Source organism: Dryobates pubescens, chromosome 4, assembly GCF_014839835.1.
Source record: "Dryobates pubescens isolate bDryPub1 chromosome 4, bDryPub1.pri, whole genome shotgun sequence".
Lineage (NCBI taxonomy): Eukaryota > Metazoa > Chordata > Aves > Piciformes > Picidae > Dryobates > Dryobates pubescens.
The window spans coordinates 9,850,910-9,993,210 of NC_071615.1; the positions used below are offsets into that span (position 1 = coordinate 9,850,910).

Genomic DNA, 142,301 nt, shown 5'->3' on the forward strand with positions numbered 1-142,301 from the left:
TATGGTCTAGGGGCAGAGGGAAGCAGACCATCCCTGGCACGGTGGTTTCTGCTGAGGATGAGGAGCAGGGTCTGCAGAGGGTGGCTGGTACGGCTTCTGCCCGGGTGGGTCTGGGCTGGGGGCTGCTGGGGACTGTCCCTGGCACACCGGGACCTATCCGGGACGGAGGTGCCCCGCCGGGGCTCTGCGCTTTCCCGGGTCTGATTGGTTTTTCTTCTCGGCAATACCCTCGATGTTGCCCCGTTCCTTCAGCGCTGCCCCTGGCCTGACCCCGGTGATGTCCTGCTTCACCCGGTGCTGCCCCGCTTCGCCCGGCGCGGCTCCCCGCGGCCCGGCGGTACCGGCGCGGCTCCCCCCGGTCCGGCGCGTTCTCGGCAGCGGGGGCGGTCCAGGCCCTCCCCGCGCCGGGAGCGCGCTCCCGCCTCCCACCCTCCACAAAGTTTAGCAGCAGGAACTCAGGGCGGCAACAGCGCGGGGCCGGTGGCACCGGGGCGGCAGCGCTAAGCCCCGGTGCCCGGCGGGGGGGCCGGCGGCGACCGTGCCATGCGGGGCTCCCCCCCCCCGGCGGCGGCGGGGCGGGAGGGCAGCGGCGGCCCATGCGGCTGGGGTGGCCGGGCGGCGGTTGACACCATGTGCGCCCGGTGCCCGGGGCGAGGAGCGGGCAGCAGCCATGTCCCCCCCCGCAGCCCCGCCGGGGGTGCCGGGCGGGCGCGGCTCTAAGGGGCCCCCGGCGCGAAAGCTGCTCTGTATGTGCAGCCTCTCTCTCTGCCTCACCTACCTGTGCTATAGCCTCATGGGGGGCACTGGCCCCGCCGCGCTGCGCTCTCCCGCCGCGCTGCCCGGCACGGCGGCCCCGCGCCCCCCGGGGGTCCTCCCTGGCACGGCGGCCCCGCGCCCCGCCGCCAGCGCCAGCCCCAGCCCCGCCGCCCCGGCCCCCTCCGCGGCACCGACTCGGGCCTCCAACGGCAGCCGGGAAGGGGCGACAGGCTCCTGGCCGCAGTCGCCGCTGGCTCCCGGGGAGGTGATCACGGCGCAGAGCGGAGCCTTCGAGAGGGACCCGCAGGAGTCGAGCACCACAGACGAGGAGCTGAGCCGGGCCGGCAGCCCCGGCAGCCGCGGTGTCGGCGGCAGCACGACGCCGGACTACGGGGAGAAGCGGCTGCCGCAAGCCCTCATCATCGGGGTGAAGAAGGGGGGGACGCGGGCGCTGCTAGAGGCAATCCGGGCGCACCCCGACGTGCGTGCTGTGGGCACCGAGCCCCACTTCTTCGACAGGAACTACGAGAAGGGGCTGGAGTGGTACAGGTGAGGAGGGGGATGTGGGTCCGTCCAAGCCGGGATGGGGGGGGGTCCCGGCAATCGGGGAGTCCCAGGAGACGGTCGGGAAGGGTCTCCGGTGTCCCCCGGACGGCAGCGAGATGGTGGCACAGGGACACCAGCAGTGGCAGGGCAGTGGGACCGGAACCCCAGGCGGTGTCACCGGAGGCGTCGGACGATGGCGGGTCCCGGGACCGCTGCGGGGGTCACTGGGGCTGCGGCAGGTGCAGAGCCCGGTGGCCGGGGCCGCTGTCGAGGCAGGCCGGGGGTCGGATAGGTGCCTCGCCTGGCAGCCGCGGCGACGTGAAATGCGGCTGTGTGATGGGAAGGTAGAGAATGTGTGGAAAAGGCCCTTTTCGGTACCTCCCGTGCACAGAGTTCACGGGCAGACCGTGCAGCTGAGCTGCACTCGGCGTAAATAGGTCAGTAATTAATAATTACTGAAATAAACAAGGCTGGAAGCTGCTCCAGGTGATGCTGGGGGCTTAGAAGTGAAGAGCGGTGCCGGCTCCTCAGTGAGCTGCAGGCTTCACTTCACTGCTCAGATTTGCTCTTTATTCAACAAGTCCCATATCAGAAAGTTCTTCCCCTTGATGGGATCCAATTCTGCTCGCGAGGAAGACTCCACATGTTGTTGTGTGACACAGCTAAGGAAACCTCGTATTAGGAGTCCTAATTATTAGAAGATGCTGGGCGGCGGTAATGAAGTGTTAAATGCCTTGGCTGGTTGAGTAAATCAATGGCTTGTGATGGCTCGGGGGGTTCTCTTTAAAAATCTCAAATTAAAGCTACTGCAGCACTTCAGTGGAGCTTGCAGGTCACTGGTGGTGCTGAAATTTACTCTTAAAAGCAACCCATGCTAGTGTTGTTTTAAGAAACAGTCTCTGGCTGAGCTGGGAAGTTGTGTCTTTGTGTTGCACTGACTATGGGAAGTGTTGAGCATGTTGAACATGAAGGGAGAATAAACAGAGGCAGTGAGTTAGTTACTGCTGGGGTCACTCATTAAAGTCGATGGCATTTGAATGCAAGGAGGTTCAGGCAATTTGCTGTAGCAGTTGTGGATGCAAAGCCTTAGGAACACTTGTGTGGTGAAGCATCCTCTTGGCTGTGTTAAAATGCTGAGGGGTTTTCTTGAGGGGCTTTAGTAGAGTGGAGATCAGCACAGGGAGAGCACATTTGTCTCTGAGTGTTCCCCATGAGCTGTACCAGCATGGGGAAGCAGTGAAGGATCAGCTACGGTTGTGATGCTTCTATACCTAATTTCAGACATGGTGTCTTGAATTTTGCTGTTGGAAAAGCTTGCCTTGAAAAACAAGTTTAGAAACTTGCTGGGAGAGCATATGAAGGGTTTGGTTTTATTCAAAATAGGCAGAAGATGAAGTGCTGGATGTGGCAGGCAACTGCTTTTGCCTCTCTAGACTCATGCTTACAAGGAAAGGGCTGGTGAGCCTCTAGTAGCTCCACCAGGAGTAAAGGCTCCACAGGTTTGTGCTTGTAGAATGCACATCGACATTTTTCATCCATGCAGTAGCTCTGTGGTTTGTTTAGCTCATTGCTGGTGCTCTGCTGTGCTGGTAGAGAGGAGGGGGAAGGCAGGGTCAGAGCTGGCTGGGGGATGTATGCTCTGGCCATGGGTTAAGTAACTGGCGCTGGTGCTACCTGCCACTGAGGATGTGCCCTGGTGGTTTAACCTCCAGCCATCTCCACACTGGCCCAGCCCAGCAGTGTTCTTCTTTCCTTGCTAAAGTTTTCCAGTAGTGCTGGGACAGGACGCAGGTCACATAGTGCTGGTGACCAGTGCCTTGGTGGGGCAATGGGTTTCCCCTGGTGCTGTGCTGGTGTCACAGACCAGGAGGCTGGTGTGCTTGGTGCCATGTAAACAATGAGCTAAAGCAGTGGGGGAAGCTGCCTTCCCCACTGGCAGCTATTTCTTCTGACCTTCTCCGAGATCCCCTGATTGAGTGCACCGAGGGCTGGCTGCCTGCAGCTGAGTCCTGGGCAGAGTAATTGGAGATTTTTCCTCTCTGCAGAAATGTCAATTTTCTGTAAGCAAAGCAGCAGCTACTGAAGTGTTTACACCAGCAGCTCCTAACAGGGACTTCTACCACTTGTTTATATTTTGCATATAACGCTGCTTTATTTATGCATTCTCTACTGTTAGCTTTTACTACTGCCAAGTTTGTTCTTATGAAGTGAAATGAGGAAGGAGCAGCCCCTTGGGATTCCTGGCTTTGTCTTTCAGCACAGAACATCTTCCAGTCTGGCAGAGCTACAGGGAAGAAGAGCGGTTCCCCCACCTTAGTTTCTCACCTGTAAGACAGCAGCTAAACGGTACCAGTTTTTGAGTGTGTTCCACACTGGGTTTCTCGCATCATTGCTGCCTTGAGGTTAGTCAATCGTAGACACTCTGTCCAGGATCTGTACAAGGACAGTGGTTATGAGCACGTAGGTGCAAGTAGAGCTTTCTGCCTGGTGGCTGGGGTGTGTGGCAGCCCATCACTCCAGCTCTGTGGTCCAGGCTGTGTTCTTGGTGACCCTGAGGGATGGGCTGTTTTGTGGTCCCTTCAGCTCAGCAGACAAAGTCTATGGAGAAACCGGAGTTCTTCCCACACAGGCTTGTTTCAGTGCTGTGCTGCCAGAGCTGTTTGTGTGTCTGTGATTTGTTAGTCCATACATCCCAATTCAGGCTGTCAGAAGGACAGGTATAGGGGCACAGCTTCACTTACGCTGTGCCTCACACCGCCTGTGTGTCAACTGTTGTGGATGCATCTCCTAGCTTGCTTTCTTCTGCCCCTTAATGCAGAGTATGAGCTGACCACTGTTACATGGTCTTAAAGCCTTTGGGAAGTGGCTATGAGCCTTTCCTTTTGTCAACACTCCTCTCTGATACATGTTCCTGGTGGGTCTTCATCTCTCCAAGTCCAGGACACTGGTACCTGCCAGTAAGTGGTCTCTTTGGGGATGAACTTTGCTTGACTTCACCCCTTACAGTATGTCAGGACTTGGTCCCACTGTGGATGATGGTTGTGGTAAGGAGCAGGGATCTGCCTTGCTTTTGGAAGTGGCTGGTGGCTCCACCTGCTCATCCTTTCTGAGCCACAGGATGCTCTGTCCTGCCCCTTAGGAACTGCAGCTGGTGTTTGGGCAGTGCCCAAGTGTCCTTCTGCTCCCTCACAGATATGGGGCAGTTCTTGCTGCCTGCTCAGCCCAGCCGTGGGGTTAGCCTCATGCACAGCCCCTCTGGCCAGGCTGGGCTGGAAGTGCTTGCATGGGTGATGTGCCCCCTGAAGCACAGTGCTCATGCCTCAGTGGGCATGGCCCATGCCGTGAGCTCTGCCCCGAGCTACCCTGCAGCTGGAGGTGAACTGTGAGAGCCTTTCTGAGCATGCAGCAATGACAGCAGAATGATGGGGAGACTTTAGAGGCCTCTGAGCATGGAAGAAGTTTAGCTGATGTCTACAAATGTGTGTTGTCAGCACAAACAGAAGGGATGCTGGGGATGTGCCTGAGGTTCTTGCCTGGGCATGACACAAGAGTGCAGGAGCATGAGAGGATTTTGTGGATAATGGGAACTGCACACTGAATACAGCATCCAACACTTGACAAAATTGTCTCCTTGTGGTGCTGGAGGGTTGGGTTTGGGGTCTACTGTGACAGTCTTAGGAGAGGCCATGTGTCAATGGGCTATGCCTGGGCTCTGCAGGGAGCCCTGGCTTTTGTGTGATTTTATGTGATGGGAGGAAAAGGGAAGGCGACACTGTTGGCACTCTGCAGCCACCACACTGCCTGTCAGTGGTTCCATCAGTGGTATGGTGTAAAGTGTGTGGATGTGGACACCTCTGGGTGCTCAGACTGTTGGTGACCAGTCTGGAGGCGCCAGAGGAGAAATGCTTTTCGGGGACTGTGTGAGGAGAGTGGGGGCTCTTGGCACTGGGGTGGTTGGTGCTTTAGTTGGACTGTTCTGCTTGTGCAAATGACCAGCACAGTGGTCTTCAGTGCTTCAGCATCTTGGTGGCTCTCTGGGCTAGGTGGAAGAGCACAGTGCTTTGAGCGTGGTGCTCCCAGCTGCCTGCAGGCTCAGCACCATGGGGTGGTGCAGGTCTGTCTGGTCACTTCTAGGGTTGTCTTGATATCTCCTATATAGCAGAAAACTGGAAATTCATAACTGTTTTGAAAAGCAGTTTGCAGTTTTAACAGATGTGTGCTGTCCACAGTGCTGAGTCTCTGATAGTGGTGAACTTCGGTTGTGGAGTTTCAAGCCTCACTGATTTGAGGACTGTTCCAGGTAGTCAGGAGTGATAGGAGTCTGGATGTGCACGTTGGGTTTCTCCTTCCCTCCCTCTCAGCAGATTCCTTGCAGAGAAGCTGCAGCAGGGTCTCTGTAAGGAGACCACTCTCACTCTGCCTGTGGCTGTGTCACCTCCTGCCCTTGTGCAGGGCACAGCTTTGTGTGTGACACAGCGCCACTGCAGGGAGCAGCCACCACAATGAGTGTGCAGAGGGTTTGCATGTCTAATGCTGTTATTGCCTCCTGTCTGGGTTTGTTGGAGCCTTCTCCCCAACAGCCAGGCCCATGTGGTGCTCTGTCAGCTGCTGCCTTCAACAAGTAATAAATTATGCCATGCCAAGGAGCTCTTCTCCCAGCAATGACTGTGTGCTTCCAAGCCAGTGGTTCCAGGAGCAGCTGGCCATGGCTATGGAGCCAGTGCTCTTGCTCATGTCCCTGCAGACAGGACACTCATCTGACAGTTCTGCTCCTCCCAGGGGTTGCTGATGTCCCACCTGCCCTCCTGTGCTGCTCTGGGGCTGGTGGGGCTGTTCCTCTGTGTCCTCTTCTGGGGTGGTGTAGCCATCCCTGTGTGTACCAGGCTCATACCACCTCCAAGCACCCAGTTCTTCTCATGATAGCAGCTGGCCAAGATGGTGCCAGCTGTGTCTGAGGAGATGTGATGAGTCCCCCTCCCCCCAGCATCCCTCAGCATCGGTTGGGCAGTGGTGGCTTAGGGCTGTTTCAGCTGGTCCCACATGGTGCAGCCCTTGCTGGGAGATGTAATTGTGTTGCTGGGTAGTGCTGGTGGCTCTCCCATCAGCTCAGCATAGTCGGAAATCAAACAGCTGTCATCGACGCCATGAGCCTGTGCTGATGGGCACCACAGGGCTCCTGCGGGGGACAGATGGATTGGGTCTGCTGCTAACGACCAGCACCGCTGCAGCAGCCTGCTGACAGCTGGATTGCTCTGCAAAAGGCCTTCCCAGCGTTCTGTGCCCTCTGCACTTCTGGGAACTTGGGGAAAAGGTATTGATTTTCTTTCTGGGACCTGCTGTGAGCTGGCTTTTGCTGAAATGTAGTGACTCAGCTGCCTCCCTGCTCTGTGGATCCAGTGTGTTGGGATGAATCTGGCTTGGAGACTGCACTAGTGTTTGTGTAACGTGGTGCTTTCAGTACCTTGACCCCTTCGCCTTTCCTAAACGTCTGAGACATGCATTGTGTTTCCTAGCCCAAGTCTCCCACACAGAGTGAGCCCACACCTGCACCACTGACCTCCCTCTGGTGCCTGAGTCAGGCTCTCACTGAAGCTGGTGGAGGCTCTGGGCTGAGCTGGATTATAAGGTGGAGGCTATGAGCAGGGGCCAGGCTCACTGTTGGTTAATGCTTGTATTTTGCCCATCTGGGTGCTGGAGAGAGCTCACTCTAGCATCAGGCATCAATTTTCTCCTTCACCTAGAGCTGCCAGAGTGAGTGCACTGTGTGACAGTGCTGGGGGTCTCCTGCCCTGTGTGCATCAGGGTCTTCTCCCAGCCTTCCCCTAGGTTTCAGCTACAGGGATAGGATGCAGGAATGACTCGAGCCTTTTTGCAGTGTGTCATCACCTGATGATGGTTATCCACAGGCTACTCAGCTGTAGCCATGGGAATGGCAGCAGCTTTCAACACCCGCAGCCCCTCCATGCTGTGCCTGCTCTTCTTGCAAAGAGGCTGAGAGCAGTGCCAGGACAAGGCGCTGTCAGGGAGGGCTCCAGATGCCTGCTCCCGCAGTGCTGGCTGCCACTGAGTAAGGTTGTGTGTTTGCAGGGCACGTGGTGCAGAGAGAGACATGGGAGGGAAGATGGCACAGCCAAGAGCTGTAGATCCTGGGCACCTGTCCTGCTCAGCCCTGGCAGAGACATGGCTGGCACCACTCCCTCAGGCCACCATGTGCCACACCCAGCAGGGTTCTGTCCTACTCTCCCTGGTCTGTGCCCAGCTGCTGTGAGCAGGAGCAGCCCAGCACCTTGGGCAGGAGTGCCTGGGAGGGCTGTGAATCCAGGGCTCAGAAACCAGCCAAGTACAGCAGAGATGCCTCTTCCCTCAGCTTGAGTACCTGCTCTAGCAGGAGGTGTCACTGCCCACGGCAGGGGGTTGGAACTAGATGATCTTTAAGGTCCTTTCCAACCCGGACCCGTTTGTGATTCTAGGAACTTGTGGAGCATCCCTTGGAGCACTTGGGGAACCATCATATGTCACCAGGCCTGAAATAACCTGACCAAAGAACTCTACTTTCAAGAGCAATCTCTGTTTCTGCTCAATAATCCACTAAGTAAAGGCTGCAGAGCTTTGCTGCTAATGGTTTAAGTGTTCGGGGTAGTGTCAAAGTTTGTGAGCTCTGCTCTGCCTGTGGTTGCAGCATCGTACAAGCTGGTGGATGCTGCAGAAACCCCCAAAACAGGCCTGGGGAAAAGCAGCCTCCCTGGAGAAGAGAAAGGTGAAGGGTTGGTTGGTTGTGTTCAAGGTTTAAATGATGAGCCTGACCCCCGCTCAGCTTCTGATTTGGCGAGGCTTGCTCCGCTCTCTTCCAAGCCCAGCCTAGCAAAGGGGGAACAACAGGTTCTCAAAGAAAGTTATGGACAAAGGCTTTTGGTTTTCAAAGTGAAAATTCCAGCACAAATTGGTGACACCTTGTATCGAGAGAGGTCGGAGTCTTTGCTTTTTGTGGATTTCTCTTACCTCTTGTTGTCATGGGGACTTCCTTCCCAGAGTCATTATATCATGCACTTCAGCAGAAATTTTATTGCTTTGGGGGCTGGAGAGGCTCATGTGGGACATTTCTCACTGCTTGTGGTGCAATACACAGAGGTAATTTCTTTCAAATGATTTTTGCTTGAAGTGGTTTCAATGAATTGAGAAGGGTAGGGGTGTGAATGAATGGCTGGAACGCTCGTACAGAGCTGAGGTGAGGAACATGCACGATCAAACTTTCCAGAGCATTAAGTGTGGATATTATAATTTCACCGTGGTATGTATGTAGGCAGCGGTCCAGTTTATCCTTCCTATTCACATTTTTTAAAGTATTATTTAGGATTTGAAGTGGTTTAAATTGGTTTCTTCTCCAATTTTAAAAAGTTGAAAAGAAACCCCTAAATTCCAATCACCGTGAGAAATTCCTGCTTAGATCAAAGGAGTGAGGGTCAGCTCCAGCAAAGCTGCTGGAGACAGGGAGGCAAAGTGGCTGGGACAGGTTCCATCCCCATGCTCCATGCTGGAGCAGCTTAGTGTCCCTGGGACCATGAAGCCACCATGTGCTGGAGCTGCTGCTTGGACCTTGCTGTACATAATGGCTTGTGGGTATCTCTTCCACTTTTCTGGAGGGGCATGTGTGGCTGGGCTCCTGTCCCTTGTGATCTCAGGTGACCATCCCCAGAGCACCACGTGAATGGGTATCTCCTTCCCGTGCAGTCCCCCGCCTTGCAGTCTGTTTGTTTATTTAGGTAGCTGCTGTTTCCAGTCTAAGGAGAGTGTTTAACAGCCAACTGTTAGAATGCTGTCGAAGGGATTCATATTTATTGGAGGGGAAAAAAAAAAGAAGGGGGAAAAAAAAAAAAGAGGGAAAAACCCCCAACAAACCACAACCTCAAACCCCCTCCAACCTGTTTTGTCAAATCTCCCATTTCCATCCCCTGAGTCAACACACCAATTTAGTAAACGTTGCAAGCCACACTATTTTCCCTCTTGTCATATTATACATCCAGGCATCAAGGATGGATCATAAACTTGCTCTTTATGGCTTTAACATTTCAATTGCTAGTCACATTTTATGTAAATGAAGGTATTTACCTTGACAAGCTCTCCTGTGAAGTACGGTACTTCTTTAAAGAATTTATTCGGCAATATAAACAGGCCAAATGCTGAGGGTGGATGCAAAATTCACCACTGGTTTTTACCACTAAGGAATGCAGGATCCTCTTAAAATGCAGCCCTCCAACCTAGTCAGTGCCTGGGGAAACTGAGGCAGGGGGATGGCGGGGGGAGAAGAGGCAATAGCAGCGGGACATCAGTGATCGCCGCAGACCTACCACACGGAGCTGGCTTAAGATAAAAATAACGCCAGCTGCCAGGCTTTGTTTTGTGTTATGGAGATTGCTGTAACTGAAGCCAAAATCTGATTTCCATTCCCTCCAGAGCCAGGCTGCAATGGACCTGGCTCCTGCCTTTATTAGTGGGTAATCACGTTGGGTCGGAGCGGAACAGCGATGCTCTGGTAAGCCCAGATTCACAGCTCTGCTTTGTTTTGGAGCATATCGCCTTTCATCTTGCATGGAGATGGGCACAGTAATAGAATATACTTTCTATTAGCCCTCATCCACATCTGCAAATAACTTTATTTCAGCCTCAGCTCTGCCCTTTCTCTATTTGTTCGTGATGGACATTCATATAATTAAGCCAAGCAGCCAGCATGCTGGTGGAAAGCCAACGTCAGCTCAGCGCCGTGTTAGACCTGTGCTGGATTCAGCAGCTGACAGCAGGAGCTGCCATTGCCCAGCCAAGGAGGAGGCAAAGCACCCACTCTGGGTGATGCTACTCAGCACCAGGCTCCAGCTCCAGAGGCTGTGGGACTACCCTGAGGGCTCAGCTGCTGTCCCCTGCTTAGGATCCACCTCTGAGCCTCCTCCAGCTCACCACGGCTCTAAGGGGCTGTGCCACTGGGGTGCCTTGCTAATTGCTCAGCTCCAGCCCTGCTTACTTGAAAACCTTTTAGGGTCCAAAGTGCTGACTTATGGAATGCTGGTGGCAGACCATGGATCCTGAAATCCTTGCTGCTGGAGGTCTTTAATTGGCCTTCGGTTCATCCCCATCAGACCTGTCCCCCGGGGAGCAGCGGCACTGATCCCACTGCTGCTTGCCTACACCATCAACACTCGCACCTCCCAGCTGGTTTGGGGTGATTTAGTTGAGCTGTGTTCATTACAAACCATCCTCTGCCCTGCTGCTCCAAGGGGCTGGTAGCTGCAGAACCAGCCAATCCCGGGTGTAGTGGTGAGAGTTCCAACACTGTCCCTTTCTTAAAGGCACAGCTTAAAATGGTCACACCAGGGCATAGAGGTACCCCAGAAGGGGCTCTGCCTCCCCTGCCTGAGTTGTCAAGAACACAGAGGAAAGCTAACTGCTGTCATCAACATCTGGGTGTGAACCTGAGAGGCTGAGGAGTCATGGGAATGCTTTAACAGGTGTGGAGGGAGGTGTGAATGTGGTGGCTGATACTGGGTGGTGGCTAATGCTCCTGCTATGGGCAGGGGAGAATGAATGATGTCAGGCCCTGGCAGCAGATGGGAGGCCTTGGCAGTGTTCTGCTCACCAATCTTAATTCGTGGCTGACCAAGGTAGATTGAATGTCTGAGCAAAGCAGAGCCAGCAAGCTGTGATTGTGTGCGCTGGTGTCCTCCGTCCTGGGGAACTGAATTCTCACAGGGTGAGCGCTTGTCGGTGCCCAGCATGCCAAGGGGAGCCCTGGGAGTCCCCAGCCAGCGGCATGGGCAGTGCCCATCTGCCTCCTCCTCAATTAAGGGCAGAGCCACTTTTTGGGAAGCTCTTCATCTGCTGCAGCCGGTCAGTGCCAGGTGAAGCAGTGTGGGAGGAGAGGGCAGGCAGCGCCGCTGGGTCTGCTGCACAGGAGCAGCAAAGGTTCCTTACTCAGCTCAAAATCCTCCAGAAAGCCCCGGAAAAAAATCAAAGCACTGTGCAAAAATGCCTGAGGCAATAACTTCATTGGCAAACTAAGGCATCTCGCTGCGAATTTTGGAGACCCAGCAAATTGTGATGCAATTTCCTATGCAGAAGGGGTTCATCTCGATCTAAATATTATTCTGCATCATTACTCACTGTAGGGAAGCCGTTGCTCTCCTAGGTTAACTGATTGAACTTTGGAAATAAAGCTGCAAGGTCATTGTATGAGGCGGGAGCTTGACTTTTATTGCTCCTAAATTGCTAGTGCTAGTGTTAGATGTGAGTAAGTGTACAGAAAATAGTGAAGTTTGGTACCACTCTAGAATTAGGGAGACTAGAAGAGGCCCTTCTGCAGCCTAGGCCACCTTGAAATTGATGTCTGTTTGGTATGTAAAACGTGCAGTACAAATAGCCTGACAATTAATGACAGAGAAAGAGCTGGGATGGATTTAAGGCTCAGGCTGCCCCTGGTTTCTGGAGGCTGTAGTGGCAGCAGGGGAATTGTGTTATTAGATCACTGCAGGCTTTCTGCTGGAGCCACTGCTGGTGAAGTTACACCAAAAGAGTTTATTATTGCCCTGTTCCCGCAGAATTTTCTGCAAGGCCCTGGTCCTGGGACATGGCTGTCTCTGTGGGACACCTGTTGTATCTCCAACACCACCCTCTTAATTTGGGACCTGACAGCAGCTCCTCAGCCACTGCTGGTGGCAGGTGATGGTGGGGAGGTGCTTTCTCCTTGCCAGAGCCTTGGAGGAGCCCATTTATTAATGTATAAGTTCCAAGCTGCTTATGACAGCAGGGTGATGTGTTTAGAGCAGGGATTCCTGGCAGCCAGGGTCCCCACAGGGCACCACAGTGGATGCCAGTCTGCTGCTACCCAGGTCAAGGTCCTGCCCACAGGTAACCTGGAAAGGTGCTTACAGTGTGGTTCTGCCAGTGCCCCCTATTAACTTCTGCTAATGCTTGGAGAATGTCATAGGCAGGGGAGAGAGCCTGGAGCTCTTCACTGTTCCTAGGGGATGGGGACTGGGGATGTTGCCATGGGGAGAGACTGGGGGGCTCTGCAGAGGTGCAAGTTTCAGCCCCATGGTAGCTCTGAGGCTGGCTGCACAGCGCTAGCAGCTCAGGACAGAATTGGAGCCCTTGAGTCCTGGAGCTCCTGCCATGCAGGTCTTTGCTGCAGATCTTCCCCTCTATCTATGGTGTGGGCCTCCAGGAGGAGCCTGGGCACTGCACAACCCACTGGCAAACCCACACAGCCCAGGTGGACCTTAGGGTTTCATTGCAGGGCAAGCAGATTGAGGTGCCACAGGCTGTTTCTTGTGCCCTTGGGATGCAGATAGGGAGGTCGTGGTGGTCCTGAATTGGTGCTGCTGGTGGTGTTGTGTGGTCAATGGCATGTCTAAGCTCCAGCTTTTCTCCTGGAGCACCTTCTTGCTCTCCTTGGAGCAGTCATTTTGTATGGTGGTGCCTCTGCTTAAACGTACAGAGCAGAACGTGTTGCTCCTTCTTCATTAAGGGGATTTATATCCTTGGTGTTCCTTGCTGGGTGACTTAGTGCTGTAATGAAGAACATGAGCACTGCCTTAATTAAAATGCAGCCCTCTACACTACTATATATATGTGGCCACTGAATATGAAGGTTGACTGAAAACAGTGAACTTAAAGGTTTGTGGCAGGCTTAACTGGTGGTGTGGGACACAGGACGTGATTTGAGATGAGGTGCCCAGCCCTGCAGCCATGCCAGCCTGTGCTCAGTCTGGCAGCAACAGGGTCACAGCCACCTCCACAGCCCCTCACCTGGCAGGCAGCAGCCAGGTCACCATCCTGTCCCTACTGGGCAGCAGTATGGTCCCAAGAGTGTCTGCTGCCCATGAGGGTGGCACTGGAAGGAGGGAGAGGCTGTGGAGCACCTCAGGGTACTTGTGCCCATCGGTAGGCAAGACAGGGGCAAGGTAGGCACCTTGCCCTGTGCGTAGCTGCTGATGGGATGCGGCATCCCCTGTGCTCACTCCCAGGCTGTCCTGTTTTGGAAGGGGTGGTGCAGAGCAGCCTAATGAGCCAGAGAATTCGCTCCATGATATTACTTTAAACCCCATCTTGTAAATGCAAACATTGCTTGCTCACTTTTGGAGCCGGGCACTGCCATCAGTGCTGGCACTGTTATCAGTTCTGAGGATATTTTGCATTCACAGATTTGCAGTTCCCAGGTCCATGAATATTCAGACTCCCGCTCGCCCTTTCTGTCGGTGCACTGCACCTCTCTTCTCCTTCACTCCCTTTTCTTTTTTTTCTCCCCAGCCGATTCAATTAGTTCTATTTGCTGCTTTAGCAATAAAACAATTCCCTCTGTGGCATTAAAATGAGTTTCTTTCATTATTTCATTTGGCTTCTTGTTGTACGTTGGAGGAAGGGAGGGAGCTGTGCTGTCTGCCTGCCCCTTGGCAGCGGTGGCTGCAGTGAGGACCAGGGATGTTCTTGGGGCAGCATTAAGCATTAATGAAGGGCATTTGGTAGCGCAGAGGGGCGGGATCGTCCCTGGGAGAGCTGCTCTGGCAGCCATGGTGCTATCTGACCTATCCCAGGGACTTTCAGGAGGACTTAGGCACCCAAGCTGCTGCAACCCCAGCATGCTGTGGGAGCTGGGTTTAGTGGGTTCCTGAGCACCTAGTGCCTTAGGGGCAATGACATGCAGCGACTGAGCCCATCTTGAGGCACAAGTTAATCTGAGCTGAAACAATTAGAGCCCGGCAGATCTGTTCTTGGCAGCAGGCAGAGTGGGGCAGCGGGGGCTGGTGCCAGTCGAGGGTCCAAGACCTGTTTTCTGCTGAAGCAGAGCCCAGCATGGCACAAGGAAAGCGCTCAAGCATCGTGAGAGCCAGAATAACCATGATTATGTGGGCAGGGTACACAAATAATTACCTGTAATGCCAGGACTCCCTCGTCAATCTGCTCTTGGAGTGCCCTTTCGGGGGGCTGAGATGGCGTCAGGTAGCTGTGGAGTACTAACAGACCCATAAATCATTCCTGTTTCACACTGTGCTCAACACAAATCATATTAGGTACTACACTGAAGAGCATCTAAGTAGAGAAAAGAGAAAAGACAAGGCAGAAAGAGGAAACTAGATTTAAATCTAATTGCTTTTCCGTGGTGAGTGCCTTGCTGCTGTTGGCTGGGACACCGTGGCACGCTCAGGGAGGGGGGTGGGAGCGTTCCTCCTCCGCTCCCCCAGCCGCTGAGCAGCCAGCGCAGGTGTTAAAGGTGGGTGAGAGCAGCCCTGCCTTTGTGTAGGCAGCGTCGGTTCTTTTAAATTGCTTTTCCTCCCCTCTCTGTGAGTAGGGAAGGGTAAAACAGTTGCACTGGTTCCAATTCCTTTTTCATTATGAGATTAAATCTAGAACCAAATGAGAATTTCCAGGCTGGCAGAGCAGCCGTGACCCCCCACGGTCTGACAAGCTCCTGGCTTCTTGGAGAAGGAGGTTGGTGCTTTTCTTCTCCCCATGGAAGGGCCAAGCCACTCTGCAGCGGGAAGCAGGGTGATGAGCGGTGCCTCCTGCATCTCAAAGTGTTGTGAAACCATGGGATGGGATGGGACAGGATGGGATGGGTGGCTTCTGAGCATGTCCTGAGGAAACTGTTCAGCAGCTATTAGCAGTGGGTGAAGGAGCTTAACAGGGAAAGGTGTCTGTTTGGGATGGAAACCTGTTTTAATAGGAAGAAAAATCGGTGTGTACAGCAGGGTAAGTAGGACTGCAAAGTTAAGTAATTAATCACCCCGGTGGTAACTTGGAAAGGAAATAAATGTGATAAAAGGATTTGTCTGAGTAGATTACAGGCAAATTAGAAAAAAAAAAAGGGGGGAAAAAAAGGAGGGGTCATCACAGACCTGGGAATTGTGCTCTACAGAAATCTTCAATCATCCTCACAATCAATTCTACATTTCCTTAATGGGGGAGCGAGCCGCGGCCTGCTCCACGCTGCCTGAGATTAAGCGCCAGCTGCACACCCTCGTTAGATGCAATATTGAGTATTTGTCTCTCAACAATACATTGGGAAATGGTTAATTTCCCTACGAGCTCTCTGGCAATGCATTGTAGGTGCTGTAACCTGAAGGGTGAAATACAGCCCAGCAGCGCCTGCGGCCAGGCCGTGTTGGGCACCCCCATTCCCGGAGCGTTTTCCCCCTGAACTGATTGTTTGTTTCTGGAGACAATTACACTGGCTTTATTATCCAGCGTATGTTTTCTGCAGCAAACAATCTGCTTTATGGGTTCCCCTAGTAAAATACCAAGTGGCTGAGCTCACTGATACCGTTCCATTGTGTTGTGTTCCCTGACCTTTAAGGAACTCGCAAGCCATAATAAGGGGTTCTACAGCAGAGCTGCTGCTAAAAGCCTTGGCTTCTGGGAAATGGGCTCTGCAAATAAGTGGAGCCCAGGTATGAAAGGAATAACGAGGCACTTTAACCCCTTGGCTGCTGGGCTGGGTTTGCCATCCCTGCAACAAGCTGCTGTCAGGATGCGTCTGCAGGGGGAGGCTGGAGAGAGTGGCATGGCTCAGGGTATCCTCTTGTCCCTCTCTCTGGAGGCAAGGTGATGTAGAGGGGACATGATCTTCGTGGTGGGTTGACTGCTCTAAACAGGCAGCTTTCACACCATTGCCCACTGTGCCTGGTGCTTGGCAGTGGCACAGAATTGATTAATCCTGGGCTCCTGGCTGTTCACTCTGCCTTGGGTCTCCTGCTGCAGGCAGAGGCACTAGCAAGCTCCACTGTGGACAGAGGAGCCTGCATGTGTCCCCTTGCCCAGCTGGTGGCATGAGGGTCTTGTCACCACCAGTGCCAGTTCTGAGCTGCCACTGAAGAGCATGGGCCTGACCTCCTGATCCCTCTGTTCCTCCCTGGTCTCCATCTGCCAGGACCCTGGAGAGATGCAGTGCTGCAGCTCATTGACCCCATGGCATGGTGGAAGCTCAGAAGCCACCTCACCGTGTGCCCACATCATCCCTTAGCTCAGGCTGTTCTTCTCCCATCTGGAATTTAACTACAAGGTGCTTAGGAAAGGTCTGCAAGTCTTGGTCTTGCTCAAGGATGGAGTGACTCTGACTTGCAGGTCAAGTGGTGCCATCTCCTCAGGGAGGGATTTGTTATCCACCAGCTCATGCTGCTGATCCCTCTCTACATCTCTCCCAGCATGACCAAGAGGTGCTGTAGCCTGTGCAAGGCACAAAACTGCCGGGTAGGCCTTGGGGAGTCTCAGGATGCCGGGGCCAGAGGGGTCCCTGTGCAGTGTTACGTTGCCTCTGCCTGGGGCACAGCTGCTGGGTCTGCATCCCATGCTCAGCTCAGATGCAGTTCCAGGCATTAGTCACTGTCTAATTGTTCTGATTGCTTCTGTCCCACGTCCCTCCACAGCTCTCATGCTTCTGAAGGCACTTGAGTGATTTTGTGTGGCTGAGTGAAAGGTGGGGGATCATTGGGACTCTGCTGGACACAGGGGACTGGCAAGAGACAGGGAACTTGAGCAGGGGAAGAACCACATCAGAAGTTTTTGATGATTGCTGTCTCAGCAGCTGGAGGACAGCTTGTGCCCAGCTCTAGGTGCTGGCTTTTTCAGAAAGTTTTCTTAGCTTGTTGTAGGGACTTTTGGCAGAGATCTTTAGGAAGCAACTTTTCCACTGAGGAGCAGGAGATCAGAGAGCTGTTCCCTTCAGTGCTCGAGTGTGCGTGAACTTGCCAGGATAGCGTTTGAGGCTCTGCTAACCTCCTTAAAGGTCACCTTTTGATCCCATCAAATACCCTTTTTACCTGGAGATAAGATTTAGAAATGAAAGACGAAAGAGAAAGAGCTTAAGAAATCAGGAGAACCTGGGAGCTGGCTGCGCACGCCCAGCTTGCGGCAGGGAAGAGATGAAAGCAGGAGCTGGCTGCAGCTGGGGAATGGCTGAGCAGGGTGGGGACGGAGTGGGAGCAGAGCAGTTGGTGTCTCTGGGGCTGTCAGGCAGCCCTGTGGCATGGCCGGGCTGGCTGCACCGGGCACCCTGTGCCACCGGTGCTGCCCTGCCAAAGCTGCTGCCTGCCACCGCTGCTGTGGCTGCTGAGGCAAAGGAGCCCGTGGCAGGCCAAGGTCGTGGCTGAGGTCAATAAATAATACATGGCAATTAATCTTGGAAACCTGCTCCTGCGAGGAGAGAGGCGAGGACACTGCGGATCTGGGCCGGGCTGCCAGGCGCAGGCTTTGGCTCCGTGTCAGCCCTGGCCAGTCAATGAAAGATAAACCTCTGCCAGGGTGTTGGGAGCCGGCTGTGAGTCACTTGGCACTACTGGCGCTCTCCCACTGCCAGAGCCAGGGGCCGTCGGTGCCCTCCCCGGTGTAAGGCTTCCTGGATGCCCACCCATGGGAGCCGGCAGCCTTCATGCGTGCCCGCCGGGAGCCCTCTGTGCTGGGGGCTTTGCCTTTTGCTCTCCGTTCCCACCTGAGACGCCTCAGAACGTGTGAGCATCTCCTTGAGACCGCAGCCTTCGGCAGGTGGTAACACTCACAGCTTTTTGCCTTATTTTTTACCTTTTTCCTTTTCTTTTCTTTTTATTTATTTCAACCTGTAGTAAGGATTTACAAAGGAAACCTTGACTTTTAGATTGATTTTTAAACAAGCATATATTTAGCTGTTAGTGCTTGAAGTACATATTGGACTATATTCTTCTGCAAACAGAATATTCTAATTGATCTTGCTAATAAATAATGAAAGCCAGCCCTGCTACACAGAATTCAAGGTTACACCACGTTTGTGGCAGCACCACTGGGGAGGTTTTTTTAATGCCTGAAAAATTATTTCCTTTTAAAAAGATAAAAAACAACAACATGGGGGAGGGGGAGGAAGGAAGACTGAATGCTGAGGTTTCCTCTCGAATTTCCTTTTGTTATTTTCTCAAATGTAGTTAGCAAGTGTCACAGTTTGAGACTCTCACATACATGCAATGCTGAATGCGAAAGCTTTTCCTTCTCCCCACCTCTTGGGAGCGTGGGCGTGGGGCAGGATAGGGCCAGAACCCTGTGGCTGGGTACAGGTAAGGACGGCAGCTCTGCAGAAGTCACCAGGAGGAGGCTGCTGCCCGCTACTGGAACCTGAAACCAGCTGGGGGATCACTTCTAACGTTCAGTCTCCTATCGATCAGCACCGTGATTATCTCTTGGCTGTGGCATCAGCAGCTTCAAGGAGCCTCCGCTGCTGGCATGCCCCTTGGACAGAGAGCTGTTGGGGCTGAGGACTGGCACTGTACCAGGAGCCCACACAGAGTTCAGTGCTCTGACCCTGGGACGGGACAGGCTCTGCTCCAACCCCAGGGACCAGTCAGAGCTCTCCATGGGGTCATGGGGACTGTTGGTGTCCCCATGTGCTCCCACAGTTAGCTGTGGGCTGGGGTGCAGTTACAGCTGGTGCTGTGTGAGGCATACAGCCTGGGCAGCTCAGCCACCCATGCCAGGACACCATGGGCGAGGGGCAGCTTTTGGGACTGGTGCAGAACAGCCTGCCTTTGTCAGCCAGTGTCCTGCTGCAGATGCGTCCTGGCAAGCCTGAAGACCACCCGTAGTGCTGGGTCGCCAGAGCCCAGCAAACGGGCAGTGCCAGCAGGGCCGTGCAGAGCTCAGCGGCTCGGGAGCCAGGTTATTGCCATTTGCAAACGTTGTGCAGATTCTCAGCTTGTAGAGCAGGAATTAATCACTCAGTGACACTGCAATTACCATGCAGGATAGGGCATTTATTTGGCATTTAACTTGTAATTAGGGGAAATAACTATTTCTTCCCCGCACGAAGAAAGTGCAAACTGCAAATGGCCAGGTCTGACCTGGTGAGTTTGTGCAGCTCAGCCGCAGTGGCTTTGCCACAGGGCACAGAGATTTTTTTGTCCAGCTAAGGTGAAGCCTGCCATTAGAGCTGACATTTGTAGCAGGCATCCCTGCTCCATGCAAAAGCTTCCCACACTCTGGAGTGACAGCAGTGATGGAGCAGTGGGGATGGGGGGTCGTTGTAGGGCCCCTGCTTGGTACCCTGCCTATGCCAGTGCCCATGGGGACATGTCCAGTGCACAGGTCAGGGTGTCCCTGTGCATATAAGGAGGCACTTCCTAAAATGTTTGATGTTTTCCCCTAATAAATTCAAACTTCAGCGCAGGGATTAGGACAGAGGTCAGCTGGCCACCCAGTATCAGGCTGTGTGCAGCTGTGTGCCTTTGAGAGTTCTGTGATTCGATGACTCTGTGACTCCAGGGATGGGGCAGCTGTTCCAGCCTGCCAGCTGGGCAGGGCTGGAGGGGTGCTGTGATGCAGAAGGCTAAAACCAGTTCCAAACATCAGAACTCCTGATTTCTGAACAAAATTCTAAGAACCTAGTGGCTGGGACCTGGCATTCTGCTCCCACTGGGCACAGGGCAGCAGGCTGGGGCTGCACCCGTTTGCTGCTGTGCCTCTTGATGCCACCCTGCTGCTCGTTGCAAGGAGCCAGTCTCCTGCAGGGTTGAGAGCAGTGCTCAGGGCTGAGCCAGCACAGCTCTGCCAGGCAAGAGGAGACGTTGCCATTGTCCTTTCCTGCTGGCAGCCACTGTCCCCACCAGCTGGAGTGACAACACGATCAGCCAGCAAAGGCAGCATGACATAAAGTGCTGCTGGCACCTCATGGGAAACTGACTTAAAAATAGTTTATTTAGGTGCATGTGTGTGAACTTCTCTGCTTCTCTGCCCCTTGCTTCACACCACAGAGAACATTGCCTGGAGCGCAGGCTCCTGGCTGGCTGGAGCCCCCTGACTGAGGAGAGGACAGGGATGCAGAGCCAAGTGTATAGAGCATCCAGGACCAGTGTGCTGTCTCCTGCCTTGGCAAGAATGCCTCATGCCCAGCACCAGGATTTTCCCAGGGTGTTTGGAGCAGTCAGGTGTGGACCTGCAGGGCCCCATGGCCTGTTCAGGGTAGAGCAAGGGAACACAGAAGGGTGTCAGGAAAGGACAGAGGGATAGATGCAGGCAGGACAAGAAGCTGCAGCTGGTGGCTGTTTATCAGCAAAACTGTAGTTTGGCTTTATGTTTGTTCTGGGAGGTCCTGATGAACATGGTGGGGGCATGTGTGCAGAGAGCTGGGGTGGGCAGAGAGGAGTCCTGCGAGTGGGAGCTCCTGGGCTGTAATCACAGCCAGGAGGGACCCATTGCTGTGAAATCTCCCAGGCCGTGGATACTACCTTGGCACCACCTCACCATGGCACCTGCAGCTGCTGCTCCCCCTTTATGGGTCTGGTTGTACCTGCCCTCAAGGCATGTTGTAGAGTCGGAGTTAATTAGTGCTCATAAAGCCCCTCTGCATCCTCAGAGGGGAGCAGAACATCTGAGCTGCTGTGATCATTTCCTAGGCAATGCAATTAGTTTAATTCTGGAGAGTTCCCAGCCAGGCAGCCCTGTCCCCAGCCACCACGCTGTCCCCTTCACTGCCAGCTCACACTGTCTGCCAGGGAGGAGACAGCAGCACTCTGCCCCTGCTCCCTGTGAACACCTCTGCCCCAGAGCCCCATCTCTGGTTCTTGAATCATCCCCAGTTGTCACCCATTTGTCCCATTACTGTCCTGATGTCATCATGACCTGTGGCTCTGTTCACGGCAGCCACCAGTGATATCATGAACAGAAGAAGAATAAAAGTCATCCCATTTATCCTCAGCTGTTTACCTCCATGTGAGATCTGGGGATACCAATCCCTGCTCTCCAGCTGCAGAGTGGTCTGGAGGACCCCATCATTGCTGAGCTGCTGGAAGCCCAGGTAAAGAATGTGAATCCAAACAAGCCTCTGCCCTGGTGACAATCTCCTTTTCCCATGCTGCTTCTGGCCTGCTGATGTGTGGGACAAACTCTCTCAGGCTAGCTGCAGGCTCTTTGCAGGGCTGAACTCCTGTATCCTAATGACTGGGCAGAATCTGAGTGTGCTGGGCAAGAGAAATAGATCCTCCCTTATGGCCATTCTGGCATCCCTTCGAGCCTAGGACAGGCTGCAGGACTATCATATGTGGGTCACAGCTTTTGCCAGAAGACCTGAGCTGGGTGAGGGTGCAGAGCAGACTGTTGAGAGGCTGGCAGCTCACATGCCTTGCCAAGTGCTATCAGCAGTGCTGTAACCACTACTGCAGAGAGCAGGGTGGGCATGGCTGGGGATGGAGCAGCCTTGCAGCAGTGCAGCCGTGTCTGCAGGACAAGATGGGGGCATCCAGTCGAGGTGGGGTTGTATTTATACACATAGATAGGTACATGTATGTTGTGTGTTGAACAGATTGGAAACTTGAGGGCCATCTGCTCAGCCTTAGGGGAAGCTAAAAGCCATGCTGGGCCTATGCTGAGGCTATGGGCCATGGGTGCCTGCAGCCCACTGATTTCCTTCCACAGCCCATGGTTTGCTCAGTGCCAGCTCCAATGACCCAGAAGCTGCCTCTTGTGCATCTGGGGTGACCCTGGGACCAGAGCAGCTGGGCCAAGCCTGGGTTGGCAGCACAGAGAGGCTGTGCCCCTGTGCCCAGCTTCACAGGGGCATCTCAGATCCATGGCAACCCCCAGGCCCTTCCAGTTCAGCCTAGAATAAGGAGAGTGCTCACTTTTCTCCAGGGGAAGGATGCCCACTCGTGCCTGCCTCTTCACAAACTCATCCTTTGGTACTGGCTCTTTTTAGCTCCCAGGACATGCAAACTGAGGACTGTCAACTCTCCCTCTGCCACAGATGAAGATGTCAGGGAGCTTGACTGGCTGTTAAGAGACCTGCCATTACCTTTTTCCTCCTCCAATTCTTGAAATCATTTCATAGGGATCCAATTTTCTCTTTCATATTCACTCCTGCAAACAGGTTTGAGAAACCCTTTGTTAGTGGAAATGGTCTCTGAAATGTGCTGCTGTATTTCTTTTTGCTATTCTAATTAGCCTTTTAACTCGGTGCTGCTTGTATTTATAGCTGGCTAATCCTCCCTCTCCAGTCCTCCTCCTCCTCCAGAGCGTTTCCACCCTGCACAAGCCGTTTGCTCTTTCCTGTTTTCTGTTTCCCAGCTCCTTTGCTGCTGCTGTTTAAACGCTCCAGCTCTTGACTGAGCTTCCTGATCAGACACAGGGTCTCCTTTGCTGTAGCACCTTTCTCCAAGCTAGATTCGGCTCCGGGCTGGCAGAAGCCTTTAAGCAGCTGCCTTGCTTCTCTCCTTCAAGATTATTTCCAGACTGCCAGTTTTAGCTGCTGGGCTCCTGCAAACGCGGGCAGCCCAGGGAGGGGGCGAAGGCGTCCCCGGTCACGCTGACGGGAGCCTCCTGCACGTCTTTGGTAGCTGTGGTCTCATGCCCTGACTTTGAGGAGTGGCTGAGGGAGCTGGGGTTGTTTAGCCTGGAGAAGAGGAGGCTCAGGGGAGACCTTATTGCCGTCTACAGCTACCTGAAGGGTGGTTGTACCCAGGTGGGGGTTGGTCTCTTCTCCCAGGCAACCTGTGACAGAACAAGAGGACACAGTCTCAAGCTGCACCAGAGGAGGTTTAGGCTGAATGTTAGGAAGAAATTCACAGAAAGAGAGATTGGCCTTTGGAATGTGCTGCCCAGGGACGTGGTGGAGTCACCATCACTGGAAGTGTTTAAAAAGAGACTGGATGAGGCACTTGGTGCCATGGTTTAGTTAGTTAGATGGTGTTGGGTGATAGACTGGACTTGATGATTTCAAAGGTCTTTTCCAACTTGGTTAATTCTGTATTCTGTACCTTCTCAGCCAGCACCATCCAGAGCAACATCTTGCTCTGATCATCTCAGCTTCTTCTCCTCGGAACAGCCTCTGCGTCCGTGCGGAGGGAGCAGCGTGACCAGATTTGTGTCCCCATCCATCATCCTAATTAATCACCAGAGTTTGAGATGGGTTTTTACTTTTGGATGCTTTTATGTACTTAGGAGCTGGGATGAGTTGCTTGGCTGTAGTTTCTGGGTAAGCCCCTCAGCTTAGTGAGTTGTGGTCTCCCTGGGCGGGGGGTGTAAGCATGCACTTATCCCCCAAAGCCAGTGGGAGAGTACCCTGTAAGAACCCTTTTTGCTACGTGCCTTGACTTAGGAACAATTCCCCTGCTAATGCTTTGCTCTGCATTTACAAAGCTTAAGATAACTCAGAGCTCTTCTGGAGCGGTGCCAAATGGTAGCATAAAATATCAAAATGTCTTGCATGGTGCAAAGCTTTATCTGCAGGCTGGAGATGTCAGGCTTCCCCTTTATGGGCCCTCCTGCCAGAGCTTTTCATAGCATGGTTTTCTAAGAGCAAATGTGCAGGAGATCTGCTGGCTTAGCGCAATCCCAAATGCAGATCAGGCTTAGGGCCCTCGCTCCAGGTAGGAAGATTCCAGTGCCAGTTAAATGTGCTGGGTTGTGCAAATCTCTGGCTGTGGCAAGGAGAAGGGGAGCACAGACAGATGGTCTGGCACAGAGCTCACACTGGGAGCTGGGAGCCTGCAAGGCACAGATCTCAAAGCTAGAATTTTGGGGTTGTCTGGTGGCTTAGTCCCTTAAAGATGTGACAGTGAGGAGTCCCAACTCCCAGTCATCGCAGTCTGGGTCCCATTACCACAGGTCACAGTTTTCACAAGTCACTAAGCACATTGTCTCCTTGCGAGGTGGACTCGAGCTGTCTCAATGCATGGTGACCACACAAGCAGAGCTGGCACTGCTAAGCTGAAGAGCATCCCCTGGGCGGAGGGAAATGCCCTCAGTGGTTGGGGCAGTGGGTATGGTGCAGCATTGGGTGTGAAGGGATGATGGGAGCATGTGAACTGGGCACTGCAGCACCCAAAGTCTGTGCATGGAGGATGTCAGTGCTGGGGAAGATCAGGGGAATGTGCTTTTCTGCTCTGAAGAGCTGGAGCAACAAGCCTATCAGCATGACAGGCTCAACAGAGAGAGGAGAGTTGTTGGGGAGGAAGAAGGGCAGGAAAGAGGAGGATGTTTAAATACAAGACAGTGGTGAGTGCAGGGTGAGGAGGCTGTGCTTGTCAGGGACTCTGAGGAGATGTAGGGGAAGCCAGGGCTTTCTTCCTAATAGCACATTTCAGATGTGCAGATCTGTTAGCAGTGAGTTATTTGCTCCACATAAAGTATTGGTTCTTGTCAAGATTGATCTTGCCTGGGCATAAACTGCATCTTTGGATGCCTTGTTTCTTTATTCAATCTGTCTGCTCCCAAAAATTCATCTCCATTTTATCATTTGCTCAATTCTCTTCGTGTTTGCATGGTATTTATGAGATAGCTGTGGCATCCATCCTCTGCCTTGGGAATCTCAACAGCCCCAACTGAGGAAGGGGCTTGTGGTACCACCAGCCATGAGTCTTCCCACCAGTGTCAGGATCCAAGCAGCAGGATCTAGTACCAATAGATGCAGCATGGAGAAGCAGATGTAGGTGGGTGGCAGCTTCCAAGGACCCTCAGGTTTGTTCCAGGAGCAGTGCTGAGAGCCTCAAACAAAAGCTCTGGCCAGACACCAGCCCACCCCAGCTCTGCTCACTCCAGCTCGCCAGGGCACAGTGACCTACTGTTGGCTTCTTGGCATCCCTCCTGCTGCTGCACGGCTGCTGCCTCAAGAAAACCTTGGCAATCACCAGCAGCAGCCCTGAGTTTCACCCGTATTTGCTGAGGAGAAGCTCGGCAGTTTCCAGAGGACTGCTCCAGGAGCCACAGTGTAAGTGGTCTGGGAGCCCACCCTGCCTGGCACCCACCCTGCAGACACAGCCCCCATGTGAGGACCTTGGCAGCTCCTGTTCTGAAACCCTCTGACCCCATGACTCTTAGGAATTGTCTGCTCCCAGATGGAAGGAGGGTCTAGAGATCTCAGGGAAGGGTTCAGGATGAAAAATAACTTTATTTAATTTACTCTGGATCATGGCATTGGAAAAAACTCAAAAGGTAAGGCACATCTTGATGCCGGGGTTAGCCATGGCTGCCTCTGTGTTTCAGCCATTGCAGAAGTCTCCAGCTTCACCACCCCAGGGTGGGTGTGATGCCCCAATCACCCTCATGCACCCCTCAACCGGAGCTGGCATCTTAATGCCTTGTGTCCAGCTTCGAGGTGTCACACAGACCTGGCAGAGACAGCATAAACCTTCCCTGTCTCCCTTCTCTGGGCTCAGGCTGCTCCCAACCCTTCCCCAGCCTCCCCAGATCTGCCTTCCACCCCTTCCCCCCCAAACTGGCATTCCCTCAGCTGGTGTTCCCTGCTCACAGCCTCCCTTAGACCTCGCAGTAAAACTTTACACATCATTTATCATGAGATGTATTAACGGTACAAACAATCTCTTAGCTTCCTTTTATCTCAGCATGCCCACCATGTGGTCTGCTCATGACTGTTAGCAGCACAGATGACAGCCTAGGCAGTGAGAGGATGTTTTCTAATTTGCTTTCCTCACCCCATTATATTAAGGGGGAAGGAGGGGAGGGAGGGAGGAAGAGGGGGCCACCACCAGCCTACTCTGAGGATAGCCTGGGAGGAAGGCCATAGTGTGCAAGGGGTTAAAGTTTTGTGTGTCATCATGCACAGGCCACGAAGATTTCTGTCCATTTCCCAGGCCAGTTGGTATTTTTTAAGCATCATAAATCTGTCCCCTTCCTGCTCAAGCCAGCAAGAAATCACGGCTGGCTGTGTCAGTCTCCAGTCAGTCTCTGGTCCTGATTTAAGCAAACCCATGCAACCAGTTGCTACTGTATGGGAATGCAAACGGGGACGCCTCATCTGCGATGCTGCTGCTGGTTCTGCAATCATTAATCTAATGAAACCCATAATAACTCTTGGGGATGTGGTTCTGGGTGAAATCTCAGCTCAACCAGAGACATGCTGTGCAGCCCGAACACTCGACAAGTGATTTGTCATCTGCAGGATGCAGGCACCTGGAATGGACAGGACAACTCCTGCAAAAAAACTAAATGCTGCTTCTTGGTGGGGAGCAAGCTGGGGAATGTTTGCTGAGGGAGTTGAGTGTGCAGCACTGAACCTACAGATCCTGGGTGGTCTCTGGGACCAGAATGTTTGCAAGACAACCTAAAAATCCTGAAGGCTCCCTGTCAAAGCTGACCAGCAACCTGGAGCCCAGGTCAGCCCTGAGCCCAGCCCCCTGTGTCAGCATCCTTCCCCAACAGTGAGAGGTGTCTGTATGGCCTCACAATGCACCAGGTTGGGTTTAGGTTGGCTAAGAGGAACAATTCTTTCCCCCAAATGGTTGTAAAGGCCTGGAACAGGCTGCCCAGAGCAGTGGTGGAGTCCCCATCTCTGGAGGGGTTTCAAAGCCATGGAGATGTGGTGCTGAGGGACATGGTTTAGAGGTGATCTGGCAATGCTGGGTCAATGGTTGGATTTGATGATCTTAAAGGTCTCTTTCAACCAAAACTATTCTGTGACTCTGCTCTGGTAGTTTCATTGTCAGAGGCCAAGGGAAGATGCAAGAGCTCATTTTCATTCCATTGTGAAAGTGTAGAGGCAGGAGGTTTCTGCTCCCAGGAAGGGGACTGTCATTAATTTGCCCCCATGGAGAGGTCTGCTTGGTGTCCGGAGATGATGCACCCAGATTCCTGTGGTGGCATCTTCCTACTGCTCAGCCAGAGATGTCCTGAGAGTGATGGGGCCAGCAGTGGCCCAAGCTGCCAGTGCATAACCCCAAGGACAGAAAGCCAGAGCTGGGAGACTGTGCTCTGTTAAACATTGCACCATTTTGTCTTCTTTATGGCTGGAGGCTTTTACAAGAACACGCAGTTTTTGTCTGCACTCCAGCAAGAGGAAGAAGGATGCTTAGAAACCAGTGCTGGAGAAATTGGCTGAGGCTCAGAGATCTGTGCCAGCCCCTTTGCTCTCCCAGAATCCGCAGCAGAGATGCCTGCAAGCGTTTCTTAACCGTTCTTTTTGCCACAGAAAAGCTGCTAAGTCAAAACCCAAACAGTTTGCAAACTCAAGTTGATTTTGATGAACCTTCAGATTGTAAAGTGTTTGGGGAGAAGGTTGCATTGGTAACAGAACATCTTCTTCCAGCTGCTCTAATGAACAGGTTTGAAAATGAGTCAGAATTTGAAGGCTTAATTAATTTAGACCTAGTATGGGGGGGAAAAAAAATCCCAAAACTAAGAGGGCTAAAATCTGGGAAAGCTGCATTTCTGCAGACCCCAAAAAACACACTGAGAGACCATACCATTTTCCATGGCCTCTCATCCATAGGGGAAGAAATTTTCTGTTTCAAGCTCTCCACAGGAGACATGAACCCTCCTGGTTGCTCTGTGCACAGGGCTTGGACCTGCCAGGTAGCCGCAGGAGCTGGGCAGGCTGCGGGGCAGTGAGAGCAGGAGCCAATGTCAAACCCTCCAGCCCTTTGTGTCCAGAAGTCCCATGCTCCCTAGCACTTCCCCATCCAGGAACATTCCTGTGGAGACCTCCCCAGATGGCAGCCAAAGCAGAGAGCATCCTTTCTCTGGAGACTTTCAAGACCCATCTGGATGTGTTCCTGTGAGACCTGCCCTGGGTGACCCTGCTTTGGCAGGGCGATTGCACACAAAGATCTCCAGAGGTTGCTTCCAACCCCTACCCTTCCGTGATTTTGTGATTCTAGCCTACAGAGATACAGGCTCCCTCACTTTGTGCCCATCCCCTCTCCCCTGCTCAGGGCTGTGATGGGGTGAGTGATGGGTGCCAGCTCCTGAGAACTCCCCAGAGACCTGCCCAGCAGCTGCTGCCCTGTTTCAGCTGTAGTGTCCCCAGAGGGTGTTGCTGGTTATCTGGCAGGTTTTATGCACTTCCAAGGGGGCAGAGGGAGGAAAGTTTATGGCAGCATTTATGAGGAGCATAAAAATTATCTGCATAGGCTGGAAAAATCACAGAGGCTATACAAAGATGGGCACCATCCTTTGGCAAATGGGATAAGTTGGTATTAGCCTTCAGGAAAAGAGGATCAGAAATGATTGTTGTCTTTTTGGTATCGCTGCACAGGAGTTCAAAGCCAAAAGCCATCTGGAAAGAGTTGAGGTAAGTTGGACAAGCAGAGCTGCACTGATTGCAACATGCTGAAATGAACCTGTGCCTTGGAAGGGCTTTTACTTCACCTGGATTCAGGCTGGCAAAGATGAGATATCCAGGGCAGGGAGGATAAATCCTCCCTGGGAGCTTCAACCTCTTCCCCCATGATGTCTCCCAGCCTGTGCCAAGCAGTGCTGCCACTGTGGGTTCTGCAGCTGCCCTTAGGAACACCTTGTTCAGCAGTGCTGACTGCACACCCACTCCTTTCCTTGGTGAGTTTTGTCCCTGGACTTGCCCCAAAACAGGAGCTGAGAGCCCTTCTCAGGCAGCTGCCAGCTTGTCTCCAGCTGCTGGTCCCTGGAACATCTCTGTTATACCTCTATCAGAGACCAGATGAGGTGTTTGCTCCTGGTCTCCCAGAGCCAAGACACATGAGTGGGCATGCACTGAATGTCTTAGGGCTGTCCCCAGGCCCAAGGAGGTGGCTGAGACCCTCGGCTGTGAAAGTCAACCCAGCAGAGGAGGGGGCTGTGGGCCCCAATCCCAGCCCATGACAGGGTTCAGTCAGGGCTTTTCCTGGCCCACATCTGACTACAGGAAGCTTAATGGAGTGAGAAGCCCTCAAATCTGCTGGCCCCTGCCTGCTTCTGTAATTTAAGCATGGGTTTATTAGAAATAATTAATTTAGCCTGCGGCAGAACAGCACAGGGAGAGCAGCAGGGCTGTCTGTGCAGGAGCCAGCATGGGAAGGGGAACTGGCAGCACTGTGAGCAGGGAGCCCACGAGTGCAGGTCTCCCCTGATCCCCAGTTCCACAGCTCTCTGGCTGCTCCCAAACCAACCCAGCAGAGCCCATGGCTCAGTGCCACAGAGATGGTCACAGAATCACAGATTGGTGGGCTTGGAAGGGACCTCAGATGGCATGTGTCCTGGCACCTGGCACCTCCTGTACCTCACCTCTGCCACCCTCCCTGGAGCAAGGAGGCAGTCCTGCAGGTGTGGTGCTTGTGGGATACCGCGAGTACCCACTCTTCAGGTAGCCCAGGGACTCATCGCACTGCCAGCTGACGCATGTCAGAGCTGTGCTGGCCTTGCTGGGACGAAGGCAGCACCCTGGGACCAACAGGAGCTGAAATCACGCAGGATGGACGCAGGACGGACGCAGGACGGGCACAGGGCAAGCGAGGCTTTGAGGAGCTGCATTAATGATTCCCCGATGGCTCCGGGATCTTTGTGTGGTGCTGCTTTGTGAATGGCTGCGCTCACAGCAGCTTGAGGGGAGCGATAAGGCTCATGAATATGGAAATTCTCCTCAGAGGGTGGAAGGGGGTTTGCTGGGACCCAAGGGGGTTCTCCTGAAACGCTCAAACGTTCACATCCTGGCTTTCTTCAAGTGCCGTATGCTGAAGCAATGGGGAGCTCGGATCTGAAACACCCCCGGGGCCAAGACCTGCATGGGAACTGCCCAGAGCTCCTTCGACCCGGGCAGCCGGGGGCAGCGCTGGAACAGGGACCAGGGTGCCTGGGTTGGTTCCTTCTCCAAAAGAGAAGAGCAGGGACTCAAGGAAGCTCTGAGGAGCTGCGTGAGGCTGACGAGGCGTTGCCTGTGCCAGGACTTGCAGTTTTCCGGCAGCCACCGTGGGACCAGGCTGCTCCATGCGGTCTGCGGAAGCAGGCAGGCTCTGTTCGGCACACGGCGTCCCTGCTGGCAGCTCAGCCCTGCACCACGCTGGTTGCCCAGCGCGAATGAAGAGGTTCTCCAGTTCCTTGGCACTGAATACTCCTTTCCTTGCTAATGTGCCTGCCAGATTGGATCTTAACTTCCCCATTCTCCTCGCAAACATCTCTGTGCCCCTAGCCTGCCCAGGAAATGGGCAGCAGCCAGAGTCTGAGGCTCACTATGGGCATGTGGGAACCCCAGTGAAGATGTAGTCCTCTGCCAGCAGCACACGGTGGACCCTGAGAATCCCCATGGCTGCTGACCTGGCTTAGTGCTGTCTAGGTCCCTGATGGCCCTGAAGAGCCTCCAGTGCTGTGGGACTTGACATCCTACCTCCCTGATCCCTTTCTTGCCATGGTGCTCAGCATCCCAGCACCCTGATCACCCCCAGTGCCATGGGACTTGGCATCCCAGCTCCCTGACCCCTTCATTGCCGTGGGACTCAGCGTCCCAGCTCCCTGATCCCTTCAGTGCTGTGGGGCTCAGCGTCCCAAGCTTCCCAGTCCCTCTGGTTCTGTGGTGCCCTCAGTGCCGAGCCACAGGGACAGTCACCGCTGCCCAGCAGAGATCTTGGCTGCGCTGGGAGGTGCCCCTGGCTGCTGCTCCAGACTGCTCTGCATACATCCACTGGGTATTGATCGCTCTAAAAATCTTTAAAGATTAACTTCTGGGAACAAATCTAACATCTTTATGGAGCACCGGGAACAAACTGCTTTAGCATTCGGGTGGCTGCTCTGCTGCACAGGGACATCTGTTTACAGCAGGACGCGCGGAGCAAATGATCTGTCAGTGTTGGAGGGGACGTGTCCTACCAGCGCCTGCTGCCCGCTGATGGCAGGTGGAGGTAACCTTGCCATCCACTGCAGCCGCAGCAGGGGCACTCCCAGACTGTGTCAGTGACACTTGTTACTGCACTGAGTTCCTGGCCTCTGCTGTAACATCAGCTGCTTGTCTTCTCGACCTCCACCATCACCACAGGCAGGGCAGAGCCTTCTGGAGGCATTGGGGGAGCAGGCAGCAGCAGAATCACAGAATTGTTTTGTTTGGAAAAGACCTCCAAGACCATTGAGTCCAACCATCAACCTGAGATCACCATGGCCATTAAAACACATACCAAAGTGCCATGGCTGCACATTTCTTGAACACCTCCAGGGGTGGTGACTGCCCCACCTCCCTGAGCAGCCTGTTCCAATGCCTGACCACTCTTTCAGGAAATTTTTCCTAATATCCAACCTATGTTTCAACCATTTGTATTCATTTCTCTGCCCCAGCTCTAGAGAGCTGCTTTGGGTTCTATGGTTGCAGAGCATACCTGGAAGCAGTGGGGCTCTGGCTCTAGCACATCCAGGCACCACGGTGCAGGATAGCAGCATCCTCATGGTTAAAGGAGGCATGCTGGGCACTGTGTGTCATCCTGAGAAGTGCAGACACCTCATGGTTGTGGGCAGCAAACAGGCTTTGAATACAGTTGGGGCTTGGAGCAGGAGGGAGATGGGGTACCAGTATGAGGGGTTCAGCCCCACCCAAGATCTGTGCATTCAGCAGTGGAATTCACTGTGCCCAGGATGTCACCACAGGCACAGCAGTGCTCTTCCACTCACTACAGTGTGTCCACATTTCTGGAAAAGCTTCTGTAAAAGTAGAATTTATGAGCTGGGGTAATTTCACTCTTTCACCTTGCAGTGCCTGCTCTCTCAAAGGCTGGCTGGAGCCCAGCGTTGCTGCTGGCAGCTGCATGCAGGAGCAGGGCTGTTCTGTGGAGCTGCATGGTGCTCTGAGGAGCTCTCAGGCAGACACGTGTGGGACCAGCACTGTCCCACCACACCTCTGCGAGCCTCTGCTCCCTGGCAAGGCTGCAGCAGCACCTCCTTCCTAGAACAGCAATTACCCCTGGGGGGAGTCCACAGGTTGATGAAGTGTGCACAAGGACCAACCTGTTGCAAAGGACCAGCCTGCTGCAGAGAACATGACCTGCTGCTGTGCCTGGCCGGCTGCAGCACCTGGCCTGTGGCAGGGCAGCAGGATGGGCATGGAGAGACCTGGGCAGCAAATGGTGTGGCAGAACAGGGAGACCCTGGTGAGCACCTTACTGCCTCGCCAGCCAAGCTGTGAGTGACTGTGCCTTGCTCAGAGCAGTGAATCATCATTAGAAATTGTTCAATGACTGATACGGGGAAAAGCAGTGTGGGTCATCCTGCCCATCTCATGAGGCAGCGTTTGTGCATTCCCTCTGGGATGGCTGCCAGGGATCTCTGACCTGTGCCATGCTGTGGAGTTTCCCCTTTCCCTGCCATAGCAATTCTCTGATTAACCTGGTTTGCTGCCAGAAAACTTTCTCCGATATTCAGTCTGTTTTCCTTATGCTAATTTCTTGCCATTACAGCACCCTGATTAATTACTCTGTTTATGCCTCTGGAATATTTGCAGGCTGTTGCCATTGATGCAGGAGCACTTCATAGAGGAGAAATGTCTGTAGATCTGTAATGGCTTAATGGAGTGCTGATAGACAGCAACCAAGAATATTCACTGTTACCCTGGGGTTTGTAGGATCAATCAATGTCTTTGTGGTCTCTAAAAGATGTGGCTGTGCCCCAGCTTGTGATCACCTTGTAGTCAGCCTGAGCTAGCTGCAGCCTTCTGCCCACCCTTGTAGCCCTTTCCACAGCTTGTTGACCTTGCTGCCACTGCTTGGCCAAAGTGATGTCCATAAGGACTCGTGCTATAGACTCCTTGTCTCAGGGAACAGTGCTCAAAAATGTGATCCAGAAAAGGGACAGGGCTTCTGTATGGCTTCACTGGCTTCCAAAGTGGGGTGAGAATTGGGAAGAAGCCTGGCAGTGGGTATGCAGGGGTCCTGGTTCCTTGGCCCCTCTGGGCACCCTACCTGTCACATGGACCTGTGTTCTGCCTCTGTCCTCAGCCCTGGCTGCTGGCTTTGCTCAATGGCACTCAAAGTGCCTCCTCTGTAGATGTGTAATGCTCTGCACGCCCAAGCAGGGGCTGAAATCCAGCCCATCCTACACTTCCCAGTTCCCAGGTTGCCTCATTTTCCCTTGTGGCATTGCTGGAGCCGAGCTGCCTACACACCCCTGGGCACCTGGCTGCTGCAGGGTCCGTGTCACTTTGTGCCTCTGCCTGGGCATCTCCTTGGCAGAGGGAGCTCACAAGGCAGACACCAGATCAGCCAATGTTTCTACAGTCCCAAAACGAAAAGGTGCACCAAAAGGTCTTGTGCCCCTGCTGCAAGGTTTCTCTTCTTCTCAAGGAAAATAAAAAGGATCTGATAATGTTTAGCTTCATTTCTCTGTATCAAAGAAGAGAAGGCTTTTGTCAGGCATCAAAGCCTGGTTTTAAGACACAAAGCAAACTGCTGTGCTCTGAGAGCCGCTGAGAAACTGGAGGAAGAAAACCAGTTGTTTGAAAGTGCCAACACCACTGGTGACACTGAAGACTGCACTCTGTACTTAGCCCAGCAGAAGAAACTCAAGAAATGACCTGTCTGCTGAGCCTGGCTAAGGTCTGGAGCTCCATCCAGGTCTAAAATCCGGGGGCACCAAGGACACAGGCTCTGGTTTTCAGGGCCACAGGCTGGGTAGGTCTGCTGGTGGTGCTGCATTTTGCAAGGGCTGGCAGCCACAGAAAGCCTCCGAAAGCACAGAGCAGGGGGGAGCAACTGCAAGGGAAATGTAAAATAAACATGTGGCCTGCAGTCCGGATGTGCAGTTTATTTTAAAACCTAATAACTCCAGATAATTGATAGCGGAGTGCAGTGTTTTCAGCGCCTTGGATTACGAGCGTCTGTCGCTCACAAGAAGCTGTAACCTTGAGCTATGAGACATTATTGGCAGTATTTAACACAAATCTGTTTTCCATCATTGTCAAATCCCACTTCAATATGCACCACAGGAAGGAAGCCGAATACTAAATTGATTTCTTTAATGGGAAGTGTTCTTCAGGAGATACCAACCTGTGTGGAGATGCATTAATAGGATTACAGTGGAGACTTTTTAGTTTGTTTGATTTGTTTATGGAGATTCCCTATCCTGACACGCCTGCCGTGCACTGCTTGGCCACACCTGTTGCAAGGCAGCCCCACTCTGAGGAGGATGTCTTCCTCTGGAGATGGAGCCCATGAACTTTGGACCATTCCTTTGGTGGGTGTGCCAAGACATCACCACAGGAGCAGCCTGGGAAGCAGCGGCGTTTGCCAAGCACCAAAGAGCTCACCACACCATACTGCCCAGAATACTGGGATGGGACCTGGGAGCACTTGGTGTGTCCCTCCTCACCCAGGGCTTGTTAGACTGCAGGCTGTAGGACAGCAGCCCTTCGGGAGGGTGTGGAGAAGCATCTGTGGAGAAGCAGGGGAGAAACCTCCACAGGCACAGAGCAGGACCAGGCACATGAGCAGGAGGCTGAGCACAGTCCAGGCCTGACCCACCTGTGCCATAGAAAGCAGAGCAGGGGGTCACACCATGGGTCTGGTTCTCACCCTTGTCCTGATGGTTGCAGATGCTAAATACTGATTGGCTGAGGCACAGTGTGGGTTGGGGCATATGGGTGCTGTGCCCAAGGCAGCCCACAGTCAGGAGCACTTGACCAGCAGTGCTGGCCAGCACCCCATGGATGGTGGGGCTGGTGGCTGAGCATGGGGACAGCATGTGCCAGGCAGGGAGGAGGACTGTTTGCTTTCCCTGGAGCACAGGAGTGCTGTATGTGATAAGGTAATTACCTTCTTCAGTGTAAGCTAATTGACAGAGAGCTAATTAACTTTTTAGAAGTTGCTCTTTCCCTTCCCTGGGCAGGGTGAAATCTCCTGGAGCTTTGTTCAGTGGCTCCTGCTGAGGTGGCTCAAGCTCTCCAGAAGCAGGTCCAAGGCTTGGCTGGGAGTTATGAGCCAGGGCAGGTGCTGCATCAGGGGGCTGGCAGGTGGGGTGAGGAGCTGTGGGGCTACACCTCCACCGAGGGGCTCATGGCTGTGTCCTGGAACAGGTGTTTTTCATGGCAGTAGCTGAGGCAGGTGTTGCTTCAGCACTCAGTGGTGAAACTGTCCGTGTCAGAGCTGTGGGCTTCTGGAGGGTGCTTTCCAAGCCTGGCTGGCAAAGCTGAACCCTTGCGTGTGACAAGCCGAGGATTTGTGTCTGCAAACACAGAGGAGCTGTGTAGGAGGCTGAAGGTTTGCTCCTGGCAGCAGCTCTGCATCCACTACAGGTTGTTGCTGCCCAGCTGAGGATCTCTGTATGGAGCTGAGAGGCATGGAGTGTCCCAGGGACTGTGCAGGGGGCAGCCACCAGCCATCAGTTACCCCTCATGCCTAGTGGGGCTGGGAGCACCATTGGCCAGAGACCCCCAGCTCCAGTGTGGACCCAGGCTGGCCACTCTCCAGAAACCCATCAAAGCTAGCTGGATTTATGGTGCTTGAAAGCAACCTAGTGCACATGAAGTCCTGCTGCCCAGGATCTGCAGGGCCATTCCTCACACCCAGCCAGCAGTGCAGGAGAGACAGGGGGTGCCTTCCCCAGGCTGGAGAGGCTCCTTCAGGGACACTTGCTTTGCTCACCATCTGGCAGCTGCTGCTGCTGCGTTGCTGCTGTCTTGTCAGACACATACATGCACACACAGACATGTCTGCACACACAGACACGGGCAGACACACAGGCACTCTTTCCCCACTGTAAAATGAGAATTCTGAAACTTCAGCCCAATGCTGAAGCCATTCCCAGGTCCTTTGCAGTGTCACGGCTTCTCACTTTATATCTCTGGGAGTCTGACAAGCCGTTTGGCATCCCCAGGTCCCACAGCCATCCCTGGATCCAGGCTTAGCTCCTCAGACTTTGCCTGGCATGCCCCATTTCCCAGCCTCAAGATTTCTGTAACCCCTCAGGAGGTGAGATGGAGATGGCAAGTGGAGTTGTCAGCAGATGACACGCTGAGCTGAGCATCTCTAGTCACAGCTGGCAAACAGGACTTGTAGATGTACTCAAAGATGCTACACGTTCCCAAAGGCTTTGGAGCTGATCTAGGGGAGGGTGCTGAATTCAGAGACTTTGCTGACCCAGGTTGGAATACCAAAGAAAGGAAGAATTCTGGTCTGCCATTACAGGGAGCAGGGGATGCCCATCAGTTTGCTTGCACTGCTTCCCTGCCAGCTGCCCCACATCTTCTCCACTGCTGGAGCAGTAACAGGACCCAGGCAAGTGGCAAGAAGGTGCTGCTGTGATGGATAAGAAAATCACAGCGGTAGTTAGGGTGGATTATGGCTTTTTTCTTCTCTGACAGGAAGGAGACATCTTTCCTTATGAGCCTGAGATTGCCCAGGGCAGCCACCGCTACCATCCATCACTGCTGGTCCCCAAGCACTTCCAAACTGGAGATGTGTTTAGTCTGAAACATGTCCACACGGGGTGAGGCTGCCAAGAATCCCTACAGTGCCCAGCCAAGCAGGTGGAGACTGCTCTGCCCTAGAGCTTCATCCCAGGCATGGAAGTTGTCCCTGTCCCACTGCCTCCAGTGAGCATTGTCCACCACTGAGAGCTGCAGAAAGCACAGCAAATACCTGGAGCCTGGCAGAACCCCCTGTGATGGCAGAAATTGCTGCTCAGCCTTGGGCCTGCAGGCTGCTGTTCCCCAGGGTGCAGAGTGGGCATGAGGCAGGCAGCAGAGAGCCAGGGCCTGGCAGGGCTGCCCTTTGCTGGGTATCAGGGTTCTGCAGCCAGCCAGCAGCAGGGTCGCCATCAGTTTGCTGGAAACTTCTGGTGAACTTCCAACCACAGAAAGAGAGATGCTTCCTCTAGAGAAGCTGGTGGAAATGTGGTGCCCACTCTTGGAATCAGAGCTGCTTGCATTGTCCCTGGCAGCTGGAAACTAGGATGGGCATGAGCTCAGAGGGGTGACAGCAATGGCAGAACCACAGTGGCATGCAGTGTGCCGGGACAGTTGCTTTAGGTAGGATGGGGCACAGGTTGGCATTCCCATGGCTCATAGTGGCACTGCTGGTTAGAGTGAAATTGCTCATGGTACAGAAACCATCTGCTACTGAGGCTGTGGCCATTTTCTTCCATGCAACTTGGGGCTTGTCCAGCCTGTCCCAGTCTTGCTCCCCAGCCTCTCCGCAGGCAGCACCACACTGCCTCTGCCAGCACCAGGGCCCCGCTCTTGGCAAGCACCAGAGATTTTATTGGCTGTTTGCTGACGGAGTTGGAAATTAACGTGATTATTTTGCACAGTAATTGGCAGCATGTGTGGTGAGGAGATCAAAATGCAGAGGAACTCGAAGTGAGGAGGCTTGGCATGGAGTGAAGCGTTTGGGAAGTTAAACAGGGTGTTTAATGCCTTGGAATGGTGGTCTGCAGCCAGGGTCCCTGTTGTGTGTGTGATGTCCTCCTGTGGCTGGGGTATGGTGGAGATGGGGCTTCATACTGGGCACCGAGCAGCCAGTGCCCCTCGGGGTGCCACCTGCATGCCCACCCTCCTGCCCGCGCCGATGGCAGGCACCCAGTGTGCCGTCTGGTATCCGCTGCAGACAATGGCAGGCGGAAGCTCTCCCTCCCACGGCACCATACGGTGGCTTCTGTCACTGTGCCACCACAGGGAGAGGATTTCAGATGTGACAAGGCAGGTTCCTCTGGGCTGCATCCAAATACCCACCTAAGAATAGTCTCTCCCACCAGAAGGTTGGCTGGTCCCAGCCTTGGCACCCTCATTCCTCCTCCTGTCACCTGTTACCAGCTGCTGGTGATGGATGTGTGCAGGGCCTTGGTGGCATTTAGGAAGCATACAACACGGTTCTTCTTCAGTCTCCATCTGCAGCCCACCTGCACAGAGGCAGAAGCTCTGGGTTCACTGACCTGCTCCTTCCCCTGTTCTAGCAGCCCCCCTGCTCTACCCATACTGTCTGGATGTAGCAGCTTTACCAGGTGACAAACCTGGCTGGCTTTGTGTCACACATGGCCACAGCTGACATGCAGCTCTCAGGATTAGGTGGCAGAGTCCCGGTGTCAGTCAGGATATGGCAAATCCCACGCACAGCACGGGGAACTTCTGCTCAAGCACCGCAGGCAGGAGCCTTACTCCCTGTTTGCTTTCCATGGCAGACGTTTATCTTTGCACCAATGAGCTGGGGAGGGTTTCTTGCTGATGATAAGCCCAGCATTAGTATGCAGATGAAATGCAAATCGGCCTAGATGAGACATCCCGGTCGGCAGCAGAAGTCAAGGATTTCATCCAACCTGATCTTGGACATAGCTTAAGCTCCTCGAAACACAGCCATGTAACTTGGTGCAAAGATTTCATCTCAATAACCCTTCCTGTCAACAAGCTCCAGGAGCCTTTGTTTGCTTTTGTGATGATGCTCAGGCTGAGGTGAAGTGCTTGGTATCAGTCTCCATGCCCAAGAGCATCCCTGCTGCGCTGCCGCAGTGCCCAGCCCTGCCTCTGCCACCAACCTCTCTTCAACAGAGAAGCCAAAGCTTCAGAAGAGCCACCCAAGCCCCAGATTTTGAGCAGAGGTGGCAGTGACTGTGATTTCCTGTTGCAAGTCTCCAAGTCCAAATAAAAGTAATAATTCATGGGCTTCAAAATTTGTCAACTGCCCAGCTGAGAGCAGTTGGGGCAGGCCCAGCAGTGATGCCAAGTCCAGTGACTGCAGGGTCAGTGCTTCTGCAGATCCCACCTGAGAGGTGCAGCTGGCACCCACAGCAGGGAAGGGCTGCAGCCAGCAGTGGGGTGGGAGCAGATCTGCTCCTTGCTGCCCAGAACTCCATCAATTCCTTTGCCAGGCTGGGGGTGATACTGGGGGTATCCCCAGGTGACCATAGGGAAGGCACTTATGTCACTGTGCACCAGGATTCAGGGATGGCTTCTGCTGCGCAGGAGCCTCCAGGCCATGAGTTCCATCAGGCTGCTGCTCTCTGGGCAGGCTGAGGGGCAGGCTTGGGCATGGAGAAGCGGCAGCAATCAGCCTGCTTGCTAAGTGAGAACTTAATTAGCTTCTGTGTTAAATCCTGGTCCCCAGGAGCTGTGTATAGGAGCTGTGGGGACAGGAAAGCTTCTCCAGTGAGAACTAGCAGGGAAACTGTGTGCTTCCTAGGCCTTCCTTCCAGAGCTGGAAAGCTTTCTCACCAGGAGCACGAGCCAAGAAATGCTGGCAGTGCCAGGCAGCTGAGCACAGCCCTCACTGCTCCATCCTTCCGCATAAATTACCTCAGGCTCTGAGCTAAACAAAGGGCCCTGAAATAATTCTGCATTTTAATAAAGTCAGCGTTGGAGCTGCTGTCATCCTCACAGAAAGGGAATTTGCATTTCTTTCTGCCAGCTCACTCTGCACAGCCTGCTGGCACTGGGGACCAGCCACGCTCTCCTGCACCCCACCAAGGACTAGGGTTATGTTTTGTTGTTTAATCACTGTAGCACCAGAAAGGCAGCACAGAGCTGCTCCAGCCCCAGACTTGGGACCACACCAGTATCTCAGAAGCCCTCCAGTGTGCTGCTTGTCTAAAACATAGTGCTCAGAACACTTCTGCTGGTGCCCAAGCATCTCTCCAGCCCCCCTGGCTGCTCTCCTGCGCTGCCCCACAGCAGCATGTGTCTGGATCGAGGGAAGGAGAGCTGGCACCAGCACTTCTGCTTTGTGTTTCTGTAAAATCTGGAAGGAAATGAGCTGCAGCTTCTCCTCCCAAGGGATAGGCATCCCCAGGGCTCAGAGCCCATCCCTGGCTGTGCCTCCTGCAGACAGCATGCAGTGAGCTGGTGAGCACCCTCTGAGCATCCAGTGAGCTACCCAAGGGAGCTTCCCTGCCTGGGGCTCCTGCAGCCCCAGGATGGCAGCAGGGTGCATCCCATGCACCCCTTCTGCAGCAGTCTCTTCACTCACTTTTCTCTGCTTCCTGTGCTGGGCACACTGATGATGGGAGGATTCCAGTCTGGGTGCTACTGCCTTTCCTCATGGGAGATGAGACTGGGGCTAAAGCTGAGCATGTCCTGTCAAGGTCCTGGGGTCTTCAGCAGGGCCAGGAGTCCCTGCCTGCTCCCAGGGTGATTCCCTTATTTTGTCAGGCTGCTGAGGGTCTCCAGCCCACAGAACTCTGTCCCTCTGGGTCAGAGCTGCTGCAAAGCTCTGGCAACAGTGCCCTGAGCATTCCTGATACCCAGGAAGGGCCGGTGTGTGGGGCTGGCAGCAGCTCCCACCCAGTCCCTCTCCTGCATCCCACCTCCATCCTGCTCCCCCCTGCCATGCCAGAGCCTCCCGCTGCAGGGGAAAGCCCTGCTCAGAGCTTTGGGCATGTTCAATTACTGTCAGTTAATGATGATTAATTTACAATTAAGGGCCTCTAAAGGGTAATGTGTGTGTGTATTAAATAAATATTGATCTTTCATTTGTGGCCACAGACATATTACCCCCGCTACGGGAGGCGCGGTAGTGCCAGGAACCAGCTGCTGCTCTCCCAGCGTGGCGTGGGGAGAGCTGAGGAAGCTCTCAGGAGACTGGGAGCTGCCAGGACAGGAGTGCCCAGCACAGACTCATCCCAGCTGGGAGCTCTGTGGGCTCAGGGATGGATGAAGATCACTTCTCCCAGGTGTTCCAGAACTGGCTGCAATTGCTTGGTCCTGTTTCCAGGTGCAGACGGTTTGTGGCGCATGGGGGTGCTGGGAGCTGGTGCTTTTCCTCTTGGCATGGCCCTAATTGGCCTTGTGAAATTAACTGCCCAGAGCCTGTCATGGCTTCGTTAGCAGCCAGATGCTCCCCAGACTCCTTATGGAATGCACAATGTGTTTTTCACCCAGTGCTGGCCATGTGCTGGGGTTGTTCTGGCCGGCACAGTGACACCATGGCCCTCACACACATCACGTGTGCCAGGGGAGGGCAGGTGTCCTCAGAGTCCTCCACAAAGGCACCTCAGGTGGCATCTGTTGGGGTCTCACGGGGGGATTGGTGAAGGTGGCCAGGAAAGACACTCAGGAGAAGCACTGCGAGGAGACGAGCGGTGCAGACTCGGGGCTTGGCTTCCAAGTGAGCTCCATCCCCTTTGTCACAGTCCCTCCTCAGTCTCCCTTGCCCTTGGCCATCTCCAACCCATGGCTCCTCTGCTGCCCCAGGCTTTGGCCATGCCTGAGCCTGCTACCAATAGAAGATTTAGGAGGAGGGCATGACACCCGCCCCACCTCCTGCCACGTCCCAGGCAGCTTCTGAGTGCAGGCTGCTCCTTTTCCCCAGCACATTCCCAATGGCTACCCTCTCTCCAGGAGCTGGCCCCTTTTCCTCTGCAGTGCCTTTCTTGGAAGCAGGCTCACAAGGAGAATATTGTCTCTGGCTTTCTCTTTTCTTTGAGGCATGTATTTAAAATGATGCTTTTGTTCCAAATGAATGAGTTGCTTCATTCAGAAGTGCAGTTTCTGTTTTTGAATCAGCGGAGCTGTTTATGCTCATGGTGTCCATAAAACTGTTATTTTAGTCCTGACACTGATGCTTATGAATAAAATTTAGATCTCATTCTGAAGTACATTAGCTGCAGCTATTTGGCTTCTTGTTAAAGCATTAATTTTTATTGAGAAGGCTACACTGCCAAGCTGCTCCTTCTGCATCTTGCAGCAAACTAAGTACCTCAAAGTACAGGCTTTGGTGAGACCAGACCCCAGCTTGTGCCCCCTGCCTTGTACCCTCTGGTCCAAACACTCACTTTTGTGGCTGGTTCTGTTCTGCTGTCGGATCTCGGAGGGACCTTCTCCATCACCCTGGCGAACAGGGGACACCGAAGCAGCTTTGCCCAGGGGGCCCAGGAGGTGCTGGGGGTCTGCTGGAGCCATCCTCGAGCTGGCACTGCATTACCTATTCATGACTGCTGGATGTTTGGTGTGCTGGAGCCAATTAGCTCTCCCATGTATTTATTGCACTTTTTTGCTTGAAGCAAGCTGTTAAATGTCAAAAATACTTTAGCGTTTTAGCAGAAAGATAATTTTTTAATAGATTCCACCTACAAAAAGGGGCTGACTGGCAGAATATTAAACTTAGGGAGATTTATTTTTAATCCGTGCCTCCAAACAGCTTGAGATAACCATTTCTGCCTGGCTCCCGGCTGACTAATGCCGCTGTCCCTTGCCTGGCCTCCTCGCTCGGTGCGGCAGCAGCTGTGGCCTCTCACATCCCATTAACCTTGTCTGCAGAAGGGACACCTGGCCAAACCTGAGAATTAGCTCTTGTAATTAGGAGTGTAAACATCAGGCACTGCCCGCTAACCATCCACCCCTCCCATCCCCGCCTTCTCCGGGTGCTCTCAGGGCAGAGCTCTCCAGACGGGCTCTTCCCGTCGTTAACTTCCCACACACCAGTTTCCAATGGCATCTGAATTACCAGGCATAGAAACCCCACATCAAGCCACCAGCAGCTTTGGTTCTTCAGGGACCAAGAATGGCATTTTGTGGGTGCTGGTTGCACTCCAGGAAGAGGCAGCAGCTGTCAGTGGGGCTTGCCAGGACCATGTGGTAAGTCTTCTTCTCTTTAGAGCAGCTGATGGCCGTGGCTTGTGTCTGGTACCAGCAGAGCAGTGGTGTTCTTAGCAGTGGTGATGGCTGTATCCTGGCTCTGTGAGCTGATGGCACAGCAGCAGGCTGTTTCCTCAGTGAAGCTACCTGTGGTGGCCCAGGATACCCTTTTGTCACCTTGGCCCATGGTCCTGCTGGGTTTCATTTTTAGGCTAAGCAGTATCAGTCTGTTCTCAGCATCTGTAGGAGCTCCTTGGTGCTGGATGGAGCAATTAAGGCATTGTTCATAATACAGCAGGTTCTGAAAATTGAGGTGACTTCATTTGTTTCTCAGTAATATAATGAGCTATTTTGGGTGCTGCTAGATTTAATGGCTAAATCAATATGTGTATTTAGTGTTGGGCTTTATTTTAGCACTAAGTGACATGAGATAAGCAGACTTAGAGAGTGTTAATTGGTTTGTGTTTAGCATTTACACTAATCAGAGTGTGCAGTGCTGCCCAGGGCTCTTCAGTGCTGGTAATTCTGTTTATCCAAACCAGGGATTGTTGACTCTATTGACTGCAGGGTATCAGGCTGCTTTTTTTTCCCACTTGCTTGAATGTTACACTGATGTGTGAATTTCAGAGTCCTGGCTAGATTTAAGCTGTGTTTGTGTATGGGGAAGAGTTGGCTCAACAAACCCCTAAGAAAGTAAAACACTAACAGGCACCTGCACCTCTGTGTACACACACACGCAGTGTGTATGGCTACAGAGAGAAGATGGCTAAACAAGCCCTGAAGAAAACACAACACTAAGCGACACCTGCACTGCCAAAGCCACCAGTGGACACCAGTATTGCAAGTAAATTGGGTTTATTTTCCCTCCTTGGCTGACTTCTTGCTCTGCCCTCCTTTTGAGGCTGTGCCTAAGGGAGATGAGCCTGTGTTCCCTTTCCCTGCCCAGTACCTGCTGCACCAGGACAGAGCTGCCATCACTGGGATGTTCATGGGATGATTCCACCAATATTGCCAGGCCCCATCACTCTGTTTCCACTGCACAGGAGATGGAGTTTATGGGCTGAGATGTTTGTGCTGTGCTGCCTGAGAAGGGATCTTGTCCAGGTCTGCTGGGTACTGTGGCTTTATCCTGTGGGGTCTCTCCTGGGCACAAAATTACCTGGTGTGCCAAAAGCCTCCTCTACAGCCATTGCTGAGCTGCCTGGCTTGGGCTTACATCTACCTAGTACTGACAGGAGCAGATGTCTATGGCAAAGCCTGCTGGAGCATCCCAAAAGACAACTCCAGCAGCACACCACAGCTGCCTTCAGAATAGCCTGAAAATGGCCTCTCCACTGCCACCCTCCTTTCACTGGCTCTTTTGAAATGGAGCTGCCTTTGGATCATTTAATTTTGACCTAAACGTTTCCTTCACAGCTGAGGTCTCAGAGAGCACAGGGAGCACAGATCTCTGGCTCCTGGCCCCATGCTGAGCCCTGCAAATAGAGCTGTCTGCTGGAGGTACTGACAGCCCTTCCTACTGCTGCAAGCTGCCTCCTGGGCCATTCCCGTGGTCCTTCCCTGCTGCAGACCAGTGCTGGCTCTGTCTCCAAGCAGGCGGGCAGGTGTCACTGGTGGACATTGGCATGTGCAGAATCTATGGTGTTGTCCCCCACTGTGAGGATGCTCTGGAGGAGGAAGGTCAGACCCCACAGGCTGCTCCTTCTGGCTGCCCTCAGCTGTACTGAGAGGCAGAAGGAGATGAAATCCCTTTTATTTGCAGAGTGCTGTTTTATTGATTGGTGCCCAACAGCCCTTGCCTCCGTGGCGGTGCCCATGCGGTGCCATTGCCAGGAGGGGAGGGCAGGGCATGGCTGTGTGCGGTGGGAGCAGGGGCATGCCTGGAGCTGCTGTTACTTGGAGCTGCAGCAGCGTTTTGACAGCTCCCGAGACAGACATTAAATCACTTCTGTGGGGAGAGTGAGGGGATGTCACTGGGAAGGGATGTCACTGGGGTTTGGTAAGGAAGCTCGGCTGTGCCAATTGCGGCGGCTGTGTGATCCGAGTCAGAATGAGAATCATAAATCTTGATTATTCTCTGTCTCAGCTGATTTGAACCAAATGCCTCGGACAGGGATATAGTTCACATCTCGCTGAAAACTGCAAAAAAAACTGATTAAATGTACAAACTGATATAAATAGCACTCTGTCTGTGTTAATGCCCAAGCTGTCACTGTATGAGGAGGGGACAGGGCTCTGTCCCAGCCCGGAGCAGCTTCCCAGGCGCTTTCCATGGCAGCCCTCTCCCTGCCGGTGGTTATTTTGGTGCTGCCCCTGCCACACTGGCTGCTATTCTGGAGCTGTCAGTCACAAACAGCAGCTCTGACTCTGATTGCACTTTGCTTACAATTAAGCATCCTATAGAAAAATGGAAATGCTGGGTCATTAACATAAAGTAATAATAAGGTAAACCATTCAATTATGGAGGAAAAAGCACTTTGAATAATAAGGATATTGTATGCCTAAAAGACATTCAGATGCCAGTGTATTACCATTTTTGCATACATAATAAATGAGCTTAAACCCCAAAATAATCGACAGAAGCAAATAATAAATAGCTATGCCCTCGGCAGCAGCCTGGCTGTTCCCAGGGCAGGAGCAGCTCCTGGGTGGGAGTGGAGGGATCTCAGACTGGTGCAGTCCTTGGTGGTTGCTTTAAGGGTGTTTGGCCACCATGGGGCTCATCTGACTGGGATCAGGGCAGTGTAGTGTCACCTTTTAATGCTTTGATGGTGCTCTGGAGATGGAGATTGCCACTGTCACAGGGGCTAGGAAGAGCAGGAGCTGCCCGGAAGAGGCTGCTAAGGGGGCTGGGGCAGTGATAATGGAGAGGGAAGTGCTGGGGGCTGGGTGCAAAAACTGCCCTGCTGCAGACTGAAAATGGGGTGTTGTGTTTTGGACAGTTGTGTTTTGATGCAGTTGGGGAGCTCTGGCCACCCAGTGTCTAGGTGGAGAGACTGAGAACCTTGGGGCTTTGTTACGTCAGCATCCATTGTCTTTGAGAGCCTGTCACCTCCTGCCAGGGGCCTATGCTCATAACTGCCCAGGTCTGAGGAGGCAGAAGGGCTCTGTTCCTTGCTGCTCATCTGCCCAGCCAGGAGTAGTTGTGCCAGCCTTTATGGGAGGTTGTGCCAGGGGGTGACTCCTCTCCTTTCCCTGGCCACTGGCAGTGCCAGAGCTCAACACCAGGACGTGTAAAATTACTTCTGTTATTCAACCTGTTCTGCAGATATTGCTCCTCTGTTGTCCCTCTGTAACAATTCCCAGCCTTTTTTTACTTTTTCTCAGCTGTTGATAGCTTGCCTATTACTCTGGCACTAGGTTAGGATAACACCCAAAATACTTCTGCAGAGTGGAATGTATTTATATTTACATTTACTGCTTTCCCCTGAAAAGCTTTTAGCACGATGCAGCAGTGCTGCTTGCACTTATTCCCTGTCATTGGTGGGGATTTTCACCTGAGAGAAGGAAATTCCACAAGATGAAAAAGGGGCTTCTTGTGAGGTACAGCTCTGTGCCACCACGTTTTCATAATCTGCTTTTTCACCTGTGACTGAGACATGGATATTGGAACACCCCAAGCAGTAGTGTGTGTTTATTTGCTCATTAAGTGGCTTCTGTTTGCTCCCCGAATTGTCTGAACCCCTTCTGCAAGATGAGACCTCCCTTAAGTGAAGCTCTCAAAATCCAGAGGGTAGATGTGCTCCTCTGGGTTGGCTGCTTGTTTTCTCAGCCCCTTCTCAGGATTTACTCCCAGTGAGGGACATCCAGGTCTTCTCCCTTCCTCCTGTGACAGTGGAACATGAATTGCAAGCACTGAAGAGACTTGTACCTGTATGTTGAAGGGAAAGCTGGACTTGGAGCAGACTGCCTTGGTGGCACATTGCCAGGTGAAGGACTAGGACTCGCCACTGCCTCTGTCAGCATGTTCCTGCTCCAGCACACGTGCAAGAAGCACGACACTCAGACTAGAGCTGCTTTGCCTTAGCTGTGATTAATGCAGTGATTAAAGCTGGTAGACAACACCGTGAGGTTCCCAGTGAACGGCTTGCAGCGCTTCCGCAGCCAGGCTTAGTCAAAACAACTCTGCCTGCAGAGGGGTTAGAAATGTGCCTTTCCAGCCTTGCTCATAACCTGCTTCATGGCTGAGTGCTGACCAACCATAAATCTTGCACTAAAACTGGAGAGATCAGGCCAGACTTATCCCTGGTAAAACGATGTCACACTGAACAGGCTTCTCCACCCGGGGGAGCAGCTCAGGAGTCAGCACACCCTGGGCACTCTTCATGGCTGCTGGTGGAGAAGGTGGCAGTCATGGGCACACCCCCCCCCTCCCATTAGGAAGGCAGAGAAACGACATCAGCACTCTTAATCTGAGCCTGTCCAATCTGTGTGTGAGCTGTGCAGGCAGATAGGTGAGGGATTTTGGCACAAGGCGACAGCCACATCCCAGAGGAGATCCACTTGAGGAAAGAACAGAAGAAAGCAAGATTTAGCATTAAGATCATAATTTCAGATTGCATTGTGTGAGCATCAACAATCTATATAGATGAGAGTCTTTGGGGAACACCGTGCTGTAAGAGCTATCCAAGCCAGCCTGAACAGCCAGGGTTATTTTTAATTGCAGCTGAATGGATCTAACCTTGTGATGTCTGTTCACAAAGCATTGCTGGATTAATACAGGTTCTATAGTTGCTTCTGCTAAAAGACTTTAATGGATCAGCTTAGTTCCCTGCTCCATGATTATCGTGTTCCTGCCTGCCTATCATGCAGGAGCCAGATGGTCCCAGTGAAATCAGAGCATATTTATATTTTTGTCTGCTACTCAGCCAGCTGCCCACTGATTTTGTGGCATAGTGGTAGGAGGAGAGGAGCCTTCCTGGGTGAAGTTCACCCACCTCTTTCCCTAGCCCTGGTGTCTTCCTCACCTCCTAAAAGGTCCCAGAGGACCCATGGACAGGCTGGCTGGCAGGGCTTGCCTGGCTGGCCAAGGGCAGCAGCCCTGCTCCCGCAGCTCCGTTTCCTGGCACCGATTCAGCTGCTTCCTGGCGCGCGGGGGGATGTTTTGGGTTCTGTCGGCAACGAGAGCCATTAAGAAGGTACAAGTACTAAAGAGATCCTGAGCGATGCCTATAAAACCTCTGAATCCCTGACAGAATCAATAGTGGGCTCTCAGGAGTCACTTCTTATCCAGGCCAACTTAAGCAGATGCCAATGAGCCGTTAAAGATTTTGCATTTTGTGGAGACACCGAATCCCTTTCACCGCGATTGCTGAGTGAGAAGATGAAAAATCACATTAGGAACAGACTCAATTCCAAAGGCATTTTCCTCAGCATCTGGGAGAGTGGTTCCAGTGATGTTCACATCCTTCCTTCGGCTGTGTGCCCATCCAGTGCTGGCAGTGCCCAGTGAGCCTGATGTCATTGGAGCAGAGCCCTGTCCTTCAGTATCTGCCACAAGGATAGGCACAGAATCCTCTGGCCTCTACCAGGAAAGTAGAAGAGCAGGATGGGGAAGGAGGGAGCAGTGGAGCCATGCCCAGTGGAAGGGAGATGCTGGGGCTGGCACCTGGGATGAGATGAGGCCTAGTGGCATCCTGGACAGGAGCTGTGAGTGCGCAGCTGCCCACTGGCACTTCGCAGCAGCCTGTGCCTCAGCTCAGGCTGGTGCCCTGCTGCACACACTGGCCTCCTGCGGGGTAACTTTGCTGTGGACACAATTTCCAGTGTGGCATCTTGGTTACCATAGCAACAGGATGCTGCCACTCTCAGATCAGCTCCACCCACAGTTACTCAACAGGCACCTGTGTTGGTATGGCAACGCAGACCCTTCTCCATCCTGTGCCACTGCTGCGGAGGGCTGGGGCTGGGCTGGCCCAGAGTGAGCTTGAAGCATTGGGGGTATGCTTGGGGACACCAAGATGCTACTGAGCCCCAGCTGCTCCCCATTCCCCTACTGCAGTGGGAGACAGGGCTGATCCTGCTCGGAGTGTCATGTCCTAGGCTCATGAGTCTTACACAGCCTGGGAGAGCCTAAGGAGAAGCTCCACGGGGCCCTGTTGGAACAGAGCAAGGAAGATTCCTTGCAATCTCAACTGCCCCTCAAGGGAATGTTTTGCTTGGACAACAAATGGCTTTACAAACTCTGGAACCAGCAAAAGCTGCTGGTACTGGAGAGGGAAACCAGCAGTCCCAGGACCCCTTAATTTGGGGTGTTAAGTTCTGCCAGAGCAGAGCTCAAGTCAGAGAAGGGTGGTTCACTCCCTTCTCCCACAGCCACCAGCTCCCAAACCATTAAACTCTTCCAGTGAGTCTCTTGGGGGAGATCTGTTTTGCTTGAGCCCCACTCTGATCTGGCACCCGCTTTTCTGAGAGTGCTTTACAATTTGCATTTAATGTTTTTGAGCAGACATGTGGAAGCTGTTTGAATTAGAGCAGGATGAATCTATTAGGCAGCGACAGATGCAAGTTTTGTGTCTCTTATTAGAAGGGATTGGATTCTGGGGTTTAGTGATGTGCAAAGGATTGGACTTTGGAGAGATTAAAATTATTTTCAGCGTTAAGCACAATATTTCTAAGCTAATGCACTCAGTCTTGAATATAGATTCACAGACCAAAAAGATTATGAAACATTAAACCTATGTAAATTCAGCTGTAAATTTGTGTTTGAACAAATTCAACAAGAGATTTGACTTGGGGGCTTACAGCAAAGAGGTTCTGCTTTTAATGCGTGTTGCAGGCTTGGGTTGCGATGCTGTTCTCCCCTTGAAAGTCCCACGCCTGCTGAATTACTGGCAGGTCACAGTTGACAGCTCAAGCAATTATACTGGAATGTGTTAATAATAAAAAGGAAAATTACTTCATGTTTGTCTTTCCAGAAGACAAAAGCAGATGTTTGCTGCGCCCTGAGGAGCAGCAGAGATGAGCACCATGGGCAGGTGACGCTGCCGCAGCACCTGGCCGCTGCCTTTTTCCCATGGCAGCTGAGCAAATCCCTGTCCTTCTCGGTGGTTCTCCAAGGCTTGGGAGTTGCTGTGGACTTTTTTTTTTTCCCCCTCTTGTTGAAAACATGAAAATGCAGTTAACAAAGAGTCCTTTTGAGAGGGATTGCAGGCAACCTGCAACATCGTGCGCAAGCTGCCTACACAGAGATAAATGACAGCTGTGAGTGAAGGAATAAACAAGATAATCTGGATTTAAATAAAGCACAAGGGGATTTTGGCAACATGCAAATTCACCAATTTATAAATGTATCCTTTGAAAATAAAGAGCTTGTCTGAAGTCAGCAGTTAAGGACAATTACCACAGCACATTTTCCCAATGAGGGCTTAGAGCTGGCCTTTGCCACAAAGCAGAGGGGACCGGGAGCCAGCTGTCCTGCCCATCGTGGCGCAGCGCCCAGGGGCCCTTCCCAGGCACAGAGCAGGAAACTGAAGACACGACATCAGTGGGCCCCTGTCCAACTGGGGAACTGTGGGAGCTGGAGCAGTTCTTGGGGGCAGGCAGAGCACCCCTCAGCCTCGAGGACACAGTGCTGTGGAGTAAATAGGGAAGGACGGACAGACCAGAAGCCAAGCAAGCACCCAGTGGTACATATCTGGTTATTCCTGGCTCCAGGCTCAGCAGTGGCAATAGAAGTTTGATTTTGGCATTGCATAGCACAGAGATGGTGCTGCTAACAGGCACAAAGACATGAAGCCCATCCTCATAGCTGAGCAAAAGGAGCCCCTGGTGATGGATGGTGGCGGAGCTCCTTCCAGTGACTTGTCATCACCCTTCTTTTTGGGTGGGTAGTGATGGAGACAGAGGGGAGGCAGGAGGGGAGTGAAGACCAGTAGCAGAGCCATGAGTAGGCATGTCCCATTCCAACACTTCACCTCCTGGGCTGCTCTGCAGAAGTGCATCATGTGTGGTCAGCAGCATGGCAAGGCCTCTTCACTAACCAATCTGCCACTGAAAGGGAAAGAAATGCTACAAGAAAAGCCAAAGTGAGCCCAGGAGGCTGTGCAGTGCTCACCAGGAGCAAAGCCCTGGCTCAGCACCACTGATGGCCCAGCAGCAGCCACCAGAGGAGAGAGAGCTGCAGGGTTGCAACCTGCCTGAGCAGGCAGAGCTGAGGGCATCTGCCAGCACATGCAATCAGGGCAGAACACAGAGCAGGAGCTCTGTGAAGGTTACCTGCTCTGAGGAGCATTCCTGAGGCTTGGCTGCCTGGGGTTTGTGCTTTGTGACTCTTAGCAGCTGGAGCCAGCTGTGTTCTCTGCTGTGCAGGTGGCAACAGCTCTTGCCTGCAACAGGATGCACAGGACATGCTGGTTCCTGGGGCTGACAGGCACCAGACCCCTTCACAGCTGCCTCTGTGAAGTGGGAGCTCAGCAAGGAGGTCCAGGTGCCTGCCCAGGCAAGGGAGCACCTTGAACGTCACTCTGAAGCAAGGCACAGTTTGGAAAAAAGCATTTGAAGGGGCTCCAGGAGAGCTAGAGAGGGACTTCTGACAAAGGCATAGAGTGACAGCACAAGGGGTAGTGGCTTCACACTGGAAGAAGCTGGATTTAGATCAGACACGAGGAAGAAATTATTCTCCATGAGGGTGGTGAGGCACTGGAACAGGTTCCCCAGGAAAATTGTGGAGGCTCCAAGCCTGGAATTGTTCAAATCCAGGTTGGATGGGGCTTTGAAAAACCCAGTCTAATGGAAGGTGTCCCTGGCTGTGGCAGGGGGCTTGGAAATAGAGGAGCTCTAAGGTCCTATCCGAGCCAAACCTTTCTTTGACTCTATTATTTCTGCCTGTGCACACCAGAGCTGCAGGGTTCCAGTGCTCTGCAGGGCCAGGGGTGCCTCGAGGACAGGCTGCAGCTCCCAGCATTATCCTCAAAACTGTACAGCAAAAGCTGAATCTGCCTCTCCTCCCCTTTTAGGCTGATCACCACTTCCCTGCTGTCTCTCTTCAGTGCCAGCCCAGCTATCCATTTGTCTTTATTGTGCACCAAATTAAACACAGTCCTTAAATGTGGCAACCCTTTCAGATGATTAGCTCTGCAATATCTTGGCTCCTCTTTATTGTGATAACATCATCTGAAGGGGCTGCTGTAATTAACACTTTGTTCTTGCTTCTTTTCTAAACCCCTGGTGTGTTAGCTTTATAACTTGAACATCAGCTGCTACAACTTGCTTCCAGTGTATGGTCTGGAGTGTCCCCATCAAAGAGAGAAGACTTTGAGGTTTGGGCTTGGTTTGGGTTGTTAGCAGCAGCTTATTGAGATCATCGTTTAAAGTAGCAACTAAGCAAATATATTACCAAAGGCAAGGCAATAATCTTGCCCTGACCCTAGAGGGGATCAAAATCCTTGTTTACCAAACTATCCATGAAGGAGCTGTCACAGAGCATGGCAGTGCCAGGAAGGAGAGGTGGACATGCTCCAGGCTGTCACCAGCCCCTGCCAGAAGCAGGAGTGACAGGGATGCCAGCACAGTGAAGGAGAGGAGCAGAACTTTGACTCCTGATCCATTTTCACCTCTCTTAAAGCATTGTCATCTAAAACCCCTTGAATCACAGACATAATCCATAACACAGAGCAAATGCAGCCTTGTGGGCTGCAGATAGATCCCAGCTCTGGGGAGATACTGGTGGGGGGAAGCAGGATCAAGCACAAGACAGACCCCATCAGTAACACCCAGATGCACAGCCAGAACACTGGTTCAAGGGGCAGGGACCCAGCCAGCCCTCAGTTTCTCTGAGCTTTGGGTCTGAGCCTCCACAGTTACTTGTTTGCAGCACAGTGTTGTCAGCTGGGAGAGTCTGGATGTGTTATCAAGCCTTAGTAAGCCAGAGGTTGTGGTTAGACCAGTCCAGGGAGCAGCTGAGGTGCTAGGTGGCCATGTACAGTGTTCCCCAACCTGGGAGTACCCAGGGCCTCCTTGTCCCCCACTCCCTGGAGCTTCACTGTAGAGCAGATGTGTCCAGGTGGGCCAGAGCAGGTCTATGTCATGCCTAGGGGCAGAACAGATGAGCCCTGTTGTCTGAGAGTCCATTGCTCATAGTCCAGCAGAGCTTTTAGCATCTCATAATTGCCACGTTTTGACATTTGACAGCCTGCTGCTTGCTGCCAGGGTGTCTGACTCAGAGGAGCAGACACAAGCCAACTCTGCTTGCCTAGTGCCTCCTTCTGCTCAGACACTTACACAGGAAAACAGCTTCTCCTGTCTTAGAAGCACAAACAAGTGTGCAGGACTGCTGCATGTGTCTCAGGGTGACTGGACACCAGGGTAGTTCCCTGTTATGCCCATAATGTGGGTTTGCTGTCATCCTGGTGGTTCCATTTGTCCCTCTTGTCTCAAAGCACTGATCCAGGCTCACAGGAGCAGTAAGAACAGCCCCAGGTCAGCCTCCCCAGAGCTTCACCACCATTGTCAGCTGGAGACCAGACATGCTTCTGGCCTGGAAAGGATATTGTGGGAGAGCCTGTCATGAGCTGAGACCTTCAGCATTCCTGTGGAGAGCAGGAGAAGGGAGCCTCAAAGCTGGCCTGTCCTTTTCAAGCTTTACTGTGGAGTAAAATGAAGATTAGGATAAAGGGAGAAGGTGGAGAGGTGCATTCTCCCCTCATGGAGCAGAACAGCAGTGACTGCAGAGGCAGAGTGGAGGAGGAACACTGCCCGAGCAGAGAGACAAGTCTGTGGACCCTGTTTCTGTTTGATGTCTTTGAGCAGAGGATTTAGCAAGATGGGAAGGACTGGTTACCATCTCTAGATCTCCAACTACAGAGACTTGGAATATGAAACATACCAAACTTTCCACTTCAGTATTTGATTAAATCTTCAGTGATGGGACTCAGGACAGGAGCATGGACAGAGTAATCTCACAGCAGGACCACCTTGGTCCTTTCTCGGGGTCTCTCATTACTGACCAGCATTCAGGACAGGCAGCCTGGCAGGAGATGGCTTAGCCAGCATGCAGGCTGTACTTGTGTCTCTGGGGTGGCAGCTGGGGACTGGGGGAGCTCTGGGGTTAGCTCGGGCAGCCAGCAGCCGGGCAGAAGGGGTCTGCAGCTGGCTCCTTTACACAGGAGGGGCAGACCAATGCTAGCTGCAGCTGATGATAAAATAACTTTTGTGGAGCAAGGAACAGAAGAGTAACACATTGATTTTGGTAATTAATGGTTCAATACAAAACTGTTGTGGGAGTGCCCTGGGCAGAGGTACTGGATTGGAAGTGCCTTTATTCCCTGGTGTCAGTTCTCTGCCTCACTCCTCTGCCTGTTCTTGCACAGCCTCGGGTGCTGGATACTGCTCAGCTGGGCTGCTGCTGCTTCTCAGGAACTGCCACTCCTGGATGCTCCTGGGGGCAGGGATTTTGGCTGTTGGGGCAGTGCTCATCCCAAAAGGGATGGAAACCTCCTGCAGCCACAGCCAGAGTGCTTTCCAGTGCCAGTCCTCACTGGAGGTGGATTGCCGCTCTCCTCAGAAGCTGGCAGTTGGCGCTGGGGCTGTGAGAGCAGCTGCATGGAGCAGTGCTGAGCCCTCAGCAGTTGCCAACTCTCCTTCCCTTCAGTCCTTCCTCCCACTGTCATACCAAGGCTGAGACCTAATTTCCATGCAGAAGTTCTAGCAGTTCCAAGTTGGTTAAGCAATATATTAAAAGAGGAAAAATTGCAGAGGAGATTTCACACAGCCACACTGCTGTTTTGTGGGCACCATGGAAAGGATGAGAGCAGGACAAGATGGGTGTGCAGGACTGCAGACACCTTGCCACATTGAGAAGGCAGCTCTGGTGGGACACAATGCCAGTGGGACGCAATGCTGGAGGGATGAGCTTTCTAGCACAGCCTGGCCACCACTGTGCTGGACCTGAAATGTGTGAGTTGGAGGCCTGCAGCCCTACTCCTCTAAAATCCTCATTGCCAGGACTCAATTGGAGATTCCTCAACAGGAAAACTGCAGGAAGGGGTGGGGGGTAGATGGAGAGCCGAAGGACCCTCTGACCTCTTCATCCAAAAAAGGCTGGAGGCATGAGCAGCCCTGTGGCTGCACCAAACCCCACTTCACTGTCACCTTGAAGGGAGACCTGGCAGCATCTAAATGAAATGATTACACCAGCAAGAAGCACCCAGACTGTGGGAAGCAGTTGAGCATGAGGAAAGGCAGAGGGAGCTGGGTCTGTTTTGCTGGAGGAGACTGAGAGGTGGCCTCGTTCATGTTTCTAAATATGAGAAGGGCAGTTTTGGGAGGACTCCAAGCTCTGCTCAGTGGTAGGACAAGGGGCAATGGGTGCAGGCTGGAGGAGAGGAGCGTCCACATGAACATAAGAAAAAACTTTGTCACTGTGAAGGTGACAAAACACTGGAACAAGCTGTCCAGAGAGGTTGTGGGGTCTCCTTCTCAGGAGACATTTGAAACCCACCTGGATGTGTTCCTGTGTCACCTGCTCTCAGTGATCCTGCTCTGGCAGGGGGCTTGGACTGGATGATCTTTTGAAGTCCCTTCCAACCCCTAACATTCTGTGATTCTGATTCTGTGATTTAGGAGCCACAAACAGGAGGCAGCTCTGCAGGCCAGGCTGGCTGGGCCCTGCCAGCCACTGCATTTGCAGGCTCAGCTGCACATCTCCTGGAATGGCTGCATCCTGGAGCTTGGTGCTTTGACGTCAGCAGCACTGCGGTTGCCAATGGCCAAGGTGCTCTCACAGGACCATTTGCAGCCTGTTGACACTGTTCCCTGTTCCTCACCATATGTTTGTACTAAAAATAGTTGCAATGTGAAGGGAAGAACCTGCAAGCCCCTGAGCATTGTCCTCCTCTGTGTCTGCTGCAGGGCGCCTGGTCAGTCCTTCCCAAACACAGCACCCTGAAGCACTCTGTCTTTGGGGCAAAATAGCCAACAGGATAAACAAACTCCATTTTGTGTGGGTGTGCCTAGGCAGGGGTGTTTGAAAAGGTTAAGATAAAAATATTGGGGAAACACATTTAGGAAGCAGCTAGGTTAACCATGACCCAGCAACGTGCTGCCACAGCCAAGAGGGCCAGTGGTGTCCATGGGCTGCATGGAGTCTGACCAGCAGGGTTGAAGGAGGTTCTCCTCCTCCTCTACTCTGCCCTAGGGAAGCCACAGCTGGAGTTCTCAGTCCAGGTCTGGGCTCTTCAGTCCAAGAGAGTCAGGGAGCTACTGGAGGGAGTCCAACAAAAACTGCAAAGATGCTGAGGGGCCTGGAGCATCTCTGTGAGGAAGAAAAGCTGAGTGCCCTGGGGCTGTTGAGCCTGGAGAAGAGCAGACCCAGAGGGGATCTTCTCAATGCTCATCAAGAGATAAAGGCTGGGGGGGGCAAGAAGATGGGGCCAGACTCTTGTTAGTGGTGCCCAAGACAAGAAACAACAGGAACAAACTGGAACCCTGGTCCCTTCTAACCCCTGCCATTCTTTTTAGCATCCCTGCTGCAGATGACACAGAGGCGCCCAGAGTGAAGCCCTACAGGACAGGGGGGCACAGTGGCATGACTGGGGCTGGGCATGGCCGTGGCACATGTAAGAACTGAAGGTGGGTGGGAACCTGGCTGATGGCACTGCCCTCCAGACGGCTACTGAGGAGCTGTTAAAGTGGCTGTAGTGCTCTTGCAGGGACATCATTTAACACCTTCTGGCTTGTTATGATAATCTTTAACTGGGGGCAGCTGGGACAAGCATTTACCTCTTCGTTTCTTTAGATATAAATGCTATCTGGCTGCAGTTCCACCTTGCAAATGGTAATATGCTATCCAGGAAACTCTTGCTCCATGCTAATTTATCCAGCAGGCGAATTCCTTTTGGCTAATAAAAGTGCTTGCACGGGAAGCTCAAAACCCAGCAGCGATTAATTATTGACAGAGCATGTGAATTAGAGATAAAAGAAAAGTCATTCTTTCTTACACACAAGATAGTAAATAAATTTAATTATTGTACTAGAAGCAAGGGATCTTATTCTGTATTAAGTTTTATTAGCTGAGACATTTAAAAGCATGTCATCATAACAAAAAGGTCTTGTGTAATCCTAACTGCACCACTCTGCTACAAGGCTCTGAAGTGAATGGGCTTAATTGAGCCCCTGGCAGCAGCTGGCTGCTGAGCAGACAGGTATTGTGCAGGTTTAGTGCCAATTAACTCCCATCTACACGTGCCCGTGGTGAAGGGGTTGTGCAGTGTGCTACCAAGGCTCATTTAACGCTTGGCCTGAGAAGAGATAAAGCCAGAAGTGCTTTGGTCGCTGGGGCGGTGTGGCAGCAGTCCTCCTCCTGAACGTGCTGCCAGCGCCTGCTTGGGGCAGGAGGGACGCCGAGGTGTCTGCCCGTGCCTGGCCCCTTGCTAACCACCCCTCCTCTGCTTCTGTGCAGGAATGTGATGCCCAAGACGCTGGAGGGCCAGATCACCATGGAGAAGACCCCCAGCTACTTTGTGACCAACGAGGCCCCCAAGCGCATTCACTCCATGGCCAAGGACACAAAGCTGATCGTGGTGGTGAGGAACCCGGTCACCAGGGCCATCTCTGACTACACCCAGACGCTTTCCAAGAAGCCTGAGATCCCCACCTTTGAGGTGCTGGCCTTCAAGAACCGAACCCTGGGGCTGATTGATGCCTCCTGGAGCGCGATCCGCATCGGGATCTATGCCCTGCACCTGGAGAACTGGCTCCAGTACTTCCCCCTCTCCCAAATCCTTTTTGTCAGTGGTGAGAGGCTCATCACTGACCCAGCAGGGGAGATGGCCAAAGTTCAGGACTTCTTAGGCCTCAAAAGGATTGTGACAGAGAAACATTTTTATTTTAATAAAACCAAGGGATTCCCCTGTCTAAAGAAGCCAGAGGACAGCAGTGCTCCCCGCTGCTTGGGCAAGTCCAAGGGTCGAACTCACCCCAAAATAGACCCAGATGTCATCCACAGACTGCGGAAGTTTTACAAACCCTTCAATGTCATGTTCTACCAAATGACAGGCCAGGATTTCCAGTGGGAGCAGGAAGAAAGTGATAAGTAGACCCACAAGATCAGGAAAACAAAAGGTCTTTTCTTTTGAGATGAGAACCGTCCTTACAGACCCAAAATTCGCTCGGAGCTGAGGCTCAGCCTTGCAAGCGCAAGACTCTTGCGCTCTCAGGGTTGCAGCCCAAGCTGCTCCAAGATTCCAGCTCTGGAACCTTAGTGGCATGTCACCTCAGGTTGCACATGGGCTGAGGAGTAGGGGGGATGGCTGGGAGGAGAAGGAGGCATTTGTGTCGTCATTTTGCTGCTGGTGTGCCGCTCACAGCCAGGCAGGCAGGACCAGCACCTCCTGCCACATCCAGCTGAGCAGGAGCGTGGCTCACAAAACCCAGCAGCACTGGGACAAACCCAGAGGTTTGAGTTCTCCTGCCCTGGCTTTTAGTTTTGCCCAAACAGCAGCATCAGATCTGGTGAATTCAGGACACATGCATTCACATGCACACTGGTACTTGTGTGTGGAAGGAATAAAGCCAGTTATGCTGCAGAGGAACTATGTACAGGAACTTCATTTGCACCAGACATTTCAACTACTTGTTGCACTAAAACTTCTATTTACCAAGTGCCACAAAACACCAGGGCCTGATCCTCCTCCAGCTGATGGGTGCATCCCCACCACTGGAACAGAGGTGTTCCTGCTTTGCTGGCATGCTCAGTGAGATCAGAACCGGGGCCTCCCCCAGACCCCCACATCCTGGGACCATCCCCAGGCACCTGCTCGGAGCACGCTGGGGCCTCACTGTACGGCCAAGCTGCCGAGGCACAGTGCAGAGCCTCTGTAGCTCCTCTCAGCTAGGCTGTGCCATGCCCTGCTCCATGGTTTGGAGCCAGGCCTTCCTGATGGGCACTGGGTGGCCCACCACAGGGCAGAGGTGTGGGGACAGCCCCAGTGTAGGGTCTGGGCAGGACTGACCCCTGGGGTCCCTGGCACTGCCTTTCCTTTGCACCTTGAAAACAAGATCTGTGCTGCCTGCTGCTGACAGTCAGGTTGGCAGAATGGGGGAGCAGCTTCACCTCTGCTTCAGAATTGCAACTCAGCAATTAATTCTGAGGGTGAGTATGGCTCTGCACAAGTATGTGTGCTTTCTAGGGGAAATGACCAAGGCAACCACATTTGCAAATCCTGGTAGATACTGCAGAATAAACCCATATCCCAACTGGATCATCCAGCAAGGTGCCAGGAGCTGCACACTGGAAGCAGTGGAGAGCAGACCAGCAGTGCTTTGCCACAGCTGTGCTGTTTTCATCGCCATCACACAGAGAAAACCAGCAAGAGAGGGAAATAAAACATGGAGCTGCTGCTGCTGCTGCTGCAGTGTTTCTTTTGCTTGGGTGACTTCTAATGGCACTCAAACATCACTGGCTGCCTGCTTTGGTTTAATGCGTGGTGAGGATGGCTCCAGGGGAGTGCAGCTGTGTCCCTCATCCCCTTTTGGGTGGCAGGTCCCTGGCTGTTGGAAGGCAGTAGAGCTGTGGTGTGAGATTGCTGTGGGAGACTCACTTTTGATTAAAGGGGCAAGAAATGCCTGCTGATCCAGCTAAGCAAATGAAATCAGTGCTGAGCTGGGTAACAAGCTGAGCCAGCTCTGGGTTTCGTGGCCTGTGGTGTGGTTCGTTACACCATGAAGTGGTGCTGGTGCCTTGGATTGGATGAAAAGAACTGAAGCCATTTGGAACATGTTCACTCTGGGCCATGCTGGAGGGGCACTGCAAGGTCCCTGCTCATGCCCTGTTAGTTCCTATTAGCCTGATTAGGTTAAAATACAGCTCCTGACACAACACAGGTTTCACAGACTCACAACCCCCCCAAATTATGACATGAAAATTGGAAGTATGTAATAGGAATTATGTCACAGTGTCTCACTGAAATGTCAGCTCAGCTCCTAAGTGAGAGCTGCTGTTCCACAGTTTGGTGCAAGCTGCTTGAAGGAGTCAGGCAGAGGACAAGGGGCTCATCCAGGCCCCTCACCACAGGGATATTCAGACATTTTTGCCTGTTCCAGGCTGCTGCAGCCATGACACCACTGGCATTGGTGGCTATGATTGGAGCCTGCTGGGGGAGATGGCAGGACCAGTGGGTCTGGCTCTGCTGGAGGGGCTCAGATATGGGGGAATGTCATCCTGGCTCATGGCATGGCCAGAATCTGGCAGGGCAGCACTGCGTGTGACCACAGCTGTTACAGCCATCAGCATGGTACTGGGCATTGCCTCCATAGCCAAAGCTGGGACAGTCAGCCTTCATCCATGGTTTATCCAGGAGCAGCTTTTCTCTGATCAAGGTCTCATTGAACTTGGAAGAGTCCTTGAGACCTCCCTCCCTACCCAGCAGGTCTCCCTGCAAGCCCAGCCCTGGTCTGGTCTGAGCCCTGCCCCATCATTTCTCTCTGGGCAGCTCAGGAAGGCTTCCCTGGGAAGCAGCTCTGGTCCCCAGCTGCCATCAAACCACTGTCACTTTCCTCATCATGCCCCTCGCTGAAGGGACAGAAGATTCAAACCTGTGTGTTTGAGAACTACAACTGAGTGCAGCACCTCTCTGGGGAAGCCATGGTGTGTGCTGGGCCAGGCAAGAGCAGCCCTCTTGCAGTGGGACCAGGTACAGTCATGCCTGGGGTTCAGTCCTGCAGCTGGAGAGAGGATATGGAGGAGGGATCCAGAGAGGGGTTCCCACAGCAGGGCCCCATCCCCAGGAGGAGCCACCCCATAGTTGGTGGTGCTGGGCTTGCTCCTGCCTCGCCCCACTGCCTCTGCTCCCACTCCTGCTCTTTCTGCCATATCTCCAGAGGTTTATTTTTGATACTGGTGCCATCTCCAGCTTGGGAAGAGCTGCTGAGCACCTGGCTGGGAGAGGAAGCCCTGCTCCACTGTCCCACGGACGGTGACCACCCCAGCAGGGCAGAATGGGACCCCTCCAGGTGCCACCAATGTGCTACCAGGGAGCAGGATGTGCCAGCCAGCATGGGCCGGGGGGCACAGGGGGCTCAGGGTGGTGGTGGTATCCTGTTCTGTTTTCCTGAGCTGTGCCCTGCCACTGCCACGCTTGAGCAGGGGCTGGCAGAGGGGTTGTATCCTGGCTGGCCAGCCAGTGGCCTGCCAGATGAGAGAGAGAGTCAGGTTAATAACACTTTTTTTCCACACCCCCCCTTTTTTTTTTTAAACAAACCTATTTAAATGTCAGCATTAGAATACACAGGAAATTGAATTTTGTATTTGATTTCAATTAGCAAAGCATAAATTATATTTAATTTTATACACAGACTGGGTGATTCATTGTTCTGGAAAAGCTGGTACTTCATGGTTCAGAGACTGGAAATGGAGAGTTAGGGGTTGGTTTGTTTTTTCTGAAGCCAAACTGCTGTGCTCACACCTCCTCCCAAACCTGTCTCTGTCTGTCGGTGTCACTCTGTACCTGAGTATGAAAATCCTGAACTGAACACTTGAACCCACAGCACTAAACAATAAAATGTTGTAGCAGCTGCATTTCTTGACTCCATTTCTCCTGCACACCCCCCAGCAGCACCAACACCCTGTGAGCAGCCCAGCCGTGGTGGGCACTCGCCAAGACCCACCCCCAGCCAGTCCAGCCACCAAGCAGGACATGGCCCCACCAGTGCCAAAGGGGCCAAGGAAAGGCACATCCCACAGCCAGGACATGTGCCTAGACCTAGACAGGGACCAGAACCAGGACCGGGACCAGGACCACCTAGACCAGGTGGGGGAGTTCGCAGCCTGTTGGGCAGCATCCCCGGAGATCCCCTTCATGGGATCAGGTCAGGGACCCATGGAGAGCAGAAGTCCTGCTTTCCTCTTTAGGGAGAGACTATCTACTGGCCCCCAGATCTGGAGCTGGCTCAACTGCAGTCCTGCAGTGGGGGACAGCAGGATGTGTCCATGTCCCTGTGATGAGGGACAGCAGGCATGGCCCTGCAGTGGGGGACAGCTTTCCCCACTGACCTCACAGCCAGGGGTGCGCCTCCCAAGGTCACAAAGAACAAATCCCTGAACAATGCCCAGGAAGTTTCATTTGCTGCTGGAGCATAAATCAGTGGATAATAAAAGGCAAGCAAGGGCCAGCTGCCAGGCAAAGAAATTAAGGGGGAAATTTTACTTGTTCATCTTATTTTGTGTGCACAATTTCCTGCTAGTTTGGAGGGGGGAAAAAAAAAAGAAAGGAAAAAGAAGCCATTTCACAGCATGGTCCTATTGTGGCATCTGATAAAAACCACTGAGAAACTTTTATCAACAAAATTAGGAAGTAGTGAACTATAAAATTGCTAATTATTTTCTAGTAAATTTACTTTTAAATAACTTTAGACACCAATTACAGGCACCATTAAGCACCATTAACACTGGGTATATTTACCAAACAAGGATGGAATACTTATTATTCAAATCAAGAGCCTTTCTGGTGCACATTTTGCTGTTTGGAAAGCAGTCCCCTCTTACCAGATGTTTTAAAAGACGGTCAGAAGATCGGTCACACCTCAGAAGTAGTCAGAATGCTGCTATTTGAGGCGTGGCGTAAGAGAATTCTGCCCTCGACACAAAGCCCAGCGTGAGCAGGCACCGTGATCCCCAGCAGCTGCCTCGGCACGGGGGCAGGACTGATGGATCCCTCTCATGCAAGCCCCGAGGAAACAAGTCCCACGCTTAGCTGCTCCAGTTGTCCCTTGCAGGGTCTCCTTCCCCTGCTCCATGCAGGACATTATCACCCTTTGCACACCCCTTCATGCTGGATCTCCCAGCGTTGCTCTTCCTGGCTGCTGTTTTCTCTCTCCATCACTCTAGCCAGGAGCCTTTTGCCCTCTCTGGGGATCTGCTCCCCAGAAGACATGCTCGGCTCTGCAAATCAGTCACCTGCTCCCTCCACCCTGGGGACCATGTGCTATGACCTCGGTGCTGCGGGCTGCCCCGGTGCTGGCACCACAAAAGCTCCTGGAACTGGGCTGGTCCGAGGCAAGTGCCTGGTAATTGGACGTTTCCAGGTGGCTGTCAGGAAGCTGGCTGCAAAGCTGTTCCCTGCTTCCACTTTCCTGCTGTTATCTTTGACATCCTCATTATTTATTAACTGCCCTGTACCCAACAGGCTGCCACTGATGCGGAGATGCTCTGATTATGCAGGTTCGATATTCCACCTGCCTTCCAAGGTCACATCCTCCAGGATGTCTTGCAAAGCAGATTGAAGAGGTACCAGCAAAGATGCAACATGCTCTGTATGTGCCGATGCCAGGTCTCAAACAGAGCCCTTTGAATAAGGATGACATACTAGATGGTGATAGAAGACCCTGTTGCTCACTGCTTTTCCCCAGCCCCTGTGCAGCTCTGAGCTCTGCATCTGGATCAGCAGATACAGGAAAGCGGAGCGCCAGGCATCAGCTCTCGCATGCCGGAACAATGAGTCCTCCTCTGACACATGAGCCAGGAGAAGAGCAGCTTGGGGATTACTTAGCTGGTCAGGTTACAAACCCACAATGACCTGTTAGAGCTTTGTCAGCACAAAAAAAAAGAAGCCCCAAGCCTCCCTTTTCCAGGCCCCTGCCCTGTGCTGGGTTCCCGTCCCCTCTGTGTGTGTGGTGGCTTTTGTGCCTTGTGCCAACAGGCTGTTGTGTCCCAGTTGTGCCAGGCAGAAACATGAAACAAAACAATCCTCTCACCTCTCCAGCTTTCCTGATGCCTTTCACTCAGGGTTGAGGGTTTTTTTGGTGGGGGTTGGTGACCTCTGTGAGTCATTTGCTGGGGGAAAAAAACAATCAGCAAATTCTTGATGCCTTTTAAGAAGCTCTTCTGACTTCATGTACAAACCTTGAAATCAGAAGAACTGATTTGAGAGTCTCTTCTCTCTTGCTTTGTACCACCAACAGGGATATTTTGGATTTTTTTAGGCATAATGCAGTAGCCCAAAGGAGTTGAACACTTGCACATATGCACTCCATGCAGGCACAGAAGCTGCCACGTCAGAAGGATTTACCTGCAGATTAACAGGGGCGTCTGCTCTACCCTGGTGGTGCTCTGGGATGGTAGAGAAAGAAGATATTTGGGCTTTGAAGAATGCAAAGAGCTCCCCATGCCACCAATGTCCAGCCCCATGGCTGCTCCAGGACACATAGGACACACCTCATCCATGCCAGACACCCCAGAAAAGGAGCGTTGTGGACTCCAGCACTCCCAGAAGACCATGGCCAAGGCGTTGCCTCATGCCACGCTGGGAGCCCAGGCAGAGGGGCAGCAGTGGCTGTGCACAGTTGAGACCCCAAGCAGTGGGAAGGAGACATTCCTTTGCTGCTGACTCACCATGCTGCAGGACAAGCTGCATGGCCAGCGCTTAGCTCCAGTATTGGTAGGGAAAAGATACTTTTTTGGCTCATGGTCAGGGTGGGCATCACCTCAGCATGGCAGAGGAGCCCCTCAGGTGGAGACTGACATCTGTTGTACCCCAGAAGCTGTGTGGGGAAGAAAGGAAAGGGTCTGGAGCTGGATCCCCTCCGCTCTTCTCATCTTCAGAGGTGGGTCTGCTCTCCTGCAGACCCCTCCTGCACTTTGCCTCAGAGTCCAGATGCCCCAGCGCCCTGTGTGCTGCGCCTGGGCATGGAGGGACACGGACCATCTGCGGAGTCTCCGAGGAAATGGGAAGTGAGAGGAGCCAGGACTGCTTCAGCAACTCATTTGGTGACTGTAGTCATTATGTGCAGAGAGATGCACGGGTAGCTGAAGGACAGAATTAATATAGTAAGTAATCCTCTCCCTTTAGCAATATCTTTCTGCATGAAATAATGATTTAATGTCTAACTTTTTCCAGCATACACATTTCCTCATAACAAACACTTATATGATATGCAGCTATTTATGTTTCAAGGCAAAAAGCGTGGAGTGTAATGGACTCTACTCTGACTATCTGGCCATGAAGAAATTTCACTGTATCATGGGAAACGAGGGAAAACCATTTTATTTGGAGACAAATTCTTTCTGTTTAAGCTATTCTTATCTTTCTTCCTCGTTCTGTGTTGGGAGGGATATCAGCACGACTCTGAGGTGCCTCTCCTGCACACAGGATGTCTGCTTCCCAGGACCCCTGCCCAGCTGGGAGCCTCTTACCTTCCTCAGCACTTCTCACAGCTGGTGAATGGTCCCAGCTGGAGGGTCTTCTGATGCCTCCAAAGTGGCAGTGAGTGGCATGTGGCATCAGCCCCAGGAAACAGACACAGAAGTGGCTGTCTTGAAGTAGTGTGCTCATTTGGATCTCACAGCTCTGAAGAAGGGTAAATTAGTGCTGTACCCTTAGGCAGTGGTGAGCACTATAACCTGTATTTGAGCTCAGGACACAGCCCCCGGGAGGTTCCTTGCCCCTTAGATGCTGCTACTATGGCAACAGCAGATCATGGCCTTGAGAAAGGGTGGCTGTGCTCTAGCCAACTCACCCCAGCTGCACCAGCCCCGTTCCATGCTGGCCACTCCATCCATCCTCCCTGTGCCTGGCCATGTTCTCCATCCCTGGTGACCAGCCTGAGGGGCAGGGTTCTGCTCCCCAAGGCTGCAGTGCCCAGCCCAGATGGACTTGGCAGCTCTATAGCCCCAGGTAGGAGCCTCTCAGCTCTGCCACTCCCTTTTCCTTCCTCCAGACTAATATCCAGAACAGTGGAGGACTGAGACCTGTCCTGTACAGAGACTTGGCTCCAGGACGCTGCTCTCCATGCTCTCAAAGCAGGTGCCACGAACACCACGCAGAAGAAACAAACTTCTCCCTGGTGCTGACACTGCAGGAGGCACTGATCCGGCTAACATGAGAGATGTCTGTGTAATGAAGGCAGATGACACAGCTGGCAATTTTCCACCCAAATGACAGAGATAAACAGTTATAAATACACCCATTAATGCTGTAAGCATCCTTCAAAGCTTGTCTTGAGAGTCTGTGGGGCCAGTGTGCCACCAGCGGGCTGGTGCTGCCCAGGCCTCCAAAAGTGGAGGTGGAATGGAGCACAGCCATGGGTGAAGGGCAGTGGCAGAGTGAGACACTTCCCAGGGGGACACAAGGGGTGAGGAAGCCCTAATCACACCGGGCAGTTCACATCACCCTGCTGTGTGCCAGCCAAGCAGTGCTGCTGCCATGGTCACCACCAGCCCAGCCCTGTGCAGATCTGCTGGCAGTCCGATGTCCCCCTCCCCAGGGACACCACACAGCACCCAGCCTTGCTGGGCTTCAGCCCTAGTTTAACAAGGGAAAGCTAATGGATGGGTTTTGACCTACTAGAAAGACACCCACAGAGGAAGCTGCAGCTGATGAAAGGAGTGAGGAATGCACAGGTCACCGAGGGCGTCTGCTCTCCCCTCTTGAAGGATTTCATCTGAGCAGAATAAGCAGCTGAGAGCAAGTCCTCTGACAGGTTCAGCTTTTTCTCAGGGAATCTTTCCATTCAGATGACAAATCCTTGGACACTGGTCCCTCTGAGTAATATTTTAAAGGTTTGTCACCATGTCTGTGACCTGCAGCTTTTACTTGCACTGGCCAAACCCCTTTAGTGTTTCCTTTTTTATGGGACTCCTGCACATGGAAGTGATGCTGGCGGCCTGGGCACTGGGTGGGTACTCTCACCTGCTTCACTCCTGCTGTGCCCCAGCACGTGTCAGGGACACTGAGGACACCGTCACTCTGTGCTCCCTGCCTGGGCCATTCTCTGCCCCTCAGTGGGCAACAGAGGGATCTGGGAGCAGAGAAGTCTGGGGCTCTGGGCAGGGTCAGAGACACAGGTCAGGAGTAGACCCTAGGCAGACATTCCACACAGTGGTGGGAGCTTGTGCACCATGAGACAAAGCAACCATTGCCTTCTGCACCCAGGACACACTGGCATCATTTCCCTCCTCACTTGATGAAGGGAAGGGAGTGTAGTCCATGACCATGCAGCACATCCCAGTCATGCTATGGGAGATGACAGAAACATTCCCACCTGCTCCACGCTCCCACACAGGTGGGTGTCCTTCTCTTGCCACATCCTGGGCAGCAGCACCCATGTCCCCAGTGTCCCTCAGAGCCTGGCACTAGATGGCACCTTGACATGTCCTTCTCTGAGGAGGAGAAGGGCACCCGAGCAGGGGGGAAAGGAGGAGGTCAGCACCTTCCCTGTCCTCAGCCCCACAGTTAATTCCTGCTAATTTAATCTAATTTCTCAACACTGTGACCATCTGCTCCACACTGCCTCATGGCTTCAAGAGCACTTGGGCAGTGGGCACTGCTGGAGTAATGTGACTGTGAAGCCTGGCAGATGAAGCTGAGTGACTCTCAGCAGATGATCTCCTTGAAGGAGGTTGAGCAACTGACGGTTGTTTTGTCCAAGCACCAATGATTTTGGCTGCCCTTTGTGGGCTGACCTGTTTGTCTAGCAAAAGTTTACTGCCCAGCAAAGGTTTACTGCTCCAAAGTTTGCTTTGTCTTAAAAGCCAGCTGCATCTCCTGAGCCAACTGCAGCGAGTTCTTAATCCTGAGCACTGGCACCACCACAGCCTCTGCCTAGCGTGACAGCAGCCTGCAGAGGCAGTTCATTAGTGACTGTGCAAAAAGGCTCCTTACCCAGGCTGTGGTTTGGCCACTCTCCAGTTCACACAATCTGTCAGAGTTCACAGAAGAAGAGATCCTGCTGAGAGGGACTTTGCAATTTCTGGAGAGCTCCAGCTCCTGAGCTGGAGTGCACACACACCAGCAATCACTTGGCTCATCCATCTGGTTGAGAGCCATCTCTACAGGGCAAGATAGGAAAATAGTTTAAATAACATTTCCTTCCAGCAAGATTTAATAATAAAATTGTAAGTCTGGTGTTTTCCTTGCAGGTATGACAACTTGTGTGGCAAAGCAGATTTGTTAGATTTTACAATATGAGAATTGCTCTCAGAAAGGGAAAAAACCACCACCAACAACAACAAACACCAAAAGCCAAGCCCATGTTCCCAGAGACATACATTAGAAACACTCCAATGCCCTGAGAACTGTGAGCTTCATCCCCATTCTATTAGGGAAAATGTCTTTTCATGCAACTCAGAGAGGGAAAGGCATATGCCACTGGCTTGTCCATCTGTCTTGCTCTGTTTGCAGCAGCAGAGCTCTCAGACCAGAAATCAGCCCTGGGTCCTGTCAAAAGGTGCAGCATCCACTTTATTATTTCAACCACAAGACACAAGAGCTGCGAGTGGCACGAGCCGGAGTCACGACCAGCACACAGGGGTCAAGCACCCCGAGGGTACTGGGTACAAACCAGTGCTGGAGAGGAAGAAGAAGACTGGGAGCCCCCCAGTGCAGAGCCAAAAGGATGATTAAGGGAATGGAATATCTTCCATACAAGGAGAGACTGAGGGAGCTCAGGGCTCTTTAGCTTAAAGAGGAGACTGAGAGGTGACCTCATCAATGTTTATAATTATGTAAAGGGTGAGTCCCAAGAGGCTGGAGCCAGGCTCTGCTGTGTGGTACCCAATGACAGGACAAGGGGCAATGGCAGGTGCCCAATGACAGGACAAGTTGAGGCATAGGAAGTTTCAAGTAAATATGAGGAAAAAATTTTCCCTGTGAGGGTGACAGAGCACTGGAAGAGGCCGCTCAGGGAGGTTGTGGAGTCTCCCTCTCCGGAGATATTCAAAACTCACCTGGATGCATTCCTGTGTAATCTGGTGTAGGTGATCCTGCTCTGGCAGGATCTGGGTTGGACTGGATGAGCTTTTGAGGTCCTTTCCAGCCCCTGAAATTTTGTGATTCTGTGATTCAAACCCTGCAGCAGAGGAGACTCTTTCCCCCTTGTCATGGAGTGAACAAGCTGAGCTGCACCTTCTTGGAGGTGTTACCTGTAGAGAAGGAGCCTTCCCAACAAAGCCCGTGCCCTGCCAGAACCCAGGTGTGTTTAGGATGTTCCTGTGTGCCCAGGCACCTTGCAAGCTGCTCTATCACCCTCACTGCAGTCACACCATTGGCCTCAGCCAGGTGCAGTTCCCATTTTCAGGTGGAGAGGAGTTTTGCATTTTGAATGTATCAGCAAAGAGCCAGGCCGACAATACATTCCCAGTCTGTGTCCATGCTGGATGCCTGCAGGAGTGCAGGGCTTCTGGAGGTATGGATGTGTGTGCTCATGCAGAAGATCTCTTAGGAGCTGTGCTCTGCCTTCGACCAGTCCTCCTCCACCCAGCTGTGTCTTTCTTTCCTCAGCTCCTTCAGCTCCTGGCCTGATTGCAGCTGTCAAATTGCTTCTGCTAAAGCCTTTTTCTCCCTGCTTTTGAAGCTGTCTCTTCCAGCCTCTCTTCCCAGCTGTGCCCAGGTGATAGCAAATGCTCCTGCTGTGGGGCTCTGCTGCTTTGTGTCCTGGGTAGACTGGCAGCCCTGGCACTCGTTTGGCAGCACAGGTCCCTTTGGAAGCAACTTGATGCTCTGGCTCCAGCCAGGCCTGCAGCACTGGAGGTGCCAGCCCCTATCCCAGCAGAGAAGGAGCTGAACCAGCCGTGTGTCTGGAGGGCGGCAGAAGGAAGCAGTGACACAGGGTGGTGCTTGCAGGCTGCAGTGCCTGGGTCTGCTCCCGCTGTAAGGAAGCCTCACTATGTTATCTCCTCTCTCACATCGAAGGCTGCTTTATCCCCGCTGAGGCACAGAACTGCCCGAAGAGACACGTTTCAGGGCTGTGTTAATTTCTGACGGGAGTGTGCCTCACCCGGCCACATGCGCTGGGAGAAGCAGCCTGAGGATTTGCTTTTGAGGCTTCCTGCAGAAGCACAGCTCAGTCCCCACCGTGCTTGTGCTGATGACACCAGCCATGCCATCACCTGCTGCCCAGATGATCTGGAGCAGATGGAGGTGGTGCTGGCAGCCCGTGCCGCTCGGCCATGCTGGTCTCTGGGCCGCTCACACTCGGGTTTCTTGCGGGTTGCAAATAACTCACTGCTGGCACGTTTCGGCATCATCAGGCACGCAGCTGCTGCCGGAGCCTCCCCGGTGCCACCGAGGACTCCTCTCTCCATGGGCACAGCTGCTGGGGATTCGCCCACGCAGCACCTGCAGCTCCTCTCTCTTCACCTTGTCGAGTGGTTAATAACTTTGTGTAACTTCTGTCGAGCAGCCAGGTAACGTTTTGCAGGGGAGGCGGATGCCAGCACATCCTCCCTGTGTAGGTTTGATGTTAGGGAACAGCAAGTGTGTTGAATTAATTAGCATACAGCTCTCCACTTACTCAGCTAATCTGCATATTTTACTGGGGATGAGGGAATCTCCAGGTGCTGGTAGGATGCTGGCATGGTCCTGGCCTCCAGCCCTGAGGCAGGTGGGCACACTCAGGTATGGCAGAAAGCTGCTGGCTGCCCCACATCCGGGGCTTGCTAGTGGACTGGGGGTGGCTGATCCTGACCCTCTTCTCTAGCCAAATCTTGGTAAGTGGGACCTGCACAAGGCAGCACTACCTCTTGCCAGGATCTGTGTTCATTCCCTCCCCACCCATACCCCCAGCACCCTGGCCTTGCTGGGAGGGGGGAAGAGGAGGGTGAGCAAGCAGAGCTGCCCCACAGCCCCCTCCCGGGCTGTGCTCACGGACACACACAAACACTTCTGGAACCCAGGCATTTTTTCATCTTGGCACAAAATTCTTCCAGAGATGATTATTTGAAAGATGAGTCACCAAATACAATAGCAAAGACACATCCTTGACTTACTGGCAGAGAAGAGAGATGTGACCAGCATTAAGTCTCTGTGCAATGTCTCCATCACACAGTGTCTGGCGTTTATTCTAAACAGCTCTCAGTCTTGAGCAGAATTGTTTTTTCACATCAGAAATCCAGCTATTTTTTTCTGTAAGAAATGTTCCTTAATGAAAGACAGGCTGCTTGCAAGGAGGTAAAATTCCTTCCAGGGGTAGCTCTGTGCTCCATACAGCTGCTGTCTTCCAGCCTGCTTGTAGGAAGACGCATCACATAAGGAGATGCACATCAGCATCTCTGCATTCAGGTTATGCTCTGAAACCAATTCCAGCCTCCTTTGGGGAGCAGGGGGAGTTGCTTCTCGTGTTTCTTGCATTTTCTCTCATTCTGCCTGGTCCTCATACCCCTTCACAGGAGTGTTTAAACATGGCTCCTCTGCCCCCCCTGCAGGGACTGTCACCCGTGGCCATGGCTGAGCTGTCTGAAGGTCTGGAGGAGGGTTGTTGGGGCAAAAACAGCCCAAGTGGAGAGACCACCCTGTCTGTGGTGGGGTGGTGAGCAGGGCCAGCAGAGCGGAGGGGCAGAGGTCTGGGAGTGACATCTGCATACTATCCCTTCAGCAGTGGGTGCCCAACCATGTCACTCAAGTGCCCAGGAGGTTCCTGGAGAGGGGTGGCATTGCTGGGGCTTTGAGCCTTGCCCAGGAGAGAGCTAATCAGGCTGGTGTGGTCTTAAAACCCCCACATTCCCCCTACACCATGCCCAGAGCAGGGCTGAGCAAAGGGCTCTGCCCTCAGCCCTCTGAGCTGAGGGACAAACCCCTTGCTGAGCCCCTGCTTCTGCCAAGGGCTGTCTGCAAGCAGACCCTGGGGATGCAGCCTCCAAGATGCAGAGCAGAGCAGCCCCTGCCCAGTCACCTCTAGCTGCCAGGCCCCCAGTGGGCAGGATTTGGGGCAGAAGCCCTTTCCTTTTTACTGGGAGCAGGCTGGGGCAAGGACAGGCACTCCTGGGGACGGATGTCCAGATTCTGCTCTGCCCTGCACCAGGAGGAGGATGCTGTCTTGTAGCCTATTCCAATTCAACAGTGTGTTCTGACCTTGATGATGTTGGTTTAACTAGGATATGAAATGCACATATAGCCTAAGCTCAACAATTCTGGCACCCAGCAGAGAGACTGAAGGGTGGAACGCTTCCCAGAAGGGTCAGCAAGAGCAGGAAAAATTATATAGAGCAAATAAACAGAATAAAAGGCTTCTCTATTATCCTGGCACACAGGGCTGCAGCTCCAGGGGACTGCAGGAGATTGTGCTGCTCTGAGGCTTATCCTCAGGGACAAGCTGCTGATCAGGAAACAGAGAAAGGGCTAAGGGCAAGGAGACAAGTTGGTTTTAAATAACTACAAGCCAGGAGGAAGTCACCCTCATCCTGCTCCTTGGCTGATCCTGCATCATCCATCACCCCATAGCAGGGCAGTACCCCCAGAGACTTCCCTGGGGTCCTGAGGCCAGACCTTGGGAGAGGATTTGATGTGTTGTCAGGCTGGGGAAGGGGAACTGTTTCCTGACCCAGCTGAGCAGTTGCCCTGCAGGAGAGGGAAGCTTCCAGCCCACCCACCTCCCCATGCACTGGGGGAGCTGCTGTCACCAGCCATATAGGAAGCAGAATGTACACAAGCTACTTCTGCAAGCTTTGGCTGCCACAGGACACTCAAAAGCTTTGACTTTAAGAGGCGTAATTGCCTGTTTTCAAATCAAGGTGGAATTTGCACATTGTCAGTGATTTTCAGCAAACCCCTCCAGAATGCTAATCCTGGCTCTGATCTCCCAGGCAGAGCTGGACACTAGGAGGGTCAAAGCCTGGCTCGATCTGGCTCTGTGGGGACAGAGGGGCCTCGTGTTGCTGTCTCCAAGACACATCAGAGGCACCAGACCACACAAACCAGCTGTGCCCAGAAACTTGCCAAGGGTAACATTGGCCAGGGTGAGGTTGTCTCCCCGCTCCTTATGCCATGAAGGAGCTGATATCCTTGTATGCACAGGAAGCAACTTGTAGATCAGCTTCAGCTCAGACTCAGACAAGCTTCTCTTCCCACCTCAGGGGACCGCCAGGATGTCTCCAAGGGCTGCTGCGTCCAGATCGCTACAGGAGGATCTCATTTCCTGCTCTGCCATACTGCAGGCTCGTGTTTGCAGAGCTGGAAGGTGCTGCAGGAAGCTCTGCCAGCCCTTGGAGTAACCCAGAGTGTGCAGACACGATGCCAAGATGGATGCTGCACAAGGGTGACAGCAGGGATCAGCTAGGAGCAACTGGCACACTGCCTGCAGCCATGACTGGAGGTTATCACAGCCTTTGTGCCCTCAGCATCCCACCAGTGCACACCTCAGGAAGCAGCAGGTCAAGAGACACAAAGCTGCAGCACTCCCACACCCACCCAGCCCATGGCACCCAGCACTGTGACTCTGTGTAGAGGAAGCACAGGAGGAGGCAGGTTTGGATTCAGACAAGATGCAGCTGATACAAGACCCCCATGAAGGGTATGATGAGGGACATTGTGAGCAGGGAGCAAAGCTGGAGGCCCAGGACCTGTGGTCCTGGATACCATGGTGGGGGGAGCCCTGCAATGCACCAACCAAGGGGAGCCCAGCCATGGCTGGAGGTTCAAGCCAAGAGGAGCCTCCCCCCCTGCTCCTGTAGGCACCCGCAGTGCCATCATTAAAAATTTAAACCACAAATTACAGCGTTTCACCAGGAAAGAATCTCTTTCCTACCAATTACAGTTAATGGGGCAAAATTAATGTACCAATTAATATGGCTGCTTCTAAAACTCACTCTAATATGTTAAATACTGTTCCTGCCTCTGTAAACGCAGCAAAATAAAGTGATGATCAGGACGGGAGCTAATAAAGTTTTGCTTCTCCCCACTTAAAACTACTTGGCACCACTGACTTAAGGCAGGAGGGGGCGGGGGGTGGGGGGTGGGAAAAGGAGATTATTTAACATTTTAAGGTTTGTAAGGCCCATAAATCATCCCCTACATGCCATATTTGTTGAAAAGGATAGAATACATTCAATTTTACAGTATATTAAACTTCATCTAATTTGAACGTGAGAACAGACCAGCAAAATAAATGACCAATTTCTGAAGCAGAAATTACCATTTGGCTGCTGCCATTATGAAGCTGCTGGTATTTTATCATGTTCTTAACATAATATTGCTTGTCTATTGATGCATAGTTATAGTGCAGGACCAAATTGGAAGGCGGTGAAAGAGGACAGTGCAGAGGGTGGGTTTTTTTTAATAGGCATCATTTGTCAGATGTTATTTCAGAGGTCTTTGCACTGATGATAATATGCAGATTAAAGCAGAAGTAAATAGGGGAAGGGAGAGGAAAAAAAAAAGGGGGGGGGGGGGCGGGGAAAGAGAGAGAGAAAGGCAGGCAAGAGAATGAGAATTTCTGGCTGCATCAGGCAGGCAGGTGGACCCAGCCCCAGTGGGTACAGATAACAGTAATTAATCTGGGTTGAAGGGTTTCTTCTGAAACCCCACAGTGTCTGACAAAAGGAGGCATCCTCCCCTGAATCTCAATGCATGCTGGGGATGGCAGGCATGAAGAGCAGGGATGCTGGGTCCTGGGGCAAGAGGCAGGCACAGAGCACAGCTCCTATCCAGCGCTGTCCCTCCCCCCTGCCCCATGCTCCCTGCTGCAGCAGCCACAAATCTGAGTGAAAATAAAAATTATGTTTAGTTTGCAAAACAGAAGGAAGGTATCTCCATCCTCCAGAGTTCATTGTTCTGCTAGACTTGGTATTATAGTGGCAATATATTACAGAGAAGAGAAATCAGCTGGCTGCCTTGCCTCCAGAATGACAATGGAGAGCCACAAAATACGATGGAGGTGCAGCTGGCCAAGGAGAGCTCAGGTTCTTCAGGCAGCAGCTCCTTTGCCCCAGCAGGGCATTCCACCTCCTCAGGGCTAGGCATTATCCCCAGGAGATGGCACTGCCCCAGAGCAGGGCAGTTCTGTTGGCACAGGGACTAGCTGTGCCTGCACACCACGGAGGCAGCTGGCACAGCTCTGAGCCCGGCAGCTTCCCACCGACACCCCATGGGCGTAGCTCCAGAGCTGGCAATACCTTCTTACCAAAAATAGAGCCCCAAACAACAAACCAAAACCAGCAAGGTGCTTCATTAGGGGTAATCCTCCCGACCACGACCCACTGAGTTCCCTCCAGGGAAGCATTTCTGCCCCTGGAAGGGTGCCAGGAGCAAGCTGGGACATGCGCAGCAGCAGCTCCACAGCCAGCGTGCAGCCCGCGCGGGTGCTCCGCAGCCATGCTAAGGGGGAACAGCTCAGAGCCTGGGTCTGCTTAAAGCAAATGAATTGCTCAGGTATTAGAGCTGAAATTGTGCTCCATGGCTGCAAATCTGCACAGGAATATATTGTGCTATAACATAGATTTCAATTACTTGCCAACCTCCAGCACGCTCCTGCACCATTACGCTCCTCTGCCAGAGTTTGCCAGCACGCTTTTTTCTTTTATTTCTCCTGTTAAATGTGGTCTTTGTTGTGCTTCATTGATCTCTGAGCATATTCTGCTGTTTACAACTTTGATAATCTTTGTGTAATCTTCAGGGGTAATTGAATTCCGACAAACATCGCTGAATTTTAAACACCACGCAGACTGAAGTACATTGAGAAGCTATGATATGAAAGTCAAACCTGGGGGCAGGGAGAAGCACTTGCTCTGGGCTCCTCTGCTGAAAATTTTGAGCTGAGAGGCCCAGGGATGTCATCAACAGGTGCAGAGACAGGGCTGGGGGTGGGCCAGACCTATAGAATCATAGAATTGTTAGGGTTGCAAGGGACCTCAAGGATTGTCTAGTTCCAACTCTCCTGCCATGGGCAGGGACACCTCACACTAGAGCAGGCTGCTCAAAGCCACATCCAGCCTGGCCTTAAACACCTCCAGGGATGAAGCTCCTGCCACCTCCCTGGGCAACCTGTTCCAGCACCTATCCCAGAGTTTTTCTTCCCAAGCAGTACACATCATGTAGCTATGTGTGCCAAGAAAGCTTGGATGAACGTGGGGCTCTCTGCTGCTGTGCAGAAGGGCAAGGCGCCCTCTCTGCTGGCTGCTGAGACAAGAAGTAGCTATTTCATAAGAAGGACACAGAGCTGTTGGAACAAGTCCAGAGGAGGACTACAAAGATGATCCAAGGGCTAGAACACCTCTGTTGTGAGGACAGGCTGATGGAGCTGGGGTTGTTCAGCCTAAAGAGAAGGCTCCAGGGAGACCTTGGAGCTGCTTTCCAGTATCTGGAGGGTTCCTACAGGAAGGCTGGAGAGGGACTTTTCATAAGGGTGTTTAGCAATAGGAGAAGGGGGAATGGTTTCAAGCTGAGTTTAGACTGGATCTTGGGAAGAAGTACAGTACAAGTACAAAGGTGCTGAGACTCTGAAATAGGCTGCCCAGGGAGGTTGTGGATGCCTCCTCCTTGGGTGTGTTAAAGGCCAGGTTGGATGAGGCCTTGGGCAGCCAAGTCTAGTTGAGAGGTGACCCTTGGAGTAGATTATCTCTAAAGCCCTTTCCAACCTGAGTCCTTCTATGATACTATGTCATTTAATGATTTTTGACTAGGCAAACCCAAACCACTTCTGCCTCTGTGCAAAGTCCCAGGGGATCCCACTGGGGCCTCCCTCTCTGCTAGGACAGGATCAATTCAGCAGCCTTCAGTCATTGTTTAAATGCCTAGGGGATTGCCCCTCTCTAGGTAAATTCTTGGGTTTTTTTGTGGGCATGTTCTGCAAACTAGACAAAGGGGGAAATGTTCTGGCTGGATTTCAATGTTGAAGGTTTTTTTGCAGAGCCTGAGGGGCACATGCATGGTGCTTCCATAGTCATTATTGTTATTTATTACTTGCCAGCATCAGGAACTTGCCCAGCACAGTGCAGGCATCATATAACATGGCTCCTGGGCAGGCACCAAGCTCCCAGTGCCCACAGCCCATGGACATCAACCAAACCTCCCCTTGCCAAGCTGCAGGAGCCACATGCCCCTCAACCTTTGCCCAGGCAGAGCTTCTCCCTCCCTCCTCTCTGCTGACCCCCAAATCACCACAGTTTGGTTTAGCTCTCACTTTGTGGCTGGTAAAAACCCCCAGATGTCTTGCTGGAGGACATCAGAGTTCTGCTGCATTTCCTACAAGCTTTCATTTCCCACACCATCCATGCACAGGACACAGGGGGACTGCTCAAGTATGCTCCAAATCAGTATGCAAGCAGAGCTGCTCCTGGAAGGGGCACAAGCTCAGGCAGACAAGAAGGAGCCTGCAGAACTCTCAGTGCTGGAAGGGAAAACTTGCCAGGCTGCCACTGTTTGTGCTGGAGCTCCGTGGCTCCAGTTTATTGCAGCAGCAGCAGCAGCGCTCGGCAGCCCCCGCACAGCAAAGATTTCCTGCCGAAGGGTCTGAAATGCACAAAAGGGTCCCCACACAATCAAGAGGAAAGGAATTAAAGGGTTGTCTGGCTGGAGAAAAGGGATATTGGATCTAATCCCAGCTGCTGTAATTTGGAAATCCAATTGCGCTTGTCCGTCAGCAAAAGCAGCAGCTGATGAGAGGAGTCAGGAGGCTGCAGGTGATCCGAGCCTACAGCACCAAAGTAGGGGCACAGAGGACTCAGTACCATGGGATCCCAGTCTGCACAGGGCAGGAAGAGCCCCAGGATGGTATAAGGCCTCTTTGCCCTGCTCCAGTCCGCAGCCCTCTTCCCAGAAGGGGCACAGGAACCATGTGCAGGACAAGCGCTGCCATGAGAAGGAGAGGAAAAGCAGGAGCAGAAGGGAAGAAAGCATCTTGGCATAAGCCCTCCCCACCCTAGCTGGCAGTACTGGGAGGTGCAGGGAGGGAAGTGAAGGCTGATTCCAGTCCCATCAGATCTGGGTGGTGCTGCACTGACACCCCCCCTCCTCCCAGGAAAGCACAGCTTGCTTTCCATGCACCTCCCTTGATGGCTTTCCAGGGCAAACCAGACACTAATTACATTGATTTCAATGCTCCTGCCAGGGTTTGTAACCCAAGCTCAGATCCCTCCTCAATATTTCTCTTGCCCTGAGTCATTGCATTGATATTTTACCAGAAGCCAGACAGAGTTTTTCAAGGTCCTGGATGGACTCCAGTCATCTGACCAAGGCTTGAGTCTTCTGCCATGTGGCTCCAGCTCAGCCCTTTGCTGAAAGGCTCCTTCAAACCCCCTGCAGCCATTTCCTACCCTACTTCCCCCAAGGCAGAAGGCTTAGAAGGTTCATCAGTATTTCAGAAGCCAAGTGTAAGTGATTTTGCACCCAGGCTTCAGAAGTAATGAAATAAAGTCAGATTGCAAAGCCCACAATATGGGCAGTTGCCTGCTTTGCAAGATGGGATGCTAAACCATGCTTGGGCACCAAGGAGGTGCCAGGTCAGCAGCTCTGCCTCTCACCAGGCTGCAGGTAAAGTTGCATTGATCTAACAGAGCAGTCCCTGGACTTACCACAGGAATGAGGGCAGAGAAACAGAGAGCCAGACTGTGAGGCTCAGCCACATTTCCTGCAGGACTTGGGGACCCCAAAAGAGCCCCAGGGCTGTTCTGGTGGGGAGGTGGGGACGAGGCTCCAAAAGCTGCACAGTTTGGATGTCAGCAGGTCCTCCTGGCAGCATGGTGCTGAGCATCCCACCAGCAGGAAAGCTGGAGCAGAGCCACCCACAGCCATTATCCCCCCACATGTGCTTGATTTGCTGAATTAAAGAGTGGAATCATAATGAGACTTGACGTTAAATTCCATAAAAAGTCAAGCTAATCAGTGACCAAACCTGTAATTGATTCTTTTGCTAGTTCAATACTTAATGCTACATGTTAAGCAATAGGGTTTTACAATTTGCTAGCACTTCACTTACAGGGAATTAAGCAATAAAAATCCATTCTGAGCACAAACAGCAGGAAGGGGCCACGGCTGCTAATAAGTGAAGGAGCCAATGAAGAGGCTCAGCAGCAGCATCGATGTCTTGTTGGTCCAGAGCACCTGTCCCTGGGCAATACAGGAGAACTCCTACACCTGCAGGCATGGCTTGAAACCCCCCCCAGGAGGTCATACTGAGGCAGGGAATGCCATGGATGAGGTCCAGAGGGGCTGGAAAAGCTGCAGTGCTCATCTGCAGCCCTTCCTCCTCCCCCCACAGCTGCAGGGAAAATCCCCCTGGATGCTCAGCGCTGGGGTGAAACCAGTCCCACAGAGCTCAGTTGGATGCAGGATGAGACTCAGCCCTTCCCTTGGAAGCAGGACTCACACCCAGGCTGCCTGCTCAGGGAACAAAGCTCTCACCAGCCACAGATTCCCAGCCAGCCTGACACAGGAGGGGACATGGGGGTTTAAAACCCTCTACTTTTTAGCTTTGAAACCTTCCTGCAGTATTTGCGTGATTTTATTCAAGGCCAAACTCAGCACGAGGACAGCCAGCTTCCACAGCCAGCTCTCAGACCTCAGTTAAAGCACCTTGGTTTTCAGAGCAGCACAGAAGTGGCAGCATTTTTCTTCACCCACTGCTCTCAAAGGTGCTTTCCTCCTCCGCTGCTCTTCCACTGTTTTTCAGCACAAGTCCAATCTTTGTCTCAAGCAGCAAGGTGCTGCTGCTACTGCTGAATGATTAACCCTCAACAGTGACAGCACAGCCACCAGCAGCAGATCTCCCACATCCCCAGGAAAGGAACACTGTCTACTCATTCTCCAGGCTGTGCTGACCCCCAGCAAAAATGAAACCCCTTTTTATGCCACAACTTGCTGCTTCCAGGGCATCAGTGCCAGCACAGGGAGAGCCAGCAGCTCCACCAGCACTCTCTGCAAAATGACAGAGGTTTATGGAGCTCTAAAAAGGCTGATTTCTCCTGCAGGAGGGTAACAGCTTTGCTCTGCTTAACAGGACACAGCAGCCAGCACAGGAGAGCCTGCAGCAGAGGTGCTTTCCTCAGCCATGGCTTCAGTTTGCTCCCTGGGGGCAGTGACATCTTCAGCTCTGGCAGGCAGTCAGGGGAGGGACTGCTGGGCAGGGAACTTCATCAAGGGCTGTCCATTCCTGGGCTCCTGTCACTGCACATAGTCCTGCTCAGGTAACTGGGGAGCTGCCACAGGCAAGGTGTCCTCATGCAGCTCCTGCAGCAGTTGAGGCCACCTCGATATCCTGCTCCCCTGTATTTCAGAGGGCACTGGGCATGGCACTGTGTGCCATGGGTGCAACACACTCCTCAAGAGGTTTTACTTCCAAAATGTCCCCGCTGTGCCCTGTGCAATGTGGCAGGAGAGGAAGGCTTCAGAGACACAATGATTGTGGTGAGGGGAAGGCTCCAGCGCTGCTCTCCACAGGGCTCAGGCACCTGCCATGGCGAGTCAGGGGATCTGTTGAGGCTGTGGAACTGCTGCTTTAGGTGAACACCTCAATGGTTGTCAAGTCAGCCATGTGTGGTCTGAGCTGCTCTGCGCTGCCCAGACCAGAGCCAGGAGAGGGTCACAAGCAGTCAGGAGATGGTCACATTTCCTCCCTTGATCTCAGCACCAACCAATCACAGACTTTGTCCTCACCCCAGGCCCACAGCAGCACACCCTGCAGATCCAAATCCATTCCTGGGCACCTGGGGGGCACCTGTCAAAGGCTGCAGAGATGCTACAGGGGCTTCTCCATCCACATCAGAAACACCCAGCGGTGCCTACACCCTTCCCGACAGAGCCAAGCCAGCCTGCACATGACACAGAGTTGCTCTTTGAGGGACAAAACACCAAGTGTGGAGAGTCTGATCAGGACCAAATCTGGGACAGATGCACAGCCCTGCAAAGCCTTCCCACAGCAGCATCAAGTCAGGCAGGCTGTGCTGTAGGTTTGAAGTGCTAAACCATGGCAAGGAAACGGATCTACATCCCTGAAAAAAGCTTCCAGATTGGAACTTTAAGTAGTAGTAAACCTCAGTTTTAATAATGCAGATCATCACTGCTGAGAGATGTGGCAGAGCAAATAAAATTTCCCTGAGCCAGAAGAGAAAGCAGAGAAATAAAACCCGATTATGGGGCAACAGGGGCAGGCTGGAGGGGTGGAGAGGAGCTGTGGCTGTGCAGGAGCCCAGGGCAAGTGAGCAGGGTCCAGGGCTGGGGCACAGCATTGCTAAGGGAGCTGGGTCATTGCTGGCAGACACTTCAGGCAGCAGTGCTGTATCTTGCAGATTACATCCTCAAAATCCACCTGGCTAATGAATTTGTGTCTGACAGCTTCAAGCATCAGACAATTTGTACAGTACCAGGATGTCTGCACACTTGTCACCAAAGGCTTGTAAAGGAGTGTGGTGACCACGCACCAGCCATGCCCCACATCCATCACCGCCACATCCATCACCTCCTGCAGGCATCTTAGGTCAATAGCTGATATTTGCCAGTGATGTGCTGCTGCCAACGCAGCGAGGATGCCTGAGCCCAGCTCCCCACACACATTCCTTCACCCTCCACAGCCTGCTCCAGCTGGAGAGGCAGAAAACAGCAACTTCAGTGAAAGGCTTCCTGCTGTCCCCTGAGGAAGCAGAGAAAGCCACTGGAAATGCAGATGCCCACACAGATAGGAGGAGGCAGCAGATGGCTGGGCAAAGCCAGAAGCTTTTTGAAGCAAAGGTTACAGGACAGCAGAAGGTACTGACAGGGGTAAGGAAAAAGTAGTTACAGATTCCTGGCACCACCAGCACTTCCAGCAACAACAGAGGCTGTTTCTAGGGGAATAGCAAAGATACCAATTTGAATGTGCCCTTTCCACAGGCATTCAGCAGGCAATTTTGTTCTGCACTCAACCTCATGCCCATTGGTCACACACAGGTAAATGCTTGCAGTCAGCAGCGAGCTGAGGATGTGACAATGACAGCAACTGCAATCATTCTCAGTGTTCTATGCCTGAAAAATTCCTGTCCATGCAACCTGAGAAGCTGCAGAAGAAAAGTGTCCAACCTATTGCTCCTTTCTGTTCAAGGCTGGGAGGAATTGAAGTGCTTTGGAAGACTCTAAGGGGGCAAATGTGGAATAAATGTTATAGGGGGGCTGGAACTAGACAATCTGCATCACAAGCAGCATGGCCAGCAGATGGAGAGAGGTGAGTCTGTCACTTTGCTCTGCTCTGGTGAGACCTCACCTGGAATACTGCATCCACCTCTGGAGCCCTCAACACAGGAAGGGCATGGACCTGAGGTCACAAAAATGATCAGAGGGCTGGAGCACCTCTGCTATGAGGACAGGCTGAGGGAGCTGGGGTTGTTCAGCCTGGAAAAGAGAAGGCTCCAGGGAGACCTAATAACAGCCTGAAGTAAGCTACAAGAAGGTTCCCTACAAAGGCCCGCAGGGACAGGACAAGGGACAATGGTTTGAAATGAGAGAAGAGCAGATTTAAATGGGATGTTTGGAACAAGTTCTGCCCCATGAGGCTGCTAGAACACTGCAACAGGTTGCCCAGGGAGGTAGTTGAGGCCCCAGCCATGGAGATATTCAAGGTGAGGCTGGACAAGGCTCTGAGCAACCTGATCTAGTGGAGGATGTCCCTACTGACTGCAGGGGGGTTGGACTAGATGACATTTGGAGGTCAATTCCTTCCAATCCAAACCATCCTATGATTCCATGATATTTAAGGTCCCTTCCAACCCAACCCATTCTATGATTTAGAAAGGCTGAAGAGAAAAGATGCCCATAAGAGGTTTGAGGCTCTACTGGGGAGGGGCTGGCTGCAGCCTGAAGGAAAACAGGACAGCTTGCAAGGGGACCCATGAAGATTTAACAGGAAGGGATAAGTCCAGCTGGCATGGAGCAACAGAAAATTTGCCCTGTCAAACAATCCCCACCTCCTCCTTCAATGAGATGACAAGTTGGGCTGATTAAAGCAATTACACTGATGTAATGAGCTTCTGTGAGGTGTTTGGCACCATGTCACACGGTGTTCCCAGGGAAGCATCATGCTCCACACCATGGTCCATGCTAAATGGATTAGGCAGCAGCTGAAGTGCCTGTCAATGAGGAAACCCCATCAAGGAGCTGCATCTTGGGGACAAGCACAGTTTAGAACCCACTCAGCCTTGTTATGAGCAGGGACACACCAGGCAGACATGCCACAGAGGACCTGGGTACCAAGAGCCAGACATGGGGCCAGCTGCTTCATGAGCTGCCTCCTCAACACTACTGACCTTGCAAAGCACTCGAGATGTGCTGACAAGCAACACGGCAGAAGGTCCCAGCATGAGGTGGTGACACAGTTAGGAGCCAGGAGAACTTCACACAGCAGTGGGGACACACAGCACACAGCAGAAATATCACATCTGCTCCCCTCCCATGCCATGATGGGGTGCAGAAGTTGTACAGAGGGAACAAGAGTCTCGAAACACAGGCTCAAGAAGATGCCTGCAATTGAACAGCAAAACCTGGACCAGAGTAGCAGAGAGCAGCAAATAGCAGCAGCCCTGGAAGCCAGCTCATGATCTCAGGTCCACTCTGGTGGAAGTCTGGAGGTTCTGTACTGCTTCAGCACCATCCTTTCCTGCCCAGACTGGGGGCAAGATCAGCACTGCCCAGGAGCTGGCACCAAGAGAGGCAGGTACCCCACAGGGTCCAGCCAAGACACATAGCCATGAGTCCCCCTTCAAGCATTTCCTCAGCTGAGATCTTTGGAGCAGGAATAACACCAAGCACCTTATCAGTAAGGTGTCTGCTGCAGCCCAGAGTCTTCAAGCATGAAATTATATGACTCTACCTTGACCTCAGATTTTCTCCAGTTAATATCTCCTACAGAATACACACCACAGCTCAGGGGCAGTTCTGACTCAGCCAGCAAGAAATGCAGCCTCAAAATGCAGATCTGCAGTCCACCAGGACACCTTCCTCTGCTGCTTGCTACAGCTATGGCTCCAGCAAGGGTCCTCTCTTGCACCTGCCTGTGTGCATGCCTTTGTCTGAGGAACACCACAGAGCTGGCACCTCCCTACAGGCACCCAGTTCCCCTTGCTCCCTTTCACCTGCTGGGATTGTCCCCAGCAGCCCATCCAGGTGGTGGTGGCCATCAGAGTCTATTCCTGCCACCAAGGAACAGGACAGGACCTGCAGATAGAGGACAGGAAGCTCCACTTTACCTGAGTCTGCCTGGTGGAGTCTTGTTCCCTGTAGAGATCCCCTGGGACTTGTACCACAAGCCACAGCTGATGCTGCACACCTAGCACTCACCACTCAGTCCCAGACAGCCCCAGTAAAAGCAGATCCCACAGTTCAGCTGCTCTCACTCCCAGTTCACATCTCACTGGTTCCCTGTGTTGCACCTGCAGAAACCAGCACTACAGGCACCCACCCAAACACAGGCTGAGCATCTGCCAGGGGCTCAAGCCCTCATTTGCTCACCTTCTTCCAGAGGGTTTTAAAGAGCCTTGTGTCTTTGAAAACAAACAAGAATCTGGGTGTGCTGCAGAGCAGGAGGTGAGGAGCTGGAGCCCGCACAGTAACTGGACTCAGGAGGACTGGGAGAATGTTCAGAGGGCAAGAAGCTGCTTCACACCAGGATGCTCCTCACTGGCACCTCTGTGACAAAAAACCTGACACCCCTCTCACCACCCAGGGGGAGAGAAAGGAGCTGAGAGAGCTCCCCAAGTGCCCCCTGCCCAGGTGAGTGAGCGCAGGGCCCCAGTGGGCACATCCATGCACAAGGTGGGGGTGGTCACACCTGGCACAGCACAGCCTCGCAGGGAGCTGGGAAGCAGCACTGGGAGCTGCTGGCACCAGCCCAAAGCTCCTGAGAAGCAGCAACCTTTGTCCATTGCCTTTCTCTTGCTGCCAACAGAAAGACCCCACTGCCCAGCGTGCCCCAGGTGGGCACAGGCCAGGCAGGGTGGGCACTTGTGGCCAGATCCTCTCTGGAGGCCACATTCCCACCCTGACCCAAAGCCAAGCCCCAGAGCCACAGCAAAGGAAGGGGGGGGGGGGGGGGGGGGGGGAACCCCAACCCTGTGGCTTTTCCTGCCCCTCTCAGGAGCGCTCCACCAATGGAGATGCATCCAATCTTCCAGGAGACCGATAGTGAGAGGATGCTGGTGTCATTATCAAGTTAATTAGAAAAACTCAAATGGAGCTTTAAACATTTTTATAATACATTTGGGCCCTTTTTGGCAGGATTATGGCATCTTTTGGGTTTCCATTTCCCATTAAAGCATTCTCAGCAGCGCCTCTATAAAAGCCATGTGATCTTGGCTCCTTGCTGCTTTCCTCTCCCCACCCCCACCCCCCAATCCCTTTTTAAAAGACATCTCTTTCTTTTTTTTTTTTTCTTTTTTTCTTTTTTTTTTGGCTAAGATTTATTAAATATTGTAATCAGTTAAATTCTGGCAGCTTAAACATTTTCTTTAATAGCCTTGTTAAATGTGGATTAGATTTAAAATCCCTGCCTCTGAACTCTTGAGCAGCAGTATTTATATGCAATGTGAAGGGGGAAAAAAAAAAAAGAAGAAGTAAAAATGAAAAGCTTTACCAAGTGGTAATTACTCCTCTGCTGCAGAAGGGAAGAGGCTGATTTTTCCAAGTTATTTTAAGGCAAAATTTTCCAGCCTTGCCCTTCTCAAGAAATACTTCAAGAACGTAACTCGTTTCTCCTGAGCTGTCCCCCAGGTCAGGGCTTGGGAGGCTTCACTTACAGAGCCCTCACCGTTTAAAGCACTGCCGGTTTGGGCTTTGTCTTCTGATGCCAGGAGCAGCCAGGAGCACAGAATCACCAAGGTTGAAAGAGACCTCAAAGATCATTGAGTCCAACCCATCACCACAGACCTTGCGACTAAACCATGGCACCAAGTGCCACGTCCAATCCCCTCTTGAACACCTCCAGGGACGGTGACTCCACCACCTCCCTGGGCAGCACATTCTAATGGCCAACAACTCTCCCTGTGAAGAACTTTCTCCTCACCTCCAGCCTAAACCTCCCCTGGTGCAGCTTGAGACTGTGTCCTCTTGTTCTGGTGCTGGTTGCTTGGGAGAAAAGACCAACCCCCTTCTGGCTACAACCATGCACTTGCAGGACCCTGAGGCTCCCCAGGGAGCAGGACCCCATCACCCTGTGCCAGGCACCCACACAGGGTGACACAGAGTAAAGCTGCCAGGACTGTAGGCAGCACCCTGAGCTCTAGGGCAGTGCAGGCTCCCCATGTGCATTGCAGAGCCCTGAGCAGCCGAGCACAGAACTTGCCTTCACCCAGCAGGCAGAGGAGCCCCTGTGCCATTGCTGCCCTGCCTTCACCCAGCAGGCAGAGGAGCCCCTGTGCCATTGCTGCCCTGCCTTCACCCAGCAGGCAGAGGAGTCCATGTGCCATTGCAGCCCTGCCTTCTCCTAGATGGCAGAGGAGCCCATGTGCCATTGCTGCCCTGCTTTCACCCAGGGGGCAGAGGAGCCCATGTGCCATTGCAGCCCTGCCTTCACCCAGGGGGCAGAGGAGCCCATGTGCCATTGCAGCCCTGCCTTCACCCAGGGGGCAGAGGAGCCCATGTGCCATTGCAGCCCTGCTCAGGGGGCACCAGAACTCCACAATTTGTGTGGTTGGGAGCACGAGCTTTGCTGAATATTCCTGAGGACTAGAAAGCACCTTTGCAAACCTTAACTGGGTTTTAATGAGGCTTTTTGCCATTGAATATAAGTCAATTTTCCTAGAGTGATTACCCTCTCTCTGGAGGGTAACTGATAAGAACTAGAGAGGAACAAGAGTCATATTGAGGGCTGGAAGAATTCTCAAATAAGGAGAGGCAGAAACCCAAGGCAGAAACAGAACAAATAAATAATGAACAGTCTTGAAGCAGCAGTCTGGGAGCTCCACTCATCCCACTCATAGCAAAGGAAGAGAAAACAGGATGTTGAATGAAAAGGTGGAATAAGCAGGAAATACTTTTCTCACATGAGCTGTAACAAGTCTGTGAGTCTCAGTGCCATACAGCCTAGGTGAGGTGCCAGAAGGCTGGGGTGCCCTGCTCTGCCTGGCAAGAGCAAAGGAAGGAAGAGCTTGGACACCTGCAGGGTTCACATCTGGGCTGCAGGACATCTCCTCCACCAGTCCTACATCTTCACCCAGCTGGGGAGAAACTCAGCTCAGGTCTCCTGGGCTGGGTCTCTGCAGTCTGGTGCCAGGGAAGGATAGAATCATAGAATCAATAAGGTTGGAAAAGACCTCAAAGATCATCAAGTCCAACCTGTCACCCAACACCTCATGACTGCTAAACCATGGCACCAAGTGCCACATCCAATCCCCTTTTGAACACCTCCAGGGATGGTGACTCCCTGGGCAGCACATTCCAATGGCCAACAACTCTCTCTGGGAAGAACTTCCTCCTCACCCCCAGCCTAAACCTCCCCTGGTGCAGCTTGAGACTGTGTCCTCTTGTTCTGGTGATGGTTGCCTGGGAAAAGAAACCAACCCCCTCCTGGCTACAACCTCCCTTCAGGTAGTTGTAGACAGCAATAAGGTCTCCCCTGAGCCTCCTCTTCTCCAGGCTAAGCAACCCCAGCTCCCTCAGCCTCTCCTCACAGGGCTGTGCTCAAGGTCTCTCCCCAGCCTCATTGCCCTTCTCTGGACATGTTCAAGTGTCTCAATGTCCTTCTTAAATTGAGGGGCCCAGAACTGGACACAGGACTCAAGGTGTGGCCTATCCAGTGCTGAACACAGGGGCACAATGACCTCCCTGCTCCTGCTGGCCACACTATTCCTGATGCAGGCCAGGATGCCATTGGCCGCCTTGGCCACCTGGGCACCCTGCTGGCTGGTGTTCAACACAGACACTGCACTCTCATCCCTGGGTGCCAGCTTCCATCTTCTGGCTCTGCAGGTGGCACAGGAACTGTCACAAGAGGTAAAGCACAGGGGGACACAGACCTGACACGCTCAGGCAGCAAGAGGTCTGTGAGCAGCTCTGTGCTGTCTCACAGTCAGTCCTGTGAAGCAATCTGCTGAGGATGGGGCTGCAGGGAACACGAAACTCTTCAGTTCCAACAGGAAACTCTTCAGTTCTGTTCTGGAAAGTGGAGACTTTTCTTCTTTTAAAATTCATAAACCAACACAGACTGCATGTTAAAAAAAAGTCAGGATCCTCTATTTACATCTCTCCCTGCCACAGCCACAGTGCTCGTTATGAATTATTTAGCATAATGCACTTTCACATCAGCCCTACCTGCTCGCTGCCCTCCTCTCAATTAGGCATTTGTGGCAGAGAGGCAGTGAGAGCAGGTCACTCCAAGTGTAAATAAAAGTAACGCTGGGAGGCTCTCAGAGCAGTTATTCACTGGGTAATAGTGTGGAAATGTGGGGATGGAGACCACTTCCTGCATCTTGCCTTGCCACACAAAACTGTGCTCAGCACATTGCACATTGCCCAGCATTTGCACAGAGTGGAAGCAGTGGATCCAGCTGTGTGCATCTGGTGCTGCTGGGCACAGGGCTCTGTAGGGCACAGGGCACTTCAGGGCATGTCAGGGCACTGCAGGGCACAGGGCTCCACTTGCACAGGGCTCTGCAGGACACAGGACACTGCAGGATGCAGGGCACAGGGCACTGCAGGGCACTGCAGGGCACAGGGCTCCACTTGCACAGGGTTCTGCAGGGCACAGGACACCACAGGGCACAGGGCTCCACTGGGCACAGGGTTCTGCCCAGCACAGGGCTCTGCGAGGTACAGAGCTCTACAGGACACACGACTCTGCCAGGCACAGTTCTCTTCTGTCTGGTGAGGCTCTGGCAGCCTGTGTCCAGGCTTCAGGCAGCATGATCTCCAGCAAATTCCAAGTACTTGGATCCACACAGATAGAAGCAAGCAGCCAGGAGACGTTCTTCGGACGAAAGGTTTTGTGGCAAAGAAACAAATTTGATTAGACTGAGACTTCTCACAGATTGAGTTTGGTTTTGCCAATTGATTTGGCTTTAGGGGACAGTGTTTTAAGCAGAGGTTTGGGGGCTCTTCCCTCTGATGCCACTTAATGTTCTTAAAAAGCATAAATTCAGCAAGGGAGTTTGGTTCTTCACTTTGGACCAGATGAAGTATTTTGAGCACATAGGAAAGCTGGCCTTTGCTTTGTGTTTTACACTGCTTTTGCTTTGCTGAAGATTTTGAGAAGTTGTTTGATGTCAAGCCAATGTTCCTGGGCTTTCTGAGCCTCAAGCAAACAGAAAAATCTACTTTTTACACCACTCTGCTGGATGCTCTCCCAGCTGGCAGCAGCTTTTCCTCCCCTCTCTGTACAGCAGCCTCCACGCCTGGCTGATAAACCTCTGTCAGTGCCCAGCACAGAGGCCACTCCAGCTCCAGCCCCAGGCAATAGCCCCTGGACCATCTGCAGTGCAAAAGAAAGGGTCAGGGTGGGGTGAGGATCTCCACCATCCAACACAGCCCTGTACCAGTGTCAGCCCGGTCCCTTTGTCCTTGGGAGGATGCAGCCAGCCCAGTCTTGCTTCTTGCTTTGCCTCTGCAAAAGGCAGCTCTGAGTTACAATTCCTAAAGGGAGGGACAGCATCAGCCTCTGCTGCTGAGATGCCTCTTGCACGAGAGAGCCAGCAGGTCCCCAAAAGCAGGGGCTGACTGCTTCTTTCTCACCCAGTACAGCGTTATGGGCATCTGGCCTCTCCCTGGCTCCCACTGACCACGGAGTGGGGCTGGGGGTCAACCTGCCACTGTGGGACAGGGGCAGAGGTAATTCTTCTCTGGGGGACAAGGATGGGGGTCACTCTACCCACACACCCAGCAGCCATCACCGTCCCCTGGGCTCAAGTTTCCCCACAAACTGCTATCATCCCTGTACCAGAGGTGACAACAAGAAGTGATTAACGGGAATCTGTTGGAGTGGTACCGTGTGGCAAGATGGCAAAGTAATGACCATTCCATTTATTGCCATTTTATCCAATACAAGATGCTGGTTTCCCCCCACCCCGGGTAATGAAATTGGTCTGTAAGAGCCATAAATCCTGCCGGTGCCGCAGGGCTGAAGGGAGGTACTGGATTAAAGGAGGGCTAACGACAGAGAAGTGAGGGCTCACGAATCGCGGGGCGGCAGGCGGAGCCGGCGGCCGTGCTGCGGAGCCCGCACCGGCACCACGCCGGCTGCTGCTGAGCCTAACGGCTGTCAGGTGTGGCACCAGGAACGGCCACACATAGAATTGCCAGGGTTGGAAGCGGCCTCAAGGGTCATCTAGTTCCAACCCCCCGCTGCCATGGGCAGGGACACCTCACACTAGATCAGGTTGCTCAGAGACACATCCAGCCTGGCCTTAAAAACCTCCAGGGATGGGGCTTCTACCACCTCCCTGGGCAACCTGTTCCAGTGTCTCACTACCCTCATGGTGAAGAACTTCTTCCTAACATCCAATCTGAATCTACCCATTTCTATTTTTGCTCCATCCCCCCCAGTCCTGTCACTCCCTGACACCCTAAAAAGTCCCTCCCCAGCTTTCTTGTAGGTCCCCTTCAGATACTGGAAGGCCACAATAAGGTCTCCTTGGAGCATTCTCTTCTCCAAACTGAACAGCCCCAACTCCCTCAGTCTGTCCTCATAGGAGAGCAGCTCCAGCCCTCTGATCATCCTCCAGCATGTCCAGATCATTCCTGTACTAGGGGCTCCAGAACTGGATGCAGCACTCCAGGTGAGGTCTCACCAGAGCAGAGCAGAGGAGGAGAATCACCTCCCTCGACCTGCTGGCTATGGTTTTCTTGATGCAGCCCAGGTTGTGGTTTGCTTTCTGGGCTACATCCCCTCCTGCTCTACCTTCTGTGCCTTGCACTTTCTGCCCATGGAAAATCATGGTTTAAAAACAAATCTGTTAGACCTAAGCAGCCCAAGAGCTTCATCCCCAGCAGGGTGTCCCAGGATCTCTACTGACATTCATAGATTCATAAAATCATAGAATGGTCTGGGTTGGAAGAAACCATAAAGATTACACAGTTCCAACCTCCCTGCCACAGGCAGGGACACCTTCCACTAGACCAGGTTGCTCAAAGACTCATCCAAACTGGCCCTGAACATTTCCAGGGAGAGGGCATCCCTGGGCAACCTGTTCCAGTGCCTCACCACCCTCACTCTAAAGAATTTCTTCTTAATCTCCAGTCTAAATCTCCCCTCTTCCAGCTCAAAGCCATTGCCTCTCATTCTATCACTACAAGCCCTTGTAAAATCTCCCTTCCCAGCTCCTACCCCCTTCAGGTACATTCATCCCACTCAGGGTGTCTCAGACAGGTTCTGCCCAGCTTGTCTGCAACATGAGCAGTTTGGGGGCAGGAGGAAGAACTGATGACTTCTGCTCCTTTCACCCAGAACACACAACAAAAACATGTGCTTGAAACGCATGGGGTCTGAAATGCTTCCTTTGCTATGTGTCCCCTACTGACTATCAGCCAAGGACCTTTAGTCTGTGGAGGAGTATAACTTCAAAACAACACCACCTGGAAATAAAAACTAAAAAGCAGGAGTTTCTCATTCTAAAGTCATTAAATGGAAGAAACACTTAGAGCTCCTAGTGTGACAAGGATTCTCTCCAGGGGCAGAGGCATCAGCCCCAGCTAGGAAGAACAACACCTCTCTCCATTCCTGTCCTTGGGGTAGGGGATGACAGATCCCAGCCTTAGCTGCCCCAGTCACAGTGGTGTGACACCAGCTTCTTGCACCCCTTCAGTGGTTTATTCACCTGCCTGATGTCTCTGAAGCTCTCCTGCCTTCCCTTTCACAAAATGGTCAGACCAGGCTGGTCCACATGCCAGGCAGGGAATCTGTTGCCCCCTGGACATGGCAACAAGGTCCAGCTGCAGAGGGGGCAAATGAGGAGGCCTCAGAACCCTCTACTGCTCCCAGGGAGCCCTCTGCCTTCCTGCACCTCCTAAAGCTGAGCAGTGAGAAGGGTTACAGGTTTGGGTTTTTTTCCTCCCTTGTATAGCTCAGCAGAGATAGCATTTTAAATATTGCTATTTTTCTCACTCAGATATGAGAAATATGAACTGGCCAAACTTTGCTGTGGCTGTCACCATCCTTTTAGTGGTGTGATTGCCATGGGGGATTTATAGCCCTCCCTGCACACGGGTTATTTGAGTTTTGCTTTGCTGCAGGGCCAGGACAACAATAAATTTCCTTCTCCTATGGAACATGCTCTAACCTCTCATTTTCTAATAAAGCGTTAAACCTCGGAGCAGCCCACGCTGGCCTCAGAGCTGGAGAGGAGCTTCAGCTCACCTGAGGAGCTGCTTGCCACGGGCTGGAGGGCACCACTTTGGGTCAGCCTGCCTCTGATGAATCTGACCTGAACCAGGATGAGCAGCTCCCACCCCATGGAGCGCATCACCAGTGTGGCCCTACCACACACACCTGCCCATGCTCCTGTCACGCATGGTGGGCTCCACACCAGCTGGAGGTGTAGGGATCCTGAAAGACCACAGCACCCATCATCACCTTGGGGTTTATGACATTGAGCAGGGTCCTTTCCAGTGGTCTAGCACCAACCCTGCTGTCCACAGCCCTTCCTTGCTTTGTGCCTGGCCTTAGGAGAGGCCAGTGGAGTACCTTGGCTGTGAAGACAGGCTGAGGGAGCTGGGGTGGTTCAGCCTGGAGTAGAGGAGGCTCTGGGGAGACCTAATAGCAGTCTGCCAGTACCTGAAGGGGGCCTAGAAGAAAGATGAAGAGAGACCATTTACAAAAGCCTGCAACAACAGAATGAGGCACAACAGCTTCAAACTAGAGAAGAACAGATTTAGATTGGATGTTAGGAACAGGTTCTCTACTGTGTGGGTGGTGGAACACTGCAATAGGTTGCCCAGCTTGGGGTCCCATCCATGAAGGTATTCAAAGTGGGGTTTGACAGGGGTCTGATCTAGTTGAGGATGCCCCTGCTGACTGAAGAGGGGGTTGGACTAGATGACCTTTGGAGGTACCTTCCAACCCAGACCATTCTGTGATTCTATGATTCTCTGATTCTATGATTCCACGATTCTATGATTCTGTGAAGGGTGGGTGGCTGGCTGGATCATCTGCTGGTCTCATCACAGTGATGGAGGTGGCCATGACACCAAGTTTCCACCAGCTGAGCTGCTCAGTGAGTTACAACAAGGTTCTGCGCTGTGATAATGTGATTTTTTTTCAATATATTCTGTTTGGATTGGCAGGTTGGTCTCACTCGTTCTCAGCTGACTGATAAAGCACTAGACAGGGGATTAGTCCTCTTGGAAGCTAAAGAAAGAGGTAATTTGGGTTGTTTATAGCCTGCAGGGGTAGAATCAAAACGTGCAACACTGAGAGAGTCAAACTTGCGCAGCGTGTGGTACAGCCATAACTCAGAGCAAGTATCAGGCATTACAGGCCCGTGAAATGCATTCCTGTGACAAAAGGCTGGAAAGGCAGAAAGAATGAGGGGAATGAATCTGTTCTTGGGACAAATACTGTAATGAAGACAGGAAATGCCAGGAAAATTAACTCCTGCCTGGGCTGGTTTTAGCACCGGACTGTCTGGCCCTCCAAGCCTCACCTCTGCACTTCGGGCGGGATCAGGAATGAGCGAGGCTCAGGTGATGCTGCTGCTCGTGTGCAGGGGCAGCCCCAGCCTGACCTTGGCTTTCCCACATTCAAAGAATCACAGCTTTCCCTCAACTGGGTTCTGCTGGGGTTTTCACAGCTATTAAATCTAATTGCTGAGATAGAGTTATACAATTATAATTTTAACCGTGCAATTTAGCTGGAGTAACCGGTCGTCTCTTTTCTGTGATTATCTCTGATTATTAAATGAACAGCTGCCTCCAAATATGTTTGCAACAACCTAATTCAATTGAGTGCATGCGCCTGAATATTCATGCCCCCGATTCGCGGCACAGACTTCTCAGACTTTGTTCGGCGCAGCTTCAGAAGTTAATTTATCCTGGCAATTCAAACAGAGGCCCTTCCGCGGCTCCTCGCCGCTCCGCACTTCGTCACCAGGGCTGGCAGCGAGCGGAGGTGTGCCAGCCCCGCTCCGGTGCCAGCCCCGCTCCGGCGCCTGCCCGCAGCACAGCCTGGCGGCGGGCGCAGACGTCAGCGCTGTCACTCCCAGGCTTTGCCCCTAGCTCGTTGGTGGCTCTGACAGCCTGTCTCCACACAGCGCTAATGAAATGCGACACTCCACAGTCTGCTTGCTTTAGCTTTGCCACTACATTTTGCAGCCACGCCAAGTAGCCAGGAGAGGACCTGCCCTCCCCAGGAGCTGAAATATGGCTAAGAAAGAATCCAGCTCAGAACCACAAAGATGCTGAAGGGAGTGGAACATCTCCCTTGTAAGAAAAGACTGAGGGAGCTGGGGCTCTTTAGCTTGGAGAAGAGGAGCCTGAGGGGTGCCCTCATTCATGTTTATAAAGATGTGAAGGGCAGTGTCCGGAGGATGGAGCCAAGCTCTGCTCAGCGATGTCCAATGATAGGACAAGGGGCAACGGGTGCAAGCTGGAGCAGAGGAGATTCCATGGGAACAGAAGGAAAAACTTTCACTGTGAAGGTGCCAGAGCCCTGGAGCAGGCTGCCCAAAGAGGTTGTGGAGTCTCTTTCTCTGGAGACATTCAAAACCCACCTGGATGTGTTCCTGTGTGACCTTCTCTAGGTGATCCTCCTCTGGCAGGGGGGTTGGACTGGATGATGTTTTGAAGTCTCTTCCAACCCCTAATGTTCTATGATTCTGTGAAGGCTGTGAGCAGCCATATGTGGCCACACAGAGGGGTGGCCCCTGGGCAGCTCTGCGACCATCTTTTCATCCCCAATTCCAGCACAGACACCTATGGGACAGACAGCAAGGAGTGACCACCAGCCAGTCAAGGACTCATAGCAGGACACTCTGAGCATCCTCCACACGGCCTCTGCCTACTGCCAGCCTTGCTGGGCAGCAGCAGCAGGGAGCACAGACCCGGACAAAGCTGTGCCAGGGTCTGCAAAAACATCAAATGGAGTTTTTGTGCTCATTTTTCTGCATACTCCTCTGAGTAAGCTGCACTTTCACTGACTGGCAGAACATTTAATAGCATCCATGGCATGATACAGATGGTTAAAAAATAATAAAAATACCCTGGAGCACAAGCAAGTGCCCAGGAGCAGCTATTTCACCCAATGCTGCCCATATCACAATGCTCTGGAGTTCACCAGGGGGTCTTCCAGCCTCCCTGGCAGTGCTCAGCCTCTGGAGTCTGGCAGAAAGTTCCTGCCCTTGGGAACAAGCTGGGATTTCCATACTTACTGGAGGGAAACAGCTGCTGCTGGGGAAGAGGCAGGGCTCCCAGGGTGCATTCTCAGGTACCTCTTAGGCAAACGGTGGCAGGTGATGCCCAGGCTCTTCTGGAACCATCCTGCCTCCTGGGGAGGGAATGCATGCAGCTGATTAGGTTCCCAGAGAGCTGAGCCTGGTTTGGGACACCCTCTGGCTGCAAAGTCTTCTTCCTCCTCATAAATACCTCCTTTAGCAGCAATCAGCATTGAAAATAAAAGTCATGTGAAAGCTTTTATTAAAGATCCAAGAAAAGAAGAAGAGAAAAATCTGTTAAAGTATTTGAAATGTAAAGCAGGGCTTTCATTTTATCAGCATCCCTGATTCCTTTTGTCTCTTCCTGCACAGAGGTTCCACAAGAATACACACAGTTTGACAGACTTTCAGATGATATTAAAGAAGACAACATCTGATAGTGGGGGAACAGAAACAGTTCAGTTGCAACGGGCTCAAGCTGTTGGACTCTGACCTGAGGCTTTGTACAACCAGGTGGACAAATGCCAGTGGAAAGGGAAGAGGGTCCCAGTGCTGCACTGCAGCCTCTGGCAGAGACAAGTCCATCCCAATCGCCCCTAGAGCCTGCCCCAGCCTCATCCCACCACTCACCCACCCACACCAGAGCCTGTCACAGCCCAACACCCAGTGCTCCTCATCCTTCACCCCACTCAGGTCCACATAAAGCTGTCCCAGCTCACCATGGTGGCAATAGGGAGGAATGGAGAGGAGAGGAACATGAATTGCCTGCTGCCACATCCAAACCAGGGCATAGCCATGCTGCCAAAACAGGCAGCAGCCAGAACCCTCTGCTCCCAAGCCTTCAGCTTCCTGCAGGGTGACCTAAGCAGAAGAGCTGGGGCTCAAGCAGCTTCTCCCAGTAGAGCCCTGAGGCTTTGTTCTGGGCTCGGAAGGGACAAGAGGAACCTAGCACCCTGCATGACCAAAGCACTGGCCACACAATGGTCCCTGCCAGTGGAGCTAGACCATCCTTTTGCTGTCAGATCATGGCAGTGCCACAAGATTGTCCCTGTTGGCCACGTTTCCAATGGCTGCTTCATTGGAGAGGCAGTTTGTGATGGGCTGGGCACAGGGATGGTCTCCCATTGCCTATTGCTTGGCTCTGCTTTTCCCAGGCATCACCTAACAGAATTTCCAAAGATCCACACAGAAATTCTCCCCTTCATTGCAGTCACCTTGGCAGAAACCAGACCTTCTTTCTCCTCAGCCCACACGTGACTGCTCTCAGCCCTGTGTCTCTGCTGCCTCCCAGCCTGTGCCATGGCACTGTCGAGGGGAAGGGAGAAGGGAGAAGGGAGAAGGGAGAAGGGAGAAGGGAGAAGGGAGAAGGGAGAAGGGAGAAGGGAGAAGGGAGAAGGGAGAAGGGAGAAGGGAGAAGGGAGAAGGGAGAAGGGAGAAGGGAGAAGGGAGAAGGGAGAAGGGAGAAGGGAGAAGGGAGAAGGGAGAAGGGAGAAGGGAGAAGGGAGAAGGGAGACCACTAGCTCTGTGGGGCTGTCCCAGATGGTCAGGGCAGGAGAAGGCTCCCTGCCCTGGGAGCTGGGGTTCTGCAGGGACACTGCTCTCTTGGAGCTCCACAGAAACAGGCACCACAAAACTCTCTTGCTGCTGCTCTAACGAGAAGCGATAGATTAAAAAGCTAGTTAAAAATTCATCCAAGAGAGGCAGAGCTTCCCAAGCATATCAGAGTTAATATTTATAAAGGGGATTGTTGCTCAGTCTCAATTATCCTAAAAGCTTGGTACAATTGATGCATTGGAGAAACCAGGAACACAGGCATGTCAGGGGAAAACCATTCCCTGTGACCGCTAACAAAATGCAATCAGATCTGCAACATGTGGAGCCAATTGATTCCCAACAAGTTATACAATGTAAACAAATGATTGATTCTCAGCTCCTTTTATTTCTGAGCAAGCAGCCAGAAATTTCTCCCAGTACTGGAGCAGGTAAGGCTGGTGGTAAACAAGGGCTGCGGAGGGGCAGCATGCAGTCCTTTCATCAACCCACAAACAGCAGGAGCTTTGATTTCTCTCTCCCCCAGCCCCTTAAGCAGCCACTAAATAATCAACAACCATGAGAAGCCTTTCTGTTGCCAGTGGTCATGTCGGACCAGCTTCTGCCTTCAGTGAGAGTCAGGAGTGGTTCATTGCTTTTGCATTTTGCCTCCTCTGATGTTTCCAGCCTTCCCCTGCTTTACCCGAGACAGATGAGAGGGGAATATCTCCAAGAGCTTTATCACCTCTCCCTGTCAGTGCTGGCTCAGTCAGCAGAGCGCTGGTGTGTGTCTGGGCCGGCAGTCAGGAGCTGCTCAGATCCTTCTGGCTCCCGGTGAAACCAATAAGCTCTCCTCCACTGCACCCACTCACTCCCACACCGTGCCCCCCGCCTGTGCCAGATTAAATCTCAGCCCATACCTGGCAGACTGCTAACACCAGCACACATCCCTGGGTACCCCTGGGGAACAGCTGTGGGCACTCCAAGAGCTGGAGCTGGAGCTGCCAGTGCAGCACTCACATTGGTAGGGCTGGGGGCTGTGGGGAGCTGCAGGGCAGTGGGGTGCCCACCACTGGCACGTCTCACCTCGCAGCCCAGCCACCTCACCAGCCCCAGGGGGATCTGAGGACACAGATGCTGTCACTGTGTGCACAGACACGGACTGGCTCTTGCAAGAACTGGCTCTTGCAAGAGTTGAGCAGATTCTTCACATACCCCATGGTGACATCTGCACAATCCAGCCCCAGCAGCCACACACCACAGTGCAGTAACTGCTCTTGGCACAGGCCTGTCTGCACAGGCATGGCTGAAAGACTGTGCCCATCATGTCTGATGTACATCTCCCACTGCTCCCCTGGTTCTGCCCAAGTGCCTCAGCCCTGCACAGATACCCATGAATGGGGCTTAGCCCACCCTGCCCAGCCAGTGTTGCACAGCTCCAGCAGCCCATGGGCACAGCAGCTCCTGCTGCACCTTGTGTTGTACTCATCCATCACTCCACTCCATCTTCTTTCCCTGGTGAACTGAGGGCACTTTGTTCCTCCAAGGGTGCCACCAACCTTGTGCTGGGACCTGAGCAGATCTGAACTGGGTCCTTCCCTGTAACAACAGCACTCTCTTCCCAGGGGCATCAGAGCTTCAGGTCTGCCCAGCGAAGGATGTCTGTGGTGGCACACGAGGCATGCAGGGGGCTGAGTGCTTGTGGCGCATCGCACAGCTACCAGGCACCATGCCTGCTCCTGGTGCCAAAGTCTGGCACAATTCCCTGCATGTGGGCACAAACTCATCCTAAAACACAAACTAGGAGAAGGCAGCAGAGTCATCACTTGTGTGGGTGCTGAGAGACTCCTGCACAGGGAGACCCTCAGCAGGGCCAGGAGGATTTCTCTTTAAAATGCTCTGTTAAAAGCAGATTAAAACTTGCTGTGAAAGCACTCATGAACATGTGTGATCTCACAGCAAAGGCTTCCCTGTCTTATTCACAAATTGCCCTGCTCCCACTGTAACATCAGCACAATTCTTCTCTTTACCTCAAGCTTGCAAGTGTGTATTTGTTTCAAATAACTTCACAGAGTTCAGCTGTGAATTGCAAGCTAGTCTTTTCCCTTTCCTTTCCTTTCCTTTCCTTTCCTTTCCTTTCCTTTCCTTTCCTTTCCTTTCCTTCTTTCCCTTCCCCTTCCCCTTCTCTTTCCTTTCCTTTCCCTTCCCTTCTTTCCCTTCTCTTTCCTTTCCCTTCTTTCCCTTCTCTTTCCTTTCCCTTCTCTTTCCTTTCCCTTCTTTCCCTTCTCTTTCCTTTCTTTTCCCTTCTCTTTCCCCTCTCTTTCCTTTCTTTTCCCTTCTCTTTCCCCTCTCTTTCCTTTCCCTTCTCTTTCCCTTCCCTTCTCTTTCCCCTCTTTCCTTTCCCTTCCCTTCTTTCCCTTCTCTTTCCTTTCCTTTCCCTTCTCTTTCCTTTCCTTTCCCTTCTCTTTCCTTTCCCTTTCCCTTCTCTTTCCTTTCCCTTTCCTGCTTGTGCATTGCTTGCATGTGTCCAGTGCTAAAGCCTTATTGCCATGCAATTTGCACAGCATAATTAACCATGTAGCAACCATAATACACTGTGTTTGGAAGAGTTACATCCAGTTAATCTAATTGACTAATAACATGTTTTCATTTAGCAGCACGTACTGTATTTCCAGTGATTGAATTAATGTCATGTTAACGGCTGCTTTTTGCAACAACAGTTGGCATAAATTGCATTAAAAATTGATGTTCGTACAAATGTATTTTGAATACAGCTCAGCATGTGGCCTGGGAAAACACTCCTGGTGTTTATTAAATCAGCTCACTTTGCAAGTGCTCTCCAAGGAGCAGCCCTGCCAGTGCCCTGCCCTGGCTGCCGGTGGGACTGGATTGGGACCCTGTGGATCGCTGCCGAACTCCCTGCTCCAAGCCTCCCCCCCCCGCGGCAGAACAGCCCCCTCTGCTCCCTTGGGCTGGCAGTGCCCGGGTTACAGCTTCCCTGCCTGGGCTCCTGCAACAGGGTTTGAAAGGAATCCCTGCTGATGGAGAGACTGTTGATGGAAAGCTTGGAGTACCTGCTGGGGAAGGGCAGCCTTGGAGGCACAATTAGCCACGTCCCTCAGTGACCTCCGACTGCTGCGCCCCTCTTGCCTGCCTACCTTTCCCCTGTACTGATGAGGACTCCTGAAAGCCCTCCTGCCACCCACCTGCACTGCACACGGGCCCGGGCATGCCGATCGATCCCATACAGAGCGAGACCCTCTCAACAGCTTCCCATCTCCGGAGGCGTGAGGAGAGCTCAGCTGTGGACCACGGCCAGGGGCCATCAGCATCTGAGTCTGCTGCCACGAGCACAACGAAGGAGCCCGAAGCTCTGTCTCGTACCCAGGGTGGGTCCAGAATCTGGGGCGGTGGTGGAGAGATCAATTAGAAGGAGCCGAGTTACGCTGTTCTCAGTGGAATCTCCAGCAGGGGCTGCAGTGGATACAGGCTCCTTTGCTTTTCACGTGCACCTTCGGTCCCTAGCTGCAGCCTAAGCCAAAAGCAAAAATACGGAGCAGAGAGGCAGAAGATATGTTGGCAGCACCACAGCCCAGCACAGCCTGGAGCTCTCTGGAGCCCACTGGAAGGAGGTGCTGACTGGCAGGGAGGACATACCCATCACAGCATCACCTGTGCCATCCCTATGGGAGCAGGAGCAAACAAAGGGAATGCCCTGCTGCAAGGCATAACTACCCCCCACACCCCCTCACCCACCCCAGGTGTGCAAAGCCCCATCCTCAGCCCCAGAGCATCCTGGCTGGGAGGCAGAGCCCCTCACCATCCTCGCCCGCACTCCCCCCAGCAGCAGCCTGTCAAGATGCCTCAGGTCTGGGGGATCTTCTGTGTGCATTTCAAAGGCACTTAAATAAAAAATCATCTCCTCAGGCTGGAGCTCAGGCTGCGTGCAGGAGAGACAGGCAGAGCTCCCCCAGCTCCCGTCAGCCCTCTCTGGCTGACATGTGAGGATCCCACTCAGCAGTGGGGCTGTGGGCTGCCTCCCACCTCTCCTGCACACACACACACACCATTCCCCCCCTTCTTCCTCCTCACAGTGCTTCAGGAGTTCCTTTTTCTCTGCAGTGAATAAATAAGCAGAGCAGGGCTTAATTCTGCCTGGCAAAGCTGCTGCTCTGAGCACTGCCTGCAATCCTGAGCAGCTGTCTGGTGGTGCCTGTGCCATGCATTGCTGCTGGAGAGGGAAGCAATGGCTTGGGAAACTCAAGGTGCAGAGTGGAGCCTGCCCAGGAAGATGATGAGTCCCCATGGGCTTTTTCCTTTTGGGCTTGAATTTACCTAGCATGTCCTGGGCTTCATTATTTATAGGTTGTGTCTCTCCCAGCTCCTCTGGCAGATGCTGGGCCAGTGGTAGGGATGTGCTAACCTGTGAAGGACCTGAGAGGTGGCACAAACACAAAGCTAAGGACCATTTCAGATCCATGTCCCCTCCTTCTGTCCCTCCTTTTGCCCTCTGCACTAAATCATCTGCAGCACACACATTTGAAACATAGAAGCAGAACAACCATGCTGGTGCCAGTCCCCTCCTCAGGCTGTTGTTACCTGCCGGGTGGTGGTGAGGTTTCTGCCCTTGTCCTCATCAGGGTGTCTCCTCCTGGGTCACCCCAGCACCCAGCTGTGCACTTCATGCTGCTACCCCAGTTCAGGTAATTTCAGCTCTGCTGGACAGGCTACCCAGCTCCTTCGCGGGACCCAAGCTGCCAAGGAAACAGATCAGACAACACTTTCCTGTCTCATAGGGTCAGAAGCTGCTGCAAGCAGGAGCAGGAGTGCCCAAGGCATGGTGGCAGTGTGCCAATGAATAAGGAGAGCCTTGGGCCTCCCCCTCCTCCCTTTTCCTGGTCCTGCTGCTCCTGGCAGGGTGATAACAGGTGTTCACACATCTCACCTCCACTCACCCTCCAGCTCGTTCTTCCCTAATTATCTATGTGCTGTCACCAACGGATTCAGGCAAAGAAGGCGATGTCAGCACTGGGAGTCTGGCCAAAGAAGGAGGTGCCCCAAGCATCTCAGTCAGAAGAGAGTCTTGAGAGCCAACACATGAACTTCAGATCTTTACAGTGCTGCCAGAGGACTAGAAATAAGCCTTTGGGATAAAGATCTGGAGATAATGGTGGAAGTCAGCAAGTTCAGAGTATGAGCTCCCTGGAGTGGGAATCCAGTAAGCCCACCCTCTTTGGCCTCAGCCTCTCACCTCTGCTTGCACCAGCCCCATGCTTCTGATGCAATTTTGGCTGCAGTGAGATCTTCCCTTGAGCACCTTCCTGAGCTCACTGCCTCTGGCCAGATCTCAGAGCACTTATGCAGCCCTGGCTCTCCACACTCAGCATTTCTCACTCTTCAGGTGCAGGGAACAGAGCATGTTCTGGGCCATTTCAGCAATGCTCTCTTCTAGGTTTGGGGAACAGGGCAGGAGCTGCCCCTTGCAGCCTCAGTGTGTTCAGACTCAGCAGCAAAAGCACTGCTTGCTGAGATCCTCTTTACAAGGACTCCACTACGGATTAACATCTTTTAACAACTTTAAATCAATTAAAAAGGAAAATCTGCATGTAGTTGGGAGATAATCCCACACAGCCAGGGCAAACCACCTTCCCTGGGAAGCTGGATCAGAGCTGAAACAATGCTTGGAGAATTCTAGGGTTCATGGCTCAGCTCCCTCAGAGCTGGGCCATGAGCTCCATGGATCTGCATCCTGCTTCCCCTGAGCAAGAGGAAAGTCTGGGCTGGTCATCAGCCCTGCAGGTGGAGAATTTACTTAATTTAAAGCAACAGCTAAAACAAGAGTTATTGGCAGAAATGATATCTAACATCAAAGGGAGTGGACTCAATCTTACAGGTCACTTTGTAAAGCAAGTTCAAATGGAGTATGTACTGCAGAACTTGTGAGAGGCATCTGTACTTTAAAAGAGCACCTTCTGTTTCCACTCAGATTTGTGAACAAACAGGGGCATGGCATGGCAGCACTGGATACATCTGCAGTGCTGGGCAACTGCAAGGTTCCCAGCAGCTCCACTTATGCCCCTGCAAACCCACAGGCAGCCATCAGCTACACAGAAAGGGACCTTAGGGTCCTATCAGACCTTGCTTTCCCCACTTCACTTCTGCCCAGAGCTTGGCATGGTGGAGCTGGGGCAGGTTGGGACACAGTGCTACAGGTCCAAGGAGGTGCTGAGCTCCATCTCTGGGGGAAGAAGGAACATCCACCCCTGGCCCCCCAGCACAGGCAGGGACTGGTCAAGGGCACAGAGGGAACTCAGTGGGCACTGGTTTGGTTCACATCCAACAGAAACTTTCTCTCCTGTACCTCCTCTTTTTTCACTCCATACCCAGCAGTGTATTCTGTTCCTGCTGGGAGGGAGGATTCTGGTGTAAGATCATTGCAAGACAGGAAAAAAAGGACAGAAAAACTGTTGGTTGTAGAGGCACTTGTCCAGGAGCCTGGAAAACAGGCAAACAATGCACAGACACGTTTGTGCTGGTGACAGCCTGGAATCTTGTCTGCTGCAGGCATTTTCCATGCCTTTACAAAGCCATACCTTCATCATCTGTGCAAGCTCCCTTCTTGTGTGGCAGCAAATCCCAAGGGGCTGTAAAAGACACTGCAACAAGTGGCCTGTGAACTGGGAGTGTCCTACAGCTTGGGTGGGCGGAAGTTCCCCCTTCCTTGTTTTTTTGTCTTCTTTGCAGGTTCTAGGCTGAATGTTCCATCTTTCCTACAGTGGTTGGTTGTTAGCTCCCTGGGTGAACACAGGGACACAGGGGACACTCAGGAGCTGGGCCACTACAGCCAGCACCACCAGCTTTACTCCCACAGCACCCACAGCCTACATGGCAGCTACAAAGCACTGCCTGCAGCACGTGTGCTGCTGCTTCCACCGCTGCCTGCACACAGCGAGGGAAGGAGGAATCCTACTGATCACATCTCTGATCAGCAGAGATGTGGGGAGAAAGGCAATGCCAAACTGCCAGGCAGAGAACAGCTTTTGCCTCGGTGGGCACAACTGCTGCAGCACCCTTCAGTCAAACAGGGAGCCAGCAGCAAGCAAGGAGGCAGGGTCTGGGTGATGCCACCAGCCCAGAATGCTTCTCCCCGAGCACACTGCAAACAGAGCCAGTCTCAGTGGATTTCAAAGGCAAGTCATCGACCCTGGCTCCCCCTGAGAACTGGCACAAGCAGGACTGACAGCCCCAACTCTCTGGCACACACCACATTCGTCCCCCGTGTGTCATTGCACTCAGCATCCCCCCTGAATGCTCTGGGAAACAAAAGCACTCCCAGAAAAGGACTTAAATCACAGAACCATGCAGCAATTAAAAGTCATGTTCATAGCAGAGTCATTAGTACTAATTCTCACACTCTTTACATAGGAGCAGCACATAATAATCACTCCCAATTAAACCACGCTTCTCCAAGGTGCATTAACCACTTCTAGCCATCCGATTAATTGGGCCCATCTCTGCTGCATGCTGCAGCCTCCTCACTCCAGAGGGAAAGCAGACAGTTAATGAAGGTCTTGCTGTGGTTCCAATGCAGGAGCACAGCAATGCCAGCGCTGGCACTCAGGTGCCCACTGACTGCAGGCTGTAGGTTTGGGCACAGCGCATGGTGAAGACACTCAGCAGCCCAGCACACGTCTGCACCCGGGAGGATGAGCTGCTGGAGCCTTGTACATTTCACAGCATCAAAGTCTCCAGAAGATGTGCCCTCCAAGCCTAGCACTGCCATCCAGTTTCCCACTTTACCCCCACTCCCTGCAATCTTCCATCCCACTCTGCAGGTAAGAACAGTGCCCAGTGCTCAGGCTGGAGCCACTGGCACCTACATCACTTCATCACCCCAAGCATTGCAGCAGCCTTGGCCAGTTCTTTCCTCTGCTCTGCTAATGATTCCTGTGATGGGGACACTGGCCAGCTGCCCAGACCCTATACCAGTGTGCCCTGGTCCTGCTGCTCCATTCTTGCTAGGACACAGCAAGTACTTCAGTTCTGCTATCAGCATCAGCTGTGCTGGAGGAAATTGCACAGGGCCTACCTGCTGCCATGATCTGGGGTGAGGGTTTGTTTACTGAACAGGGATGAATGATGCCATGCAAATCTTTCAGGCACTCAGTTCTTCACATTCCTCTTGGCAGAAGTGGAGGTTCCTCCCATGCAGGAGAAGAGGCATCAGTGCACAACAGCAGCAGTAGATGGGCAGCACAGCAAATAGGACACCTAGATATGTGCATGGTAGTCAAAAGACAGCAGAGACACAATGGCAGCTGCACATACAATGGAACCCCAAGGTGCATTCCCTCCAAGAGGTAAGGAGAGACCTTAAAACCAGCTGTCTGCTGACCCTGGGGCTTTGTAACTGAGGACAGAATGATTCAGTGATCTCTGCCACTTCACTGTAACTGCAGTTCCTCTGTGGGAGTAACCACTTGGACACCTGTTGGGGATTAAAGTAATTCCCTTGTGACAGAGGAATTGCCAAGTGCACCCAGCTGAGCAATATCTGTGAGGACTCCAGGGAGCTGAGATACAAAATCGTAAGACTGGGTGGGCACTGGAACCTCAGCAGGGTCCCCAAACCAGAAACACACAGAAATGAAATGGAACAGAAGAGAAAAAGCCTGTTTCTAAGAGGGAGAGGCCTTTTCCAGGAGCCTGTCTGATGAGCTCTGCACCAAGGGGAAGGTGGTGGGGAGGCAGAGGGACACGTGTGGCTGTGTCTCTACAAGGCCATGCCCACGTTGCAGGGAGGGGAGCGCTCTCGTACATCCTCTCCACAGGCATAGATGATGTAGCCTCAGGAGCATGCAGTTATCAAAATGTTATAAATTGGTGCCTTTTAAACAGCGTGGTAATTTGCTAGTCCATTACAGAAGGAGTTGTAGGACACAAGGAGCATGCTATGAAGAATTATCCCTCCTGCGTCACCGCTGACCTCCGTAGTGGAGGTGCTCTCAAACTGCTCCATTATGTCAGACTGCCCTGAGCAAGCAGCCGCCTGTCACCGCTCCTCTGTGTGTCACTGTGCCCCAGGAAACACCACACGCTGCCGACAGCTCCCTCACTGGGGGCATTTGCTGAAGAGGTGCCATTCACCACGGCGTCTGTGTGACCCAAGGTCACCAGGAGATTGGTCCCAGCAGGGAACCCCCATGGCTCTGTGCAGCCATCCCCTGCTTCAGTAATCCAGGTGTCTCTGTAGTCATTGCTGTGAGCTCAGCCAGTTAATTTTAGCACAGTAGTTTCCTTCTAAGAATTCCTCAGGCTTGGACACCATCCCTTTCTGTGTCCCATAGCGTTTGCAGTGCCAAGCCCTGCTAGTGCAGCAGCCAGCAGGAGGGCAACCTGCTCTGCCATCGGTGCTTCCCCAGCGGCACATGCTCCTCTGCGGCTGGAGCGCAGGTAGCAGAGCCCCCTGGCTGCCTTCCTGTTCAGGTCACCTCCTGAGAGTCCTCCATCGCAGCCCTATCACCATCCATCTCCACGATTCCCAAACCCTACAGTTTCAGTGTCAAAGCGAAGCACAGGCTTTCCATACAGTCTACAGCTTCTGTCCAGGTAAAATACAGTCTGAGATACAGACCATCCCCAGTCTCTTTCTCTTAAAGGCTTCTTGAAACTCCTGCAGCTATTGAAGGCAGGGACATAAAACTTCCCTCTATTTTCTGCTAATGAAGAAATGGACAACAGAGGATGGGTCCCCTTTCCCGGGGTCCCCTTTCCCGAGGTCCAAGGCAAATTTCCTTAGAGGGAGCTTCTTAAGTCCAGGAAAGACACACAGAGCCTTCACAGTACCACCTCCAGCATCCCAGAACAGGGCTGCAGCCAGCAGATGGGGATAGAACCAGCTATAGTGGCATCTTTCTTTACAGAAAGAGTGATTGGCCGTTGGAATGGGCTGCCCAGGGAGGTGGTGGAGTCACCATCATTGAAGGTGTTTAGGAAGAGACTGGATGGGGCACTTGGTGTCATGGTTTAGTTGATTAGATAGTGTTGGATGATAAGTTGGACTCGATGATCTCAAAGGTCTTTTCCAACCTGGTTGATTCTATTCTATTCTATTCTATTCTATTCTATTCTATTCTATTCTATTCTATTCTATTCTATTCTATTCTACTCCACTCTACTCTACTCTACTCTATTCTATTCTATTCTGTTCTCCCAGGACCCCTGCAAATGACACTCCTGCAGCAGCCTCCTATGGGTGGTCACAGCCTTGGGATGGGGCCAGCTATCAGAAGCCCCTGACTGCAACAGTCCTTACACAGAGCCATGGAAAACAGGCAGACAAAATCCTTCTGTCTCCCAGAGCAGCACTTCCCTTTCTCTGCTGTGTCTGCTCCTGGGATCTATGAGCTCTGTCTTGTCCCCTCTCAGGTGACTGAACTTTCATATCCCAGCTGGCCTGAAAGCCAGGGAGCAACCCCTGCATTGGGACCCCCTGAGTGGCCACAGATCCTCCATGCTGCGGAGACTACCCTGGTTTGTGTCATTAAAGGCCATTTCCCATAGCCAAGGCTGCAAGCAAGACTCTCCTAACCCCAAGGTCCAGCCAGCAAGGCTCAGTTTATCAGCTCAGTTTGGCAGGAAGCAGCTCCAGGTCTACGCAGCTCACACCAGGAGAATTATGTCTGTTACACTGGGTTTGTGCAAGGCAAAGGGATATTTCTCCTAACCCATGTTTAATTTCTGCACATAAATCCCTCTGAACTTAAACTTCCCATTTATTTTACGGGCTTAGATATTTCCTCATGAGTTGCAGGTGGAATCCATGTCCTGGCACACACATAAAAGCAAATGCAGAAGGAATGTGTCCTAGCAATATATGCATCATCCCTGGAGATAAATCTTTTCTCGCTGGGGAGGAAACCCTCAAGGCTCACACACACAGCAGCTATTCATTTCCCACAAAACATATACATTTCAGGACAAAAATAAACATGTAACTACAGGATGCGTTACTCCCAGGCTCTCTGTTCAGCAGGCAAGGTGACAGTTGCCAATTGGTAGGAAACTGGCTTGCAACTCAGTAACAAACAGCTTATTAAACCCACACCAACACCCAGCACCTGGGGAGCAGGCAGCACCGTGGGAATGCAGTGCGCTCTGCTCTGGCACACACAAACACGAGCTGCTGCTGCTCCTGCTGCTGCTGCTGCACCTCTCTGGGAAAACATAAACCAGCAAAAGCCTGGGGGTCCTCAGCAGCAAGGGGCTGGGGGAATGGAACAGCCTGGCAGCAGAGTTCCCCACAAGCAGTGTTCCCCAAGCATCCGCTCTCCTCCCAGGGCTGGACCCCACAGACCCATTGCGGGGACTGTCAGGGTCCCTGCCGGCACAGGACAGCCAAGAGCGGGGCCAGAGCTGCCCGGTTTGCTGCCTCCACACCCACAACTCTGGCAGGAAACACTGTCAGGAGCTCTGTGGGATCGTGAATATGAATTGCTTTGACCTCACTTAGTCTGATATAGTGGAGTATTAAATCTCTATTTTTCAAGCATTAAGCCTGTGTAATAGAAGGATGCTGCGAGCAATTTGCAGCAAGATGAAGGGATATTACTGTCCTGGGAGACAGACAATCCAACCACATCCACAAATTGATAACAGAGATAGTGGCTTAGGTTCATGCTAGCTATTAATTAAGGGCATGTTTTATGTGGAAGACAATACCAGCTTACACAGGCAGGTACTTGTTGGCCTTCCCCTTCCCGCAGTGAGCAGCATCCCTGGAGCTGGAGCGCAGCCAGGTGGGTTAGCGCACACCTCGCTGAACCTCGGCTCACACGCTCACATCTGAATCTCTGACAGGCAAAATTAATTTCTCAAGCCTTTAGCACAGCAGCTTGAGAGCTGCTGCTCTGCCGCTCAGGAGCACTGCTGGAGCTGCTGCCGCAGGGAGCAGAGTGCCAGCCCTTCTTGCAGGGGCGGCAAAGGCTCGGCCAGAGCAAAGTGTCTGTGCTGGGAGCTCGCACGTCTCTGGCTGCTAATGAGCAGCTAACCATGTCCCAGGCTCTTCCTTTGCCTCAGAACTCACTGCTTCATTATCTGGCTGATCCTCAGCTCTTGGGCAAAGAAATCCAAACATGGGTTTCGTTCCTTCTTGCCTCTCCCTCTCATCTCTGCTGCTGACAGCTTCCCACTCAGCCAAGGGCTGCGATCCCTCTCCCACTCGATGCCCTCAGCAGGCTTTCAGTGCCCATCCCCTGCAGTGGGACTCTCAGCACATCCATTAATCGACTCGGGCTGATTATAAGGCCACTAACTCCCATCCTAACTACCAATAGAATGTTACCCTTTTAGAACCTTTTTCTTCTTGCCCTGGAATTTAGCACCCAGCCTGCCCCATGCCCTGAAAGCTGTCCCTCACACTGGTGTGACAGACCCACTGCTGCTCCTGCTTCTCTCAACAAAACCTCTCCCATGTCTCACCTGAGTTGCCTGAGCAGAGCTAGCCTATGAAGGGGGCACTTGCCCTCAGGGACCCAGCAGCTGCCCATAGCACATCACAAGGTGAGTATCACAAAGGGCAAGAGCCAGGAGCTGGGGTGTGCAATGGCTCCCAGGAGCAAGAAGTCTGACTGGTACCCCTGGGTCTATCTGGCTGGTGGAGCCACAGGCATGGCAAACCCAGAGCACTGGTAACAGAACAGTGCCAGAGTGCTCTGCTGGAGGCTGTCTTCCCTACAGGGTGTTGCCCAAAAGGTTGTGTAGAGCCAAATAATGCAGGGCAGCAGTGGAAGTGGGTATAGAATACTGCAGGAAATGGCATAGAAGTCCTGAGTGACAAATAATTTAAAGCATCCGTTCTCATGAACAGGCACCTACAGACAACTGAGGCAAATAAATCAATGGGGTAGGCTAGGGAGTCAGGAGAGATTTATTCTTTTCCAGATGGGATTAGTGAAGAGCTGGATAATTGATGACATGGCAAGGACAGATGGCTTCAGAGGGTAGGCTCCTGATGACATTGCTGCCCACCCCAAAACTGCTGTGTTGTACCCCCTCTTCAGGACCACATCAGCAGCCTGCAGCCCACATCTGACTGCGGTCACCCCATCTGCAGTGTCTCCATTAAAAGCCTGATACAGGCCTGGTTGTGAAACTAAGACTTGTCCTGGGATGGCAGCGGTCACCAGCCCAGCAAGTGTAGGATCTCTGTGCTCCTGCAGGTTCCACAGCCATGCCCACACCCTCGCTGCTCTCTGAAGGCAGTGCCTGAGCTGCTCCTCGGCACACTGCGGATGGCAGTGTCCCAGGCTGCCTGCTGCAGCTCAGCTGCGCGTCTGATCTCGGGTGAGGAATTTCTCTTTATACCAAACTGTCTATTCAAGTCATAAAAACAGGCTTTTTTTCCTTCTGTAAGTGCAACACTTTTCATATTTTTACTTCCAGCTGTCTAGATAGTATTTCACTTTTTTCATTTCTAGTGCTCACTCTCAGTTATTTAATGTGAATTTCTAGGGCACGGTGCCCTTAGCAGACATCAGAGCAATATAACACAAGAAATCAGATATACACTGTTCCAGGAGAAGGCAGGAACAAAAAGACAAACTAGGTTGTTAATACATATGGTGCTTTTGATTCATGGAATATAGAAAATTGTATTTGATTATATCTGTAATGGATCCTCATAACTTTAGATTAGGGTTATGCTGATGGCCCAACTAATGGACAGTTTATTGCAGGAAAAGATTTCATCCTCTCATTTATTTCTTTCCATGGTATCAATTACTTTGAATGTTTCAATGTCTCATTTCTCTGGATGTTTATTGCTTGATTTTCCTTTCTAACACCCCTACACACACACAATGCCTCTGGTGTTCCTCTGCTAAGTTGCAGGAACTACAGTTTGTGTGTTCCCAGAGTCCAGAAGCTCCCACAGGCACCAGCTGCGTGGGTTAGAAGATCTGCATTCATGGCTTGCAGTTACTGAAGTCATCACAGCGTGTAAGCCATGAGGTAATGGAGTCAAGGCTCTCTTAGCAGACCTGTGGATGCTATCGGGGGGGGGGGGGGGGGGGGGGGGGGAAATAATAAATTAAAAGGCTTATTAAATTAACCTGTCTAAAAAGCAAAAGGAACACACAGGAGTGCTGCCTGTGAGACTAACAGCAAATGTGATGTGAAAAGAGACTGCAAGTGAAGATGGTTTGGTGGAAAGCATCTCATTTTCAGTCAACTTACCCTAGTAAGGCTCTGAAGAATAGAATCATTAAATTATTACTCTCTGAAACAGTGCAGAAGGACCTTGTAGGAAACACCTGTGTGCCAGGGAAGAGTTTAGGAGCTTGTGGCAGCACCAGAGATGTCACCTATTGATCTGAGGGCAGGGAGCAGAGGCTGATGGATCTATTTATATTTTTTTTTTTTACTTTCCTGGCTGTAACCATGTCTGAAATCCTCTCTAGGAAAAGCAAACCAAACCACCTTGCAGAGAAAATCACCACCTGTATCACATGTTAAATACCAGCCAAGCTGCTTGACACTGGCGATTTTGGGATGATCTCTGAATATATTTGCTTTATTGAAGCATGCTCTGCCTCACTCCAGGTTGGGTACCTGCCACTCAAGGGGTGCCATGATGTCAGTCTCCCTGAAGAGCAGCAACCCCCAGTCAGGAACATGCCAAGTTTTGAGGACACTTGTCAGGGCTGCTGGCTGGCACAAGTCAGAAGGGAGCACGTTTCACAGAGTGCCCATCAGTGAGGACTGGTTTTGTTTTACCTGCAGCTAAACCCTTTAATTTCTTCAGGGTAGGGGATGAAGAGGTTCTTCAATCTTGATGTGCTTTACTGTCACAGCCTTTATTTCTCGGAGAATGAGAAGAGCCTGACATCAGGGACACAAGATGTGTGCCCAGGAGGACAAGGCTGTACACTGGCCACAGTAAGAGGTGGTTTTGGTGGCAAGACAGGATCACTACATCCTGCCCCTGCACTGTCCTACAGCCTTTCACCCCATGCTTTGGTGGAGACCCTACTCAGCACTGCAGACCCCTGCACATAGCTTCCCCAGGGACACAGCGGGGCCAGGGGATGTCTCACATGGGGAGGAAGAAAAGCAGATCCCCATCAGGCCCCTCACACAGGAGAAGCCCCTGGGAGCCAGGAATATGGCATTGCCTCGCCCTCAGCTCAGGCACACACGGGCTGCATATTATTGCTACTCCAAGAAGAGAGCTGGATCCACTTATTTTTTTCATTAAAATGCAAATTAATTTAATAAAATGTGGAATTGTAAATTAATGAAGCACTTAAAAATTCTACATAATACAAGGCTAATACTTACTCTGTAGAATCTCCTCCAGTTAATATCACCAGTAACGCTCCTGAAGGGGGACCAGCCTGGCGGCTCCTCCGATCTAAACCAGCCCCCTTCTGACTGGGGATGGGATCAGAGTTCGGGAGCAGGAACGACGCCTTTTTAGCACTTCCCAGCCCCAGGGGCATTGGAAAGCCTGCCTGCCCCATCACGTCTGATGAGTGCAGGAGCAGGGTCATTTCCCTTCCCTTTAAACCAGCAACGGATCCCTGCCATTTACTGCGCCCCGACAGCTCACACGTGGGATCTGGGGGCTGCTGCCCCGAGCAAAGCTCCAACCGTGAGCTGCCCTCCCACGAAGTTCTGCAGCAACAGCATCACAGCTGCCTCCAGGCACTGAGCTCCCGTGGAGGCTTTGGGCACAGACTGTGGAGCCACCAGGATATATTTTCTTTATGCTCTAATGCAAAGTGCCAGATTCGGGTATCGGCTCCTGTTCGCAGGCTGTGGGGGCTGCCCCTGGTGAAGAGCTGGCAGCCAGCCCCACCTTGTCATGCTTGCAGACAGATGAGCCACTGCACATCCTCCCGGCAGCAGCTGGATTCACAGCAGCACAACACACACACCCCCCCCCATCCTCAACGTCGTGTCCCTTGGCTGCAGGGTGAGAGCAGACAGACAGGAGAAAGTGCTTTGCCCAAGGCTGGCAGGGAGTCAAACATTGCTTAGATGCTACCTTCAGGGCAAATCTGGCTCAAGGAAACATAAGGTGACCTTGACTGCCCAGGTGCAAGGCTTGTTCTCAGCACCTTCCCTTTCTAACTCATACTTCTATGGAAACACTGCAGAAAAACCACTCCTTTAGAAAATTCACCTTTAAAATAAAGCAGAAGCAGCCACACACTGAGAAAATGCTGGGCAAAGTGAGCATCCAACAGGATCAATCCCTCCTGATTTGCAGGTCCACATCTGAGCTCATCACCTTCTGATTTTACAGCAAAAGGAGAGAAAAGGCAATCCTGAGAACAATTCAGTTCATCCTAAAGTAAGGATCTAAAGCAGGTCAGGCAAACCACACCAAAACATTGCCCTTGCCCCCATGCCAGCTATAAAGGTTGTCCAGGCAGAGAGCTTTACAGAGACATGGTACCAGTCCAAGTGCAGAGCGAGGTGACATGAATCCTCCAGCTCACCTCTCTGCCCATCCCATGTTCCCACACCTCAGCCTTTCCAGCATGGAGCCCCTGGTCACACACAGAGACCCATGGCTGCATCCACAGGCCCACAGCCACATGTGGAGCCCCACGGCCACACATGTTGAAACCTCTGTGACCAGATGTGGAGTCCTGTAACCACCCATGGAGCCCCAGGGCCATATGCAGAGCCACCTGGCACCCTCCGGCCACAGCACACGAAGCCCCACCAGACCTGTGGGGTCTCTCTGCCACTCGGGGACCTGCCAGGCTCCTTTTCCTCTGGCCACCGAGCAGGGCCCATGGACCAGGCAGGCTGAGTGCTGGCGCTAATCACCCGCCACACTCATTTATTGCCATGTATACACCACTGCCAGGAACATTATCCCTTAAATAAAGCTCACCCACCCTATTATTGTAATGTCAACTCTGAACCTCTCAGATAAGCCCTGCAGACAATTTATAATTACACAGAAGTAGCTCTTGTAGCTGCACCGAGGGGCCATCAGGAGAGGATTTTGGTCTTTCACAGAGCTGGTGCTTGACAGGTCTTTTTGCTGTTATTTCATCTTGACAGCTCCTTGCCACCCAGCCCCTCCTGTGGCTCCACATTCCAGCTTCGCTGTGATCTCAGGTGAAGAGAGCACATAATGGGCAATAATTGTGGGCGATTACTGTTTACTTGTTAACTTTGCTTGGCAGCTCTGATGGATGCAGGCCCTGGCATGTTCCCTTCATCCCCTGCAGCACTGAGGGTGAACTGGTGCTTAATTCAAAGGCTGAAATCTACGAGGGAAAAAAAAAGACGACGAAACCCATCATTAAATTTCTCTTAGTGCCTATGTGCATAATTCATCCAAACACCATCAAATATAAATGGCCTTGTGTCAGGACAAGCAGCACAAGCAGAGCAGATCTGGCCTGCTCAGGATCAGCAGCTGAGATCTGGCTCCAACTGCTCCTGAGTGGGACATGGTGGGAACCAGCAGCCCCCAGCCTCTGCCCAGTGCCCAGCGGGGCTGGCAACAGTACTGGGCCTGCTGTCAGGAGGAAAAAGAGGAGGGGAAAAGAGGAAAATGTTTGTTTTCAAAGCCCAGTCAGTATTTACATACACAGGAGAGGTGAGACGTGGTGGGGGAGAGGCAGCAGGTGGGCAGAGCAGGCAGGCAGGGTGAGCAGAATGGGCAGGGTAGGGCAGGGTGAGCAGGCAAGGTCCTGCCTGCAGAACCCCGTGCTGCAGCAGAAGCCCAACCCCGATGCTGCTGCCCCTCATGCCCTGATAGTCTCAGATCCCACCACAAAGCCACCTGCTCACAGTGGTCCAGTATTCACTGGCTGGGTACTTTTCCACAGCCTTCTACAAGCATTTGTCCCAAACTCTCCTTGCTCCCTGCTAGTGCCTGAGTTCTGGGAGCCGAATGGATCAGCTCTCATGCAGCACTCATGTGCAGGGACCCATCCCCTTTCCACACACACACACACACAGATGTTCATCCACAGTGGTTCAGCAGAGGCCTGCAACAAGTTGGCTAGAAAGTTTTTGGGTTGTTTTGTGTTTTTTTTTTTTCCCCCAGTTATTTGAAAAACACCAACTTATTTAATAAATCACAGCAAGTTGTTTTGCAAAAGTATCCTTTGAACTATTAGATATTATTGTGAATGCCAATTTTTCTTCCCACCTTATGGCAGGATAAAGATACCCCACTCAATTTTCATCAAAAGCACATGAAAGCAATCAAGGCTCCTGTAGTTTCTATGGAAATAAGGGATGCAAATTGGGATTGCGTGGTGCCTTTTTTCTTGAATTTATCCATAAAAATGCAAATACTCTTCAACAGATACTGAAATATTTGCCTTGTTCTAAGGGAGACAAAACATACAGACGAGGCGCTTTTGTCCACTGGCTCTCCTGGCAAGGAGATTTGACAGCTGGTGGAGCACGTCAGAGAGGAAAGAAGGGCAGAGCTGGCTCCGACAGCCCCAAGGGTTGCAGCTGGCTCTGGGCAGGACCCTCCCCTACCAGGTTCTCCTGCCCTTCCCCACAGCATGCCCTAACCCATCCACGAGGACCATGCAGATCTCTGCCCGCAACACAAGAACTTGCCAGCCGCTCTGGTGCCGAGTTTAAAGTGCAATGTCACCTCTCTGCTGTGGAAAACAGATGAGCAAAAGGAGCAGCAGAAACAAATCACATTTGTGATGCATCTGCTTTACTTTCCTGCCAGCCACTTGAGAAGAGTGCACAATGGAGGATCTCCTGCTCCTCTGCTAGGTCTCATCTTGTCCTGCAGCAGGGACTGATCAAAACCCAGCAGCAGGAGGTTTAATTAATTCCCTTTCAAACCGAAGGATACAGAATAGTTAATGCTAGCAGAGGTCTTTGGGTTATTCCCCGAGGTGCTCTCCCGCGCTCTCCTCTTTCTCAGCGAGCTGGATGATGTGCTTCTCACAGCACTTGCCCATAAATAATCAAACAGCTCCAGGAAATGCTGATCCACAGCTCAGCCCCTTGCCCCCAGCCAGGTCTAGGTGCCAAGTGCTGCAGCCCCACTGCCATCAGGAGCCCTCACAGGAGCCGGAGCTCATCCCTGGTGCTCAGTCTGCTTGTGGACTTGGGGAAATTGAAAAGGTCAAGGAGTGGTATTTTGGATCACTCTTGTTTGCCAGAATTAATGACAGACCCTGGCAACTCACCTAGTAAAACTCCAAATGTGAAGCAGAGCATGCTGCAGCTGCACAGTTATAAACTTGCCATTAATTAATTGTGCTGTCACTGTACGCACCTGAGAACAACAGCTAGATCAGAGAGCTGAGCAGAGATCAGAATGATTAGTAGATCACTTTACTTACAGTTGAAAGCACCAATTAGATACAGCAAAGACATGGCTGGGCTCAGCTGCTTCCACTAGGAGAGAAGTCACTCAATTGACTGGGAAGCCTGAGGTTTGCAGTACACAGAGAGGAGCTGTGATGGTCTGGTCATCAATTTCTCCTCTCCAAGGGTGCTGAACCCTGCTCTGTGCCTGTTACAGTCTTAACAACAGTCACACCTTGGGCTGAAAGGGGCCAGATGAGTTCCAGTTGCCTGTCTGGTTTTGCAGACCCAAAGGACCTGCTGAAGTGGGGCCTGAGAGTCCCAGCAGAACTTGGAGCTGGTGGCTACCTCCTGCCCATCACCTGACTGCTGGTGGTGGCAGTGTATGGTGCTCCTGCCTGCAGAGGCATTCTGCCACCTGCCACACAGACTAATAGAGATTTCCTAGAGCTTGTGTCCAGCTTGTGCCCAGCATGTGGGCAAACCTGTTAGTGGCTCTGGTGCCTGTTATCCAGTAACTGTTTCCCAAGGTGGAGAAGGTGTTGGGCTCTTTGAAATGCAGCAGCTTCCACACCTGCATTACCAGACACCATCACAAGCTGCTGTAAACTGACTTAGCCAAGCACAGCTGAACTTAAGGTGCTGATTTATCATTTTCCCTGAAGTTATTGGGAAATTACATTCCAGCTGCTCCTTAGAAGGCTCCAGGAGGGGCTTGTCCTTCTCTCTAGATAGCCTCTCCCTGAGTGGAGAAGTGGGGAGTGCTGGAGGGTTTTTAAGTTTCCAGTGGTGGATTGTTGTCTTTGGGAGAGAAGTGCTGCAGCTGAACCCAAACAGAGGAGCTCACTGGAGGAACTGCTCATTGATTCTTGGCATACATTAAGCTGGATGCTATGTTTGTGGCTGCAAACAGAGGCTCTGAAGATGGTCTGACCGTACACCAATATCAGGCTGAGGGACACTGGCCCTGCCAGAGTCAGTCCTGTGAGCTCCTCACACTCCCTGCACTCCTCATCAAGCACGCAGCCCACAAAGCCAGAAGAATCTGCCCCAGAAAGGGCTTTGCTGGACTCCACTGACAGCATAGGAGAGAAGGCACCAAGAGGCCAGACCAAGGAGATCTCCTGAGGAATGGGTTCAGAGCAGGTACAGCTGCTAACCCCACCCAGAGATGATTCCCACTCCCTGGTGAAACAATGGCACAGACCCAGGGAAGGGACCGCAGCACCGTGGCCAGACGCTGGCTGCTGTACACGTACTTGGTGTCCTTCCTTAGAGGTACTTCAGCAGTGAGCTTTGTCTCCATTGTCTCCTGTTTGTCACATTGTTTAATTTCTCTTTTTAATTGAGTCAGACATTGTTTAATTTCTCTGTTTAATTGGCTCAGACAGAGAGGCTGCAGGCAATGTCATTCTCACATCATCCCTCAGAACCGTTGCAGGCATGAGGGTGACATTATTGGTCATATGCAGCCAAGTTCTGCAGCATCCCTACAGACCCACACCCAGCTGGGACTGAGGAGGCAGGAGCAGAGGCAGACATAAATCATAGATGTTTGCAGGACAAAGGCTATTAGCAGGGTGCCATTCTGGCTTGTGCAGGAACCGCTTTCATTTAACACCCATGCCGACAAGTGAGACAGCAGGTGGAATGAGAATTCAGCACAGCATACAGATGACACCACTATTTACATCATTTAAATCCAGAAGTGCCTGAAGGGACCTTCTGAGGCATCTCACAATGTGAGGGGAAAACAGGTAAAGAGAGAGCCACAAAATCCTGCTGCAAACCTGGAGTCTCAGAGCAGCACTGCAAGGTCTGCCTGAGCCCCGTGGCTCTCTGCATTGATACAGGTTCAGCAGAGTCCTGAAAAGATGCTGAACAAATATTCCTTTGTGCTTTAAATGTCTTGCACCTAGCATGCCCTCTGCTTGTCCAGTCCCATGAATTACTTGGCCAGATGTATTTATCTCTCTAGGTTCAACAGGGACAATACAACAGCCATGTCACCAAGCCTGGCTTGACAGACCTGGGTGCTTTGGGAAGTTCTTTTCCACCCTGGTTTGGGGTGGATGCTGGACAAAACTGGATCAACTATGAAAAATGCAAGTTCAGAGTTTCCCTGGAGGGCTGCCAAGTGTTTGGAGACCTGCAGCACTGCTTGTGGAAAAGATTTGTAATAGCTTTGACCTCCGTGGGGCCTGTGCAGTCTCCTTTTTGATAAAAGTGTACGTGGAAGAGTTCTGGAGGAGAGCTGAAGATAACACCGATGCTCTGCAGGCTGCTGAGGGAACTGCAGAGAGCTCTTCAGCATCCCGGAGTATTGCTCCAAAGTTAAGGCCATTAACATCACCTGCCACTGGGGGCTGGCAGTTTATCAGAGGGAAGGGCAAATAGTTGCTGGTCAGGAGGCAATACAAATATTTGTTACTGCAGATGACTTACAAATAAATCATTCAAAATGATAAAATTAATCAGACAATCCATGTGACAAAGAAGTGGCTGAGCAGCTCTGCCCGAACCTCTGTGGCCAGCCAGGTACTCCAACAGGAATCCCTGAAGCTCGTGGAAAGAAGCAGCACTTTGCCATGGGACAAGCAGGCACAGATCACAAACTGTCCAGCTCCAGGCTCCAGACCAGGGGGCTCCAGAAGCTGCCAGAGTGAGGGCAGCCCCAGCTCCGGGCAGAGCGAGAGCAGCCGTGGTCCAGTGTGCCACACGTGGGTGGCCCTAGGACAGCTCATCCTATGACACCTGCAGAGCCGGCTGGTGCCCCTCACTCACTGGGCACTGACAAGCAGACCCAGGCCTCTTGCCAACCATGGGACTGTCACCAGCCAGGGGTCTTGCATCCCTTTCAGACTGCGCCAGGCTAACCTGATCAGGGGGCTGTTGATTCCCCACACCACAAGCGAGTGCGTGCCAGTCTCGTCGCTCTGTGTACATTGTCTCTCATCTGTATTCAGCACGTCACCAAAACGTGGAGAAGAAAATAGCCCCTGAAAATAAAAGTGTGAGAGATAGGAGGAGACACCAGCCATGAAGAAAGCAAACAGCTCCCTGCCTGTGCTCCAGCTCCCAGCACCGCTGTCACTCCCACACCCTCTGTACAGCTCTTAGTGGGTTTGGACTCATCAATGTTCAGAAACATTAATATAATCTGCTCTGAGAAGTGCACATATTATCCATACTGAAATGTAAAATAGGCAAGAAGCAGCATATTTTTGGTGATATTTCCCCCCCTCCTTTGTGCATTTTAGCTCAGAACAATCCAATATAAAACTGACAATGCTTGCCCCCAATAGCTTTGATGGCAGTTTGCTATTATTTTTACAGTCTGGTCTCAAAGGATATAAAGGGCACCACATTACACTCAGCAGTGAAGAATCCCAGAGCTTTTCCTTTAGGTGATTCCAGAATGAGAAGCATCATCCAAGATAGCTGGAAGTAAATGTCTTTCTCAACCCCCTTACCCATGATCACAGGCTGCCGCGAGAGCACGAGTTAGTGAGTGGGACAATGAAGATTTCCCCACCACACAAGGATGAGGTTCCCCAGCAGATGGTCTCTTTCTTTAACCAGAGTGGCTGGAAGACCTCTAAATGCCAGGAATGGGGAATGCAGCCACAGCAATGGGGACAAGCTGTTGTGGGAGTGTTAGATCTTGGTGGCGAGATTGCAGGCTGGTAGGACCTAGATCCTCATGTCATTAATGGGCATCGCTGCTGGAAAGCTGCAGGATCATTAGATCAGGAGGTTATCAGCAAAACAAAAAAGAGCATTTCCCAGAGGCTGCTGCCCCCAGGCAAGGGAGAGTCCCCACTCTGGGGGAGAAGGGGCCAGCCCACAGAGCCCCACAGCCCCTATAACTGGCAGATACCTGCCAGAGAGGGGTGCTGGGAACAGGTTCATATTTCACACCTCTCGCACCTTTATCAGAAACATTAACTCCTCCTGGGCTGAGAAGTTGGCAAGGACGTGAGGATCTCTTGACAAGAAAAGATGTTAATGCCTCATTTGCATATTTTAGGGGGAAGCTCCCTATGAAATCGCATAAGAGCAATTTTCCTGCAGTCTCCAAATCCCCAGCCACTTCCAGCTGATGCAAATAAAATCTTGTTATTCAGCTTACAGCAGAAGACTCCAGCACCTCCCTCCGGGACAGGAGGATTATCTAAAGCCAGGAGGAGAAATTGGCAGGTCAAACTTCCCCTCATATCCAACAATTTCATGGTTTGATTTTTATCGAGAAGGAGTTTTAACGTGGCAAACAAAACAGCAACAACCCTGCCAAGCACCGTGCTGCCACGGTGCCCACGGCTCGGGAGAGAGGGGATGCAGGCGCAGGGGGTGGAGCTGGGAATAGATGGTTGAGGCTCAGCAGTGTGGTGGAGGGACGTCCCATCCAGAGGAGCGTCTGCACAGCCACAGCCACACACATCCCCTCAGCCAGGGCTGCATCAGCCCCAGAGAAGCTCAGCAAAGGCTAGATCTGGAGATGAGGGTGCTGCTATGCCCTGGGCTCTCTGGCTGCCAGGGCAGGTCCAGGCTGGCATGCAGAGGAATTTTCTGGGCTGCTGTGGATATTTTCTACTCTGTCAACCTTTTATTTAAATGACATTTGGCTGCAGTGCTAAAAGTACAATATTGAAAATCAATAAGTGGAAAGTGTTTGAAAGCCAATCTAAATCAAATATTACAATGTACTGAAGTTAATCATCTGAAATTAACCTTATAACTGCTTGAATCACTCTAATCTATAAAGCAAATCAATATAGGCATAGCAGACCCTGCTCCAAGCTGCTGTCTCTACCAGCTGACCATGCAAATAGAAAATAATAGCCAGTGGATGTTGATTGCTGCTTGTTACAGGTTAACACTTTGCATGGGGCTGAGATGGTCAGACAAGGGTTCCCTGAGGAAACTTGGCCATGAGACACAGGCAAGGGCTCCTGCTCCAGAGAGGCTCTGCAGCAGCTAAGTCCCCAGGTCACTCTGGTGGCAGTTGATTCGGGAGCACCCACCGGAGCCATGAGCGACTAACAGCCTGTTTCATGAGGAGAATTGATTGTCCCTGGATGAAACAGCTGCTTGAGCACAGCAGCCTGCAGTCTGCACCCTTTCAGGCTCCAGCTCAGTCTCAGGCTACACCCAAGGAGTCGCTGGAATCCTGTTGGCCATCAGACCCAGCTCTAGGCACCCATCATGGACACAGGCACGTGAGTCCCCACCAGCATTACCAGCACAGCAAGGCACTGTGCCCACAGCAACCCACCCAGCACAACCACAGGCTGGCTGCACTGCACCACGCCACACAGGTGTCCCAGACCACATCACAGCTGTGGTCCCAAACAACCAGCGCTGATGGGGCAATGATGCCTCCCAGGGAACTCCTGACTGGGGCACTGCTGGCTGCATCCCTTCTCCCAGCAAGCAGCCCCAAAGGCCAAGGTGTTACTAACCCACCCTGCCAGAAGCTGCAGCCCAGCAGCAAGGGACACAGAGAGACCACCACTCTGTCTGCCACATCTCCAAAGTGGCCATCAGCACAGCACCTGCTGGGAGGCCCTGGGATGTGACAGTGATAAGTGCTTTGATAGCAGATAGAAGCTATAAATAACAACAGCTTCTCTCAAAAACCTCATTTTGAAATAATGAAGCCATTTCAAAAAGTGACAAGAGTCTCAAATGTTGATAGTAAAAGCTGGGGGAGGCTCTTTTTGAAGTCTCAGGAACAGATGCAAGGAATGAGATCTCAGCAGCAACCTGCACAGCCTCCAGAGCCCAGGATTAGTCAGAGCCAAGCAGAGCAATCACAGGCCTTTCCAGATGCTCCTCGTGGGCCCCAAATTCAAAGATGAATGAAGGTTCATGAGCAGATGCCATTGCCCAGGGACACTTTAAACTGGCCCTGCCTGTGCTCAGAAGCAGCAGCAACACTTGCCCCTCGCTGGCAGATCTCCCCATGCACACCAGCAACCCCAAGGTAAAAATATTTTCTGCATTACAATGAAAGGAGAAGCAGTTTCCCAGCTACCAGTCTGGCATGTGTCAGCCCCACCTCTTCCTGATTCCCCACCCAGGCCAGTCCATGCAGGTGCAATATCTGCACAGTCCCACCAGCATCAGGAGTATCTCAGTGACCATCTCCAAGTCCAGAGTGGTGGCTGCCAGGACATTGTGAGGTGGTGGATAACACATGGTGAAGGGAAGGCAGCAATGGCTGCACCAAACACCTCCTTTCCTCTCTGACAGGATGAAGTTGGAAGGAAACAAAAATTCTGATTCATCACCTGGGTGCAGGACTCAAGGCTGGGCTCAGGGTAGCTTTGCTTTTTCTTTTCAGTCTCCTAAAGTTTGTGAGAGTATTGCTGTGACCTTAGAGGGAAGGGACCTGCATGGCACTTGATGGCCCTGGCATTTCCAGGCTGCTGGCACAGCTGCACAAGAGCCAAGGGACACTGTTTGGGCCAGATCGCCACTGCCCCAGGGGCAGGCAGGGCCCAGAGGGATCAGCCTGTGCCAGAGAAGCTCAAGCCTCAAACCTGTGGAATGTCTTGGAGGAGAGCAGTGGGGACAGACAAACAGACCTCAGCAGACAGACAGCCTGCAGCAGCAGCGGGCACATCCCCTGCACACCCATGCAGCCTGTGGCAGCAGCTCCCCCTCTACTCACAATTAACCTTTCACTCAACCTCTGTTTCTACAGCTTTCCCTGCCTTTCATCTCAGGCTGTAAGTGATGTGCTGCCCCAGCAAGAAGGAGCACCACCAGTATGACAGAAGCCAAGCCAGAAGCAAAGACACCTGCTGGGCAGCTGGAGATGCTGTTTGAAGCAGCAGGTTGCCACAGAGTGGTTAAGATCAGCCCTTTAGTACTGGGACCACGTTTTAATGAGCACCCTGCCATACAGATATCTTCTAGCTTCCTCTGCAAAGGACTTCCACAATCCTCCCTTGTCCTTTCCCAAGGGGCCACTGAGATGTGTAAAAAATGTCTTCATTTTTTTAATACCTTAAGCTGAAAGGGTTTTAAATACCTGGGAGCTTTCTCAGTGCTGAAGGATCTCTTCTTTCTTTAGATTACCAGGAGGAACAGCATTTCCAGAATCAATACTCAGAATTTAGAAACCCCTCTCCAGGTAAGGAAGCTCTCCAGGGATCACCAGCAGCAGCAGATTTCTGTCCCAGCTGCAGCAGGGGCAGCCCCAAGATCTCTGCAGCACTGGCTCCTGGTATTTGCATCACAACCTATTTGAGACTCTGAGCTCTGAGCAAGGGTATGTGTTTAACTGAGTGTGGGTAAAGCACAGAGCAGCCAGGACAGAAGATCTGTGCCTGCTGAAGCCATGAGCTCTTGCCACAGCCCAAGGAGTGCAGGGGGAAAAAAGGTCACAGAAATGGCAAATGTTAACAGCCAGGGCTGGCCCAGCCAGAGCTCAGGGGAAGGAGCCCTTGGGCTAGAAGAAGGGGTGCCACAGCCTGCAGTAGGGTTTTGTTGCTGTGCTCCTGCCTCTGACCCACAGCATCTCCTTCACAGACCCTCAGAAAGGGGAACTGGGATAAAACTCCCTGGAGCTGGCACTGCATTGAGCTCCTCATCACCCACAGAAGGCCCAGCATCTCTCACTGACCTGTGGAGAAGGGTTAGGCTTGGCAGCCTTTCCTCCACCTCCCAGCCAGTTCTGCCAGCACGCCCCAGAGCACTGAGAGGCACTGCAGAGATGAACTGGGCGTGTCAGCAATCACACAACTGTAAAACAGAAGGCAGGCTCTTGCCCAATGTCACTAAAACCATTTACTGCCTGTTGGAGGGGACGGGTGTCCCATTAAGAAACCGAAAGACATCCTGGCTTTCTTCAGCCTCAGGGCTTGGAAGCATGAAGCATTTACTGCCTAATTAAATTTTAATATACTGGCAGAGCACAGCTCTTCTTGTGAATCTGCACTGGCCAGCGTGCCAGATTGTGCAGAAAAAGAGCAGGCTGGAGCTGCCTGCGGCCACTGGTGCCCGCTCCCAGCTGGCACCGCAGGGACGCAGCAGCGGCGGCCGTGACCTCAGCTCTCCAGAGCTGCCATTCGCTTCCACACGTGGGTGAACCACCCAGGGAGTTCAAAAAATACTGCAGTGGAGGGGGGGAATCAAAAGCAAACAACAAAAAGCCTAGGCAGCAGCACCGTGATGCTGGAGGAGAAGACGGTGGCTCTGGCACCAGCCCACTGCCTGCACACACTTGCAGGAGTTCTGCACTTCGGTTTGTTATTTATTCTTCACACTTGCTAACAGGCTACATCTGAAGCCAAGCAGCTTTCTCCTCCTAGCAGTGCTGCTCTTTTTCACTTGTTAACTGAGGACTCCCAGGAATTCTGTTTGTTTTTAAGGGGCAGATGGCTGCCAGAAGGGCTCCCCCTGCCCCAGGGAGAGGTTAACACCTTGCACCAGCTTGCAATGTCCTGGGCACATGATGGGAATTGCTCTCCTCATGCTCCCTTTTCTGCCCCAGCAACATCTGCTCTGCAGCACATGGTCTCCCTTATCTGTGACCCACGGAGCTGGAGTGGTCTCTTGCTTGTCCATGTTTTGCCAGGCCAGAGCTCTGCACAGGGCTGAGCCTTCCTAAGAAAACCTGCTCCTGCCTCTCCCAGTGCCTGCTCTGCTGCTCCACACACCAGGACACAGAGAGCCCTGTGGGAAGCTCACCACTCCTGGATGCCCCTTCTTATTTCTGCCATGACCCCAGCCCATATCTAAGTGCTCTCAACTCCTTGTGACATGATGGAGATCAGGAGCCAAGTTCCATCCCAGCCTGGATGCAGCCCTCTGCACAGGCATGCCATGGCAAGCACACTGTTGAAGGTGCCAAAGGGCCAGGGCCTCCAGCTGTTATTTCATTGGTCAAAAATGCCTGAGAAGCACCCTGGTGAGAGCAGCCCCTGACAGGTAGTGAGGACCAGAAGCAGGTCCCAGTGCTAAAATCTCTGATTTTTAAGTGGGTGAGTCAGATGTTTTCATTGTGCCACAGCTCTCCCACCATGAAGCTGCCTGCAAGAAATGTTCACACAAGCCTTCCAGTGCACTGTGCTGAAATAGGGTGCTGTCAAAACAGCAGATATTTGTGCAGCTGCCACAAGGAGCTGTTATTATTGTGTTTTTCTTTAATAGAGAGACAAGTGTGCACAGACTGCAGCAATTGGCTGCGGTGGAGGTGCTGGGAAGCAAGAGGGAGCTGGGAGAGAATGATGGCCCAAGGCTGCCACAGGCACTAGACAGAAACAAAGGGCTGGGTTTCAGGTCTGAAGCAGAGCTAAGCCAGAGCATTCCCGATGGCCACAGGTCCCAGTGCCTTTGGAAATGCCTGGCTCTGAATGCAGCAGGGTGGTGTGCTGAGGTACAGACACCCCAGCCCTCTGTCTCCCAAAGGCTGGACACTGCTTCCTTTAAGCACACTCAGCCTTCCAGCGCTCCTCCTGGCCTGCTTGGGGCTTTGCAGGCACAGCCACCAGCCCAGGAGCTTTGGCAGAATGAAGAAGAAAGCCTGTTCCACGCAAAGGCATCAGCCATACACCCAGCTCCAGAAAAACACCTGTTGGGAATGCTGGAGTCAAAGCAGAGCTTGCAGTAGCTGCTGCCCTCTCGCCCCACAGGTGCACAAAGACACAGAGGCAAACACCCCCAGACAGTCACACAGGCACACAAAATGCCAGGCAACTGAGTAACTAGGCAGGGTTTCAGTCCAGCCAGGGAACAGCCGGTGTTGGATCAATATTTTCCACAACAGCCACTTCCATGTGATAAATGCACTTATGGAGAAGAAGAACAAATTAACCTTCTGCTACAGATGGCAGCTACTGCCAGGGGGAAAAAAAAAAAAAAGAAAGAAAAGGGGAAAAAAAGATGGCTCAATTCAGCAGGGAAGGGCCACAGCCAGGGATTCCTGCAAAAGTGACCATATGAGGCAGCACTGATGAGAATCAGGCTCAGCAGTGCCCACCACCTATGCACAGGGCAGCTGAAACCAAGCCTGAGGCAGCACTGATGAGAATCAGGCCCAGCAGTGCCCACCATCTATGCACAGGGCAGCTGAAACCAAGCCTGAGGCAGCACTGATGAGAATCAGGCCCAGCAGTGCCCACCACCTATGCACAGGGCAGCTGAAACCAAGCCTGAGGCAGCACTGATGAGAATCAGGCTCAGCAGTGCCCACCACCTATGCACAGGGCAGCTGAAACCAAGCCTGAGGCAGCACTGATGAGAATCAGGCTCAGCAGTGCCCACCACCTATGCACAGGGCAGCTGAAAGCAAGCCTGGCAGTGCCAGGGTCACCTGTGTCGCAGCAGCAGGAGCAGCTGAGCCAGCAGATAATAAATGTACTTGGGGCAGCTGATGGATGAAGACAAGGGAGGAATTGTGCCGCAGCACCATGCACGTGGGAAGATAAAAAGGCATCTCAGAAAGTGCTTCCCAACATCAATCCTTCCACTGGTGACAAATGGTTTGGAGTCAGGGTAATTCAGCAGCTGGCCAGATCAGAGATTCCACCAGGGATTTCTCAGCCACAGGGCAACCGGATGCAAATGGCAGCAAGCAGAGACCTGCCCAAGGGTGCAGTTGTGAGAGGCACCATGTGCTAGCACAGTCCCAGGAGAACTGAGTGAGGACCCAGGAGACTGGAGAGATGGAAAGGTGATTGCTTTTGCAAGGAAAGGCCAACAGACCCAGCAGACAGCAAGCCCTTTCTTTGGGCTGGCTGGCAGTAGCCTGGACCTGAGGACTGGAGAAGGCAATGCAAGGCAAGGCAAGGCAGGCTTCCCAAGCAGCAAAAAGCCAAAGAAAGCTGGAAAAGAGGATCAGAAATTACACAGGCTGAATATAGCCATTTCCTTCTGAACACAGAACTCTGACCACTCAGATTATTTGTACTCTTCTCCCAGCTGCAAGCACGGGGTGAAAACAAGCTTTTATTTCACTGCTCTGTAATCCATCATCAGCTTGAAACTGTCTGTATCTGAAAGTAACCTTGTGCTGCATCAGCTTCAGCATCAAGAACACAGCACACAGGATTCAGACCCTGGTCCAGGAGCTGTCCAGGAGCTCCATATTCTTTCTGAACCCCATCCTGCTTCTCTATCTCTGCCAGGCTGCATGGCTTCATGTTCCTGTCACTCTCACTATGGAGACACCACCACAGGATGCTAAGCAGCCAGGTCCTGTGCAACACTTCCCTGGGCTGGTTTGGCTTTTTTTTCCTGTAAGATCCAAACAGATTTTGCCTCCTGGAACGAGTGTGGAGTGGAGTTGTATGCTCACATCCCATAAACGCCTCTGTGCTACCAGCAAAGCAGTCCCAGGTGCTCCACAAAACACCCCAAACTGTGTTCACTGCACTGTTCTGCTGGGGAGGGCCACCAGCCAGGCAGCTCAGCCCAAGCAGAACAGACGCTCAGCGCCTCCACCTGCACCAAAGGACAAATCCTGCTGCAGGCAGCCTCAGGGCAGGGCTCTCACTGCTGGGCTGGGCCAGGGCTGATGCTGCCCACATCTAATCTGCCTGTCAGGTCTAAAAACCTGCTCTGAAAAAGATGACAAAGAAAATGGAGCAGGCACGACCTAGTAATGGTGACCTGCAAGGAAGAGGGGTCAAACACTCTGCTGAAAGAAGATGAGAGCCTGCTCATATTCCTGCTCCCTGCTGAAACAAACAACAGGGTGTGATTTTGCTGGAAATTCATTAATTTCCCACATATTCCCAGGAAGTTAATTTATCAACTGGCAACTGCAGAAACAGAAGAGGCAAAAATGCTGAAAGTAGATTAAGCATTGATGTAAGTATGTATTGATTGGAACATTCCTGTGCCTTTGCTTGTGACACATCAATAAAATTAAAGAATATCTTAATAAAATGTCTGGGTAATTATGTCTTTTCCCTAGGGTAAGTGTGCCCTCCAGCAATGTAATTAAAAGCAAAATTACCTTAACCCTCCAGTGACCATTTGACAAAAATTTGGGAGTCTGGAAAGTGCTCCAAGCTCTCACACCCAGGTTACACTTGGTGCTCTCAACCACGCTTTCACACACCCCCTGCACACCCTGCTTCCATTCAGGTGGTGGTCTGAAGAGAGATTGTCCTGTTCACAGCATTCAGGAAAGTCAGGTCCCTGCTCTGTCTGGGAAAATAAAGGTGGCTTGAAGGTTCATTCTTCTAGTACTGGGAGGACCTGGCTCTCTGAGCCCTGCTGGCTGTCCCTGAGTACTCAGTGACCAGCCAGAAATAACCCAAGGGCAAGTCTCAGGATACAGCCCATCAGCCATGGGGCAGCTCTGCCATTGCCATGGATGCCAGCCTCCAGACAGAACTCTTCCACAAGCCTACCAAGCTGGTTTCTCCTCCTCTGCACCTGGGGAAGTGTAGCAAAGCCCATGGTTCCTCAAGACTTCAGGGCAAACACCACCAGAGAGGATCACACCTGGTGATCACCCTGCACTAGCATGGTACTGGTCCTTCCCAAGAGAAAAATCAGTTTGCAGTGAGAGGAGCAGGACAAGTGAGCAGGAAGTGAGCATGTACCAAGAGATGGTAGACAACCATCTTAAAACTTTGATGACTCAAAGCAAACAATCTATATCTGGGTCTTGCTGTGCAGTGGAGGCATGGAGCCAAGCCCCCCTGGATGCTTCATGTCCCAGAGAGACACAAGCACAGCCCAGGGATGTGGGGAGGCTCCCCAGTAACATCTCAGAGGGCCACTATTTTGTAACTGCTTCTTGCCCAGAGGAAATGATTCCATTCCCCAGCTGCACTGTTTCTGAAGGGTGGCTGGGCTGTTACTGTTCTCTCTTAAGATTGCCAGCCAAATCCAGCCACAGAGTACCAGATAACCAAGGCATTGCATCCACCTCTTTTTGCAGGATTCTGGCCATGCTCCAAATCCTGGCCTCCAGTACCTTGTTTTTCACAAACCATTCTTGTTACCAACCAAACAGCCTCCTTTGATTCCCTCTGTTCTGCCAACACCAGCACAAACCCCTCTCTGCCTCCTGCTCCTATGTCCATCATCTGTTCCTTTTAGGATGCAGGGTCACAGTCAAAACCCACCTGCCTGGACATGCTGAGTCTCATGAGCTAGGATTGAGGTGAATGGTGTCTGTGAGCTCCTTGGGACAGAGGCAAGGCTCTGCATGCTCTGCTCAGTCCCTCCTGTGGTGGGGTCCTGGCAGAGAAAGCCCATGTATGGAGACCTGCTGCTCTCCCTCCTTGCACCCAGCCCAGCACTTGAGCTCCTGCCTGACTGCTCCTGGCTGGTGAGCACCAGCATGGGACCCAGCAGAAGCCCCCTCCCCACACCAGGGGCACTTGCTACAGTTCTGACCCAGGAGCAGCTGCTTGGAAACCTCACCAAGGAGCTCTGCAATTCACAGGAGCAGTGGGAGGAGCACGCAGGACAGCCTGTCACTAGCATCTGAGGTGGTGAAGCCCCTTGTCATTTCCCCTTCAGCAGTGATGATCTGCCATGCTGACAGAGATACTGACAACAGAACCTTTCAGGAACCACCAAGTAATCTGTTTGCTCCAACTGCTGTGTCACACTGTCAGCTCATCACCCAAACTTGCCACTCACATAACCTATTAGTTGTCCAATTTGTATTTCTGTCATGGCCCTTGATGCTCAGCCCAGAGCCTCTCTGCATTTTTAATGCTCTTGCAAGTTAATAAAGCACCACTTGGAATTTGGGGGATTGAGAAGTCATCTCTGTCACAGCACATCTCCCTCCTCAGCATCCATCACGTCCCACCATGCTATGACACCTCACCAGAGCTACCCCACAGGAAAGAAATGCAGCAGTCACAGCCTTGATGAGGCTGCCACGCACAAAACTCTCCTCCGTGCAGCAATCGTCTTCCAGCATGCTCAAGAGACCTGCTGAGGACAGACACAAAAGCATCTCCTCTGCCTGACCCACAGCTGAGCATGGTCTCCACCACCTCCAGGGCAGAGCAGAAGGCCTGGAGCTTAGCTCTCATACCTTTTGTTTCACTTCTGAGCCGCAGAGGGAGGAAGGTTTGCAGGTAAATCTTGCCTGAGGAACAGAAGAGCAGCTGAGCACTGCCCACTCATGGATGGAGACAGGCAAGGGGATATGGACCAGCTCCGGTGACAGCTTCAGCAGAAGAGTACCACTGCAAATGGGGACATGGAGGGTGTGTTATGTCTGATCAGAGGCTCCTCCTCCTGTCCTGATGCTGTGATGGAGGGTGAAAGTGCTGTTTGCCTTACATGTAGACACATCTGTGTCCCAGATACTGTGTCCAGGACCTTGGTGTAGCTTCATGAGGTGCTAGACCCATAACTTCCAGGACTGGAAAGCAGAACCTTCCCCCACCCCCAGGATATGATCACAGCTCCAGATCTGAGCAGAATCCAGCAGAGCAAAGCCTTTCTGCCTTGGCTCGTATCATGCAGCACGCTTTGAGAGGTGACTCTACCCTGTGCTCCGCTGCTGGGAGCGTTTTCATCTGAAGGCCTCGCAGAACTTTGCAGCCATTCATTAGCAGAGAACTTCCTGGCACCATCAGCTAATGAGAGAAGGGAGCCAGATGAAAAAGCTGCTCCTGAAAACCTGGTTCAGTCCTGAACTCTCAGCAAAGCTTTTTCTCCTGCTTATTAGGGTTGGAACTAAAACAATCTGGCCAACCACTGTGTTGCTTTGCATATGGAATAAACAGGTGTTGGTCTGTTCAGATACAAAATGAACCTTCAGTCACAGAAGACTCTGGACTCTCTGCTTAACTTCTCACTGAGGTCCTTACAGTGCTGTGTGCTGGACTTGATCAGGCATTTAAACACTAGAACCCCAGAAGGGCACATTAAACCTGACCTAACCAGCTCTGGATTAGCAGCTGTAGGTCTGAGACTGTATTTTTTCTCTACTTGCTTTTCTCTAAACTTGCATTAAGGGCCCCTGGAAGCCTCCTGGGACTGAGAAACCTCAAGACAGTAGCAACATAACCTTACAGCTCTTGGCATGCTGGTACAGACCATCAGCTGCAGATGTCCTTCTGAAGACCAAGAGCAGTTCAAAGCTTTCTAAATTCCTTCCTAAGCTCCAGAGGCTTGGAACATTTGCACAGCTTATGCCAGCTGACCTTGATTCATAAGGCAGCACTCAGACTAAGACTCCTCCTGGAAGCAGTATAAGCGTCTCCCATTCTCTGCCATGAAGTAATCAGCAGGCCTTGTTTGCACCAGTTTGCAAGGCTACAGTTTTGAGAGTCTGCCTTGTAGCAAAAGCAAAGCCTTGATGGTTTATCTATTAAATTGTATGGCCATGAAACACTGAGCACCACAAAATGGAAGCACTGTATGGAGCATGAGTTAAGAACTAAGGAGCTGTGGGAATTCGTTACATACAGGCTAACTTGACAGCTGTCAAGTGGCCCAAATGTGCCTGTCCCTCTGCATCTTTAATGCAATACCTGCTGGAATTACCAGATCCAAGGACTGCAAGGACCCCCTTTGCCCCCATTTCCAGCTGTCCTTCCTCCTGCTGATCCTATGGCCTGGCTCTTCAGCCACTGTCTGACGCACACCCAGGAAAGGTCCCAGCAAAGGCTGAGCTGCCAGTACGGATCACACCAGTGTGCCACAGGATTTGCTGTGAGGATGGAGAGGAAGTGGGGCTGCCCTGCATGTCAGCAGAGGGGTTGCAGGGCAGGAGTGGAGATATGGGGTCTGGAAACTTGAGGGCAGTAACACAGTAGCCAAAAGTACCAACCCAGTTGCCCCACTGATCTGTCTTCCAGTGGGGGAAGGGACATTTCATTCCTGCACTTGAAACCCTTCCAGACCAAACAGATCCACCCAACTCTCCACCTATTGATAATCAAGGATTTTTTGAAGAGAAAAGCAGCACAGTTGAAACTCCAAAGCTGTTGTTTGTTCTGCCAGAAAAGCTTAAAAATTCATCTCTCTGCTGATCATTTTCTCTGTGACCAAAACCAAATTGTAAACCTCTTACAGCCTCGGAAAAAAATTCATGACTGCTTCTTTGTGTCAAGGCTGTGATCTCCACCTGCAGAGACAGGAGAGGCACAAATGTGTTTCATGTGCCAGAACACTGGGCTGGAACGAAGGGATTCTCCTCCTCAGTCACCAGTCCATTCATGCAAAGAGCTCAGAAGACAGCAGGACAGGTGGAAGCCCTGTTCACGGCATTTACTGCCTCAAGGCTTCTTGCAGACCCTTGTCTTTACAGTAGATCTGTGGGATACTCCCCATGCCTGCTGCCTGTAAGACAGCAGTACAGACATATCTGTTCCTGCTGATACTCTTGGGACCAGGCAGCAACTGATGTTGGCACCTGGAAGTTGAAAAACAAACACCACTGCAAATAATTACTGATTTCTGAGGACTTCTGTTAGCTAATGTGCAAACACCCCAGCAAGCGACAAGCGCTTTGGAATCTGAGGATCACAGACAGATCCTTTTTGTCAGTGCTTACTCTCATAGTAGCAGTAGCAACGTCATTCAAATCCAGGTAACTTAAATGCCTCATGAAAGGACAGCCATTCCCATTGAGTCTGCATTGTCCAAGGTCCAGAGGTACTGATGCTCCCCAGGGGAGATAACAGAATCTGCACCAGTGAATATGGAAGGGCAGGATCCCTGAGGCACCACAGTCGTGCTGCCTCTTTCCGCCACAGATCTCCTGGTGTACTGGAGTGACAAGAAGGACAACCCACTCCACCGTTTGTAAGCAAATGAACCAGCCCTTGCACAGAGAGAAGAGGGGGAAATCCGAGAAGCTAACAGCAGGACAACAGAGAGCAGCCAGCCTGGGCAGCACAAGCAGCACCACAGCATCCTGCTTCAGAGCCAGCACACCAGCACAGACAGCAATGAGTTTCCATGCCCTGGCAGCTCCTGCCAGTTACAAGTTCATAGAAGGGCATCGATCTAACATGAGTTTGTTCAGTGTCAGCTGTGATGGTGCTGTATGGGAAATTGATTTCTTCTCCAGTCCATTCTCCTCCCGTGGAAGCTGGCTCTCTCCATGGTGATGGGATGTGCTGATCACTTTAACAAAGCTGCCGATGGGATTATGCAGAATCATTTCATCGCTTCTCAGGAGCTGTGTGAAATGGCATTTGCCAGGAACAAGCCTGCGTGGACCTCACTGAAAAGGCAATAAGATCTGAGCCCCGAAGCCCCAGGCTTCCCGGGACAGGGAGGGATTTTTGTCAGCATGCATGACAGAGACTAACAGCAACACACCAACGAGCAGCCGCTGCAGCCGCGGCTCCGGCAGGCTGGGCAGCCCCCCTGCAGCCCACGCCACACTCCTCCTGCCCGGACGTGCGTGCCTGCACCACACCACACGGCGAGGGAAAGCAAAGGAAGGTCACTTCTTGGCCTTCACTACTGTCAGGTCCCTAAACAAACAAACAAAAGAGCTCAGGCCCTCCTGGTGAAAGGTGAACAGCTCACCTAACTTCATTAAAAAAATAGCAACATTAGTTATTTCAGCCTTCCAGGGCAGGGAAAAGATAGATGAAAGGAATAAGGCAAGCTGGGAACATCAATAAATTACGGCAGCCTCTTAGTGGCTGCAGTATTCAATAGTTTAAAATGTTTTCTGGTGCCTTAGGCAAGCAGAAGATTTGCAGAAACGCCGAGCCCCTCACCCGTGATGTGTCACTGTCACCCATCAGCTGCTAAGTTGCATTTCCTCCTCCTTCCCAAGCAGTGTGTGTAACTCTGAGTGGCCACAGCAGTGAATTAGAGAGATGATATCTCCAGGCTAGAGCAGGCTGCCTGGTGACTGAGTGTCAGAAGGACAGTCCCAATGCTGTGACTCCGAGTCAGATGGGTGAGAGCAACAGAGACCCAGGCACAGAGAAAGGGAGATGCTTCAATTAACCAGCCCCTGATTACACTAAACGAATCAGACATCTTCAGGGGGGAGGTGACATGTCTGCTCACACACAGACCTCTTCAGCCTGCCAGGGGAGAAGAGGGTCCCTGATCCCTCACCCTCTGTCAAGACTCATGTCCCTGAGCAATGACACACCCTGCAGCCGTGTCCAGAGCCCCCTTACTCTGCAGCTGCATGGGAAAGCAGAAGGGAAGGTTCAGGCCTTCACTACTAATGAGCAGCTGCTAATGAGTCACAGGTTGCATTTCCATGACTTAGCTTGCCCAGTTCCTTGAGCAGTTAAGTGCTGTGGCCAAGCTGCTGCTTCCAAGTCTTTCAGAATCATAAGGATGGGAAGCTGCTTCTGTCCAGGGGACATCCCCCAGAAGCACCCAACACCCAGGGAGGGATGCTGGCCTGTCCCCAGGTCCTCCCTCTAGAGGAAAGCAAGTGGCAGAGCAGGAACAGTGGGACAAGCAGAGAGAGGGATGTGTCCCATGGCATGTTATTAAATGGGGTTTCTGCTGAGGGCAGGATGGCTGAGCCCTTGCAGTGGCACCAAGGGGAAGCCAGGTCCTTACTGCTGTGACATCAAAATGGAGCTCATTTTTCTGGGGAAGAACTTAGCCATGGAAATCCCATGTGTAGAGAGGATGGTTTGTGAAGGAGTTGGTCTGGCCCCAGAAGTTCCATGGGATATGAGCTCACTAATACAGCAAGCACTCTAAAGCATCCCTGCAGCAGCCTGAGGAGAACCTGACCTAATTAAAAGTGATTTTGGCTGCTCTTCTCCTGGTGAGTGCCACAGACCTGCACAGATGATCCTCACAAGCATGGTGGACTACTCCATGTGGCTCTGACTGCTGCTGAAAATATTTAATAAACTCTGGAATATGAATCACTACCAGGGACCCTGGACATTAATTTTAGTCACAGTTGGCCACACTGTGCCAGCCTATAAACACCTCTCCAGTTTCAATTAACATTTCTCTATCTCCTGTCTCACTGAATATTATATTTAATTTAAGAGGATTGGTAAAGATAGTTTTCACACTTCACAGGAAAGCATAATGAAATAATTATACCTGTACCTACAGAACACATGAGGATATTGCATAAAGAGCTTTAAAGTCATCTGAAAACTTCTGCAGGAGACCTTCATTCCAGCTCTGGCTACTGAGGCTACCATGCAGGTGTCTGGCAACCCCTGCTCAATGTCTGCTCGTGGACAGCTGCCCCACAGCAGCCACCATGGGCTCAGCCTGCAGCTTCCCTGGAAGAGCAAGTGCCTCCTACCAGCCATGGGGACATCTCTGCACCACACCACCAGCAGAGGTGTGCTGAATACCCCCACAGCAGACACCTCTTTGCAGTAGCTGCTGTGGAGCCTTGCTCTGAGATGGGCTTGTCTCCTCTGTGACATGGTTGTGGCTCTGTGGTAGTGGAAGCAGATATCTCTGTAGATAGCTCTCCTGGGTCATAGTGCCAGAGCTGGGCACTGTGGACCAATGGACACAGGGGTTGGAGAGTTGTTGCTCCTGGCTGCACCTCTGCTCTGAGACTAGATGCTGTCCATACACCCCTGCCTCCTGTACCATTCTTTGGTTACATTTGGAGCCTGTTGATAGCAGCACCTTTCTGGTCTCCTCTGTCCTTTCACATATCTCCTGCCTTAAGGCAAGCTCTGAACCATGCATGAGTCAGTGTTTTCTCCAGCAAAAAACTGGCCTACAAAACACAGATCATGCTTCTCAGCCACTGTGGAGGGAGGTCAAAGCCACCCTGAAATGAAGGACAGCCCTTCAACCTGGCCTGGCTGCAAGCAGGCAAGACAACATTTCCAGGACAAACCAGGGACCCAGAAGCAGAGACCCCCAAGGAGAATGGATGCATCAAAACCTCAGCCAGTGCAGTTCACCACAGCAGGAGTCTGTCTGAAGCTCAAACATGTCATTTGAGGGAGTTCATCTTCGTGTCACATGAAGGAGCTAAAGACATCATCTTAGTGAACAAGATCTGGCAAGGCAGCCAGGGACAAGTACCAATTCCCAAACCTTCATCTTTCACTCCAAAGCCAGGCTTGAAACTGTGCCTTCCCTAGGGACCACATTCAGAGCAGGGAAACCAAGTCACAGCACTGAACATGCACACAACTGAATATTCCTCCATTCTCTGCACATCAGTAGGGCTTCTCCTGGAACAAACACATGGGACATGTTTTCCAGGGCACAAGTAACAGCAGCATGAGGTGACAGAGAAAATGGCAAGCTGCAATTGCATAGGGCTCTCAGGAGCTCTGGAGAACAAACAAGTGTAATGCATTACCTAAGGAGCCCCACCTTCCTCAGGGTGGGATGGCAGCCAGAACCACAGCAGCCTTCAGCTAGGTGGGTAAAGAGGGTGCCTGTGTTGATGACAAATTGATGAGGTCCATCCTATGAACAAAGGAAAGAGCTGGAGGAGGTCTGGCAGCTGAAGTCAGAGGTACAGGGGACTGAGGATTCACCTTGTAAGTGCAAGGACAATGGCACCAGCACCTCAGGCCAGTGGTCAGCACCTGGCTGCTGGCTTTATCAGCACCACAGCCAAGCTGGGAATTGTGCCAGGAGAAAGGGAAGCAGACACCTGCTCACCCATCAGGAGTGAGGAAATCAAGGAACTGCAGCTCCAGCAGACAGCTCTCTGGGTAAATCTCACACATACATACACCTCAACCATCTTGCTGCACCTCTCCCTCCCTCCACAAGGCTGGCTGGAGAGAATCTTGAAATAACCATGAATTCCTCCCTCCCACACAGGCTGGTGGAGAGGGAGTTTGTGAAGTTTGTGACTAAGGTCACAGACACCTTGAAAAACCTGTGTCAGATCAGCCTGTCCTGGCTAAGAAGGACAAGAGCAGCCCACACAGATGATGCAGCCCCTGAACCATGGCAGGGAGCAGGGCAGAGCAGCAGAACTCTTCCCAGAGGAATCAGGGCCAGAGCTACTGTACCATCAGATGCCTGTTTCCAAAACACAAGCCTGCTCACTCGTAAACACAGCTGCTCTTGTGCTATTTGCTTGGGGCATAAGATCTGTAGCCCCAAACTTTGCTTCTCCATTCAAGCATTCACAGCCAAAGCATCATTCTGTCAGATGTCTGCAGTCCCTGGACACGCTGTGAACAAGGACTAGGACAGAAGTTATCCCTTCAGTGCGGAGGCTTCTGTCTGGATTTCTCTACATCCCTTTGCTCATCTCTCACATCAAACATCAGGTTTGCACTGTAGCTGCTGCTTCTGCTGCCTCTGGGCCAAGCAGAGCTCCAGCAGCTGTTTTTAGCTTCTCAGCACAGGGCAGCAGAATGCTTTTGAAGCAAGTTACCTCCTCCTCCCAGTCCTGTGCACTGGTTTTATTTGCAGAACAGCTTTAGTGCAGGAGAAAGTTTCCTTCAGAGAAAACTAAACCAGAAAATCCTCCAGCTGCACATCATAGGTTTCCAAGCTATAATTAGAGCACAATGGACCAAACAAATCCCCAGTCAGATTCTAAACACACACCTGGGAGGTGTGTTGCAAGTGAAACCTCCTCACAGGAGGCACAGGGACCACAGCAGGCTCCCACTGACACCCTCCTGTCACACAGCTGCTTGCTCATGCACACAGCCCCTCAACACACCACAGCCAAACCCCCTGCTCCAGCTGGCATTCCCACAATCTTCAAGTAAAGAGTCTCCTGACAGTCATCTTAGGCCCCCAAGCCAGCTCCAACTTCATCTTGCCCTTAGCCCTGGATGTATCTTGCAGAGCTCTACAACCACGTCCAGCTTTGGACCACAGACCTCCTAAGCTTTTTCCTTCTTGTCTTCAGAGAAAAGATTTCCCTACAGCAGACTCAGGAAAGTTGATTATTGTTTGCCTCATCTGTGGCCTCATTCATAAGAAAGCAACAGCCTAGTTTTTCATAATCCCAGAGATTTAAGACAATAGAGGACAGAAGAGTGTCCTTTGTGCAAGACCCTCTCCTGTATCTGAGAGCTGTCACACTCCCCGCTCCTTGTCCCGTTTCAGACAGCGGAGATTTCATTCTTTCAGCTCTCTCCTGTGAGCCTTCTCTTTAAAGTCTCCAGTGCTTCACCAACTTCTCTGTTGTGTTTTTTTTTGGTGGTTTTTTTTTTCCCCCCTTCCCTCAGAAGAAATATACATTTCATTATTTTTGAAAGAAAATGTTTTTATTCCCACACATCACATGCAGGGGAACAATTATCCCCAGGCCCATACAGGCAGTGCTAATGTTAATGCATCCTAAAATGACAATGCTTGGCTTTTTTGGCAGCAGCAAGGCATTATCACACCCACATCCTTTCCTGTTAGAAGGCTGCCTTCCCAGCTATTCCAGATATGTGCATTTCTGCTTTTTTGATATATCTGTGTATTTCTGCTTTTGATTTCCCCTTCCTGCACAGAAAATGGGCTTTTCTGTATTGACTTTCTGCTGGTCTAGGCCTCCTTTTTGATTCTAATTGTGCCCTGAGGACCACTTAGACTCTCACCTACATGACATGGGCCAGACTTACAAGATTTATCAGTACATAGGCTCTGCTTTCATCCACAGAGTTTGGTAGACACCCCACCCCATCCCACCCCCAGTTTCTCTATTAAACAAACCAAATTTTCAATCATTTGCTTTTTCTTACCCTTATCTCCACTTGTGTGAAGCAGTCCAGTAGGCAGTGAAGCAGCAGCATTGCCTCTGCAGGAGCTTTATGTCATTGGCATGTGGCTGAGTGCCATGGGAAACCCCATGGCTGCAGGGAGAAGCAGAGGTTGGTTCCATGCAACAACACCCTGATGGCAGCATCCATCAGCCTCCTCATTGCAACTGCTCACCCATTCACTGCTCTGCTTTAGCACCTCTGAAACACAGCCACAGTCCTGCTCTGCAGCTGGACCAGGCCATGCTGGGAAGGACCTTGCCCACACAGCCTGGGGGATGCTCCACACACCCACAGTCGGGCTTCTGCCCGGCAGGAATCACTCACAAGAACTTCTGTAGAGCTGAGGGACCAAGATGAGCAAAAAATTGTCCCCATGTCCCTTGTTTCTGCCATGAGTACATGATATTCCCCTTGTGAAGGTGGCAGTGGACATACATTACATGCATCATCACTGCAGCTATTTTTACTGCACAGAAATTAGCCCGGCAGGAATTCAATTCCATTAAATTCCATTATTCTTAGAAGGGAAACTCAGTGCTGCCTTCAGAGAGCAGCAGCCACAAAAACCTACAGAAAGGCTCAGAAAGGGGACAATAGGAAAAGAGCCACTGGGGAGGGGTGGAACAGTGCCAGGTGCCTGTGGGCAAGCTGCCCCCAGCCACCCCAGAGCAGAGAGGATACAGGTCCCTGATCCACACAGGGACAGCACAGGGCTTGTCTGTCACCTTAAACATTCTGCCACAGTCTGAACCTCTGGAGATGGGGGGCAGAGGGAATCTGTGCCCTCACCCCCCATAGCCATTGTGCTGCCCACTGAGACAGGGAAACCAGGTGGTAGTAGCAGCAAGACCAGCGTGCTGAAACACACAGTTCTGAGACCATCAGCATGAAGAATCACCAGGAGCAAAGGATCCTCTTGCTGAGCTTCTCAGGAGCTGCAGCTCCAGCAGGACTCTGGAGCCATCTGCATATACAAACAGCTTGGGCATTGAGACAAGCACCATCTTTACCCCAGTCCAAGTCAAGGCTGCAGCTCTGTCACCCTCAGAAGTTTGCTTCACAACTTGGACACCACCAAAGAATAGAACTGCACTTGGTAGCCCCTCACTGATGGTAGTGACTTGAACCTGGGGCACTGGCAGGAAGCTCAGCCACACTATTTTGGGGGCACACAGCTTTGCTGGACTTGTGCTATCCTCATTGCTTCCTCCCCCAACACAACCCCCCAGAGAAGTGGGAGTCCTTGCTCTGATGTGTACAGTTCCTCATTCAGCACCGATCTGAATTTCCCAATCCCTGAATGAAGGTCATTGGATTTCCACTCTCCATTGCTTGACAGACTTGAGATTTGTCTTTAAACACAGCTTCAGAGTGCCAGATTAGAAGTAAATGTGGTCACCCAGGAGACAAGGGGGATTCCCCCAAATCCCTGCCAAATACTAGGAGGCAGAGTGTGGCTGAGGCTGTGGGGTTAGGGTTAGCACATCCCAAAGCCTGAGCAGAGGCATCCTAGCCCTGAGAACAGCAGAGCCACCATTAGGGTTGTCCAAAGGAGAGATGCTGGGCAGGACCATGCTACACATCAGATGCTACATCACCACCTAGGTCCTGGGCTCCTCACAGCCACAAGTGCCCACTGGTCCCATCCTCCCCATGGGGCTGTGGCTCAGGGCCACACAGGCTCTCTGGAAGAAGGGAATTTCTGTGCCTGCTGGATACCACTGTCAGCAGCAGCTCCCTCCTGCCTTCTGAAGATACAGTCAATTTCCCCTGGCTGTGACAGGCAGCTCAGCACAGACATCTTGTACCCAGCACAAGGACAGAATTCCTTTCACACCCCTGAGTGCTATCGACCTGCTTCTGCAGCCCTGTCACCAGCATGTCCCCAAGCCAGGATTTAGAAATAGCAATCATGAGGCCTTGTACTTTCTCTTGCTCTTGTACAAAGCCTCCCCAGGCTGTGCACACAGATCCCTGTGTCTACTGCCATGGGAACTTGGGCAGAGGACATTTTGCATCTACTTCTGCATGCAGCCCTGACTCCAGGCCAGTGACAGCTGGTCTGCTCATGGCACAGTTCAGTCTTTTCCTGGCAGCACAACTACACCGTTCACCCTTGCCTGTTCCAGGCAAAGGTGGGCACTGATAGCACATCTGTCGACAGGGACTGGTCAGGCCCTCCCCAGCTCTTGCAGAGCTATAGCACAGCAGTGCTCACAGATGTGCACACCAGGCATGGCTCTGCCGACAGCCCTCAGCTTCTCCAGTACAGCTCAGGAGTGCCCCCACCCTGCCTCGACCAAGGCTCTTCCCCAGACCTCTGGTGACCCAGTCCTGTGCGGTGTGAGCTGCAGCCACACACGGGCATCCCTCCCCACTCAAGTGCCAGCTCCTCCACTCCTTGTCCTGGTCACCTCCCCAGCATCTGCCTACCCATTGCCAAAGGATGCTTTTAGCTCCTTTGTGGTCACTGAGCGCTCACTGGAGGGCGAGTCACTTCAACACCCCTGCTAACGAATCCCAAGGGGCAATAATTACACAGGTTTGGATCCCTGCAGGCAGTCTCACATCGGCAGAGCCCAGCCCCTGGGGACTTTTGCCCTCTCCTTCCCTGAGCACCGACTGTAGAAGCCAACAGTTTCATGCTGCCATTTCTTTTTGATTGTAATGTTCTCATTTTAGCAAAGCAACTTATTTTTAATAGAGTTTGGAAAGACTCTTTTTTTTGTATGCCTTCACTTGTACTCCAAGGATGTTTGCTCTCAATTTATTTCTGTTCTTATCTTCTCAACAACTGCATCTCTTGTTCCAAGTCCTGCTCATTTTCTGCTCCTTATTGTGATTTTTCTTTAATTTCATCTTGTTCCCACACTTCCCAATCACACATTTCATCACTTCTGCTTCCCTATTGCCAACAGTATGCGATTTCTTTATCTTAATTGTATCACCCAGTCATCTGGTTCCAGGATGGCATCTCTTTACCTCACAGTGCAGTCCCTTTAATCATTACTGCTTCTGGCATGTATAATAATAGCTGAGACAAGCTGTTAGCTTTCACCTCCCAGTTACAGTCACAGGAGGTTTTTTTTCCCCATGTAAGCCCTAATGACAACACAAACTGAAAACCCTCCAGACATCACTTCATACAGTCTGCAGAAGAAACCCCACCACTCCACGAGCTCCTTTCCTCAGCTCCCAGCTGAGCAGCAGGGTGCTGTGTAAAACCAGCCCTTGAAGAAAAATCTTCATGAAGGATCAGACACCAGCCCTTGCAAGGAGCCTGTGAGCAGAAGTCCCTGCACGCCATCCTGCCTGGCCATACAGCTGATTTCTGCTGCTGCTCTCAGGGTTGTCTCCTTCTCACGGAGCCTGGGGTCTACTCGGTCCCCTGCCAGGGGTTCTGCTGATGGGCAGAGCTATCTGTGTGTGAGGGCAATCTGTGTGATGGGACAGCCTTTTTCCTCCAATTTGCCAAGCTACATCTCTCTGATGCCCAACTACCCTCAGAGACAAAGCCCCATGTAGTTTGCCGCTAGCCCTCCACCCAGCAGAGAGGGCTCCTCACCACCACTGCCCTTATCTGGAGAGTCCTTCTCCCACCAGGCTCTGGGACATAGTGCCCAGTGCCTTTGTTTAATGCATGGAAGAAGTTACTGACTATCTGCACTGTTTGGGATGAGACAACTTCATCTGGTTGTCTATGACTATACAAGATGCTGGCTACACAAGATGCTGCACATGCGGTTCCCTCCCTGGCTCAGGTTTCCATCCAGCTCCTCAGTTTGTAGCTCCCAGAGCTCCCCACTAGGATTTCAGCTGGCTTATTCACGTTCAGAGCACCTTCACCATTTGGGGAGCAGGGAAACAGTCCTGCCCAGCACAGAGAGCAGCAGCTTCTCTGCAGGGAGGCAGGAGGGTCCCCGCTTTCACCAGACCCTTGCCATGCTGTCCAAAGGTCTAAGAGAAGGCACCATCACATGAGTCTGATAGCTGTGTGCTTGCTCCAACCCCATACTAGCAGGTTTTCTGAATGCAAACTTTGTCTGGATCTGCTCCTCTGGCCTTAGGAGTTCCAGGAAAAGACAGAGCTGTGAAGGTGTTGCAATTTATCAGCAGGAGGAGTTGCACGTGGGGGTAGGAACAATACTGACACTCAGAACAGGTTTAATGCCACTGCAGAAGTAAGCACAGTGCAGAAGCAGCTGCTGCAGGTCAGACTCAGCACCTCTGTTTGTATTCTGATCTGCAAGCACCGCTTAGGAGGTTAGCAAGATCCTGGCTCATACAGAGAGGAGCATTTTACATATGTCAGAGGGTATTGTGCTGCCAGCTATGAATCAGCAGAGGAGCTGATTTGGCCATCTGATTTGCACAATGGTAGAATTGA

At 52.2% G+C, this 142,301-nt stretch overlaps 1 protein-coding gene across 1 annotated transcript; it reads left to right on the plus strand.

Moving 5' to 3' along the window:
• The first annotated feature begins 456 nt into the window (after window positions 1-456).
• On the plus strand, window positions 457-60,661 carry HS3ST4 (heparan sulfate-glucosamine 3-sulfotransferase 4). Its single transcript, XM_054180468.1, has 2 exons — window positions 457-1,305; window positions 56,904-60,661. The coding sequence occupies exons 1-2, from the start codon at window positions 671-673 to the stop codon at window positions 57,538-57,540; spliced, it is 1,272 nt and encodes a 423-aa protein (XP_054036443.1). The 5' UTR covers window positions 457-670; the 3' UTR covers window positions 57,541-60,661.
• Window positions 60,662-142,301: the final 81,640 nt, after the last annotated feature.

Coding starts and splice junctions, on each gene's coding strand:
- HS3ST4 (XM_054180468.1), top strand. CDS start 671: ATGTCCCCCCCCGCAGCCCCGCCGGGGGTGCCGGGCGGGCGCGGCTCT. Junction 1,306..56,903: donor AAGGGGCTGGAGTGGTACAG/GTGAGGAGGGGG, acceptor GCTTCTGTGCAG/GAATGTGATGCCCAAGACGC.